Raw genomic sequence first — 117416 nt, forward strand, 5'->3', positions numbered from 1 at the left:
TCAGTAAAAGTCAGCTAGTAGCATTTTAAAAATATATTTGATTAGGTTATACTATGTATTTTATTGTCATTCAGAAACTATTTGAATGTTCACTGTATGCCCAGAGGTCTTCCAGGAATTCTGTTCCTTTTGAACCCTTCCATTCAAATGGTAGAATGGTGATTCTTGAATATCACCCAATTGCGTTGGTCCTGTCACCACTATGCCTTTTTTTAATGATGAAAAATGTCAAACATATGCCAAAAAAAAAAAAAAAGAGAATATGATGGACCCCATCATCCAGTTTCAACAGTTGACTCCTGGCCAATCTCACTTAATCCATGGTCTCAACCATTCCCCTCCAATACAGATAATTTTGAAGCAAAACCCAGACTATTTCAGTATAAACCTCTAAAAGATAGGGATTCTCCTGCATGAATCCTGAAGCATGATATATCAAGATGGTGTTGAAAACTCCTCAGTTATCTCGTGTTTTCTTCAGTGGGTTTATTTTGCTCAGGATCCAAACATGGTGTACATACTGCATTTAAATTCTCTAAATCTTAATCTTAGGGTTTCTTCCTTTCCTTCCTTGTAACTTATTTATTGAAGAAACTATGTTATCTGTCCTGTGTTCTACATTCTGGATTTTGCATCTATCCCTGGAATGATAGGTTAATCTGTCCCCTATTCCCATAAAACGGTAGTTAGATCTAGCAACAAAAAGCTCTAGACCAGGGGTGATTTTCTCCCAAGGAGATACTTGGTAACATCTGAAGGCATTTTTGGTGGTCATGAGAAGTGCTATTGGCATATAGGCAACAGAGGCTAAGGATGCTGCTGACTACAGGACAGCCCCCCACAACAAAGAATTGTCTTGACAAAATGTCAATAGTGTCAGTGCTCTAGAGGCTTGTATCATCAAGTTTTTTTTTTTTTTTTAATCAAGGAGACACTTGATAAGTAATATTCTATTCTGAGACACACCTGTCTGTTTCATTTTTACTACTGTCACTTTACCTGCTCTTGCGCTCTTGATTCCTAACAGATCCTATCCACAAGCTCCAGAGACATAAGGGACACTGGCCAAGTGCAAAACTTTATTTCTGGATAAAGCACTTGTGTCCTATCCTGGTGAACCCAATTACACTTCAACATTTATTGACCACCTACAATGTGCAGGATACAACAGCCCAGGAGAAGATGCAGAGCCTATGAGGAAAGAAAGGCAAGTAGTCTAGACACTGGGCAAACTAGAAAGAAACCTCTTGTCACTGCTTACCCTAACCATGGAACAAGCAAAATGACAACCTCCTCTTTCTTTACTATTCCAATCCCCACCTAGCCAAATATCCCAGAAAGTCAAAGTTTTCTTCACCAAGAGACTAACCCTTCAAGATACAAGTCAAAGACCTAAAAGCCTGTACTAATATGATAACTCAAAACATAACTGCTTTGAGTTACTATGTTTTAGCAAATCTAAATAATAAAATGCTGATATTTTTACATTTCTCTAAATACCAGATATCTAAATTATAATTTTGAGCATTAAAATCACTATATTTAAGGTATTCATATTAACACAATATGCTTTTCTACTTTAGCTTGTTTAGTCAGTGATTTTCTTTTAAAAAAAAGTCTTAAAGCCCGTAAGACTTAAAAACTCTTCACACCTTAATGTAGAAAACTTAATAAGCCCTCTCACTGACTTAGGCCCTAATCCCTTGAGTATTTTTACTGTTAAAGTCAAGAATAAACAGCCTTTGAAAAAATAAAATTGAACTATTCTTTAGTTTGGCAATTCATTAGTACATTTACCTCCCCAACCATCATATTTAGGTGTTGCATTATCCCCGAGATCTTTTTTGTAAAATTGTCTTGGTAGATGCTATTCTTAAGTATAAGGATGCATAAATATTGGTACAATTGAATGAATTTAAGTGATTTAAATTCTAAATGTACATTATTTTCACAACTGTGCAAAATATATAACGGATCCTTAAACTTGTATTTGACAACTTTTTCAACTCAAGTGGATATTTTACAATAAAAATGTGTTCGCTGGCTCTTCCTGCTTATTAAAAAGTGAAATCAATGCAGTAAAACATGTAATAAGATTTAATGTACAGGGGCCATGAATGTAAATACACAAGGAGTATCAAAAATATTAAGTCAAAATTATCTGAAGAGCCTACATTGACCAGGTAAGCACTTCACCCTCTGATTTAATAACTAATCATTCTATATCAAATGTTAACAGTGAATGAAGTAAACAAGGCACAGAATAATAATACACAGCGGTGGGGAAACACTTCTGAAACATAACATTTTGTGAAAACTAGTTTTCAAATAGTGACCCTGGAGAGTTAGGGAAATAAGAAATGTTAAAAAGAAGAAGTAACAGTGGTGTAATTTTATTCACATAGGGTTGCCATTAAAAGGTTAACTCACTCAAAACACATTTTTGCTATGCTAACATTCCTTTGCCTCTCATTTTTACAAATAAATCCCCACCACAGAGCAGAAATGTTAGAAATTATATCACAAATGGAGCACATTATTTTTAAAACCTTTTAGAATATGGCTTAAAATTTTACACAGCAAGTTACCTATTAATATGTTACATATTAACAGATCTATTTGGACAATCAGATTTCCTTGAGATTAAAGATGGAGCTGGCATTTTTTCTTTAAGAAGGCATTTTAAGGCTGGGCATGGTGGCTCATGCCTGTAATCCCAGCACTTTGGGAGGCCGAGGTGGGCAGATCACAAGGTCAGGAGTTTGAGACCAGCCTGACCAACATGGTGAAACCCCATCTCTACTAAAAATACAAAAAATCAGCCAGGCGTGGTGTTGCGTGCCTGTAATCCCAGCTACTTGGGAGGCTGAGGCAGGAGAATCGCTTGAACCCAGGAGATGGAGGTTGCAGAGCCGAGATTGTGCCACTGCACTCCAGCCTGGGCGACAAAGCAAGACTCCGTCTCTAAAAAAAAAAAAAAAGAAGAAGGTATTTTGAGCCTGTTAGGGGAGGTTCTATAGTGTGGAGCTTCTTTATAAAGTGGTCTTATGTATATCAAAAAAAAAAAAAAAAACAAAAAGCCAGAAACTAGATCCAGCTCTGGGAAAACACTACATTTTAATGTATTTCTATCTGATATGTCATAAATTCTTTGCTATGAATGTCTATGCAGATACTTTAAGAAAAATTGATTCTCTGGATATACATCAAAACCTAGATTAACTTTGTACATTAACATTTATTTTAAAAAATTGATAAGAACAACATGTTAAATATTGGCAAAACTAAGAGCACTCAATTTGATTATCCATCCAGCTTTCACAGAATTTACTTCTGAGCCCACAAGACTCAAATTGTATAAGGATAGAGTCTGTTTCGTTCATCAACATATCTAGCACCTGACATAGTAGTACATGGCACAGAGTGGGTGTTCAATAAATATTTGTCAATGACTGAACAGAAATTTTCAGCAGCAAGTGAAAGAAACACATGACTTTGAACAATGGCATGAGAATACCAACTGTTTCATTATGCAATGACAGGATCTTTTGGCAAAAATTCTAGGATTACTTATAAGTAGATCAAGAATTAGATAATTTCCTCCAAAAATAATTCTCATAATGGGGGGGGGGAATACTCACATTTTATCCTAAAAGCAATTCTGTAAAACTTGGAGTATAAGCTAGGTGAAAACCACAATACTAAGGAAGGCAATTCTAAAACTACTGTGTTTTACATATTTATTAAAGAATCCATTATTTGTGATAATACTCCTAACACAGGTGAAAATATTTTTACAATATTTTACCAAACTCCGAATAGAAAATGTCTAGTCAGTTCATCCTTTTAGTCCCTGAATCTTTCTTCCATCTTTAAAATTTGAGCATTTTAAAGATAGAAGAACCTGTAGGACTCATGTCATTTTTAAAAAATTGACTTAAAACACTTATTGGATAACTAATACATTTGTAACAGCATCATGATTTGTTCTGATATCTGTATTTCACCCAGCACTGCTGAAATTAAACAGAATGAAACTCAAAGCATTCATCTATAATTTCAAAAATGATTATTTGAAATTTTTAAATCAATAGTCATAACATCATCCTTGTGTTCTGAAATTAGAAAATTCTTAGCACATATACAAACATATTTACCTATGTCAATTAGGTCAATGTCAGGATTTATCAAAATTCTCTGTCATTAAAATTTTTTCAAAATCTTGATTTTCAGGTACTATAAAAAATATGCACTAATCAAATGATATGTGTTCAGTTCTGACAATCCCACAATTAGGAGGAAAGGGAAGGAAAAAACACTTATACAGTTAAGTTTCAAATCCTAAATATTTAGTTCTTTATTTAAGCCTACCCCTATAAATTTAAAAAGATATCAGCACTCTTGGTTACCAATTGTAAGCAATATGAAAATTTCACTGCTATCAATTCTAATTAGTTCAGTCCATCCATTTTCTTATACAGTGAATGTCTTTTTTTCTATCAGAATCCAACAGAAGAATAATGCAAATCTCACTTCTGAGCCCACGGGCAAGCAGTCTCAACAATAACCAAAAAAATGTCACTTTACGACTGGTAGTCCGTTTCTGAAGTAAAAATATTTTCTCCAGTAATCAAAATTTGTCATGAGGAAATCCTTCACTGTTCTAGAAGCACAGTTCGAAGCTCATCTTCTTTATTGATCATCATCGAAGCAATTGCACCATCATTAAACTCAAAAGAAGTTCCTCCATCCACAACCATACAGGCATCCCAACAACGAGAACGAACACAAACCCTAGGCAGAAGGAAATATCTCATTAAATAGTAATAGTTTTCTTAATCTTAACTAATAGGTTATTTTAATCCTGAATTTTAACCTCACACATCACTTGGGCCTCCATTTAAAAAATCAAGTTGTTCTCTGGTATGAGAAAATTAGTGACTATGTAAATATATGGGTATATTATGAAGGTCTCCAAACGCAAATATTCAGGATAGCACCATTCACTCAAGCATTCAGCAGTAAAGAAGTGCAGACCTGACTGAACTCACAGGCTGTTTTCATATGATTGAATGTTGAATTACTAACATCACAAATACTAAGTATTGAACAAGAGTGTTAACTATTTTCATGTAACATTTTTACTTAAGTATAACACATATACAGAACAGCTGGGTACGTGTATATGTATACAGGTATACATAATTATTAATGTACAGTTCAGTGAACACACTTATGATCACCCAACTCAGGAATCAACTGTTACCCAGCTTGCCAGAAGCTCCCTCACTGCCTTCTCCCAGTCACTATCCCTGCTCCCTCCTCAAGCATACCTACCTTCCTAATTTCTATCACTGTAGTAGTAATAAGCTTTGTCTGTTCTTGAGCTTTATATAAATAGAAGAATATAATATGCACAGTGGTGTCTGTCTTCTTTTCAATAGTATGTTTGTGAAATTCATCCATGTTATTATGTGTAATATTAATAGTAGTGTGTTCATTTTTAATGCTGTATGAAATCACTTCTATTGTATGAAAACACCAAAATTTATCTCTCTCTTCTACTATTCATGGACATTTGGGTTTTTGGCTATTGGGAGTAGAGCGGTTACGAATATTCTTGAATGTCTTTGTGCACATATTTCTGTTGGTGCATACATTTCTGTTGGATATATACCTCAAAGGGGAATTAGTAGATCACCGTGTATGCTATGTGCAGGTTTGCTAGGTAACTGCCAAACAATTTTCCAAGCTATATATTCCTAACAGAAATTTAGGAATACACAGGAAGTTGTAGTTACTCCTCCTTGCCAACAACTGGTACCTTAGTCATTCTGGTGGGTGTATATGGTAGTGTATTATGTAGTTTTAATTAGCATTTCCCAGATGAATAATAAGATCATGTTTTTCATATGTTTATTAGCCATATGAATATCACCTTTTGTGAAATGTCTGACTTTGGCCATTCTTCTATCACGTTGCCTGCCTTCTTCTTATTTTCAGTAGTAATTTTTATGTACTAAATATTCTGGCTATGAGCCCATTGCTGGATATAGGTCCTGAAAATATCTTTCTCGCTCTGCCTTTTTGTTTTCCTAATTGTATCTTTTGATTACTGGCAGGTCTTACTTCCAGTGTAGTTCAATTTGTCAATCTTTTGTTGTTACAGTGCTTTTCATGACATGTTTAAGAAATCTTTTCCAACTGTCAAAATCACAAAGCTATTCTCCTATTAGCAAAACCTTAAATATAAGTAGTATATATCTTTGAAGGAATCTTTGTCGTCTCACTCAAACTGAGTACAGATCTGTGGATTAATCAAATTAACTGTCAAATGACAACATGAATTTTAAGATAAATTTCCTTATTTGTGTCTAACCTGGGGAAAAAATTAATTGTATGTCTATAAAGAGAAAATATGTACACTGAGGTCAGCAATTTGTAATTGCTTAAGCTGTTTTCTGCTTGCCATGAGATAGATGACATTTTCTCGGAATTTTAGATTTTCTTGTTAATTTGGAAAATTGGGGAAACTTTACAAAATAAGAAATTATATCCACTTTTTTATATCCTCTGTCCCCAAAAATAAAATGAAGCAAATTCAATAGGTGGGAGGTCACTTTTAGGGAAAACCTAAAAGAAATGAAAACTATTCTAAAGGTTTATTGCTATGCAATCTAAGTTTTCTATCAGTGTTTATCGTGTTTTTATTCTACAGCTTATGAAAAAGAAGGGGCTTTCTATTCAGCTTCTTTTACAATTATTGTGTCTTGGTTCATTTTTTAAAAACCAACAAATCACTGAAATAAATAACTGTACCCTTTCTAGTCACTTAAGTTTTAGCTTCTCTAAAATGGCACAACAAGTGTACAAGAAAATATGATTTTAGCCGGGTGAGCATGATACCTTATTACTTTCACAGGTTCGACTTTTCCTGCTAGATTAAGTTTGAATGAGCAAATTTAATGAAATTAAATTGTTTTCAAACCAAGTGTGCTTTGTAACAATGAAAGGGATGAAAATAGTCAGAAGTCAGACCGAGGATGCTTACTTTGAGGAGAAACAACGCTGACGACTGCTTGAGAAAACTCTATTTGCTATTGGTTCTCGAATACTGAAAAGTATTTTTGGTTCTTCTGGACTGTAGAGCAGTGATTCATTATATTCATTTGTTACTACAAAGAAAAAAAATATTAGCACACTCAATAAAAAATGGTCACTTCTGAGAAGGGCAAAACAAAAAATAGATGCCATCCCCCATTTAAAATTAATTCTGTTCCAAAAGTCTATTTGGGAACAAATTTCTCGAAACTCGTAACACATATTCCATTAAAAACAGTAACAAAAAACCTTATAAATAAGAATTAGGTACCATGATTTGCCCACAGAAACACACATCACCCACAATACAGCAGAAATAGGTACAATTGGGGAAAAAGAAAAAATAAAAAACCACTAGCTTCAAAGCTTGTAATTAAACAATAGAGGAACTAGATAGATGCATTCAAAAAAGGAACTTGAGTTGCCATATTGCCCTGCCAAGTTCTTTCCAAAATACCACATCAAAGAGCTCATAACTATGATAATAAGCAAACAGCGTTGATATAAAATGCAGTCTCAAACAACGACAGGCAATATCCTTTCTCCAATACATCAACATATTTTTTAGAAATCTTTGGGACCTTTCTCTCTAATCAAGAGGCACATGAAGGCTGGAATACAAAGCACAAATTGGTTGAGAAAATTACAAATATATCAGGCCTGAAAGAAAGTTTAGTTGAGTACTACATTAAAAAAATTAAAAGACTGTCAGATAATCTACCTTATGAAAGTTTCATCTGAATTACTGGCTTTAAAAAAAATCTAATTCACTCACAAAAATAAAAATTTGGCTCCGTGAGAACACACCACAAAAAAGCATGCTAGCTCTGAAAGAAATTTCAAAGGCGTAATTTCACAAATGTCTGTAACAGTGATTGCATCACTGGCACTCACTGTTGCTTCTGAAGATAGTCAAATCTTGAAAGGAATGCCATTCATCAAAGTAAAGCTTTGGTATGTTTATTAAAAGAAGAAAATCACAGATGATATATATACACACACATACATTTGTGTGTATGTGTATGTGTATATATGTGTGTCTGTGTGTATATATATATAACCTTAATTTATATATATACCTGACATAAATTTCAGTTATTTTATATATATTATTTTTTAAGTTGAATTATATAATTAAGAAGCAATTACTATATGTGCCTAACTTTCCTCTGATACAGATTTACTGCTGGTGCTAATTCATGAACCATGATTAAAATAATCTTGTAGGTCTCAAACTGAGTGAAGAAGACCAGAATCCATTTTAGAAGGCTGAATGGGGCTTGAGAGATTTGCTTCTTTTTTCAAACTATTTTAGAGGCAAACTGTCTCCCCCCAAAAGGAAGTCTTATGTGGAAACCTAACAATAAAGACAAACTGACACTGTTAAAATACTGTATCAGGTTAAAAAGTATTGCTAACTCATTTTAAGGTAACCAATGAGAATGAGGCTGTTAAGATAACTCAAATCCAAGCATTTATGTTTATGGATGACAGTTGCAGTCTTACGTGTATCAATATTCACTTTATGTCTATATATTTTTTGTCATATATGTTGAGAAGATCCTTACATAGGTATGTAGATGTAACTTTAAACACATTTTGGTATGGGGTTTTATAAAAAACAATCTACCTTGAAATTTTAGGATATCCTTCAATGGAGATAGCAAAAAAAAGCTTTAATTTGAGGTGTATACAAGAATGATCCTGGTAGATAAGTAGACTTCAGTGTGTTACAATCTTATATGCAAATCAAATGAATGTGTTTTTCAGTTTAAAAATTTAAATTGTTTTAAACAGAATGTAAAGAATACATTTGAAGAACTCCTAGAAACACCAGCTAGATGATCTACTTTAACCCCCTCTTTTTACAACTGTGGAGGATCACAGCCTTGCCCAAGTTTCACAGCTGATGTAGTAGAGATCTGGAACTGGAACCTACGATTTCAGATTTCTTGGTAAGTATTCTTTCTCTAACAGTGCTAATTCTCTTAAAGGAATCTTGATCAAGGTATCTTGTGGTAATCAGGCAAAACTAGGGAGAAGAATGTTAAAAAGAATATTTGAGTGAATAAGAAAATAAGCACTCATAGCTCAGTGAATTCTATCTCATTCCAAGGCATAGTGAATTTAGCTGTGCACTTACTATTTGTGAGATAAAGATTTTTCTGTAATTCCCTATCCCCCAGGACATGTTTGCAGTTATACTGCTTTGACTTAAGAGTTGTATTTCAGGGTTGACTAAAAATCACAACAACCAAGTCCAACTTTAATCTTTATGTTGCTTCAAGACATTTAAGGGGATATCGTATTAAAAGCATGTTTGAGTAAAAAAAAAAAAAGTACTTTGCTAATTAAATAACACTTCACACTATCATTCTTAAAACTGAAATAGAACTAAACTGTTAGTGATTATTACCAATTGTCACTGACCTTTCTCTACCAATTCTCTGTTCAATGGAAGACTCAAATTTCCTTGTCGTTTTGCTATTGAAAAAGGAAAGGGGGAAAGTATGATTAAAATGTATATGTTATAAATACATATATGTTATTCTATAACATAATAGCTAATATAAAATAGCATGTATACATTATATAGCATATTATCATAAACAAACAGTAGTCCCCCCTTGTCCTTATTAGCACTTTTGCTTTCCATGATTTTGCTTTCTTCCAGTTTCAGGTACTGGCAGACAACCATGATACAAAAATATTACATGGAAAATTATAGAAATCAACAATTCATGTTTCAAATCGCACATCATTCTAAGTAGCATGGTGAAATCTCACGCAGTCCTGCTCTAACCCACCTGGGATGTGAGGCATCCTTTTGTCCAGCTTATCCATGCTGTGCATGCTACTGGCCCATTAGTCACTTAGTAGCTGACTTGGTTATGAGATCGACTGTCATGGTATCATAGTGCTTGTTTCACGTCACCCTTATTTAACTTAATAATGGCCCCAAGGCACAAGTAGTGATGTCGGCAAGTCAGATATGCCAAAGAGAAGCCATAAAATGCTTTCTTTGCATGCACAGGTGAATGTTCTCAAACAAAAAGGTCATATGCTGAGGTTGCTAAGATTTACAATCAGATATATGAATCTTCTATCCATGATATTGTGAAGAAGGAAAAAGAAATTAATGCATAGTATAAGGGTTTGGTAGTATCCAAGGTTTCAGCATTCACTGGGGGTCCTGGAACATGTGCCCTGCGGACAAGAGGGGACTACTGTAATAACTGTTTTGGTACTCACCAATATTTAAAACATCTTCTACTGCCTGAGTTGCAACCCTGTTAATATTGAATGACCTAGAAACAAAAATCACAAAATTTTTAGTTTTAATTCTAAAATCATGCTAAAAATCACAAATGAATAACCTACTTAAAATATAGAAAATTCTTAGAATCTGGAGAAAGTTCTAAATGAACAAAGTTAAAAACTGGTAAATAATGTACTAGTATGGGTATGATGAGACAAGTATTTTCATACATTGATGGGAACAGAGATATTGCAGTTGGAGAGCAATTATGCACTATCAAAATTAAAATGAACATATTCTTCAATCTAGTAACTTAACCTAAAATATACCTCCACCTATAATACACAAAGATAGGTACAAAAATTATTAGCTGAAACGCTCTTTATAACAGCAAAACAACTCAAATATAGAAACCCACAGAAAGGTAATTAAATAAATTATAGCTACTCACTGATATTAAAAATAATACAAATATATGTGCTGATGTGTAAGGATAACCAAAATACTAAGTTAAAAAACAAAAGGCATCATATAGTGTATATATTGTTTCATTTTAAAAACAACAAAAAAATATATATATAGTATGAATCTAGATATAAGTACTACAGATACGAAATGAAAAGGAGACTAGCTTTTTGCTGTATACCCTCCTTTTGTACCTTTTAACATAGGCAAGTATTCTTTAAGTTATAAAATAGTTTTCTTAAAGGTAAGAAATCTTCTACATGTGCAATGCCTTGCTTAACCACTAAAAACCAAGCATTAATACAAACATGAATAACTTTTCAAAACAGTTCTGTCCTGGGGGTCTATAAAGATCACTAAGAAAAGGTTATTTTTGGCCGGGCGCGGTGGCTCACGCCTGTAATCCCAGCACTTTGGGAGGCCGAGGCAGGCGGATCATGAGGTCAGGAGATCGAGACCATCCTGGCTAACATGGTGAAGCCCTGTCTCTACTAAAAAATACAAAAAATTAGCCGGGCGTGGTGGCGGGCGCCTGTAGTCCCAGCTACTCGGGAGGCTGAGGTAGAAGAAATGGCGTGAACCCGGGAGGCGGAGCTTGCAGTGAGCCGAGATCACGCCACTGCACTCCAGCCTGGGCCACAGAGCCAGACTCCCGTCTCAAAAAAAAAAAAAAAGAAAAGGTTGTTTTTTTTAAAAAAAATTCCCAGTAATTTTGAATTCTTCTACCACCTCATAACTCTTCATACATGATCTCAATAGATAATCTCAAGAAACAGGAATAACGTTGAGTCAACACAACTCTAAACCTAAATCACTGTCTCTCAACTTTTTGAGAGAGGGAGAATAAGAGATACTCTTATACCTGCTAAACCCTGTACCCTTCATGTTTGGAGAAATGCAAAAACATGAGAACTTTTTTCTTAGGTCTATAACCTTCACCACTCTAAGAGTTCCCACTTAAAATCAGACATAACCTCTACTACCAAACTGGAAGACAAACTGAGTATCACATCTTCATCAACTACTAAAGCTTCATCTCCTAAAAACACATCTTCATCCTTAATTTAAAGTCTGGTAGGGCAGCATGTATGGAGAAAAAGGACTAAGAACAATCATAAGAAGAAACTAATTGAAATATATGGTGATCTGGCTCTGTAGTACTTCTCCCAATGTACGGAGTAAACCTGATTCCCCACTGTCCAGAGAACTGACATGATAATGGGACAATTTAGAGACATTTGCTGTGTAATACCACCCCTATATCCTGTCTCCTGTGGAAGAATTTCTGGAGATGCAGACATGGAGTAACTCTTCCCCAAACCAGTTTTTCTTCCTGAATGCATATTTTCTTTTCTTTTCTTTTCTTTTTTTTTTGTTGAGACGGAGTCTCGCTCTGTCGCCCAGACTGGAGTGCAGTGGCCGGATCTCAGCTCACTGCAAGCTCCGCCTCCCGGGTTTACGCCATTCTCCTGCCTCAGCCTCCCGAGTAGCTGGGACTACAGGCGCCCGCCACCTCGCCCGGCTAGTTTTTTGTATTTTTAGTAGAGACGGGGTTTCACCGTGTTAGCCAGGATGGTCTCGATCTCCTGACCTCGTGATCCGCCCGTCTCGGCCTCCCAAAGTGCTGGGATTACAGGCTTGAGCCACCGCGCCCGGCCCTGAAGGCATATTTTCTAGCCCTTCATGCCATATAGTCATGTGACTGAGTTATAGCTAATGAAATCAGAGTGGACATGATGAATAAAACTTCAAAGCCTGGCTCACAGCCTCCCATGGGGAGTCCCCATGCTATTCTACCTTCTGTAGCAGAGCAACCGGGGGAGCTATGTTTAGAAGGTGGTAGAGCCATGTGATGGAAGAACTCTGGCTCCTTGAATAACCACTTACAGGGAGCTGCCTGCCAATCAGGAATACTCACTGCAGACTTTACAAGAACAAGAAATAGACTTATACTGTGTTAAGCCACTGAGATTGGTGGTTTATCTTTTATAACAAATAGCTTACCGTGAGTCACACATTTCCACATTTCATATTAAAAGTAAAGACTAATTAAAGAATTTCATACAAGAAAACAAGCCCCTCTCTATCAAGAATTAAAAGAGAAAAATAGACTATTCTAATCTTTTCTTTCCAGTGATTCTTCAGAGGTCTATGGTTTATAGATAGGTTTAAAATTTAAATCATGACTTCACCATTTATTAGCCACATGGCTTTGGGAAAGTCAGTTAACTTATGAAACTTTTTGGATTCTACTTATGAAAATAAAATCACCTACTTCCAGAGTATTTGTGAGAATTTAAACAAGATCATCTAATTAGCTTGGAACAAAATATGTGCTCAGAGATGGTAGTATGACAAAAACAAAAATTATTAATGTATAGAAATATACAGCTATTCCCCAGCCCCTCTGGCTCCTAGGCTTCCCTTCTCTTCCTACATTTCTTGAAGAGAAAAGGACAAAAGATGAATGGGAATTGCAGTGGAGAACATGTTAGATGCAAGCAAGCTGCATGGGGCTTGGTAGAGAAGAGACTGAGTAACCAAGGTGGCAGGGATAGGATATAGCTTGTGAGAAAGACTTTTATACTAGAGCACAGGAAATAAGAGAAAACTTTAACAAGCAACATAGAGAAGGCTGAGATTTTAATCTAACCCATACTTACCGAAATGCAACATCAACACAGGACTCAACTACTGGGTGCATGTGGGAGGCGAGGAATGCTTTAAAAGCATTGTAGTGGCTGTCATTCCCTATGCCCCGAAAGGTTGAAAACTTGAACTATCAAAATCTATCAAAATTACACCCCTCCCCAGACAGAAGCCCCATTGCCTCTAGCAGAAGCACTACTTCACTGAAATTACAAATTTATCTTGATAATTCTTCAATACAACCTAGTGACTTTTCTTTCAACTATGTGACCTCTATAGACAGCTCAGAACCCCTCTCCCTTTCCATTTAAAAACTGACCTTCCCTGTGAAGCAGCACAAGTAGTAATGACAGAGAAAAGGGCACTGATTTTGCAGTCTAGCACACCTGTACTTATATCCAGGTTCTGACTTCTTGTATAACTTTGGCCTAAATTATCCTTGCTAACCTTTAATTTACTCATTTATAAAATGGGAATGTTACTACTTTCTTTCAGGATTTCTAAAAGGATTAATTAATATATAAAAGTACCTAGCACAGTACAAAGTAGCAGGGGCTATATAACTGATAGCTTGTATTACAATGCATAAAAAATAAACATACAGAATCACGGAAGTTCAGAAGGCAAAGTAAACTTACTATTTTATCAGTTCCAATTCCTGCATTTTGCAGACAAGGATTTGTACACAGATGTAAAGCTAGTCTGTGGTTTAATCAGGTCTCTTAACTTCCAGGCCAGTACTCTTTTCAATTATACCACTTTGCCCATTTTTTATGATAAGAACACTGGGTAAAGACAATCTCTATTTCTAACAGAAATTTCCATTTCTATTTCTAATTTCACTCTAGTTTTCAAAAAGTAGCATAGCATGTTCAACAGGAAAGATGCTATCATCATAAATGAAAGCTGTTAGCTGTAATGTTTTCAATTTAATCTATGAGATGGTTACAAAATAATTTTATAACATATTAAAGGATTAATTTTTTTCACAAAATTATTGGAAAATTCACTTTAGAAATGTTCCTTTCACTGGCCTTCAGGAAAATAAGTTATTAACCTACCTTTTTAAATGATACTTCTTATTTTTTCCAAAAGACTATTTGGCTAATTTTTTTTATTGAATACTTATGAATTAAATGATATGATATCTGAAAAATAACTTCAAAATAAATAGGACAAAAGTAGATAGATGGGGTACAGAGGCAACAAGACTAGGCATGTGTTGATAATTACTACTAGCTAATGGTATGTGGGGATTCATTACAATATTTTGTCACTTATTAAAAATTTTTCATAATAAAATAGTTTAAGAAGTCATGCTAAACAAGAAGGAAATAAAACTCTAAATCAAACTATCCAAATTTAAAAGTTTGATAAGCATTGTTTTAGCTATATACAATTGTGAGCATACAGTCATTTACTCAAAAAATATTTTTTGAGTGAATACATATAAGGTACTGTGAACACAAAAAATTAAGCAGGAAAAAAAAAAAAAAAACCCTAGTCACCATCCCAAATCCATAAAGTTGCTTTAACTAGCTGGGTACTAGCATATTAGATAACTAATAATGTAACAACGGCTATAACAGTGCTATGAGAAAAAGTGTTAGGGAAGGATAAAAATGATTAATTCACTGTCTTTATGAAAGAGGTGAGTGAGTGTTAAAGATTTGCTAAAGAGAATGACATTTCAAGACTGAATTTTCAGCCAGTGGATAGAAAGTGGAGTGTTCAGGCACTCAAGGCAGGAAGAAGTTGCACTGAGCAAAAATAAAAAGCCAAGCGAGAACAAGAAGCGTGCTGAGAATTGCAAGTAGTTGTGCCAATTCTAGTGTGCCATAGGTGGGAGTAAGGGTAGGGCAGGAATAAGGCCAATAAGATCACTAAGGTCATATGATAAAGGGCCTCAAATGACAGATTAAGCAATCTGAACAGTGGTCAATGAAACTTGTAAAGCAGAGAACAGAGATAGATTTATCTACATTTTAGAAATATGACTCTGTTGTAGATACTGGAAAGGATGTGGAGAAATAGGAACACTTTTACACTGTTGGTGGGAGCGTAAATTAGTTCAACCATTGTGGAAGGCAGTGTGGTGATTCCTCAAGGATATACAATTAGAAATACCATTTGACCCAGCAATCCCATTACTGGGGATATACCCAAAGGATTATAAGTCATGCTACTATAAAGACACATGCACACGTATGTTTATTGTGGCACTATTCACAATAGCAAAGACTTGGAACCAACCCAAATATCCATCAATAATAGACTGGATAAAGAAAATGTGGCACATATACACCATGGAATACTATGCAGCCATGAAAAAGAATGAGTTCATGTCCTTTTTAGGGACATGGATGAAGCTGGAAACTATCATTCTCAGCAAAATATCTCAAGGACAGAAAACCAAACACCACATGTTCTCACTCATAAAACATCAGAACACATGGACACAGGGAGGGTCACACACCGGGGCCTTTTGTTGGAGGGGGGACTGAGGGAGGGATAGCATTAGGAGAAATACCTAATGTAAACGAGGAGCTGATGGGTGCAGCAAACCAACATGACACGTGTGTACCTATGTAACAAACCTGCATGTTGTGCACATGTACCCTAGAACTTAAAGTATAATAATAATTTTTTAAAAAGTGAAAAAAAAAAAAAAGGAAATATTACTCTGTGTAGTGCAGATGACAGCCTCAAGAATAAAAGGTGAGGCACAAAGAATATTCACTAAAAAGGTGCAGGCTTGGACCAAAGTAGCAGCAGTAGAAACCCAAAAAGTGGACTAAGATTTCAGAAGCACAATGAACAGGATTTTGAGACTGGGATATATAGAGAGGAGAATGAAGAATGGAGGACTCCAAAGGTAAGAACAAGGTTTTGAGAAATCATGTTTTGCTTTTTTTCTCTAGACATGGAGTCGGGTAAATGCTGATGGTATTCAGCAATATAAAGAACACAAAAAGAAAAACTGAAGATAATAAATTCAGTTCTGAATGTGTTGAATCTGAAGTGCTACTAATATCCTATCTGGCATGTAATTTTAGAATATGAGTTTGTACTCAGGAGAGAAGGTATGTTTGGGAGGCATCTGTGAGGAATGTACTAAGAAGACGAGACTACCCAGAGGGAGGTTATAGAGTAAACAGGACATAGGATGCACCAGGTTATCTCCAGTTAGGCTTTTAATATACAAACCTCCACTCTATTTTTGTTTATTGTACTTTGTATTCATTTTCTTACTATTATTTAAAATATTTTTCATTTTTAAGAAAAGATAGTCCCAAAACCACTTCTCATTTCCTTTCCTTTACAAACCTAGTGCTCAATAATGACCAAATCCAGGCTGTAACTATAATCCAAGAAGTCAAGGCAAGACTACTAGACCCCAATGATGAATGAAACAGAAACTTGGCCTACCTACATAACACCACCAGGACACCTCTTGCGTATTACACGCCTTTGATGTGCCAATATATTACATTACTGAAAATATTTCACAAAACTTGATAAGCAACATCCCAAGTTACTTACCAGGCCTTTGATCCTGTTCCAGTACACAAATTGAGCCCTGAACTCTTCTGTTTTTCCCATGGACCATCATCAACTGAAATCTCATAGTAGGAAGCCCTGTGAATTGAGAATATAAAACTGTTTGCTGAGCTTATGGTTCACAGTAAATAAGATAGTCTTCTTCAGAACTAAGAAAATCTTAATTAAGTCAGCTTACCCAAGAAATACTGGACTTAGTAGGCACACACATCATGATGCTAATTCCAATACTGATTAAGTGAAAAAGTTAGAAGAAATAAAAAAAAAAAAAAACTACATGTCTGCATGCCTGTCTGATTTATATATTCCTTTCTGACAGTACTTTAATATTTCAAATAGGGGCTTCTTGCAAATTTCTGGCTAGCACTGTGCTATTGCTCTTATGGAATCTAACATACACAGAGCCTCATTTCAGAATTCAAAAAAGAAAATACTATTCTTAAGTGAGTTTCATTCTTGGTAGCCAGTCCTTGATATATTTAAAGCTGATTCTAATTCTTAAAGTTATTAATAGTTTCTACTAAACTCTTGTTTCTTTTTTTTTTTTTTTTTTTTTTTTTTGAGGCGGAGTCTCGCTCTTTCGCCCAGGCTGGAGTGCAGTGGCCGGATCTCAGCTCACTGCAAGCTCCGCCTCCCGGGTTTACGCCATTCTCCTGCCTCAGCCTCCCGAGTAGCTGGGACTACAGGCGCCCGCCACCTCGCCCGGCTAGTTTTTGTATTTTTAGTAGAGACGGGGTTTCACTGTATTAGCCAGGAGGGTCTCGATCTCCTGACCTCGTGATCCGCCCGTCTCGGCCTCCCAAAGTGCTGGGATTACAGGCTTGAGCCACCGCGCCCGGCCTAAACTCTTGTTTCTTAAGCTACATGCTAATGTACCTTTTGAATTGGTAGTAAGCTAACAGAGATTAGATAATAAAGCTGTAAAGAAAATTCTCAACCAATACTGGATAGTGGACAAAACTAGAGATAAACCAGAACTAGAAATTTCTTTGAGATTTACATTTCCTAAAATATTTCATCAATATGAAATAAAATGGGTTTTCTGGCACCAGCAAAAATGGCACTGTTCTTTAACTCCATGAATGCATAAATGATTTGTAACTATTCAAAGAACTTTTGAAATGTCTAAAAGCCTATTTTGTAAACTCTATCTTAAAACAATTGTGTCACTGATCAACAGTGAATTTTTTTCTCCAGCAAATAAAAAAGTTAAGATAAAACCATAATAAAACACAAATTTTCAAAATAATAACAATTACTGGACATGCTTACAAACACGTGTGGATAATTTATCTCTTATTCTAACCTTTACAGTTTATCCTGTAAGCTCTTAATTTGTGAGGGTTTTGCATAATACAACTCCTTTTCACTTTTTTCTCTATAGTCAGAATTTCTTATTAAAAATAAAAGATAGCAGGCCTAACATTCACATTTAATCTATTTCATAGCTTTGTTATATCTTCCTAGAAAACACACACATTAGGAGCCTATTATGTAGAGACAAGCCAGCCAAATCCATGGAAGTGGCTGCTACTATGCCAGAATCAAGTAAAACCAAAAGAGATTAAAGGTAAGGGTGCATGGGTAGAAAAGAAGCAGAGGCAGAGAGAAAGACAAGTACAGTCAAGTGAGAGATGCTGAGCCCAAAATAATGAGCAAATTTAGTGTCATTCTCACATGCAAGTTTATCAGGATTAGTCAATTCATAGAATTTTTGTTTCAGGGAAATTATGTTTTTAAGGCAGCAATAAAACTCACAGTCCCTTTAGAGTGGGTATACTTCTTCTTAAATTGTCCACTGCTACAGCCCAAGAATAAGACATTCTAGGTTAGAACAAATAGGAGAAAAGAAAACAAAATTGGGCCTTTAAAATGTTCTTAAATCTAAGAACATTATAAATGAGGCAGGAATAATATTGCTGCACTTCACATTTTCCAAGCAAGGCACTTAAGTTTTCAGAGCATAGTGAAGCCTCAATACAGAATCTAGAATCAGAAATACTGGGCTTACGTTACAGTTCTGATGCTAGCTAATTATATGACCTTGGACTAGTTATTTGAACTCTCCAAATCTCAATTTTGTCACTAATAAATACAACTACCTTTCTCACAGGGTTGCTATGAGCATTAAATGAGATAGCACACACAATATGAGCAGTGCCTGACACATAGCAGGCATCCAATAAATCATTTCCTTTCTGTCTAAGGGTCTATGTCATAAAATCTTTAAAAGTGAGTTATAATACCTGCAGTAGTTAAACTGTTTTCAATAGCATCAGAAGCCAATCCATTGCTGTCTTTACTTAGTAAAACCATAAGGTGAGACATCAAAGAAGACAAAAAGCAGCATCATCAGTTATTTATGAGATAAACCAACCAGATCACTACTGCCACATAAAATAAAAGCATTTGATTGAAAATCCCCTCAAGAAACTTCAGACTCCCCCGAAATCTATCAACTGATGCCAGTTTTCCTCCATATGTTATTTAATTTTTTAGTAAGTATAAAATTACAAAGCAAAGCTAGCTCTCAGCAGTTACCTTTAAAATACACAAACAGAATAAAATAAGCCATTAAATGGCTTCCCTGAAGTAAGCACAAACTCACAAAACATTTTTATCATTGCATTTATTTAAGGTAGACTTTCTCCAATCTCATTTAAAGTTCTTCCTCTCTTCTCTATCTTGTCTTTAGAATAATGACAAGATTGTATCACTAGAGTTAAATTTTTTCTTCTCTCATCTACCACATAGTATCTATAATTCATGTTCGTATTGCTTCAAACTTTATATGCAGCAAAAGAGAAAACTTTATAGATAGCATAAGTCTTGCTGTGTTAAAGTATATTTTTAAACTTTACTATATTTTTGTTTCCTAAATATTTTATCTTTGAATAATAAATTTTACTTTTAACTTTTTAAAATTATGTATTACTCTCCAAAAAATTAAGATACCACTACCTTTGTTATTCATCTTTACATCCCTAATGACTCACATATTACACACAGCACATGCACAATGTATTTTTGTTAAATATTACATAAACAACATAATTACAAATCAAAAAAACTGTTCAAACCATTCTGCTGAATCAAACTTCAATTCTTTTTCAACACAACCCAAGTTGAGTCATTGGCTACAATGTGAATATCTTTTTTAGTTAAGACAAGTTTTTCTCACTATAATTAAAGTTCTTATAAAAGGATATGACTTCCAGCAAACAAAATTTCAGAATTTATGGAACTCTTAGTAAACTAGGGATCCAACAACATAATCTTCAAAGGGTCACTCACATGGTTCTAGTAGCAGGAAAGTAGCAAATAAAATTCATCTCTAATCTTCTACCCTTAATTTACTTACATCTACAAGGATGAGAAGCCAGGTTCTAAAGTACTATCAAGAGTTAACTTTACATCACAGTAGTCATTTTATAGCTTGTCACTGTGTTCCACAAAAATGTTTTGCAAAAAAAATTATGTTGATAATGTAAGCCTAAGTTATATTCAAGTCCCACAAAATAGATTCTGCCAGTAATGAAACACATACATTTTTACACTCCTAATAAGGAACTACATTAACCTTAATTTTTGCAATAATGGTTACAATCTTGACCTGTCGATGCACTTGCCTTATGATGTGTTACACTAAAAAGGATACAACATCAACTATGGAGCATTACTGTCAAAAATGCCTAGTCTGAATCTAACATGAAAAAAAAAATCATACAAATTTAAAATAAGGGATATTCTGCAACTCAACTGGCTTAGACCATTCAAAAATATTAATATCATGAATGACAAAACAGGATGGAAGTGTTCTTAATTTTAAAAGGCCATGATGGCCAAATGCAATGTGTGATCCTTAATTGGATCCTGGATAAAAACAAGCAAACAAATTATAAAAACAAGCAAGCAAACAAATCAGCTTTAAGAAGCACTAATTAATAGGAAATATTAATATGAACTGCCTATAAAAGTTTTCTATCAATTGCAAATTTGTACTTAGTATATTACTCTCTTAAATATTTATAAGCTGGGAACAGTGATATGCACGTCTAGTCCCTGCTACTCAGGAAGCTAAGGCAGGAGCATAGCTTGAGTCCAGATTTAAAGGCCAACCTGGGCAACATTCAGACATGGTAAGATACCATCTCTAAAAAATAAAAATAAAACATTAATAAAGCATCTGGCCAAGTGCAGTGGCTCACACCTGTAATCCCAGCACTTTGGGAGGCCGAGGTGGGCGGATCACCTGAGGCCAGGAGTTTGAAAGCAGCCTGGCCAACACGGTGTATCGGGGGAACCAGCCCCCAATATTTAAGAAATTATAAGAGTATTGATTGGAGAAGTGATAAATGTCCATGAAATCTTCACAGTTTATGTTCAGAGACTGCAGTAAAGACAGACATAAGAAATTATAAAAGTATTAATTTTGGGAACTGTTAAATGTCCACTAAATTTTCACAATTTATGTTCTTCTGCCGCAGCTTCAGCCAGTCTCTCCGTTTGGGGTCCCTGACTTCTCACAACAATGGTGAAACGCCATCTCTACTAAAAATAAAAAATTAGCCAGGTGTGGTGGCACGTGCCTGTAGTCCCAGCTACTCGGGAGGCTGAGGCAGGCTAATCGCTTGAACTCGGAAGGCAGAGGTTGAAGTAAGCCAAGATCACACCACTGCAATTCAGCCTGGGCGATAGAGTGAGACTCGGTCTCAAAAATAATAATAATAATAATAATAAAGAATCTATATAAACAGATTAAAGGCTCTGGGATGCAGTACAATAACTTTATTTAATACAGGGTTTTACAAACTTTTTTTTGCCATACAATGTTCTTTCCCCCTTAATACATATTAACGTCTATGAAGGTTTTGGAAATATTTCATTAAATAATGAACTGTCATTACTTACAAAAGATTATTCACAAATCTTAGCCAGGTTGTAGAAATTGAATAAATATCCAAAAGCACTAAAACATTAAATTCCATGCTCAAGATCACTGGTTTAAAAGTACCTGGATGACAGACTCTCCCCAATGAAGACTTCATTTAGTGCTCTCACTGGCAGAAGTTGGGGTCCTGAAGCCTCACACCCTGCATGTAATTTAAGACAAAGAAAATCCAAGATAGCTCCTTGATTTCTAGAAATGTTATAAAAAATTTATAAAACATTACAACTTTTATATTTTTGTTTTTAAAAGAATTACATACTTTAATATAGTTAACATTTAAATTATCTTTTACTTAAAGCATCCACAACATAAACCTTAAAGGAATCTAAACTTACACCTGTAATGAAGGCCCGAGTCTCTCTCAAAAATAAACCTTAATTCTTCTTGAAGCAATTTCTCAAGAGTGATGAACTATATTTATCCATCTCAAAAGATTCTTGTTGTTACACTTAGTTTTATCTTGGAAGCTTCAGAGATATAACTTACCAATTAAAACAAGAACTATTTTTGATTTAAGCAGCAAATGACATGCATGGCTTGGATGATGGAAACCAAACCAGGTATGTTAAGAAATCAGACATTTTTTTCCAAATAAGGAAACCTCAAGAGTGTTTTTAGCAACAGCAGCACTGGAGGAAATATTTCCACATCCCCCTTCATAATTCCTAAAAAATGTTTTCTTTTTTTAAATCTATAAGGTTGTGTACACAGTTAAAGTAATCTTCCTTCATAATTACTTAAACATTACACCATCATATAAAATGACTGTCCCCTTCAAATGGTTCCCTTTACTTCTTTTATTAGTTTCCAACTGGAAAAGGCAACTCTGTATCCTCAGTGTCACAACTATCAGATTTACTGGACTCAAGTATCTCCCACTAGGCTAGCATCATGAGAAAAGTTCGCTTTCTGTCAGACAAGTTGACTTTTCTGTCTCCTCCACAATTCCTACGAAGTTAATGTTTAAAAATCCATCCCAATTGTGGTAGGCAGGCTCCAAGCTGGTGCCCAGTGATTCCTGCCTCCCTGGTATTCACACTTTTGTGAATACATATACTCACACTCTCTTTCTCACATCATACTAGGGTTGCTCTATGTGACCAACAGAATATGGAAGCAGTGATGGCATATCACTTCTGAGATCAGGTTAGAAAAGACACTGTTGCTTCTACCTTGGCTGCTCTCTTTCTCTTAGATCTCCTGCTCTAGAGGAAGAGATAACATGAACAACCCTTTGGAGAGACCAACATAGTGAGGAACTGAAGCCATCTGCTAAAAGCCATGTGATGAGCTGGAAAGTGTGTTCTCCAGTTCCAGTCATGTCTTCATATACCACTGTCCTGGCCAACAGCTTGACTGTCACCTCCTGCCTACACCAGAACTAGCTAAGCTATACTCTTAGAATCTTGACCTTTATAATCTGTGTGAGGTCATAAATATTTACATTTAAGATGCTAAGCTGAGTGATTTGTTATAAAACAATAGTTACCTAATACACTATAGTTACCAAATACACTAATAAAACCACCACTGTCACCAAGACCACTTTGATCTATTCTTCTCCTTTGACTTGGTAGCCTAATTATTATATTCTTCTGTTTGTTATGTTTATTAAATTGAACATTACATTTTTCTCATTTATTTTGGACTATAACTGCCTAAAGGAAACCCAATTATTCTTTCAAATATAACAAGTTATTACAATACCAAGTACCCTTGGAGTACTTATTGTTTACCTAAATTATCAGCTCAACTTCATAATACAGACAAAGACCTTGATACAAAAAGCTAAATATATATATAGCTTAAAGCCGGTTTTAGTCATATATATGTATATACACACACACATATATATACACACATATATATAAAGATTTGATATGTTTAATCAAATTTGATTGCACATAAGACTAAAACTGGCTTTAAACTGTCTTAGGTACTACATATATTTACATTCTCATTCTTGACAGTTTTACAAACATAAATGGCTAAAATTTATTGTTTAAATTACTTTTCCTTAAATAATTACTAATGAAATTCGTTTTAGATTACTATACCCACAGATTTCCTACAAATGCTCAACAATAGGTACTCATGAAATATCACCAGTAAATCTGAGCTCTCACCATCAAACTGTAACCATGTTTCCCTTTTATATGGTCTTGACTTTCCACCTCTATTCTCATTTTCCCTCATCCTAATTTATCTCTCCATATTACATTTTTATTACATGTGCTTGTTGAATTTCAATTCAAAACTTTCATCAAATGAGTTAGACAATAAATAAAATTGCTTCAAATCTCATTAATCATCTTAATTCTGCTTATTTTTTCATACTAATTCACTACTAAACCTTATCTAATCACAGAACTGTGTTCATTTAAAACTTGTCTCAATGGGACATAAAAAGATGGACTCCATACCATTACTTTATTTTTTTGAGACAGAGTTTAGCTCTTGTTGCCCAGGCTGGAGTGCAATGGCATGATCTTGGCTCACTGCAACCTCCACCCACCGGGTTCAAGAGATTCTCCTGCCTCAGCCTCCTGAGGAGCTGGGATTACAGGCATGCACCACCATGCCTGGCTAATTTTGTATTTTTAGTAGAGACGAGGTTTTACACCATGTTGGTCACACTGGTCTCGAACTCCTGACCTCAGGTGATTCACCCACCTCGGCCTCTCAAAGTGCTGGAATTACAGGCATGAGCCACCGTGCCCAGCCACCAATTACTTTTTTATCCAAGTGAATAGATTACAAAATTATAATTTGTATTTTTAAACACAGAATTGTAATACTAGTGACACAAACTACTACACTGTGTAATTCTCTCACACTATGATGTTGCTAAACTTTATTTCCAGGTCTACTTGCACTGGATGGAGTCATGTGACTAGTAATGGCCAATGGAATGTGGACAAAATTAATGAAAAGGCCTAGTTCCTCAAACTTCCCATAAGATCTTCTATGTTCTCTATTTTCTCCCCACAAGATACAGAGGATCCAATAGAAGACTCAGAGGCCTTAAAATATGGTAGCAGCCACTATTTGGTAGCAGCTATGGTTGCCTGAAAACTCCTTGGACAATGAGATGAGTTAAAAATAAGCTTTTGGGCCGGGCGCGGTGGCTCAAGCCTGTAATCCCAGCACTTTGGGAGGCCGAGACGGGTGGATCACGAGGTCAGGAGATCGAGACCATCCTGGCTAACCTGGTAAAACCCCGTCTCTACTAAAAAAATACAAAAAAAAACTAGCCGGGCGTGGTGGCGGGCGCCTGTGGTCCCAGCTACTTGGAAGGCTGAGGCAGGAGAATGGCATAAACCCGGGAGGCGCAGCTTGCAGAGAGCTGAGATCCGGCCACTGCACTCCAGCCTGGGTGACACAGCGCTGTGACACAGCGAGACTCCGTCTCAAAAAAAATAAAATAAAAAATAAGCTTTTGCATTCAGTCACTGAGTTCTGGGATTGTATTAAACCAATTCATCTCTCTATATTAATACAACCAGTCTTTATTTATATAGCATTTACATTGTGTTAGGTATTACACATCATCTAAAGATTATTAAAGTATAGGGAAGGATGTGCATAGGTTATATGCCAATACTATGCCATTTTATATGAGGGATGTGAACATCCTCGAATTTTGGTATCTGTAGGGGGTCCTAGAACCAATCCCCCTCAGGTACCAAGGGATAAGTGTATATGAAATAATCTGCTCCAGTCACCACCCCCTCCATCTCCTGCTCCTCTCTGAAAGCTTGCAGTAGCTGTTTGTATTCTGACAAAACTTGGTGAAGAACATTTTACCATTAATTATGTGAAACACTTTGTGGGTCCTTTCAATTCAAAGACTCTTGCCTAAGTTTCCTAACTGAAATTTTTAAAAAGTATTAACTGATTCATACTAACTATATATTTATGGAGAACAGGTAATATTTTGATACACGCATACAACGTATAATGATCAAATCAGGGTATTTAGGATATCCATCACCTCAAATACTTGTCATTTGTGTTGGGAATATTTCAAATCTTCTCTTCCAGCTATTTTGAAATATAAAATAAATTGTTAATTATAATCAGCCTACTATGTTACTGAATGCTAGAACTTATTCCTTCCATCTAAGTGCATGTTTGTACCCATTAACCAACCTCTGCTCATCCCACCTTTTACCCTTCCCAGGCTTTAGTAACTATCACTGTATTCTCTATCTTCATGAGATCAACTTTTTCAGCTCTCACATATGAATGAAAGCATGTGATATTTGTATTTCTATGCTTGATTTATTTCACCTAACATAGTGACCTCCAGTTCCATTCATGTTGCTGCAAATCTCAGGATTTCATTCTTTTTACGGCTGAATAGTACTCCATTGTGTATATATATACACCATATTTTCCATATTCATTTATCTACTGATGGACACTTTGACTCCATACTTGGCTATTGTGAATAGGGCTGCAACAAACATGAGGTGCCAGTATCCCTTTGCTATACTGATTTCCTTTCCTTTGGATAAATAGCCAGTAGTAGGATTGCTAGATTGTATGGGAGTTCTATTTTAGATTTTTGAGAAACCTTCATGCTGTTTTCCATAATGGCTTTACTTGTTTACATTACCACCAACAGTGTATAAGAGTTCCCTTTTCTCCACATCCTTGCCAGTACTTGTTATTTTTGTCTTTTTGATAATGGCCATTCTAACTGGGGAGAGATGATATCTCACTGTGGTTTTGATTTGCATTTCCCTGATGATTAGTGACGTTGAGCATTTTTTCATATAGCTGTCAGTCATCCGTATGTCTTCCGAGAAACTTCTATTCAGAAACTTTGCCACTTTTTTTTTTTTAGACGGAGTCTCCCTCTGTCGCCCAGGTTGCAGTGCGGTGGCCGGATCTCGGCTCACTGCAAGCTCCGCCTCCCGGGTTTACGCCATTCTCCTGCCTCAGCCTCCACGCCCGGCTAGTTTTTTGTATTTTTTAGTCGAGACGGGGTTTCACCGTGTTAGCCAGGATGGTCTCGATCTCCTGACCTCGTGATCCGCCCGTCTCGGCCTCCCAAAGTGCTGGGATTACAGGCTTGAGCCACTGCGCCCGGCCACTTTGCCACTTTTTAATGAGATTATTTGTTTGTTTGTTGTTTGAATTCCTTGTATATGCTGGATATTAGTCCCTTGTTAGATGAAGAGTTTGCAAGTATTTTCTCCGATTCTATAGGCTGTCTCTTCACTCTTGTGTCCTTTGTTATGCAGAAGATTTGTTTAATATAGCTCCATTTGTCTATTCTGTTTTTGTTGCCTGTGCTTTTGAAGTCTTAGCCATAAAATCTTTGCCTAGACCAATGTGCTGAATAATTTTCCCTGCCTGTTTTGAGAAATCATCACGTATAATTTTTTGATTTTGAATATTTTTCTGTTCTTTTTCTGGAACTACCATTAATCAGATATGAACATCCTAGATGCTGAGCTATGATTCACTAACTTTGTATGTAATATTGTTTCTATATATGAAATATTAACTTCATTTATAAACTAAACACAGTAAATCTGAGGAATCTGAGCAGTGACTCTTTATATACCAATCTATATCTTTTTATAAGACTGCTGGTGAAGACAGTTAAATCTACCATCTATTGGTGGTAACAGTAACTTCTTTCAGTGAGGGATTAAAATTTCTAACTTATTTTTAAATTGTGCTTAACAGTTACTGCAGACTTTCAAAAACAATAATAGAAGTTCATGCACATATAATTTAAGATTTTTTTAATATAATTTTTTTTTGAGGAGAACCTTTAAAATACAACATAACCACACATTTTAGAAACATGTTAACCTATAAAGCTGTAAGTCACCATGAAAAACTCTGGAATAAGTGGATATAAACCTCAGGTACCAAGAAAGAGCAGAAGCAGAAAGCAAAAATGTAAAAGTAGCTTTTCCTGATAAATTTATCCAGAAAATAAAACACAGGAGAAAACTGTATCTTTTTATACAGTCTACAAATATTTAAGATTTATTTTGGGATATTCTTGCATCATTAAAGTCCTACATTTGCTAGAAAAAGTGGGAAAATACGGCTCAAAATGGAGAACCATCATAATCTTCCACAGATTAGCTCATTTCATCTTTACTGCTTTCCTTTTTTTTTTTTTTTTGACATTTCAAAGATTAAGGCCAAGAATCTTTTCTCAAACATCAACTATCTTATCAGATACTTTACAATCCTTCCCTAATCAGCTAGTTTTCAAATCTGTCCTAGAAAACATCTAGAAATATGCTATTATTTCTTACTTCAGATTCTAATAAACTTTACAATTGAAGTAATTCACTGTACTTTAAGTGCTACTAATGAAACTAAAAACAAGTTAATCATAAATTATTACATCAAAAAATTTGAAGTCAAAGGAACTATGAGTTAAATATTTCCCCAAACACATCTGATGCCCAATCCACCTACTTTCATCATGAGCTCTTTCAATGTTAAGGGCTCTATTGTGTTGATTCAAGCTTAGCTGCTGCTCGTGAAGGTCCACAGGAACAGGGTTTATGCCAGTCCCTTCAAGGTATAACCTGATTCTCTGCCTCCACAACCACCTTAGAATAGTGAAGAAAAGGCGAATTATGTTAAAATAGAATAAATTAAAGAGTACACATTATAATAATTTAACGAAATTAAAATAGTTAATAAAAAAGTTACTAGTTATTCCATGAATAAGTTATATCAGAAACACCTAAAGTCTATAGCTTCCTTATCAACGACAGATTTGAATATTTATTCTCTTTTCAATTATAATGGAAATACTTAATGTACTTGTACAAAATCTCCCAAGTAACTTAAATTAAGCCAAACTCTATCAAGAACCCAAAAAGTCCAAGATACTGAGCAAGATATAGTTTGTGCTTTGCTCAGCAAAAAATATTATACAAAAAAGAAAGCAAACTTAAATTAAAATAATATTGTGTTCAGATGGCTGGATTAGATAAAAATCTCTCTCCACAAATTTTGTAATGCAGTTTTTTTTAAACAATAAAAGGAAAAAAGGATTAAGAAACAATAAATAAAACAGTTTTGATTACACCTAAAAATTTAAATAACATCTCTGGTAACAGGAAAAAAAAATCAGATTTAATTGATTTCAAAACCAATAATCAATGTATCGAAAGTCAATGGGACAGATTCTGCTTGGTAAGTATACAAAAATATATTTCCACTTGGTAGGTACAAATTAGCCATTTCTAAAGTTGTCAAACTTCTGAAATGACTAGAAACTAGAATTATTGGTAATGAAATGATTCTAGAAAAGTCAAGAAGATGTAATACAACTTCACAAATATCTGTGGGAAAAGCTTTCCCCAACTATAAAATATAGTCCAAGTCAGAAAATAAAAAGTAGTCCAACTTGGCTCTCTCAAATATAATTGGCCAACCTCATGCTCCTTCTTCCACCTTCCTGTTTTCCTGATGGTATGACCACTGAACATATTAAGTAAAAGAAATTTTTAAAAATCCCATCCCCACTACTTAAGAAATACTTTTACGTGAGACAGATACCAGGAATCTCAGCATGGTTGGATTAAATCCAACTCTCAATCATTACTAGATGGGAGATAAAGATAAAAAATATAAAATCTAAAAATTCAAACAATTTTAGCCAAAGTTTTAATTACCTTTCCACTAAATTGATAAGGACAAGTAACGAGGTTAAGAAAGTAGAGACATGGCTGCTATCTCACTGAAGGAGAAAAAAAATCTCTATATGCAGTTATATTATAGGCCAACCAACATTTGTCAGGATTTCTCTCCACAATTCCAACTGGACTAGGAGAAGGTAAATTAGACCTATGTGTGACTCAGCTAATACATTACTTTTAATGGCTACTGTTATATCTATGGAGCAATCCAAACATTATCTGATTTGTTCTGGTCTTTTTGTTTGTTTGTTTTGAGACACAGTCTCACTCTGTTGCCCAGGCTGGAGTGTAGTGGTGCAATCTCAGCTCACACTGCAACCTCTACCTCCTGGGCTCAAGTGATCCTCTCACCTCAGCCCCACAAATAGCTGCGACTACAGGTGCTTGCCACCATGCCCAGCTAATTTTTGTATTTTTTGTTGAAACAAGGTTTCACCATGTTGCCCAGGCTGGTCTTGAACTCCCGAGCTCAAGTGATCCACCCGCATCAGCCTCCCAAAGTGCCGGGATTACAGGCATTGAGACACTGTGCCCTGCCTGATTTGTTCTGTTTTTTAACATTTATTAATGACACATACTTATTAAGATACTTATGTAAGAAAAACTGTAAGAAATTCCTACCTGAACTCACCACGATAGAACTTCTGTAAGGCTTCTGGAAAGGAATGTGTATATCGAACGGGCAGGCATAAATGACCCTCAGACCTGTATTTTAATAGGAATTTTTTGGCGATACAAAGAGGAAAAGAAAAAAAGGTGAAGCAAAAAAATTTAATCAAAAGGTATCACTAAGTTATAAAATTAAGAAATGAAATTCTAAAAATTTCTAGTCTATATTCCATTTTTTGCCACAAAATTGTGTTCTTTCAACAAAAATAAAAAAGACAAGAGTTAGTAGTCTACATCCAGCTTTAATGCCATAATGCATAATAATATGTGAGTTTCTACATTACAATGAAACTAAAAATAGCAGCAAATCTGCCACTAATTACCCTGTAAAGTTACCTAATGGTACAGTGCTGTTCAAATAATTACACTATTTAACTACTAACCTTCAAATTTTTATTCTAACCTTTAAATTATTTAACTATTAACTTTGGGCAAGTCACTTTGGCATCAGCTTCCTCATCTCCAAAATCAGGATAAACCAGTAATCTCAAAAGGTGATTCTGAGGAATCAAAATATTTATGTGAAATGTTTTGAACCATAATTCCTTTTTAAATGTCATTTAAGATATCCTAAGTCACTAAAAAAGAAATGAGAAAGCTTAATCCAATGTAATCCTTCATTTATTCAAAAATATATAAATAACGAAACTCCTTTAAGGAGTTCATAGCTTGATGTGGAAGACAAATTAAATAATGAATCATTGCAAATTATAAGGTGGTAAGACTGCCTATTGGTTGGTGTAGATGAGAGTATGTGGCACCTAAAGATGTGTCCAGAAGGCTCAGGCATCATCATTTAATGATACTTCAATCTTGAAGAAAAGGCTGAGGGCAGGCTTAGGAAAACAAACTCCTGATAATCAGTGTAAATCAACTTGTAAGTGTGAAGAGCACAGAAAAATGTTTTTACAAAGTTGTGAATAGTAGACTTCTTTAAGCGGGTCAACACTGAGGTTAAGAAAACGTAAGGCCTAGGTTTTTAAATTCTTACATTCATTGTAATACTTCACGCAATGTTAAGTATATAAAAGGTATCAACAGTCATTTGATAGCATAATATCTGCTGAGGTCAACTGCAAGTCTAAAACCTCTGAAGAGAGAAGATTCTCTCATGAGGTTACAGTCAGATATCAGCTACGGCTGCAGGCATCTGAAGGCTTGACTTGGGCTAGCACGACCACTTCCAGGGTTGCTCACTCACATGGCTGGCAACTTGGTGCTGGCTGTTGGCAGGAGACCTCAATCCCCCTCCATGTGAGCCTCTCCACAGCACTGTTGTGAGCATCCTCATACCATGGTGGCTGTCCTACCCCATAATGAACAATCCTCAAGACCAATATAGACGCTGCAATACCATTTATTACCTGGTCTTGGGACCTACACATTCTCACACCATATTCTACTGGTCACATAGGCCATCCTTGATTGACTATTGGGGGGCAGGGAGGAGTACATTAAAGGGTACCTAAATACTAGGAAGCTACCTTGGAGGCTAACTACCCACATGCCCTCTATCCCATTTTGAATATTAAGCTTTCAAATGTTGTAATTGTTTACCAGGCTCAGTAGAGTGGCTGTAGAATACAGAAGAGACAGACAGAAATTACATATTTGATTTAGATGAGTCCATGTGAGTGGGCCATCTTGAAAGTGGATCCTCCAGCCCAAGTCAAGCCTTCAGATGCCTACAGACCAAGCTGACGCCTGCTCAGGCGAGATCTCAAGCCAAAACTACCCAGCCAAACTGCTCCTGAACTCCTGACATGCACAACCCATAAGAAATAATACACTGTTAGCATCATAAGCCTCTAAGTTTTGAGATGATTTGTTATGCAACATTTGAACAACTTTAAGTTGTTCAACTTAAGTTGAACATTAACTTCTGATCTTCTTTGAAGCTCTGAGCTTTTTTGAAGCTTTTTTGAAGGACTGAGATACCACTATATTTAACATAAAGAAGTCAGATAACTTGAAGCATACACAAAACCAGAAGGCAACTTTGGCTTGCCTGGAGGCAAGAAGAGAAACCAAAGAACTTCTAACACCTGTTCTTCTAGGTAGAAAATAGAGAAGAGATGACAATATTAACAATTGCTTGCCAGCTTCAAATTCCCACAAATTTATGAATATGAAGCCAGTTTTCAAAGGAAAATATAGTTCAATAAACTGTGTAACTAAACTGTGTCACTAAAGTTAAGAATCTTTTACCTTAATGATATAAAAATAAGCCATTAAGAAGTTCTAAAACCCACATGCATCAACATTGATGGCAATTAAAAATTAATTACTGAGCCAATGATCTCAATTATTTACATTTAGGGAATATTTACTCAGCTAGATTGGGGTTCTATCCCTATTCCCTAAAATCACTTAATCATTCATTTTTCAAGTGTTTATTACATACCAGCTATGTATAAAACTATGCTAGTGACAGAGAAATTAAAATACAAGGTCCTATACTCAAGGAATTTATAGTCTAATGGAAGAGAAAAAGAAACAGGAAATAAATATATAGGGATAAGTGCTTTCTGTAGAGGGAATTACAACCCAGGAGAAACCCCAGTCTTGAACAAACAAGAACCACAGAAGTGAGTAAGCGGTATAAGGGAACTTTTGCAAAAGCACATACAAAGGCATGGGTGGGTGGGTTGGGGGGGACATGGGCCTTTCTGGAGAACTCTTTCACCTACTCTCAAATCATGCCCTGGATCTTATATATCAACAAAGCTCCCCACCAGAGTAAAAGCATCCCTGTGTGAGCCTCTAACCAGCATGTTGGCGGACACTCATATAGTTACATTTTGCAGTTAAGAACAGTCTTTTAGAAAGGATCCTAGGTTGATCCTAGAACAGTTTCCAAAAATACAGTTTTTAAGCTAAAGAATGTGTCATGCCTGTGGACATATGAGGACAGGTGAAACTAGAAAAGCAAATAGGCAAGAGACAGTGAAAGATAATATATTTTACGCTAAGGAATTCACAATGTATCCTGAAGGTCATGGTAAACTAAAAGATTTTAATAAGGAGTGGGTATAATCAATTAGATCTGCACTTCAGAAAGAAGCTAAGGCAATGTGTAAAGGATGAGTTAGAAGGAGAGAGACTGTAAGCTAGTTCAGTAATTTAAACAACTATAAAGGGCTGAGCTATTTTTAGTGGCAGTGAGGATGGCAAGAGATGGACTCAAAAGTAAGTTCCCTAGAACTTAGGACCAATTTGATGATAGAGTGAGGGAGAGATAGTTACAGCTTCAGCACAGATGATTCCATTCATCAAGAATGATGGGAGAAAGAAAAGGAGAGTTTATTTGTACACGTTACATTTTTAATACCACTGGATATATCCAAAGTAGAGGCCAGTGTGGCTAGAATAGAATGAAGGGAAAAATAATAGGCAATAAGGACAGAGAATGGTAAAGGGCCAGATAATATATAGCCTGTATATCACATTTAAGGTGACCAACTGTCCCTTGGTTTGCCTGGGACTGACATTCTCCTGGGACACAGGACTTTCAGTGCTAAAACTAGGAAAGTTCCAAGAAAACCAGGAGGAGTTTTTCACCCTATTCACAGTAAAAAATTAAGATTTTATACTAAGTTAGATGGGAAGCCATGACAAAAAAAAAATTTAGGCAGAGAAGTCATATATTATCAAACTTTCATAAAATAATCATGCTGGCTGCAGTGGGGAGAAGAAACTAAGAAACTATAAGGGTAAGAATGGAAGCAAGAAGATCATTGTTGGAATAAAGATTCTGCAGTCCCAGGGGACTCCAACACCACAGTATTAATCAGCCTTCCTGGAGAGAATATAGGAATTGAAGAAGAAAAAAGATGGCCCAGAGCACAATATGTAAAAACACCAGTATTTAGCCAGGAACCAAATAGTAAGAGCCTTCAAAAGAGATACAGACAAAGAAGTAGTCACACAGATAGGAAGAAAGGGGTATCATAAATGCAAACAAAGTAGAGTAGAAATAAGGGAGCAGTTAGCACCAAATATTTCCCAGAAATCAGGTAAGACAAGGACTAAAATATCCAGTAAATTCAGTAACGAGGATATCACTGATCTCTAAGGCAAAAGCAATGTCAACGAACTGGTTGGGGGCAAATCCATAAAAAAGTTGCAAAGTTTTAGAAAATAAGAACTGAAGAAGTGCAGATAACCAAGCTTGGGGATAAGTAGAAGGAAAAGAGATAATAACCAAGAGAGTGACACAGGGTAAAAGATTTTTTAAATTTTCTTGAAAAACAGGAGTTTTGAACAAGTCTTTTCAGGCTAAAAGGAATCATGTGTGAAGGGAGAGAAAAAAAGACATGATAGGACAAGATTTTTTTTAAGCAGGAGAAAAGGTGAAGTAGTTCTAATCCAGTGACTTTCAAATCCTCTGTGGAAAAAAAGGTGGGTTTATTGAAGGAGGAAGGATAAGGGAAGCAAGGTGAATGCAAAAGTTGAACTACTGAAGCAGCCACCACAGAGAATGGGGAAGAGAGATGAGTAGGGCTACATAGGAAGTTTGTGTGCAACTCTGAGTCCACTGCTAAGTGCTGAAGACTACAAACTGGAAGTGCCACCAAACCCAATGATCTTTTTTTCCCCAGATGACCATAGCAGTACTGATGCAGAAGTAGAAAGGATGATGGTCAGATTGATCTAGAATTGTGCAGAAAGGTAACGATGAAGAAATATTTGCACTTTGGGAGGCCAAGGTGGGAGGATCACTTGAGATCAGGAGTTTGAGACCAGCCTGGCCAACATGGTGAAACCCCATCTCTACTAAAAATACAAAAATTAGCCAGGTGTGGTGGTGCATGCCTGTAGTCCCAGCCACTCGGGAGGTTGAGGCAGAACAATCACTTGAACTCCCAGGAGGCAGAGGTAGAAATGTGCTGAGAGCACGCCCCTGCACTCCAGCCTGGGCAACAGAGCAAGACTCTGTCTCAAAAAAACAAAAAGAAAAAGAAAAAGAAAAAGAAAAGAAAAGAAAAGAAAGAAATATTTAAGAAAGTAAATGAAGTGAGGAAGAAATAAGTGGAGAAAATGGAGGAGATCAAAATACTGAAAGTCAAAGGGCAGATTTAGTGGGATAAAGTAGTAAGACTGCTGTTAAGGCAGGAGGCTGCAGTCAGAGTGGAATTAATTAGGATTGTAGAGATAGGGAAATTCCAAATCATCAGAAAGTCCAGGTATAGTCATGGCTGTGGGTGGCTAGAACAGACTGAGGGTAAATATCACAAAGCTGAGGAAGGAAAAAAAAAGTGCCAATAGTGTTTGGATAGGTCTTTTTATTAAGTCAGTAAAGTCACCTCCCCAAAAAAAATCAGTGGCAGCATAACGAGGAATATAAATACAAGCCATAAGGAAGGGTAGAAAATGGATCATTATTAACTTGTCCCTCCTCAGCAATACCAAAGGTCCTCAACACTCACCTGGGTCAAGAACTCAGGTCTATTATGCCATAGATCCTACTCCCAAACTACCTGGAAAGCTAAAATATGAGAACTGGTCCATCCCAGTTCTCCTACCACCAATGCCAGCTACATGTATATATATTTTTCATGCCTGAGGTTAAAACTAGAGCTATATCCTTGAAAACAGCTACATAAAAGACAATCCTACTCAATTCTACATACCTAAATTTCATTACTAGAATGTTTCTGGAACATGGTTCTAATGTTCACGGTGGCCAGGAGCAATCATGCTTCCACTTAGACACCATACACCATAGTAAAATGTCTGTAGTAACAGAGCCCAGGAATGTGAACATGGTCGAGAAAATAAAGAATAGCTTCCAAATTTTAAGACAGACCATAAAAAGATACTATGCAAGCAAAGCAGAAATTCATGTATGTATAACCTAAAAAAAAACTAAAAAGCACATCACACAAATCAAACAAAAAGTATATGTTCTTTCTTACCGTTCTGGATCAGTGTTTACCCCTATAACTGGTTTAAGTCTGTCCAAGACTTTACTTGCTGCCAGCAGCATTGTGCCATCACCTAAGGAACATAAGACAAAATATAAGACATAACCAGATTTCTGTTATAAATCCTGTTTTTGACCATTTTGAAAATTAGTAGTTTTAACAATCATACGCTACCCTGCTAACTGCTATAGCCTATCCCACTCCCTTTCTACCTATTATACCTTTGGATTCTCTCTCCCACTCTAATCCAGGATTTCGTAAGTGGTAAGATTACATTTAGGCAGAGTAATTCTTTGTTGTGGGGACACTGTAGAATGTTTTAGAGATATTCCCTTTACATACTAGTAGCACCCCACAGTGGGTAACCACTAATCTAATCCAAAAATTTCTATTAGCCAATCTTCTTTCCTTCTCCCATAACACCAGTCCAAATTCACAAATTATTTTAATGAAAACATATCTAATGTGTCCAACTTCAAATTTTTCTCTTCAACACCTGCCATCAACTTAAAGTTTTAGAAACAGTAGCCATTAACTTAATAAAGCTCAGAAAAAAGTAAGTATATTGGGACCAAAGAGGAAAAGAATTTACCTCATCTCATTAAACTCTTTGTCAACTTCATTTTTTTCTTAAAACTGCTATAATTATACCAAAATACAATAACTAATCCTTTGAATCATATTTGAAGTTAAATGCATACCTTAAATATACACAAGGAACCTCACAGTAACATCATTCATTTAAAAAGTAGACTTGTATAAAACAGAAGTTTTAAACCTAATCGTAACAATCAAATAGTTGTTTAATGGTAAGACTCTGACGGCTTCAATATAGCTAGACCCTAGGGTATCTGGAAATAATGTGTATTAAACAACATTTGTATATTCCAACATCGTTACTTCTGTAAAATTATTACCTCCTGCAGCTATGACAGCATCTGCCCATCCAACAGTCTCTTCATCATATTCTCTCCTCTTTACTAGACGAACCTCAATTCCCTCATTCCTAGGATAAAAAAAAGGAAAGGTTATATGAAATTTCCACATATATATATATATATATATATATATATATATATATATAAAACAGGGGTATGTTTTCTGAGAGGCAGATGATTAAAACAGAGATGTAAAATAAACAAATTTGTGTCTTATAAGCAAATGTACATGGAGCTTTATAGCATTATCTTTGTTATCATTTAATTACAACAGCCAATTAACTATGATAATTAAGGAAGCATATGAATAAATCAAAAGTTATATCCCAAATCTCCATGTGCTTTAAAAGCTTTTATAACCACTAGTGAATAGCAGTATTAGTTAGAATTTCATTTTCTCTACTCCTTCTAATGCTTAAATTCATAGTACAAAAACAGTCCAGAAGACTAACACCTAGAGTGACGATTTTTTTAAACTATAAAACTGAATGGCCGTTATTTTAAATCCAATGAATAGCCATTGAGTACCAGACACTGAAATAGTGACTAAATACTTTGTAATTCACATGTTTCTCACACTGACCTTCTTGTACACACATAATTGCGTTTAGTTCTGAATTAACTGAAGTTTCTGTAATTTTTGGACAGAAGTTTCTATAATTTTCAATCACTCAAAAATATTATTACAATGAACACTCATATAATCCACTAGTCTGTTTTAATAAATAAAACATTACACAGTTGAAGCCAGCTGTGTAACTGAATTAACTCTGTAGAAAATGCATTTCTCTGGAAGACCAAATAATTGAAAATACTTGTGACATTTTCAGAGAATAAATATTTCCTTAAAGATGCTATAAAATCAGATCCATTAACCTCAATATAATTTTCTGAAAATGATTTTATAGTAACAATCAACACTAAAAGCCTAAGAATGGGCTGCTAGTACAAAATAAAAACTGGAAGTCCTGAATATAAAATCCAACCCAAGACCCAATCCCACAAACTTACCGTAAACTATCTATAATATGTTCTACATTTTTGGTGTGAATATGATGTCGTTCAAGAAGTCCACTGTAGCTAGATCCTTTCAATGCAAGCTATATCAAAACAAAAAAAAATGTTGTTTTACTAATATATATTACACATGATGTTCTAATATTGTTTTTTAAAAGCCCCATATAAAATATAATTTTTTGAAAATATATTTTAATGACTACCTGTGAAACCTACAAGTACAAATTGAACTAGAAAGCCTGATATCAGAAAATTATAATTTGGCTTTAATACCAAATACAGCATTATGTTTTCTGAATCATATAGTCACCAGGATCTCAATATCTTATGTTTTACAGCTTAAGCTTTTTATTTTTTTGATGACTTTTTTTTTTTCTTTTTGAGACGGAGTCTCGCTCTATTGCCCAGGCTGGAGTGCAGTGGCGCAATCTCAGCTAACTGCAAGCTCCGCCTCCCGGGTTCATGCCATTCTCCTGCCTCAGCGTTGATGACTTTTTAACACATTGCATATGGCTACTTGATGACCAAAGATAAACTAATACTTGTAGAGGTGGTTAGATGACCTTTGTTCCACTTGGATTTGCTTCTCTTGTTCTCAGATTTATAAACTCTATTTGGAATTTACCCTATGCAATCTAAACAAAGGGCTGACTAGCTCCCTTAGAAAGGGTAACTTTTATATCTATATATCTCCTTCAAGAATTATTTTTCCTAGTTGGAGTAACATTTTATAACTATCTCACCCTAAAATTTTTAAAAGTATATTTCTTATGAATAATCCATAAAGTAAAATGTAGAGAAAAAAGTTCAGAAATGTCCTTAGTGAACATCCATTTAATCACCAAGTAGGAAATTTGTTCACTACAGTGAATGCTAGAATTCAAAAGTGTGTTATTTGTACTTTCTTTGCTCCTCCGAATTCCTTTATACTTTTCCTTTTCCCTTTTTATTTTTTTTTCTTTTTTTTGTTCCTGAGATGCTGTCTTGCTATATTGCTCAGGCTGGTCCTAGACTCCTAGGCTCTATTGATTCCCCTGTCTCCGTTTCCCAAGTAGATGAGATTATCGGCACATGTCACTGTGCCTACCTTATACCTTTCCTCTTTATGTAACAAAATCAGTTTTTCAAATACCTACTACACACATATATATATATATATTTTTTTTTTTTTTTGAAATGGGGTCTGGCTCTGTTGCCCAGGCTGGGGTGTAGTGGTGCAATCTCAGCTCACTGTAACCTCCGCCTCCTGGACTCAAGCTGTCCTCCCACCTCTGCCTCCCAGGCAGCTGGGACTACAAGTGCACACCACCACACCCAACTAATTTTTGTATTTTTTTCTTTTTGGTAGAAATGGGGTTTTACCATGTTGCCCAGGTTGGTCTCGAACTCCTTGAGACCACACACCTTGGCTTCCAAAAAAACAATCCACACATCTTGGCTTCCAAAGAAGCTGGGGTTACAGGTGTGAGCCACCACGCTCAGCCTAATATACAATCTCAAATATTTTGTTGTAAATCATTACTTACTGAACTATAAAGTAAAACTATTTCTTAGACAGCATATTAATACATATTTTACTTTTTAAAGGTTATAAAGATAACACAATATGGAAGATGCACATTTAAAGAAAACTGAAATCAAATATAATCTTATGGCTCAAAAAGGGTTAATATTTTGATACCTACCTTCCCTATCTTTTGTCTGTGACTACTGGGTTAAGAGTTTTTAAATAGTTTTGCCCTCACTTTGTAATATTTGTATGTTCTCACAAAAGAGAAGCTGAGGAAGCATTTGGCTATTGTGAAAATTAATAAATAGATGTTAACTCACCAAGATATACTATAATAGACAGCCTGTGCTAAAGTTTAATGCCTAGCCAAAAGCCTCATTAAACTTTAAGCTTCCAACGTCAATAATTTTTTTAAAGGAAAACATTGACTATGATAATAACTAGAAAATTCCTTCATTTAAAATAATCAACAAATCAACACAAGTCAGTAAAGTTTGAAAAACTAGAGTTTCTTAATATGGACAAACATAGCATTAATATTCAGATTACCACTATCATTACCCAGCTACAGATTGACTAAAACTGCATTAACCACCTCTCAGTGAGTATGAACCACTACCCTCTCCCTTGGCAACCCCTAGTTTCACGGCTTTAAAAGAGATCTATATGCTGATGCCAATGATTCCCAACTGCTATCTCCCAACCTGGCCTATCTTTAGGGCTTCAGATACATTTATTCAACTGCTTATTTGACATATTTCTTTGGATATCTAATAGGCACCTCAAATTTAGAGGGCTAGATATTGAACATGCTAGATACTGAATAATTAAATACTATTATTATTCATTCAATATCTAGCATGTTCAATATCTAGCCCCTGATTTTCTGGCCCAAGAATTCCCCAACTATGGCTTAAGCCAAGAGTCTAGAGTCATACCCGATGCCTCCATTTTTGCTTATTTCCACATCCAATTACTAGATCTTATGTTTGATCCAAGCACTTTTCTCTTCTTCACCTCTACCACTCATGATCTCACACCTGAACCACTGCACAAGCCTCTAACTGGGGTTTCCTACTTCCACTCTTGAAGCCCTATAGATTATTTCCCACACAGAAACCAGAGAGACCACAGCATGTCTCTTCCTCAGCTTAATGCCCTCTACAAATGGCATTCTCCCTACCAACTCTCAGGCTTATGCCACCTGACTTCTGCTCCTTTCTCCTACCTGTTTTCCTCCCCATTCCCTACACTCTAATCTCTTTGGTCTGTTTTCACCAAGCTCTTCCTTTGTACTTGTTGGAATGCTTTCCATCCCTCCCCTAACTGTAACTCTTTTTAACACTGGGGTGCCAGGACTGCTGAAACAGCTGCTGCTGGTGCTGCCCTTGCAGCTGCAATAGGCTTACTGTGTATTTGAATTAGTTACATCTAATTTACCACTTCTACTTTAAATAAAACTTCAAGAGCAGCTGGCCCTCATACTTCAATTCCCTATCCAGACTTTTTACCTTATGTTCCAAATTTTGGTTTGGACAATATGGAACATGTACCCAGGAAAAAAGCACATAAACCTTACTGTGTAAGCCCTATAAATGCTACTCTGGGAGTTCAGAAACTTTTATGCTTACTTTCTGGCTCTCAGCAAGCCCCAGGAAAATAAGATACTTGGCAGTTGACTATTAGGGAACTTTGGCTTGAGATGGCGAAAGGGTTTGAATTTTTGGGAGAAAAAGTTCTGAAGAACTAACAAAAAACTTCAAATTTTCTATGATTGCTAACAATACTAAAATTCCTAAAATTCCAAATCTAAATACAAAGTTCAGTCAGTATCAGAATACTTAACATTGAAGCAAAAATGTCAGTTCATAAATTCTTATTCCCACTCAAATTTCTTCTTGTGAACTAATTTTCTAATAAGTCACGCTCAACATTCATTTAGAGAATGTAAGTTCTTATTTTCTTTAAAGACCTTGCTGGTTGGGCTATTAAGCTTTATTAACATGAATTGGCTAAACAAGGCTGGCTAAATAAGAAAATCACTTAATAAACAGCATCAGTTAGAAAGGCTTAAATCACTACTCAACTGGCTTTAATTCTTCCCTCACATTCAATCACCACAGCCAGTGAGTAGTGAAGTCCAATAATTATATTTGTTTAAAAGGAATATGCAAAATCTGGTAAGAATTTCTTGCTACACCTTTGAAAATAACATGACTTCAAATATCTAAAAACATTCCTTTAATCAGACAAAAATAAGAACACATGATTTCTTAGAAAATGTCTTACCATTAAAAGGTTAGAGAAATTATTGAAATTTAGAACACATTCCCAATTCTCTGCAATGTTACACAACATTATTAGTAACAGTCTTTAATATTTTCCCCAAAAACCTGTTAATTCTTCTCTCCATTAAAATAAATAAATAATTAAAGATTCACCAGGACACTTGGAAAAAGCAGGTGACTCCATGGGATCTACAGACAGACACATTTCAGTATAAGCAAGAGTTTCTCCTACAGAATCTGCAAAAGGCAAGATCATGTCTCTCCACACAGCTTTGATATTAAAATAAAACACAACATGTAAGGAAAAAAAGGAAGATTTTGAATGGATAGATTTAGCACACTTTAAGATCCAGATGTGAAGTTATGCTATTACCTAAATGGTTTATAACACCTTTATTAAATTATCACAGATAGTTTTACTTATCTAAAACTAAATTTATTGCAATTACAAATTTTTAAGGCTTGTTTTACTATTGAGTATTGCTATTTTGTACTCTGTAATTTCTCTGATAGCTTAATAAGGGAAGGAGTTGAGACTTTTTAAATTTAACACATAATAAATGCACAAACTTTTGACACAATGACAGTTCAGTATGTAAATCCACTAGGCATAATTTAGGCACCCTGAAAAGCATACACATTTAACTAAACGGTACTCTAAGTGTTACTCAAAATTGCCTTAAAAAGGTTAACAGCACCTAATTAACACCTAGATAGTCAACCATTTACCTAACATGATCAGACCTATTGCATCCGAACCCTAAAGATTTCTTCAGATATATTTGGTATTTACCTTAGATCACCGCTATCCCACTCACTTTCTCCCAGGCTATCACCTTTATTTTCCCCATCGTTCTCTATTTGTGCATTAATCTGTTAATTCTGTTGACCTCCTCCCTTGGTATTGCTCAAGGTTCCAACTCTGGTTTTCTTATCTGCTCCCACTTCATTTTCCCTGAGTTATCTCTCCACTCCAGGAAACTGACCTATCAACTATATCCCAGTAACCTTGAAATCTATACTGTTAGTCCACATCTCTTGACCCTGGACTACAAGGAAGCTGGTCCCAGTCTCAAGGAGAAAAGACCTAAAAATGATCTTACTACTTTTTTTAGTGGAAAGTGTGGGGTTGGAGAGGATGATGAAGGAGATGCAATTCTTGCCCTCAAAGAGTTTACAGTCTAGAGAAGAAAATAAACAGAGATAAGTATTATGAAGTGAAGAATGCCTAACACAATCTTGATAGCCAGAGAGAGACAAAGGCACAGCAAGGTTACCAAAGAGGACATCCTGAGAGAGTAATGTCCGAGCTAAACCTCAAAGAAAAAAACAAAACAAAACAAGAATTGGATAGAGGAAGAGGAGCATTCAAATCAAAGGAGGCTACAAAGGTAGACACGTAGACACTGAGCGATACAAATTCAACCACCCTGAAATACCATCTTTCACCCACCAGGTTGGCAAAGACCCAACAATTTGATAAACTATTTATGGAAAAACAAGTCCCCTTATACAGGGCTGGTGAAAGTAAAAATCTGTACAATCTCTAAGGGAAGCAATTTGGCCAAATCTGTTAAAATTTTATATGCACATGCCTTTTGACTCAACAATTTCAACTTTAGGTATTTGTCTTACAGCTTGATTTACATGCATATAAACACAAATGTTATTCATTTCAGAATGTGTTTAATAGCAGAAGATAAATTACGACACACAATAAAGTTATATACACACTGTTTTTAAAAAGAATGAGAATGCTCTTTATGACAATCTCCACAAATGCTGTTAGGCTAAAAAAAAAGGCACATAATACCTTAAATAGTATATTATCATTGAATAAAAAGAGATGAGGCAAAGAAAAAGAATAGTTCACTGTGTTGATTTGTAGGTATAGGTTGCTTCTGGAAGAAAACACAAGAAATTGATAACAGTTACTTCCAGGGACAAAACTGAATGACAAGTGACAAGTAACAGAAAGACTTTTCATTGTATAATATTTTGTATCTTTTACATTTTGAATCATTTTATGTGCTACTGATCCACAAATTAAACTAAATCAGTAAAACATCTAATTGAAATTAAGACAGTTTGAAATTGCCAGAATATGACATTTTAGACAAGAAGTGATCAGAAGTGAAGCTCAAGAGGTAGCCAGTTCACGAAGGGACTTTTCTGGCATTCTAAAGATCATGAACTCGAGCCCATGACCGTGTTTCTCAGTGTAACTGGGGACCACGTGCAAACCAGGGATAAAACACATCCCTGGAATTCAGCCAGAGTCATTAATGTCAGGTGTGTACTTTAGAAAACCAAAGTCTGGGAATTCTCCACAAACTGAGTCAGAGTCTTGGGGGCTAAGGTTCAGGTGTCTGCATTTTAACAAGTACTCTAGGTGACTAAAGGGTACAGGGAGCTTCTGTGGAGTTCTAAGCAGAAGAGGGAAAGGGCCAGATGTTCACTTTAGATAGACACTCTGGTGACTGTGTCTAGAAGATTTGAGAGGAGCAAGATTCAGTTAGAAAGCTCAGGCAGTACTCCAAATCATGCTATTTGATTAACAATCATATTGTATACAATATACTTATTGCATACAATGTAGCAAAAGTATACCACCTGACAAAAGTATACCATGGTACACTTATTGCATACCCTGTGGCAAAAGTATTACCTGCCCAAGTGCTACAACCTAAGCCACAAAATCTTCAGAAAACAAAAGGGAAATCCAAGGTGCTACAGCTACACTTTCCAAGTCATCTAGTTTAATCCAATAACACGGCAGACTACTAAATTAAATTATTCTATCCCATTATGAATTTTAGAAAACAAAACTAAAAGTAGACACCAATAAAAGGGTTGCCAAGTTGTGAGACCTGGAATGACGGAGAGGAGGGTAGAAACTGCTGACTTCTTATTTGTTCTATATTAAAATATTTTTTTTTCCTTATTCAGTTCCCTATCCTTGGTGACAGGTGAAAAAGAGCTTTAAATAAAACCCTTTTTTGACCAGTGAGGTATGTTTCTGGTGTCAAAATCCTTTCCAAGTCAGTTTTGTTTCATCTAGAGTTCTAATTTGTGTCAAGGACCCTGTTAATAGCAGTTCCACATCTGCCAACAGCTATATCTCTTAATGAAGCAAGTAAATTGTAGTAGTAGTTTTACTGGCCTTTGAAAGGTCATGAAACAGTAAAATGTTTGACCAGAGCTAAAATGTTTGACCAGAAATTTGATATCACAAGATAAGTCATTGGTCAATCAATGGGGAAGAAGACAAGATTTTAAAATAAAGCAATGTAACCAATATGAAAGGGTAAATAAAAGTCAAAACTTTGACTAGCTTGAAGGATATAAACCTATTCTGTGCATGCCTTATCAACTAAAAAATATTTCCTGTAATTGTTTACATTTCTACAAAGTTAGAAAATCATCAGCCTTCAGGGTATAAAATTATACTGGCACTCTATCCTTCATCTACCATTTGCATTTTAACAAATAGCCTAATACAGACCTGTTTTACATAAAAACAAACAAACAAACAAAAAAAAACACCACCACCACCACAACAAAAGAGAATGCTTTGACAAAAAACCAAGTTACCATGACACTATAGACACAGCAGCCATGGTGAGACTCAAACACTTGGCCACTTTCTTTTATATCCAATTCACATGATTCACATAACTTAGTATTTTTTACCCCAGCAATATAAACAATAATACTTATCATCTTATCACTCCTATTACAGAATCCCATTTTAGGACAACTTCACACAGCCCAGTATTCTTTGGCCTATTAATAATCTCTCATCTGGGCTACAACTAATGCTATTGCACTGAGTACGGGCCTTGATATAAACTATAACACAAATTCAAATCAGTAAGGAACTTATCCAATAAAACTGTAATGCCAACAACATCAATAAAAACTATTCCAATGCCTGGCAATTACAAAACTGTGTATTCTACAGTCCCAGGAGTTTTACTTCAAAGCTGGCTTATCCCAAACAACATTATCTAGCAATAGACAAATATTTACCTTATTAGAGATTTCTGCACTCAGAATGGGTACACTTAGGTAGTTTGACTTTTTAAGACTTATTGATTTTCCTTACATTTTAAAAGTTTTTTATTAAGTGGCAATCTAGTTCGGAGGTCCAAGAGTTAATCCTGAGATGTCACCCATTTTCTTGAGGCCTTGAAAACGTTATCCACAGTTTCAAAATGCCAGCACTGTAAAGGACCTTGGAGGCTATCTGGTACAACCTCAGCAATTCACATACTGAATTAGGTGGAGCACTTTGAAAACGGACAATACTACACAAGAAGTATAATTTCCACCTATGAGGCCCAGAGAACACACATAGGAAGTTAACCACACAGAACCAGGGGCCTACAACTGAGCTCTTCACTCTTAATCCCACACTTTAAACACGCCAAGTGAGCTATTTTAAATTGTTGTGGGAAGCTTCGATAAAACTGTATGCACATATTCATGCATACATGACATTTGAACAATTCTACAAGCTAGACTTTGCAAAATTAGTACAACCCAAAGGGCACACCACTTTCCCCAAATAGTAACACTGTGCTTTCTTATGACATTACTAGTCCATGCTTCACCTCTAGTTTCACTCCCTAACACAAACTCAACTACTCTAGCTCCTGTTCAAACTGTTTTATTCTTTAAATGATGCAAGTGTATTCTATAAACAGTCATTTTCAAACACTCAGGAAACAGAAAACAAATCTACAAATTTGGACTCCCATCAGGTGAACGCAGGGGCCCTCTTCAATAAACCCAACAAAGAAGCAGGATGTTTAATGTTGACAACAGATTCAGCACTTAAGCAAAGATGATTTATAATTTCATTTTGACGCCTCTACAAAAAAATAACTTTGCTAAGATCACACGATACCAGAGGTTTCCAACAGGTTGTCTTGTCTTGCACAGAATTAAACTAAATTAGTTATGTGCAATTAATTCCAAAACCTTTTGGTGCACAGTGCCAACAATTAAGAGATTTCCAACAGATTTTTCTGGACATATTGCTCATGGTAGCACCGGGCACTCTCCTTTTCCTAAAGTTGGTGGATGGGGGTATGGGAACAGAAATTGTTTTTAAAGTGTTGGGGGGGTGGGGGTTGACAACAGGAAGAGTCAAACTCTGGTTTTTCTCTTGGATTTGTATCTTTTTGCATATATATAAATAAACGTATCAAATATGGCCTATTATGGAGATACTGTTGCACAAGAGTCTCAGGCTTTTTATTTCACACACTACCCCGTATACCAGCCCCTTGTCCTGACATTTCTCCTTAAAAACGTATATATACAAGTCAAATTTTCTCCCTTTCCCTTTTCAGCACCAAAGACCTGTGCTTTAAAAACAAGCTGGTAGTGTCCAACGACCACGTTACAGCAAGGAAAAAGCTCACGCTGAAGGACTTTCCGGAGTGCCCTAGGCCTCGCAGTCCTGCAGAGTAAAAGGGGGTGTGTCCGCGGTAGTTTCGGCCCTTTTCCCCCTGCAGCCCTCAGCGGCGCCCCGGGCCCCCTTTCTGGGGGCGTCCTGGGGAGCTGTTCGCAGGGCGTCCAGCCCTCAGGCCACGGCTCACTTTCTTGGAGTGGGACCCAACCAGCGAACGAGAGCGGGGTCGGCGAGGGCACCAACGAATCGCCAAACCCCTCACTCTATGAGACCACTTGGCAGCCCCTCTTCGCCCTCCTCGCGGCGCCCCTGCCTCGGAAGTCCCTGCACGAATACTGCCCTTCTCCCTTTCCATGGCCCTGCCTCTCCCTCGCACGCACGCCCAGAGGCAAAGAGGACCCAGGGAGAAACCAGAGGGCCTGGGGGCCGCGAGAGAGGCAGGACGGGCATCTGCGGTGCCCTGGGAAGAGTTGTCCCGAGAGGTCTCGCCCGAGGGGGCGCAGCAGCCACCAGAGCCCCGGCGGAGCACGGGAGCGAAGCGGGGCCGAGCCAGGACCCACCAGCTGCTTCAGGTCCTCCTCCGAGAGCTCCGCGTAACGGTACCGCTGCTGCTCGAACTCGTACCGGGTGGTTTTGGCCACCACCACCACCCGGGAGGGGCGGAAGCCGCCGTCCGGGCGGCTGCCACAGCCCGCCAGCTCGCGCGGTTGCCCCTGCCCCAGATGCCGCCGGCCGCCACCGTCACCGCCCAGCTGGGGCCGCGCAGCGGGGCCTCCCGCACCCGGTCCCCGCAGCGCCGCCGCCCGGCCGCCCGCCACGCGACAACAGCTGCCCAGGAGGAAGCCTCGGTAGCAAGTCATCCTGGGCCAGGCCGCGGCCGCGGGCTCGGGCTCGGGCTCGGGCTCGGGCTCGGGCTCCGGCTCCGGCTCCGGCTCCTTGCTTCCGCTCCCCACCGCCGGGAGTGAGCGCCGCTCGCGCAACCCCGGCTTCTAACTTCGCGCCGGGCGGGCAGAGGTTAAGTGCCGGGACGTGCGCGCCCGCGCGGCTAGGGGGCGTACCCAGACGTTGACGAAGGCGGGGAAAGCGTGGCGATTGGGAAACCGGAGACCGCACGCGGGGTAAAGGTGGGCGGGGAAGAAATGGAGGCCTCGGGCTTCTGGGTTTTGTTTGTTTGTTTATTCGTTTCACTCACGCCTGCGTAATGGCCGCTTCGCCGCCGGGGGGCGACCTCCCCGCTGCACAAGCTTCCCTGAGGTAGCTCTTCTCCCGCCCCCAGGCTAACTCTATCGGCCAATCAGAACCCGCGGCAGCTCCGGATCCCGAGGGGCCGCGCCATTTGCTGTGGCCGGGAAAGAGGTAGAATTCTGTTAGGCTGTTGCGCCGCTCTAAGGAATCCAGCTGGATCCGGTCTGAGACAGCGCGGGGCCTGCGGGTGGGGTTTTGAGCGACTGGCGGGAAAGCAGGTTCCGGGCATGTCCTCGCTCGGATTCTGTTCTGCAGGCCGACCACGTGCCCGTTGGTTCATTTGACCAGGGCGTGTGATAGCTGGTGTGTCCAGGGCTGGGCTGGGGGCTGAGGAGGCGGACCCGGCTCCTGCTGCACCGTGGGCGTGGCCTGGCACGAAATCCTCTCGGCATGGGACCCAGTGCCCGCCCCGCTGCCCCCCGAAGAGGCCTAAGGAACTTGGAGGATGATGGGTAGGGAAGCCTGGCAGAATGGAGCATTTCTCCATGAGGAGCGACGGTTGAAAGTAGGCAGGACTAGAGCGCGGGGTTAAGAATGTTAGTCATTTGGCCTTTGTCCTATAGGTTGGAATTATTTGAAAGCTTTTAACTGGAAAGGAGTGAGTTAAAGCAATGTTTGATGACTGTTGATCTGGCTTGGGAATGTTGGATAGCTTGGGAGGCAAGAAGTAGAGGACAGGATGCTGTTGGGATAATGACCCGTGGAGTGATCAGGACCAGGGCTGGGGTGTGATGAGAACAGAAGGAAACGTCCCTTTGTAAGGGGGAAACCAAATAGCAGTGCACATTCTGCTATTCAATTCCTGCAGCTCCTTAGATCCCCTTCCCCTGGCACTGTGTTTGCTCCTTTGTAGTCCTGGCGCTAAATCGCTTCTGGACTTTGGGCAGGTTACTTCATCTTTCTGGGCCTCAGATTCCTCATCTGTAAAGAGGAGGTTAGGGTGACCCCAAGGTTCTACCAAGTCCAAATCGATTCAGTGAATCTGTGACTCTCCTCACGGGCCCACCAGCACCAGCGTTCATTCGTTGGTTCCCGCTGTGTGCCTGCTGTGTGCCAGGTAGTGTATTGGACTGGGAGCATGCACAGTGAAGCCGGATAGGTGTTTACGTGGTAAAGTTCTGCCACTGACCCATTCTTACCAAGAACTTTGCCTCACAGCAGCAGCTGCTGATAGTGATGTGTAGTGTAACAACCTTAATAACCTGAACTTCTAGAGGTAACATCTATAATGATCCTCAGACACCTTTGTAGTCTTACTGTTTTAAACTTCATTAGATATTAGGAAGGAAAAAAAAAAGGGAGAAATCACAGATGACACTTAGGTTTGAGGCCAGGGTGAATAGGGGAATGTTAATTGATCCATTCGACAGAAAAAAAAAATAAGTAGGGAGAAACTGTTTGGGATCAAAGTCTGACTTTTGTTGCTCATATTTGAAATCTCAGACCTCATTTCTTCCCACTTCACAGATTAAAAACCCAGATTTTTGGCTCTCTCACTTAAGCTACAAACATATGCATTGACATCTCAGTTGGAATAGGCATTTGTCCATAGTTATTTTGCATATCATCTTCCACCTCCTAAAAAATGTGCTTTCTGAAGGCATCCTCTCACAGGTATCTTGAATTTTCCCTCCCAAATGAGTTTACCCCTTCAGTATTTAAATATGCTCATGTCTATGACATCTTTAAAGTTTTTCTAAAAAAAACAACCTCTAAGCCTTGGTTTTTACATATTGCCTGCCTTACCTTTACAGCTGATTCTCCAAAGAGTAGTCTGTTTATCATTGTCACATCCCTGCCTCCTAGTCATTCCTCAACCTGTTGTACACTAGCTTCTCCCCACTACTTTGCTAATTACTGGTGTTTCCAAGGTGACCAAAAGATATTGTTGGAACTCAAAATACTTTTTTCAGTCCTTTAATTGCTTGATCTTTCTGAAGAATTTGAAATGGTTATCATTTCTTCTTGAAATCTTTTACTGTCTCCCAACACACCAGTCCCTAACAGTGTTTCTCCCATTTCTATGTCCCTTTTTGACTTCTTCCTCAACCCATCTCCAAGATGTCTTCTGTCCTTGTCTCCTTGTCTCTTCTTCTGCCTCTTCTTTCTCCTTCTCTCTCTCTCTCTCTGTCACACACACACATTCCTGAGTTCATTCAGTGTTGTGTAATGGAAGGATCTTAGTTCAAATCCCAGTTTTATTGTTTATTAGCTTTGTGAAACTTGAACTGGTTGTTTAACCTTCCTGAGCCTACTTCTGCATTTATAAAATATAATTGCTACCTTGTAAAATTATGAATATATGACGGATGCCTAGCACTGTGCCCACTACACAATACACACTTGGCAAATATTAGCCCCTTTCATGACCTCAGCTATTACTGCCATCTTTAGCCCAGATCTTTCTCTTGAATTTCCAATCCTTATCTAGTTTCCTTTTAGATAATGTCTCTTAAATCTTATACATGTAACACACATTTGTGGAGATTAAATTACATTTGAGTGTCACTGTAGGCCAGGCATCCTATCCTGCTAGGTGCTACAGATGAAATGATAAAAAGCGTCCATGCCCTTGAGGAGCCTAAAGTCTGTGCAGTGATGGAGTTATACACAGAATGCTATAGAAATTTGGAGGAGCAGGTCTTAAGTCAGCCTAAGAAGAGTTAGACAAAGCTTTCTGGAAATGTGAAGAGCTAAGCCTTAAATGATGAATACAATATTAGCCATAATCAGCAAGAATGAGAAGGAAATTCCACAGAAGAAACACCATGAACAAATGCATAGAAGCAATGAACTAGCAATTTTGAATTTTTAGAGAATTTAGAGAAAAGCAGGCAACACTGGGAAGTGAGGCTAGAGAGGTAGACAAGGGTAAAGACAATGGAAAGTGTTAAATCCATGCTTAGGAACTTGTCTTTTATCCTGCCTATATTAGGAGGCAACCAAAAGGAGAAAATGACACACTTAGCTTTGCAAAAATTGTGATTTTTTTTTTTTTTTTTTTTTTTTGAGCTAGTGTCTCACTCTGTCGTTAGGACTGGGGTGCAGTGGCGCAATCTCAGCTCACTGCAACCTCCGCCTCCCGGGTTCAAGCGATTCTCCCACCTCAGCCTCCCGAGTAGCTGGGACTACGGGTGTGTGCCACCATGCCAGGCTAATTTTTTGTATTTTTAGTAGAAACAGTGTTTCACTGTCTTAGCCAGAATGGTCTCTATCTCCTGACCTCATGATCCACCCACCTCGGCCTCCCAAAATGGTGGGATTACAGGCGTGAGCCACTGCACCCCAGGCGTGAGCCACCGCACCCCAGGCGTGAGCCACCGCACCCCAGGCGTGAGCAGGCATTTTTTAGAAGAAACACAAACTGAATAAATACTTGAAAAGGTAACCTTATTAGAAATTAGAGAAATACTAATAATGTCATTGTGAAATAATATATCCACTAGATTGGTACAAATTAAGAAATCTTGGTAATACTCTAATTGTTAGAAAACTTACCCATATCAAGTCTTGATTAGCCTAAACATTGGCTAATCATTTCAATAATTCTTCCTTCCAGTGTAAAAAAATAGTTTACAAATTTTTTTTTTTTTGAGACAGTCTATCACCTATACTGGAGTGCAGTGGCACTGCACTGCGTGGCTAACACAGCCACAACCTCCCAGGCTCAGGCGATCCTCCTACCTCAGCCTTCTAGGTAGTTGGGACTACAGATGCATGTCACCATGCCCTGCTAATTTTTTTTGAGATGGAGTCTCCCTCTGTCACCCCAGCTGGAGTGCAGTGGCACCATCTCGACTCATTGTAACCTCCACCTCCCGGTTTAAGCAATTTTCTGCCTCAGCCTCCCGAGTAGCTGGGATTACAGGCACGTGCCACCACCCCCGGCTAATTTTTGTATTTTTAGTAGCGACGGGGTTTCACCATCTTGTCCAGGCTGGTCCTAAGAACTCCTGACCTCATGATCCGCCCACCTTGGCCTCCCAAAATGCTGGGATTACAGGCATGAGCCACAGCACCCAGCCACCCTGGTAATTTTTTGAAATTTTTGTAGAAATGGGGTGTTGTGCAGTGTTGCCCGGGCTGGTCCTGAACTCCTCGGCTCAGGCAATCTACCGACCTCACCCTCCCAAACAAAACTGCTGGCATTCATGGATTTAATGTTACTGAGTTTTAAACTCAAACTCCATCTATGGTGAGGCTGGTGTGCTTTTCTAGTAAATGAGTCTAACCAACCATGTGATAGCCATATCTCAAGCAAGCTTAACTGTTCTCAACATTTTATGGGAAAAATTATATATCACTGTGATATTCACAACTTGAAGATTTACAGAGGTTTTAAAATATATCATTCCCAACCCCTAGAACCCTTCCCACCCCCACTTCACGTACATTCTGACTCTATGAAAGACATATATACCTCTTTTTATGACATTCAAATACTGTAAGACCTGTATAGCAGGGGTCCCCAACCCCTGAGCTATGGACCAGTACCAGTCTCTGGCCTGTTAGGAACCGAGCCACACAGCCAGAGGGGAGAGGCAGGCAAGGGAGTGAAGCTTCATCTGTATTTACAGCTGTTTCCCATAATTTGCATTACTGTCTGAGCTCTGCCTGCTGTCAGATCAGAGGCAGCATTGGATTTTCATAGGATGCAAACCCTACTGTGAACTACTCATGCAAGGCACCTAGGTTGCACGCTCCATATGAGACTCTAACACCTGATGATCTGAGATGGAACAGCTTCATCGCAAAACCACCCCACCCTACCCACCCCCTAGCCTGTGGAAAAACTGTCTTCCACAAAACCAGTCCCTGGTGCCAAAAAGGTTGGTTACCACTGCTGTGTAGGATGTATTCTGGCGAAAAAGGGTTCCTTGCTTTGGCAGTAATGGGTGGAAAATAATATATTTTTAAGAGAGAACATTTTAATTGTCTATAATTAGGGTAAACAGTTGGGTAAAATCTTATTAAAAGAGAAGAAAGTTAAGGTTGTCTTAACAAAAGATATATAATGACATAAATAATTAAATTTTAATTAAAAACAGCTGTTTTGGAAATCCAAAATGTATACTTCGAAATGATCTACTTAAATAACTTATGAAAATGGATGTTATTGTACAACTGATGTTATTGTACAACTTCTCCTTATAAAAGGGGAAGAAAGGACATAGGAAAGCTGAAAAGAAGAAGGCTAGGTGAAGATACAGGACGGACAAGGAAAAGCCATAAAATGTTTCTACTATTCCTCCAAAATTGTACTAAATATTTGTGTAAGAATTCTAAGAATAATGGAGTGTATAGAAAGCGGGTTGAAAGAGTTGTGAGCTAAATATCATGTTTCTGTTCTTCTTTTCCATTTCATAATCTGGGAATTTTCACTTCTCTCTTTGCTTTCCTGATATTCTAACCCTATATTTGGTTTTGTTGCACTGGAATTTCTATATAGATCAGAAATTAAGGTAGTTAATTTTTTCCATTGATATATGCGGAGAAATCTAAAGAAAATCATAGAATGAATTTAACTTAAAATGTTAAAAGCATTGAGAAGATACTGCTTTATCTCTACGTTAGTGTGGTGACAAGGATGAACATGTCAAAAGGATAACAATGACCAGGTGCAGTGGCTCACACCTGTAATCCCAACACTTTGGGAGGCTGAGGCAACGTGGATCACTTGAGATCAGGAGTTCAAGACCAGCCTGGCCAACATGGTGAAACCCCGTCTCTACTAAAAATACAAAAATTAGCCAGGTATGATGGCAGGCGCCTGTAATCCCAGCTACTCGGGAGGCTGAATGAGGCACGAGAATCCCTTGAACCCGGGAGGTGAAGGTTGAAGTGAGCCGAGGTGGTGCCACTGCACTCCAACCTGGGTGACAGAGCGAGACTCTGTCTAAAAAACAAACAAACAAAATACATAAAGTTATTTGTTCTCTTCTTCACTTTAGCAATTGATAGTGCAATCACAATGTTCCCACATCAGCTAAGATCTTACAATAAAATAGAATGAGTGCTTTATTATCTTCTCCAAATATCTCTCTGTGTTATGTTTCTAATGAAAATTTTCTGCTGAGTGTGTTCCACATCAGAGTCACTCTTCTTGATTTTTAAAAAGAATGTTTCTGTTGTCCATTCTTTTTGTCCTTTCTTTCGTATTATGTCTCTTTTTTCCCTTCTATCTTTTCTTCATCTCTCTCACATTGACTTTATTTTTCCTCTTTATTTTCTGAGTCATTGACTCCTTTATTTAGAAGTAAGGGATATTATGTGCCATATTTCTTCTGGAATCACTGAAAGAATGAATGGGCCTCTCTTAGTAGTTACCTTACATTAAGTTACGCTTTCTCAGTTATAAGGAAGGACAAAATGAACAATTATACTAACTAAATCATAATCTAAAAGAGTTAATTTAACTTTCGTATGCTAAACTTTCAGGCAGTAGCTGAGGTTTGACTAAATAAATACTTTTTATTATTTTATAACAGGCATGGTAATACAGTAATACAACTTTTGAAAGTGTGTGTTCGCATATCCAAATGAATATTGTTCTTTGAAGTATCACTTAGTGAAATTATACCCTCATTCCAAATATGTTGTCATTGTTCAGAACATTTTCAGAAACATTTTGGAATTATGAATTCTTATCCCCTGATCAGAGAATTGTTTAGGGGTCACAATCAAAAGTCACTTTGAAGCCATGATGTGATAAAACTGAATTGAAAAATGAAGTAGGGCTCTAAGTACTGAGTAATTTTCTTGTGTGATTCATGTGGTGTCTGTGAAACAAATCTCAAAGAAGAGGATCAAAACTCTATTGCAAAATTGTTGAAATTACTGTAGCCTACTATAATAATAGCATTTAAGAAAAAGATTCATTTGGCTATATATGATACATTTGTTTTTCTGTCTATACAGCCACACCTACTAAAGTATTAATGAAAATGTAATTACATAAATAAAACAAAGTAGAGCAAGTTAACATATTTGGAATTTTTATACATGCTTTTTGATGCATAGGTAATGTATTATATTTTATTTATTCGTTTAACAACTATTGGATGCTGACCATAAGTCAAGCATTGACAAGATGCAACAGATACAAGTCCAAGAGCAGATGCTCTTTTTAAAGGAATTCATACCATGAATATATAAACTTATCATATTTAGGAAATCCAAAAGCTAAAATTAAAATATACATTTCCCAGAAGATAAATAGGATTTAGTGAAATGTTATGATGCAATTATACTGTTTTTCAAAGAAATGACTCTGGAAATGTAGTAAAATATTTGTTTTATGGTCAGTGTATGACTGAAAAAAATAAACATTTTGGTAGGTATTTATCAAATCTAGCAATTTATAATTTTGAGTATTATATCCATCAATGTGATGAAGAGTCCAAATTAGTCATAAAATCCTATTCTAAATAAACTTCTTCAAAAATGATAAATTTTGAACTTCTGAAGTCCATTTATTTTTTTAAATTCTGTCAGTTTCTGCACAATAATCAAAATGTAAAATGTAAAACATAAAAATGTTAATTGTAACAAATTACATTTCTTAAACTTTTCTATAAAAACTCTTCAAGGAATGAATAGAATCTTCTCATTAGTTAGGGTGGTTTAGTATTTTCAGTAGGGTGAACCCTCTTTTTGTAGATGTCATGTTTATAGCAGGTAGTATTCATGAACAGGCAACCGACTGTGAGTCCACCTAGAAGGATCTGGGATATAAATTTAAAATGTTTTATTGTACAATATTTAGGGTAGATTTTTAATATTGAATGCAACTAAATATGAATATTAATGAATATGCTCGTTGTTGATGAAATAAAAGTTCAGAATATACATTTTTACAAGTAACATTTCTCTTTTAGATAATTTATAAGCAACAAAGTGCAAAAAATTAGACCTTTTATTGCTTCCATAACATTTTAGCATTTGTTTTTAATGCCTCCTGGAGAAGATACTAAGTGAAAAGGGGAAAAAATGGCACGGGAAAGGGGGTTCATATGATTGATATTTGCTTTGCATTATTTTCATTGTTTTTTAATTAAGATAGTTACATAGCACCCCTTTCCTAAAATTCGGTATAACAGAATATAGACATCATAAGCACGTGTCATTAGTTCGTGAGACAATTTGCTATTTAATCTTTATTTCAAATTGACATTGTTAATGTGTACCAACTAGTTCTCTGATAGACCCGATTTTATTGTTGGCAATCTAAACATTATTACAAAATAAAAGAATTTTTATTTATTTTATATGCTTTAAAGACTAATAAACCATTTGTTTAATAGATTTGCTTAAAGTAGCAAGTAAAATCATATTAACTTACTTCTCTGAATCACTGGGTCAAGCAGGTTATGATACTGATTTGCATGTTTTGTGTATTTTTCCTTTTGATTATAGCTTTAATATTAAGCAAAGGAAGATATTTCATCCAGTTATGCCCATTCTTTGATAGATTCTTAAGTTATGTATGATTAAAGCAACTTTAATATTTCAAAATGATTAAGAGTTGAAAAAAATGCTTGTTACCACACTATCATTGTATTGTATTACTCAGTCCTCTGTAAAACAAGAATTCAGGACTAAGTGAAATTGTTAGTGAAAACACTTGGATGACTTTATTGGAATAATTACATCTGTATAACAAAGTTGAGCTTACTATGTTTGACATTGTTTTTCTCCAAAGTATGAATATTAGTTTTAAATCCACATATCAAGAGAAGCACTAAAACCTAACAATCTGTTTATCACTGGTTCCACTTCAACCTTACTTTATTTGTGATTCCTGATACAATAAAAGAAATAGTACTTTTTCGCCTAGACAAAATAGGTCCTTGAAAATAGTATTTGTACAATCTAGTTATTCTTATAAGCGTCAAATTCTAAAAAGAGAATAAACAGAATTTTCAGGGTATCAAGCCAAGTATACCAGGTGGACTCACTATATGTATTTCTATTTCTTCCTATTATAGCCAATAATAAAATGAGAATAAGTGAAGAGAAATAAAAATGAAGGGTTAATTTCAGGGTAGCAATGTAGTAGTTTTTTATGCAGTTTATAAGCAAATGACATAGGCATCACCATGAGGCTGACTTGATAAAATGAAGACCACTTATAGAAGACAGTGATTTTCAAACCCACTCCTCAGATCCAAACAACTAAGGCTCTAACTACCACCGACTTTAAACAGAGCAGTTCCACTTGTTAAAAAGTCTACCTAATATATGAGGATCATGCTTAAGAATTCATTTTTAAACCTCTGACCTAACAAAACAAAAGCTATTTACCTGATCCATTTTTAGTGACTTGAATGAAATCATCCTCATTCTCATCACAGCTTTCGCAGTTCGATTGTTGGACTGTTTCTGACAGGCTTTCAGCTTGATTGACATCTTTCTGCTTACTGAAGCTTTGAAGTGCAACAAGACGATGATGTATTGCTGCATACAAATATGCTGTATCTTTGGCACTGGCCTGCATGAGTAACATTACATTGTTAAGAAAATCATTAATGTTAGCTACATTTTACAGATTTTTAATCTTTCACTACTAATAAGGAAGGAATTACATGGCATAAATCTACGAATTGGTACATAGGTGCTAACAACCCTGAAAATTAAGCAGTAAAAAGACAATCTTGAACTAAATTGCGTCCTAAAATGTATACTTTTATAAGCAATCCCAATGTATACATTTTAAATTGAGAAAGTGAAATTTTGTTGTATAAAATCTCTATTTGAATTTAAATTAGTTAAGACCATGCCTCCTTCACTATTTTCACTGTAGAAAATTGTAGGCTTGCAGAGAAAAATCACTTCCATTTCCTGTCCATCACTTTGCTTGGACATTCCTCCAAACTACATAGCTTTGTGGATATGCTGAGCTCATTAGAGCAGTCTATGGTATTGTACCATAAATACATCAGAAGTTCTTGCTTTTCAATATTTTTCTACACTATTTTAATGGTTGTTATTCGTATGAAAATATAAAAATGGTAACAATAAAGTTGGTATAACCTTTACTGTTAAAATATTCTTTTTTTCAATTCCTTCAGTAAAACTGTGGGTTCATTATTAATTTCATTTATATTAGCAAAATATAGGCAGCACAGGTATTAAATATAGCTTGTTTCCCTCTTTATGAATGAGGAAATTATGGCTCAGAAGGGTAAAATGACTTTTCTGAGTTGCTAGTCAGCAAATTGGCTGAAAGTTGAATCCCAGGTTTTATCATTCACATTAGTGGGATTAATGGAATAAATTATGGTCCATAATAGAATATAATTCTTTCACCTACTAAAACAATTTTTGAAGAATAAACTAATGTCATGAAGACACTCACTAACATCGATAAGTAAAATGTGTATTTCACAATCATATTAGCTTTTTAATCTCAGCAGCTTTTCTAAAGTGTACTATTGTTACCATCATTTTGCAGATGAATAAAATCAATTTAAAGAAGGCTAAGTAGCTTTCCCAAAGATTATACAGTATGTACACTATGCTACATATATGTATGTGTGTATATACTTATACCCAGTTCCATGTATATGCTAAAATATAAGACCAAAATGTTAATAGTGACCATCTCTGAGGATGGAATCTAGTCACGGTTAACAAGCTCAGTCTCTGGCATGCTACTTTACCCACCTAAAACCAAGGGGGAATCTGGCCCAGAAGACTGGCAAGAGTATTAATACCTTAAATGGTAAATGCAGTTTGTACAGCATCTTACCTGAACATTTTAATACTCAATATCACTTACACCTAACAGTACACTTACTGGTAACTAATGAATTTGGTTTTTCATCATGGGCACCTGCCAACTTTTTTTCCATATTACTACATGGAAACCAATATATTTGTATTGTCACCTTCTGCCTGAACTTGAGTAATCAGTTTTCTCCAGTTGGTCCATGGGGAAATCTAGTTTTTTTGGGGGGAGGTTGTGGTTTTGTTTTGTTTTGTTTTGTTTGTTGTTGTTTTGTTTTTTTTTGTTTGTTTTTTATTTTTGAGACTCGCTCTGTCGCCCAGGCTGGAGTGCAGTGACCGGATCTTGGCTCACTGCAAGCTCCGCCTCCCGGGTTTACGCCATTCTCCTGCCTCAGTCTCCCCAGTAGCTGGGACTACAGGCGCCCGCCACCTCGCCCGGCTAGTTTTTTTGTATTTTTTAGTAGAGACGGGGTTTCACCGGGTTAGCCAGGATGGTCTCGATCTCCTGACCTCGTGATCTGCCCGTCTCGGCCTCCCAAAGTGCTGGGATTACAGACTTGAGCCACTGCGCCCAGCCTGTTTTGTTTTTTTAAAGCTTTATTCTTGCCAGCTCTCTTGGGTCTGGATCTTGTATTTGAGGTCAAGTATTCCTCTGCCAGGAACAGCTAAAGCTGTGCTCCCATCCTGTTACCTTGGAGATTTACTCATGTCCAGAATTGGAATTTGCTGTTGGACTGGTTGTTTTAACTTGCTAGCTCTGTATTTTTCCATTTCCCACTGGTTCTTTTCCAGTGACCTAAAGCCTTTTTTCAATCTCAGCTTGCAGGATAAGCATTAGGCTTCAAAGTCTGCTAACCGCTTCCTGGGAACCATTCCTGACAATAGTCACTTTGGTAACACAGTAAGATTGTTCACAAAATTTCAGTAGTAAAGTAAAGGGTAGAGATTTGATGGCATATATCACACAAATGTCTTGAAATGAGTACCAATTGATTACATAGACTTTGGTGTTAATTTCTGAATTTCACCTAAAATTTATGTCTTATACTACAAACAGACATAATGAATGGCTGTTTTTGCCAATGGTACATATTATTATAACAAATGAAAAAACAAATTAGTAATTGCAGACATCTATTAATGTAGTAGGATAATCCTCTATCACTGAAATTTCTCACTTACCTGAATTAAAAATACTTTGATGCTATAGTCTTCTAAATCAGTAGCTGTTATTCGTACATTTTTGTGGTTTGCTCTTTGAATCTTCATTTGGGCCCAGAGTTTGCTATTGAGGATCAGCCTTAAACTGCCTTGATTGCGCATAACTAAAATAGGAAGTTGACTACATCAGGCCACAGAACAGTTGACACAGAGGAATTTACCATTTTCAAAAGCAAAATAAATCTTGTAGTTGTTTTTCAGACTGTAGATTCAATACTAACTTGTGATTTGACTAGATTATAACTTGGTTTTCAAATTGTACTTTCTTATGTTGGGAGAACTTTTTTATCTTAAGTGCTGAAATTACACTTTTCTACTGTAATATTTAAAAGTGGTTAAAATTTTAGAACTCCTTTTAAGAACTGATAGTCTGAATATTCATCTGCGAATTGTTTACAATGAAGAAAACCAAAACAAAAACCTTAAGTGTCCAAAAAAATGGAATTAGTTAAATAAATTATGGTGTAGTCATTCAAGAGAATATTATGAACCCATTAAGAATACTGCAAAAAGATATTTATTAATGTGGAAAAATCATGGTGTAATATGTAAAAGACAAAATTAGGCTACAAAGCAAAATAAACACCATGAATCAGAACTTTTACAATCTATGTATATGTTTATATATACAGAAAACAAGGGTCAGAAAAATATATTCTGTTAACAGATGTTATCTTAGGAAGATAGGCCTTTAAGTGATGTTTTAAAAATTTTTTTCAATCCATGCTTTCCAGTTTTTACAATGAATGGATATTACCTGCATAATAAAAAGAAAGCTGCTTTTGGGGTTTGTTTTTTGTTTTTTATTTTTGTTTGGGGATTTTTTTTTCCTTTGGCAGGCAGTGGAATCAAACCAGAGTAGTAAATAACTTGCAACTGTCTTGGTACTATTACTTGGTTGGGTGATTTAAAAATCTGCATGCCTGTTACAGAACTGAAGACACTGTTTCTATCCTTTTAATCTGAATTATATCTCTTACCCATTTCTTGAGCTTGATATCCAAAAGTCAACAAATAACCTTATTCTTGGATCCAATGTCTACCTGTGGTCTCCTCCAAAGTCTTGACCTCTTAAAATGGACCAATAAATCCATTCATCCTGCCCAGATCTCTCCCTGTGCTATCTTTCAGTTTGGACCTCTGAACAATGCCCATTGTGTCATTTTGAATGATAGCTCTCTTGTATTTTTAGGTTTGACTGGCTCCAACTTCTGAACATCACAGTGCCTGCAGGATTCAATAACTGCACACCTTGGAAACTAATCTCTTTCCTTAGAGACTATTCCTTCATCCTGACCCCCATCCCATGTCTGGGATGCCCAGGACAAATTATGGGGCAAGTATTTTCTTTTAGAAAAACTTTTCACTTTACAAAATAATTTGCATCATATTATTTCAAATAATAATAACATTACTATTTAGGTGTGTGCTGGGCTCTGATATAGGTGCTTTACATGCTTTATCTCATTGAATTCTCTCAGTCAGTAAATCATGAACTACAGTTATTCCCATTTTAAACTGATATAAGTACAGTAGAGAAAGAGATTAAAAAACTTGTCAAGGTCACTAGTTAGTCACTGCTGGAGCCAGAACTGGAGCCCATGCAGTCTAACAGGAGAGCATACTTGAAATGGGAAGCTCCTATAGAAATATTTTCAACAGTGATTTTTTGGTGTATTTTATAGCACATCTCCAGAAAATGATATGTGCCTATATTATTATAGGTACACATGAGAAATCCTGAGAAATCATTGCTTGCTTTACAAAAGGATTCCTTACTTAGTCTTGACTGTAATGTTCCACAGTCACTGCTTGCTGTGTCATTCAGTCTCAACGTTCCTCTGCCCCTTTCAATCCAGGATTGTGTTGTTTTGTTGAGTATGAAAAGCTTGCAGTTGATCTAAATAACAATTTTTTAAATGTCAAATATATAGAAAATTTTTTCAAAGTAAGTTACTTCCTATGTTATGTCACATTTATATGTGTCTGATCTTTTACCAAAATAATCTTCGTTAATGATTTATAAACCAGCTTTTAAAATATATTTAATGTTTAGAAACATACAACTTTTGGATAGTTCAAACATCAAAAAGTAAAAAGACATACAAAGTGAAAAGGGCCCCCAGCTTTTATTTCCCATCTACCAATTTCCACCCCTGCAACAAGTAACCACCAGTGTAAATATTTTGTTTATCCTTCCAGAGATATTTGTACATATGTACGTGCCAATACATATAAATGTTCCCCCTCTTTTTCTGTCAGTGGTAGAATGCCATACCTACTTTCTGATTTTTTAACACTATATATACGTCAACTTTTATATTAATTATTTGAGATATATAATGTTATTTGAAAGTAAAGGAATCATTGAACTATTTGCATACTTCGAAATTTTCAAAGACAGCATGAAAATATGGAGAAGTACGATGTAATGCCACAGGTTACCCCACTACAATCATTACTACTGTGTACAAGAATCACCTAAACAGCCTGTTAAAAATACAGCATGTCAGAGCCTCACTCCTAACAATTACTTCAATAAGACTGGAATTAATCTAATCCAAGGGTTATGCTTTGAGACACAGTTAAAATAAAAGTGTCTGTAGATCATACAGGAAGTGGAGAGGAAAGGAGAGAGTTTAGAGAAAAGCAGATAGAGAAAGGCAAAGGGAAATTTATGCCTTGTTGGAAAAAGGTAAAGTTGTAGTAATTACATTTCATGTGCTTGTGCTGATGGTGATACTACTCAGCATTAAAATCCTGTGATACTGTAGTGTATATCTGTGAAATTCTTGAATTACATGAAATTCTAAACTTTTTTAAAGGAAGCTAAATTTTATATGAAATTCTAAACTTTTTTAGGAGGAAAACAAAATTCTTATTGGACTGAAATCAAGTTATCAACATTGTTAAACCTGTGTAAGTAGAATTATTTAATCACAATAATAGCACTAATTATAAAAGCAAGTATTAAAGCAGGATACTTGGCTATCGTATTTCTAAGGGACTAATGTGAATAGTTGTAAAACTAACAGCCCGTTTTCCTGCAAAGTACACATACAAACATAAGAAGAAAATAAGTTACTGGTTTAATTTTTGAGAGCGTCCAACATTTTTATTTAAGTAACTTAGTCTCCATGAAAACTGTACTTCTGTCTGTATTTTTAAAGATGTCTCTTCTCATGTTAACTTTATTCCAAGTATGTAAATGCTACCAAAAAGAGTAAAACATGATATACAGACCTTTAACACATTATGTTCTGATTCCTCCCCTGTTATAACATCAATTTTCTCCAGCAAACATTTTCGTGATGGTTGGGAAGAGAATGCAGCAGCTGATTCAGTTGGGGAAGTATTTTTAATAGAGTCTGTTCCTAAGAGAAAATGCGGGAAAAACACTGAAAAGTCCCCATTTTCTCTACCGTGAAAGTTCTTTGTTGCCCCTATGACCACATATATCTACTTGGCTTTTTCTAATAGTAAGTGAGATTCCAAAAATTCAAACTGCTTGAGTTCGTGTAAAATCTCCTTATCAATTTCCGCATAACATTAACTCAAAAAATTATTAAAGCTTATATATCAGATAATCATATTTATATGCATTAATCTTTACCAAAATATTTGAAACACTGGATTACTGGTTTTTAAAATCTTATATTAAATATTAATTTTACTTATATTAAATATTAATGTTAATAAATAACATGAAAAACAGAAGACAAGCTAGGTGAATCTAATGTTTTACAAATGAAAGAATTCTTACTTGAACTTAAAATGTTGACGGGAAATTTCGGAGTGGATTTGAATGGTTTTTCCTTGGCGTATGAATCATTTTCAAGTTGAGGCTGGGTGAGTTTTTGAGTACCCTGAGTGGGGAAAAAGATGCATTATTAATTTTATATAATAAAAGTTTTAATTTTATCCCTATATGTTTGCAGTAAGACACTTTCATTTTTCTGTTTCAACACAGCAAACAAGCCCAGCTGGTATGTTTTTATTTTGGACTTTCTGTGTGCTGAACAGAGAATTCGTCTCCATTGTTAGAAAGACTGAGTTCTAATCCTCAGAAAACATAATCTAGTTACCACCAGCCTACTTCAGGTGGGAGTTAGTCCCGAAGGCAGTGGGAAAGGTCTAAAGGTACAAAAGAAGGTAACAGATGTTCCATACTCTGGCTAGACTAAACTGATGCCCAGGAGGTACAAAAGAAAAAGAAAATGTGCCTTTGAACACAGGAGTTAAAAAGTATAATTCAATTTAATATTACTTTTAATTAATTTACCTTTAGAAATTTAAAGTGACAGCTCTGTATATAGTAACAGAAACATATACCAAAGTATTTCAATGTCCCCAGAAATTTACTCTTGCTATCCACTTTATGGAAGAAAACAAAAAAGTTATCCAGAGACCCCCATAAGATGTCTCAGAGAACATCTTTGTAGAAAGAATCCTAACTTTTCCTCCCAATTTTTGCCAACAGTTGCTTTTAAGGCTACTTGGGGCTCTGTATGTCTGTTGTAATCAAGGCCTGCACAAATAAGACTAATTGACATGACATTTGCGATAATATGTAGCCCTCTGCAAAACAGAGAATTGGAACAATGATACTTAAGAATTTATGCTTATATTTTTTCCCTTATGAACTGAAAATTATTTCACATTACTTAACTGGACATCAAGATATTCCCTGAAAATTGGTAGAGATGGGTATAATTATTTCCATTTTAAGAAAATAGAAACTGAGGCACAGAAAGTTTAAATGACTCACTCTAAAAACACATAGTTAGCCAATAAGCCAAGAGTGCATCCTGGCCCCCAAATCGCAAGGCCAAAAATTTACAGGATTAGAGGACACACAAATTATCTTTATAATTCCTGTTATCCTTAAGATATTAACAACTTAAAGAGATAGAGAGTTCAGGTTCCTTTATAAACCAAATTTAAATTGCCCATAGGAAATGTGCACAAGTGCCTTCTCAAACCAAACCTATAGTCCTGACTATAGTTTATTTGTATAGGTATCTCTCTGTCTGCTCTTATTAGATGATAAGCACCTTTAGGGCACAGTGTCTCCTTTAGCTTGCATAACCACTTAGGTGGTTTTCAAACCTGCCTGTACATTAGAATCACTTGACACCTGGCCTCACCCACAGGCATTCTGAGCTAATTGGTCTGGGATGAGACCAGGGGTAAGAAATCCTTGAAAGGATGATTCTAACAGGCAGCCAAATTTGAGATCAATGCTTTATATACCATAAGAACTCAGTACATGTTTGGTAAATTGAGTGGAATGTAAAGTTGATCCTGTGAGGTTTGAAAAGCATTGTCTGACATTTTACAGATGCTGTGGCTAATCTGGTGTCAAACTTAGAAATAAGTGATATGGAATAAATGTGCTTAAATATACTGCCTGTAAATTCACCATAGAGGCTAGTCCGTTTTGGTTCACATCCAAAGGCATAGGTCACAGGTCTAGGATTGGTGAGTTGACCTTCATTTTGAGAATGACAGAAGGGTTCCTAAAATAAACTAAGCCTTTAAAATAACTAATATATGAAAGCCCTAAAAATTTTGGAATGAGTTTGGGCGTGGTGGCTCATGCCTATAATTCCAGCACTTTGGGAGGCTGAGGCGGGTGGATCGCTTGAGCTCAGGAATTCAATGCCAGCCTGGGCAACATGGTGAAACCTCATCTCTACCAAAAACACAAAAAGCCAGGTGTGGTGGTGCGTGCCTGTGGTCCCAGCTACTCGGTAGGCTGAGGTGGGGGGATCCCTTGAGCCAGGGAGACAGAGGTTGCAGTGAGCCAAGATCATGCCCCTGCACTCCAGCCTGGGTGACAGAGCAAGACCCCATCTAAAAAAAAAAAAAAAAAAGAATTGGAATGAACTGGCTTAACTAGTTGGTTCTTTTATTAATCTAAATCCGTACATGGGTTTTAAAATCTCTGCAGCTTCTTTGGGATTCTTCATGTAACTGGTATTCCTGAGACAAGCTAGGCACATTCAAGCTATCTCAGCCACTTTCCTGACTTGAGTGAAAGCTGGAAAAGGTATGAAGATGTGATTGACCAGATAAAACCATAGGCATGGTTTCCCACAGATTTCACTTTTCTGTACAATTTTCCACTGTAGATTACACTGTCTTAGAGATCAGAGTTCTGTGGGGACCAGAGAAGCAGTTACCTCATTGCAAGAGGATGCTGAGCATTAAATAAGGATGATGGTAATAACAGTGAGGGGTTTTCACTAGGCAAGTAGATTCTCCTAGGCAAGTAAAGCACTATGAATTTTCTCTGAAAGCTAGGGAAAGAAAAGTTATAATAATGCTTTTTGATGTAAGAGCTTGAAAGTAGGGTTGTGGTTAACTAATAAGAACAAATTGGTCGCTGGGCGCGATGGCTCACGCCTATAATCCCAGCACTTTGGGAGGCTGAGGCGGGCAGATCACGAGGTCAGGAGATCGAGACCATCCTGGCTAAGATAGTGAAACCCCATCTCTACTAAAAATACAAAAAAATATATAATATATATATTAGCCGGGCGATACATATATTAGCCGGGCATGGTGGCACACGCGTGTATTCCCAATTACTCGGGAAGCTGAGGCAGGAGAATAGCTTGAACCCAGAAGGCGGAGGTTGCAGTTAGCAGAGATCGTACCACTGCACTCCAGCCTGGGTGACAGAGCGAGACTCTGTCTCAAAAAAAAAAAAAAAAAATTGGCAAATAATTTTAAATGCATCTTGTGGTAAAATGATGCAAACTATTAAAATATCATTATCAATTGAGCTTATCTAACGATTGCAGATAATTCTGGGATTTCCTTGGGTACTTCTGGCTTAACACAAGTCAAAGAACTATTTAATATTTCACATCAGTAATAATGTTATAATTATACAGTTCCCTTCCTCTGTGGGTTTCTATTATTTTAACAACTAGGACTTGCTTCCCAGGAGAATCTTTCCAGTTAAAGAAAGAAAATGTGCCGTTGAACTCAGGAGTTAAAAAGTATTATTCAATTTAATATTACTTTTAATTAATTTACCTTTAGAAATTTAAAGTGACAGCTCTGTATATAGTAATAGAAACATATACCAAAATCTTACCAAAACTCTTTCTACCATGTTTTCTCCAAAAACAAAATTGGAACTGCAGTTTTTAAAAGAACATTTATCTTCATTTGGTTGACATCTAAGAAAAAGGAATAAGCATTTACTATTTTAAATACATGGATAAAGCCATTTTAGACTTTGAAATAATCAGATAATTTAATAGATTTATGTAAATCAAATTTACTGCTCATTTTTGTTCGTTTGAATTTAATGAGAAATGAAGGAAAAATTCAAATAGTGGCATCCAGAGGTGATTGTCAAAATAGTTTCCAGCTATGACAGCACTGACAGAGACCAGTCCTGACTGCCTCATGGCCATCACTGCACTGGCTGTGTGGTCAGCCAGGAGGGCTGCCCAACCCTTTTTGCTTTTCCAGCACACCCTGTCTAATACCTAATTTCCACTCTTCCCTTCCCCAAGTGGCTGATGCCTTTAGCAACCAGAGATCTCCAGGGCAAAAGCAAAACCCTATCTGTTACAATTGAATGTGCATTGGCTTAAATTTTTTTGCCTCCCAGAAATGTTTTTTTAAATGTTAAAAGTGTTTTTCCTGATGAGAAACTTGAAGACAGGAAGCCCTCTCTTTGTAGACAGATGTGCTCAGGTTCATCATTGCATCCCCCATGTGCACAGAAGGCATCTGCTACCGCACCTGGACAGAGCCCAGTCATGTGAGTCAGTTTATATCCACAGCTAGTTTTAATCTCTCAGATCAAACATTTATTCATCACTAGTAATACTAATACATACTAATAAATATGGCAGATTTATACTGCTTTCTTTGTTGTTTGTCTAACCCATGCCAATAAAAAATGAATAATGCCAAAATAAAAGAAAAAAATGCCAGAGAGAGAGGAAGAGAGCCTAATCTACTAACCAGATAATTTATGCCCAACTAAATAAAAGTTTAGCCCCACATTTTCAAAAAGTTCTCACCCAAGTCAATGAAACAATGAAGACAATCCAGTATTAATATGATAATATTTAAGTATCAGAAAATTTTTTAAAATATTTTAAACTTGTGTTCCTGTAAAATCTCCTTTCAAATGGGAATCTTGGCAGTTTATCCATACAAGGTCAGAAAATTATTTTCCATGATTGGTTGTAATAATAAAAGAATGCAAGAATGAAAGGACAACCCTTCTGTTTTCTCATTATTAACTTACCCTACTGATGTTGCACCTAAAAAGTGCTGGTTAGTAGACAGCTGGACTGAAATTCTGGCACTTGATAAATTTTCACTTGACAGATAGGAATTTCCCTCAGAAATCTGAAAGTAAAGAAATCCATCAAAAAGTTTATAAGGACTACCTTACTATAGGACCATCAGACAAGGAAACAATAGTTATAGTTAAACATATTGAAAACTTACTATGTTTAAGTACTACCCTAAGCATATTATGTAGTATCTCATTTACTCCTTACAACTCTATACACTTTGTACTTCTATTATCCACATTTTACAGGTGAGTAAACTGACACAAAGAACTTAAATAACTTGTCCAGGTCACTCACATACAATGGAGATCTGTCTAATACCAGAATATCATAATATTCAGAAATTCCACTATGTTTTGTTATTTTCGCCATTTTAGTCAAATTGGGTTAATTCTCATTTCTGGATTAGTAAAACTCACTTTCAGGACTATGTAATCCTTGGTAACACCCAAAAATGTCACCATCCTATTCACCCAATGTAAGAGAAAACCCCACTCATCTCTTTATCTTGAAATTTTCAACTGGTAACTTAACCAGTTACTTTGCTTTATGTACATATGTGTATGCACAATACCTGAATTAATATATAAATGTAAGAGTGAGGAAATTTAGAATTGGAAGGAACCCTATAAATTATCTGGTCTAGTATTTACAGTGTATTGCGGACACCTTCCTTCCTCGACCAGGGATTTGCAAAGATGTTTCAGGTCGTTCGTGTCTTTTAAAGCCAGATGGGATATGTTTCCACTTAAATTTTTATTTCAATCAATAAAAATAATTTTGAATACTTTTTCTTTTTTAACAAGAATTTGAGAACTGACAAATATGTATCAAGAGAGCAAGTGCCATGTTTAGCAAAGATCGAAGTACATGCTCGTGACCTAGTCACTCAGATGATGTATCTCTCAGTCGAAATGGTAGCTTTCACTCCCATGTTGGTTAAAATAGTTATTTAGGCATATATTGTTTAATCTATACATACTGAGTAACCATTGATTAATGATAGGATGAAAATAATTTATCTGATTTTGATATACAAGTTAATAAGAAATATAAAGATAATGGTTCTACAAAATCCACCTAGAGATAGTTTTCACCGAATCTTAAATTACATTCATTTGGTCAAAATTCTTACATAGGATCTTATATACAGTGTGTCTCTGGATCTTCAAAGATCACTAAATGGAAAATTTAATGATGGGCATTAAATTTTCTATTTAATGGGCATTAAATTTTCTGTTTAATGATGGGCATATACAGTAGGGATTTTCAATAACTGGAAATAAGGTTTATTCACTAGACCTTCTAATTTTCTCAAAAATAAATGTAAACAATAGCTTGAAATTTTCTGTTATGCTTGGATCATTTAGGAAAAAAATGGAAGAAATATATTAATAAATTTTATTTTAAAAATATGCAATGCAGTGTTTACAAAAATCCTGCCAAGAAAGAAATATTGATGTACTTTTGATGTCATATGTCATAGCATGTAATTAAAATCTTGCTGTATATTTATAGTGCATGCCATTTTAAAATCAAATGCAATATAACTTTTTAGAAATTAGTCAACACATTATACTTCCTATTATATAATTTAAAACAAGTTAAACACCATGCATCACTCTTTTTTTTCTTTTCTTTTTTGAGATAGTCTGGCTCTGTCACCCAAACTGGTACCATCTCGGTTCACTGCAACCTCTGCCTCCCGGGCTCAAGCTAGGACTACAGGCGCATGCCACCATGCCCAGCTAATTTTTGTATTTCTTGTAAAGACAGTGTTTTACTATGTTGCCCAGCCTTGTCTGGAATGTTTTAGCTCAAGAGATCCACTCATCTCGGCCTCCCGAAGTGCTAGGATTAAAAGCATGAACCACCATGCCCGGCCATATCACTTCTTAAATAAAAGTAAGGAATTATGTAACTTGGTGATAATTATTACATTACATTTAAATGAAAACAGTAATAAACTTATCTAAAATTGAAGACATATTTTACTTAAAAATTACTTATATAGCATGCATAAATGATGAAATAATTTTTTAAGTTCATAATGGATCTCTCCAAATCATATCTTACAAAGTAAAGGGTTTAGACATATAAAAATATTGGTAAATGCTGACCAAGTTCAAGTCCCTTAGTTTGCTGATAAAAAAGATGTTGAATGGGTGCTTTGTTTAGATAAACAAAGATAGTGGCAGAGGCAAGATTAGTACCAAGGTGGTGTTTTTTTACACTTGCATGTTTCTGTCCTTATGTTCACTAAGGGAAAACAAAACAAAGCGAAACTATGTGACCAATCCTCAGTAGTTCAGCTGGAAACAAATGGCTAAGATGGAATAACTCTCAAATTCCAACCTGCCTATCTTGAGTCCTATTCCTCCTGTGTCTGCTTCTGCTGGAAGACAGGGATAGCACTACAGCAATTGAATATATCCCCAAACCCATATCTGCATGGCTTGTGTAAGTTACTAAGTTACTATCTCTTTTTTTTTTTTTTTTTTTTTTTTTTTTTTTTGAGACGGAGTCTCGCTCTGCCACCCAGGCTGGAGTGCAGTGGCCGGATCTCAGCTCACTGCAAGCTCCGCCTCCCGGGTTTACGCCATTCTCCTGCCTCAGCCTCCCGAGTAGCTGGGACTACAGGCGCCCGCCACCTCGCCCGGCTAGTTTTTTGTATTTTTTTAAGTAGAGATGGGGTTTCACCGTGTTAGCCAGGATGGTCTCGATCTCCTGACCTCGTGATCCGCCCGTCTCGGCCTCCCAAAGTGCTGGGATTACAGGCTTGAGCCACCGCGCCCGGCCTAAGTTACTATCTCTTTAGAAAGGCCTACAAAGAGTGATTCAGACACTACATAGTTGGAAGATAGAATTCTTATCTGTCTCTGGAGGCTTCCCAAACCCTTCCAATTACACTGTATGGGGAGTTCTCTGCTCTTGTTATACTGGAATATGGCTCTGAAGTGAACCCCTGGTATGACCTAAACTGGCGAAGATACACTGTGATGTTGACCAGCTGGCGATGCAGAGAAAATCCATACCTCTTTTTTGACTACTGACTATGGCCCCTGGCTACCTCATTGCTTTCCCCGTTCTCACACAGGGTCATTGCTGTGGCACAAGACCCCCAGATTTCTACTGCCCAGTACTCAGCTTTATAACTTCAGAGAGACCATAGATTTGTGAGACTACAACTCTCCAATGTAAGAGTACAACTTTAAAAAGGTTACCAAGGGCTTTTGCTATCTAGCCCAGCAACAAAACAAAGCTCAGGCAACTCCTATTTCTGGATATGGAGGCCCCAAACAACCTAGAAAAGGAAGGATGAAGGATTGAGGTCAGTCCTGTTATCCTGGGCTTTCTCACCTTATTATTTGTTTTTTCTTTAATCTTGCAGGATTCCAGTGCCTTGTGTCCAAATGTTTTTCTTACTTTTGCACAACTTTGAGCTTGAGGTAGCTGCAAAATAGCAGGTCTAATAACATGTTTAGAATGTTTCACAGGACCTTAAAAGAATAGAATTAAAAGATAAATATATTTTTAGTGCAATATTCCTTTACTGCGTATTTTTAACTAATATAATTCTTATTTTCTAAAGTCATGTTTAAATGAGGGACTTGTGTTAATTAATCAAAGTCAAAATAAGCATTGAGTTCCCCAGCACTCACACCCTGCCTAGCTTTTGCCCAATAACTATTCATTTTGATCATGAAACCTGGCTTACTTGCATTATTTCTTCATGTTTTGTCACTCTGACCTAACTCCATGCCCCCGACACACACACATATAGGGAGATGAAAATATAGGTGGTAAAATATACAATTTCTGAGGTTCTTGAAATAGAAGCTACATACCTTGTTCAGCACTCTTTATATCAACATTACTTTGCACAAGAGTTGATATCATAAAAACATTGTTTTTCCTCACTGTAAGAAAAAATATTTAAAAATTTTTAAATACAGAAGAGTGTCAGATTTTACACTATTTGGGGCTTAACAACCCCGTTCTGAATTTACCAGCAGATGGCGCAATTGGCACTAACAGAGTACTAGGTAGTGCTCTCTGGAGCGCTGGCTCTGCTAAAAATGAGATTGCCGGCCAGGCGCGGTGGCTCACATCTGTAATCCTAGCACTTTGGGAGGCCAAGGCGGGTGGATCACCTGAGGTCAGGAGTTTGAGACCAGCCTGGCCAACATGGCAAAACCCAGTCTCTACTAAAAATACAAAAAAAAATTAGCCAGGCGTGGTGGCAAGTGCCTGTAAACCCAGCTACTCGTGAGGCTGAGGAAAGAGAATCACTGGAAACCAGAAGGTGGAGGTTGCAGTGAGCGAAAATCGTACTCCAGCCTGCGTGATGGGAGCGAGACTCCATCTCAAAGGAAAAAAACGGTGGGGGGTGGATTGCCAGATGCGTCCCGCTACATAGTTCTGTTTACTTTCAGAAATCGAAGTGAAAATTAGGTGGCTAGAGAAAAGGCAGCCTTTTTTAGATCTTTAAATAGTGTACTGTCAGATATTCTACAGACTATAAAATCTGAATTGGTAATGAACTCTTCAGCATTAATATATAGCTCTTACAGAATATTATAAAACTGTTACCAAAGTTTGCCCACACTTCCTGACTTTTTAATGAGTATACCTGAAGAAAGAAGTAAAGATGACAAATGTGCTAGGTTATTTTTCTACAAGCATGTTGGTGGGGTAAGGCTGTGGTGATGGCTCCAAGTATAGAATTTCTATACATTTCAAAGGGATCTCCTTTTGATTGCAAATTGCAGAAACAGCAACCTTTGGCATTTAATTAATGAAGATGAGAAAAGAATAATTGCTTCTTCAAAGTATTCTTTAAGGTGTTATAACATAAACGTTAGGGTAGAATCCCTTCTTTACTTCAGAGTTCAATTTAATGTTTTTTATTATCTTTATTACTGAACATCACCAAAAAATGAGCCATATTTTTCTCCTGCTGAACACCACTAACATTCTGCACAAGATAAAACAGAGTGATGCTTTCTTTTTGTGTGAGTGTTCAGTAAAAAATGAATTAAAGCAGGTGCGTAGATAATTTAAAGCCATTCCTTTGTTTTATGTGTAAATACCATAAAACAGAATACCTTTGCCTCTGGGATTAGGATTTCTATTTCTCTCTCTCTCTTTTTTTTTTTTTTTTCTTTGAGATAGAGTCTCCCTCTGTCATCCAGGCTGGAGTGCAGTGGTGTGACCTTGGCTCATTGCAACCTCTGCCTCCTCGGTTCAAGCAATTCTCTTGCCTCAATCCCCCATGCCCGGCTAATTTTTGTATTTTTAGTAGAGACCAGGTTTCGCCATGTTTGCCAGGCTGGTTTCGAACTCCTGGCCTGCAATGATCTGCCTGCCTTGGCCTGTCAAAGTGCTGATATTATAGGCATGAGCCACCACACCCGGCCAGGATCTCTATTTATCTTAATGTCTGAGCTTGTCAGTCAGATTAGAAGGGTTAGAGACACTAAAAAGTGTCTCTTCTGCATCTGAAAGGTACATGACTGTTGCTCAGTCATGCCTGCAGTTATTACTAAGAATATAGATTTATTCATTGAAAAACTCTGTAGTTCAGGCTGGGTGCGGGTGACTCAGGCCTGTAATCCCAGCACTTTGGGAGGCCGAGGTAGGCGGATCACAAGGTCAAGAAATCGAAACCATCCTGGCCAAAATGGTGAAACCCCATCTCTACTAAAAATACAAAAATTAGCTGGGCATGGTGACGTGCGCCTGTAGTCCCAACTACTCAGGAGGCTGAGGCAGGAGAATTGCTTGAACCCGGGAGGCGGAGGTTGCAGTGAGCCGAGACCGTGCCATTACACTCCAGCCTGGGCGACAGAGCCAGACTCTGTCTCAAAAAAAAAAGAAAAAGGAAAAAAGAAAAAACTCTGTAGTTCCTGGGTAGAGGGGGATCAATTCAAGTGAAGTGAATAGTTTGTACTTTTTCTTTCTTAGTGGCAAACTTAACGTGGAAAAGGCAATTGATTATTTAATAGAAATAAAAACATGAGAATAGAGATCATTTTAACGTGGAGAAAATGCCAACCATTTCAACTATTTTATTATGATACAATAGTTTTACTAAGCAAAACATAAATTTCAAGTAAAGAGGAGTAATGTTTTAATTAGTGGAAATTTTAATGGATTTATATGCTAAACTTAAAATATGAATTTAAAGCATAATTGCATGTTTTAAATACTATACATTATAAACTATGTAGATGAACAGTAAGAAGTAAAATAATGCAAATTGTTTTTACTTTTATAGGGCTGCCTTAAATAAAATAATGCTGTTATAAATGTGAAATCCTAAAAAAAATTAAGTTCAAACTTTCTACCCAAGGTAAAAGCATATACTCAGAATTTGTGAAGTTAGAATTCATAAGGTATTCTTCAATGCATACTTTGCTAAGGCCTCTATTTGATCTATTTCTAAGGTGTCAGCATCTTATGATAGCTAAGAAAGAAAAGTCATCATTAATAAGAATGATTTTGAAAGGTCAGAGTGTCAGGCTTGAAGTTCTAGAAACTCTTTATTACCTGACCCAGAATGGGGGAAGGTTGGGAGGTTAGTGATGGATGAAAATCTCATTTGCTTCTGAGACAAGGTTGATACTAAAAGCAGATTGCAAACTAAAGTCACTTAGAAAGTGGGTTTTTTGTTTTGTTTTCATTTGTAGTTTTGCTATTTTGGAAAAAATTTCTGTATCACTAATTTAGAAAAGTCTTTATTTTTATTAATGTAAATAAGGAGTACATCTGATGAGGATGATAAGTTAATTTCCATTCAATTCCATTCAACAGTAAATATAATATTTATTTTATGGTCACCATATGTAAGACACTATCAACCATGAAGATGACCTCAAGGAACTCACAGTGGAGGGGAAATATATACATAGATGCTGTATTACAAGGCGGAAGACATGGAGCTCATTATAAAAGGAATCACTGGAGTGCTTTCAGCATAGAAGAGAAGCAAACTAAGTTACTGATTTACTTGGAACACAGTGTATGATAAAATTATTTTCAAAGGATAGGCATCCATTTATTTAAATAGGTAGTTGCTTTCTTTTTTTTTTTTTTTTTTTAGAGGGAGTCTCATGCTGTCACCCCGCCTGGAGTGCCGTGGCACAATCTCGGCTCACTGCAACCTCCACCTCCCAGGTTCAAGAGATTCTCCTGCCTCAACTTCCCAAGTGGCTGGGACTACAGGCACCTGCCATCATGCCCAGCTAATTTTTTTTTTGTATTTTTAGTAGAGACAGGGTTTCACTGTGTTGGCCAGGCTGGTCTGAAACTCCTGACCTCGTGATCTGCCCACCTCGGCCTCCAAAAGTGCTGGGATTGCACATGTGAGCCACCGCACCCAGCCAATGGTTACTTTAAAAATGGCCTTCTCCCCTACTTACAAAGCTAATACGTGCTCAATGCAGAAACTTTGGGAATATAGCAAAATACAAAGGCATGGGGGACAGGGAGGAGACCAAATCACCTGCAAGTCCTCTACTTAAGATAACCACTGCTATCATTGTGGCTTATGTTCTTTTGGTATTTTTTCCAATGCTGATAAATGGAATGTTTAAATACTGACTCACTGTACCATTATATAGCTTGTTTTCACATAACAATATATTACAAACACTATTCAGTTGGTAAGCTTTTAACATTACTCTTTTGAAAAGTTTCTCAGTAATTTTGCATTCAGAATAAATATAACAGTGAATAGTCAACAGTCAAGGCTATACATACCTCCCTGGGACTGAGAATCTGTAATATGAAAAGTAAAAGATGAAGACCGTACACGCTTTCTTGAAAAACCGTTATATTCTGCAAGAAAAGCAATGGGAAGGCTAAAATTACTTGCAGTAACAAAGTATCCTCAACTCATGATAGGGTAGGATAAACAGAATTTTCTTTTGTCTACACAGATTATCATTTGGTAACACATTAACCCTTGAATCACTATTTTAAATATTGGGGTTAATAGGTTGCTGATTGATTATAAACCTATAGGCATATCATGCTAGTATGAAACAATTAGAAATGACTGGTGTCAGCAATAATTTGTATATGCATTTTGAGGTCTACAGAGAATGTTTTTGATAGGCTGAGGGGCAGGGAGTGGAGCACAGTGAATTTTAGTCACTAACATCAGTGTTCTCAGGGACCTATATATCATCTTTCAAAACAAAAGTGAATCTACTGGCATATTTAAAAAAAAGAAAAAACATTAACTTTCACACAATCTGTGCCACATGCCAAAATACTTGTGTCTGCTAATTTTGTTTGTGTGAAGATTGATTTTGGAATACAGGATGAAAATCATTACCTGGTTCTGCTGCTTCATACAGGGTGTCTTCTGCAGGTCTCTGAAAGGAAACAAAACCACTGAGGAGAGCTGAGTATTTGTATTATGTTGTAGGAGAGCCTTTGTATTATGTTGGTGCAAAAGTTACTGCAGTTTTGGCAATTAAAAGTAATGGCAAAAATCGCAATTAGTTTTGCACCAACCTAGTACATCAGATTTCCACCCTGCCACTTTACAGAATTCTCAGAAGCCAGGGCTAATTAGCCTGGCCAGGACAAAGCAGTTCACCTTCATTTGTTAGGCACATAGTCAAGAAAAACCGAAAGTCTAGTCCAGTAGTTTTGTAGTTCAATGACTGCAGATTCACTTGTGAAAGTTCGTTTAAAAATGTAGATTTTGAGGCACCTATTCTCAAGATTCTGAAGTGGTTGTTCTTGGGTGGGGCCCAGGAATTTGTTTTTTAAACAAAGGCTTGGAGGTTGAGTGTTTCTTTCGTTTAGTGTTTTTGTGAGTAGTAGGTTAAATTACCTGCATGGGTAAGAATGAATACCAAGAAATAAGGTAAAGTGAGAATCTAGTGGGGCTTTTTGTTTGTTTAGAGATGAGGTCTTGTTCTGTCACCCAGGCTTCAGTGCCAGCAGTGCAATCATAGCTCACTGCAACCTCTAACTCCTAGGCTCAAGCTATCCTCTAGTCTCAGGCTCCCAAGTAGCTAGGACTTACTACAGGCACATGCCACTATGCCTGACTAATTTCTTTTTATTTTTTTGTAGAGATGAGGTATTGCTTTATTGATCAGGCTGGCCTCAAACCACAGGTTTCAAACAGTCCTCCCACCGTGACCTAGCAATGTGCAGGGATAACAGGTGCAAGCCTTCACGCCCAGCAACTAATCTTACTGTTGGTCTTACAAAACGGATGATTTTAGTATGATGCCAAAAAAGCAGGCAGAGTTCAAAAGGTCCCTTTAAAATCAAATATCGTAGTTTAGAATTTATTTTTTTACCCGGTTTTAGGCTAGGTCAGTGGTGAGGACTCATATGAGGAGCTATAGCCCTCTCAATCTCTTTCAGCTCCTCCCCTTTTCAAGTTACTCCAAATAAAGATATTACTATAATGAAACAGTATGTTATCCATAGCTCCAAGACAAGGCCTCTGACTTCGCATTCCAGCCAAACTGATGTTTGTAAATCCTGACTATATCAATAATCTGGAGGCACTACTCCGCTAGTAAAGAACAGCATAAACCTAAGCAACAGTGATATCTTTCAGGATAACTAGCTTCCTGAAATACAATTATCTTTGTCAAAGTAAAATTAAACAAAGAAGTAGACAATCTTACCTTAAAAGTATGTTCTCCCTTTTCAAAAACAAATATTGGTTGAGCAATGACAGATTTTTCTGTGAAAAAAAAAAGAAAACAGGCAATAAATCAAAGCATACTCTGACATTTCTTACACCATCTAAAAATATTTGAAGACTTTTTTTGTTTTTTGTTTTCTCTGCATTTGGGTAAAAGCTAAGCTACTTTACATGGATACTATAAATTGCACATTTATAAATAATTTAACAGTTAATTACAGAAATAAATACTTGGGGGAAATGATAGCAGTATGTTTCCGTAAATAGGTAATCCCATTAAAAGAACATGCTTTAAGTGTTTAAGGAAAGCAAAATTATGTACCTTTAGAATCTCATCAGGGCATGGTGATTAACACCATTACTTTAAGAATAAAAAGTTTCAATGAGTGAAAAATCTAATCTGGGAGTAGTATTTCCACTTAGGTTAGATGTGGAGATATAAATGATATGCATGCATTGCATTACAACCTTAAAATATCCAGAAATAATTCATATTTCCTTCACTAGAGTAGTCATACACCAAACTTTATTTTTGATATTTAGATAAAAAATTAGTCTTACACAGTGTTATAAAGTAGGTAAAGTTTGTCTTCAACCTTGCCAGCCTTATTAATATTTTGTATTTTCTTATTTTAGATAAGACAATAGAAATTCATTCTAGGGTATGCATAAGTGTTAACACCTTTAAATATGAATGCTTCAGAATTCTTGAGAAATATTATGTGGCAGTTAAGAGCTTGGGCTCTGGAGTTAGTTTAGATAAGCATGTGTTCAAATATAAGTTCCATCACTAATTGACTAAATACTTTGGGAAATAATGTATCTTTACCTTACTTTCTTCATCTGAAAAAAAAATCGAGATTGTAGCAGTACTTACCTTATAGAGTTTATGTGAAGATTAAATGAGACTTTTAGATTTAAAATTTAACAAAACCAAACAAAAAAAGCCTTAAAGAAAGGATATCTGGCATTCCACCAATCCCCATTCTAAAACTCATAGCTATCATTGCTAAGTGATGACAACACATTCTGGATGAGACCAAGTAGGACCTCAGAACTTTTCTCATTATAGCAACCATTAGCAGTGTATTGTCTTGGCATGCACTGAGGTAATTTGCCATCCCTGAGCTGAGTAAATAAAGCTCTAGCTGACAAATTTCAAGAAATTACTAGACATATACAACGTTTAAATGCCAGAAAGGGATTCCCCATTTCATCACAATCTTTTAAGAGTGTCATAAAGTTTTCAAACACCCTTTGTGAATCTCCTAGAGCCATGTGAACTTGGATACCTCTTCCCAGTCCAGTGAAATAGACTGTTTAGTGGGTTTTTTTGTTTTTGTTTTTGTTTTTTTTTTGTGAGATGGAGTCTTGCTCTTGTTGCCCAGGCTGGAGTGTAATGGCTAATGGCACAATCTTGGCTCACTACAACCTCCACTTCCTGGATTGAAGCAATTCTCCTGCCTCAGCCTCCTGAGTAGCTGGGATTACAGGCATGTGTCACTACACCTAGCTAATTTTTTGTATTTTTAGTAGAGATGAGGTTTCACCATGTTGGCCACACTGGTCTCGACCTTCTGACCTCAGGTGATCCGCCCGCCTCAGCCTCCCAAAGTGCTGGGATTACAGGCGTGAGCCACCGCGCCTGGCCTTGTTTAGTTTTTTTATGCAAGCACTTACCATGCTGTCTTCACTTGGAGCCAAGTGATCCCCAGCAGAAAATCTTCACTAATATATTGGCATTGCCATTCATATGAAACTATAACGCAATTCTTTGTTGTTTTTCAAAATGAGCTCCTTTTCCAGAAATTACATTAGATTTAAGCAGTGAGATTTGCAGAGATTTTGAAAAGAAATAGTTTTTGTGAATGTGTAGTGGAGTACTTATGAATTAGAATAATAAATGGGGCTCTTCCAAACTGGGCTTAGGACAATCATCCCTAAACAGCATGACTTGACCTGAGCCTACACAAATAATGTATTGACTTTCCCTCTATCAAAACATACAGCTAAAAACGTGCAAAAGTGATCTTCAATGGCAGCATTAAAGAGGAAGTCACAAAGCATACTTGCAGCTTGGTGGGCATATGGCAAAGTAAAAAGGCCACTTTTGTCCGTTAATTCAACATATATTTATTGTGCATCTTTTTTATGCAAGCACTGTGCTGGAAGCTAGGGACACATGGTCTAACTGAAGGTGTGCTAGTGGCAGCACAGTCACCTTCCCTTCTTGACACTGCCCAGAACTTGGTTAGCAAAGAGATAACCTTCATACTTCTTCCCCCTAGGTTCTTTCCCCTTCTCCCAAACAATTCTCTTAGCTCCAAAGACTGAGTCAAAAGTAAGCATTTGTCAAGCCATTGGGTCTACAGCAGATTTGTTTACCTGACCTAGCAGGAAAATCTGAAAATAAAAACAGGGTCCTTAAAATTATATATTTAAAATGTAGCCTTTTTTCCTTTCTACTATAGCCATTAATCCTTTTATTCAACGAATATGTATTGAGCAATGACTATGTACAAGACATTTTGCATGGTATTGTGGGTGTTAAATTAAGTTTAGCCTAAAGCTACCTCCTTATAAATTCTGCCTAAAGATTTCTTTGTTCATAGTGAACTGGATGTGTAAACAGACTGGAACCTACTCCTCTACCAATCGCTGAGTTTTGGCCAATCACAGGAGGCCAACTCTTCAAATAAAGCAAAGCAAAAACCAGCTGTAACCAATCCAGCTGTTTCTGTACCTCACTTCCATTTTCTGCAGGTCACTTTCCTTTTTCTGTTTCCTTTTTCTGACCACATGGCAGCACTGGAGTCTCTCTCAACCCATTATGGTTTGGGGGCTGCCTGATTCACAAATTGTTCTTTGCTCAATTAAACTCTAATAAATTTAATTTGTCTAAACTTTCTCCTTTAACATGGATAAAGCAGTAAAGAAAACAGATGTAGTCCCTGCCTTTTATAGAGCTTACACTGAGGGGGAGAAACAGAACTAAGTAATTAATTACACAATTATTGAAGTTCAACCGGGGTAAGCATTATAAAAGGGAAGTACCAGGCTCTCAACAAGTAACCAACAAGAGAATCTTAGTTTTTGGGGTCAGGGTAAGGTTTCCAGGAGAGGTGATATTTAGGCAGACTTGTAGGATGAGTAGAAGTTATCCAGACAAACACTGAAGAAGGACATTCCAAGCAGAGGGTAAAGCAAGAGGAAAGTCTCTGAGGAAGGCTGGAGCTTGCCACATTTCAATAATGAAAGGAACCAGTGTAGCTGATACCCTAAGAAAACAGTGGGCAAGGGTTACAAAACAGGACTGGAGATGAGGCTGGAGCTTTGCAAGGCCTTGTAGGTTCTGCCAGGGAGTTCTGTTTTTATTCCAAGAAAAATGGGATGTCAAAGAGGGATTTTAAGCGGGGGAGTGATTTGCTCTGATAGGAATTTTTTCTTTTAAAGATCACCCCTCCTGCGGTGATGAAAGGGTATTGGGGGGAAGGGACTAAGGAAGAGGAAATGAGGAATCTAACTAAGAGGCTAGTCTAAGTTCTAGAAAAGAGCTGATGAGGCTGCTCTTTTCTTTCTTTAAAATCGTGCATCCATGACTTTCTTTTTAAAGAGAAATCGAATAATTAAAAGTTTAAAATACAGTCTTCTGTGGCAATGAAAGAAAATGAGGGGTTTAGAAAGAAATACTTTAAAACGTAAAGGTTAATTTTGCTGTTTTGCTTGTTTTGAGATTCATGTAGCATTTAATGAATCTCAATATTCAATGTTTTTTTTTTCTGAAATACTTCATTAAGAGAAGACATTCATTCACCTCACAAATATTGTATTGAGTACCTGTTACAAGAAAGAACACGAAGTACTATCTATTAATTCAATCTCAGTTCACTTGTAATTCTGCTCCACAAGGAGGGTACATTGTGGGTCAAGTGCTTTTATCCATCACCTGGTCTAAATTAATTATTTTAATCATTCTGTGGATTAAATATGGTTTCTGCCACTTACAGATGAAGAAACTAAGGCTTGGTTTAGTGCCTCACTAAATGCATACCATTAGTAAGTGGCAACACCTTTAATTAAATCTAGGCCTCCTGCCTCCAAAACCATTGATTTAACTTCAATGCATCATACTGATGTATTATCCTATATGGCTCTACTGGCACAAATTAGTCCCAAATGTATGATATGTGACATAATCCAGCACTATGCTAAGGAAAAATCAGTATGAAACAACAGGACTTTCAGCTTTGTCAAAGTTGATTGACCATACACGTGAACTTCAACTCCCTGATTAAATCAGAAATCACAAAATAATAAGGCTTTTTTTGTGTCAGGGAGGAAGAGGAAGCCACCACAAATACAAGGAAAAATGAAGATAAATAATAGCAACAAAATTTTGGAAGCTGGGAGGCAGAAAGATAAGTGGTAACTGACTTTGCAGCCTAATGGAGCCTAAACATAAAAATAAAGAAATAGTGTGATATGTGGAGATATGGAGGTTAATGCTGAAAGAAACAATGGTGAGAGTTGGATACGGTTGTCTCTGGGGATCAAGAAAAGGGAGAGCAAAGGAGGGCACAAGGCTGAGTCTCCTATTTTTCCAGAAAAGCCTCATAAAACCATTTGATTCCTTAAATCACATGAATATGTGTAACTTTGAAAATATAAAAACTAAATTAAAAAATAATCCCTTTTCTACCATAGTGTCAGACTCCCAGAAGTAGAGGACAAGCCCCATACTGCTTGCCAAAAATAGACTTCTTATTGAAGTATACTGCCCAGCAAGCATGCAGTACCTTGCTTCTTGAACTTAACTGTTCTTCACATTAAAATATGTGGAAATAAAGGTGTGAGTAAGACGGAGTCACTGAGTTCAGAAAGCAATCAAAACTTCCACAGAATAACTGAAGATCTGCTTTTTATGATGCCATCTAAACTTTTGAAAGACATTTGCTTTAGTCCTTGGCCTTCACCTTTACTCAAAACACTCATCTGAGTCTGTAGACAGGAATTCACTAGGAAGAAAATCCAGTACAGTGGTCCCTATTATCTGTGGCTTCAGCTACACATGGTCAACAGCAGTTCAGACATTTTGAGAGAACAACATAACATTACAGTATATTGTTAAAATTGTCCTAGACTATCATTCTTAATCTCTTGCTGTGCTTAATTTGAAAACTAAATTGTATCATAGGTATGTATAGGGGAAAAAAGGATTCAACTGAATACTATGTATATATTTAATAGCTTTGTCCTCCAGGATTTTAAGGTATTATACTATCACAGTCAATGTTTACAATAAACTTTATTTTTCTATTTTAATATGTACTATATACCCGCCCAATTTTGGGTGGGTTATAAGGTGGCCCTACCTTTTATTTCTGTATCTTTAAATGACACCTGGTCTCTGACAAATAAACCTATTTCAACTGGGAAAGTAACTGGAGGATTTTGTTGCTGGATCCTCTCAGAGGTGGGGATTTGAAAGGATCTACTGAGTCAAAAGAAAATGTCAAGATAGAGTAAGCTGCTGAGAATGGAGTACCTTTGGTTCCATTGTACTCCAGTGGGCATGGGGGACAGGCAGTTCCTAGAGGTCCCCAAGTTTCTGCTACACAGCTTCCCCAACCTAGATTTCAGTACACCTCTTCTTTCCACTTGGTAGTGTAGTAGAAGTGGAAACCTATCAGGGAAATTCAGCCCCCGATATTTCATGTAGTTTGTTTTCTATTTCCCTAAGTGTCAGCTGGTCTGAGAAATAAAGGGAAAGACTACAAAAGAGAGAAATTTTAAAGCTGGGTGTCTGAGGGAGACATCACATGTCGGCAGGTTCTGTGATGCTCCCTGAGCCGTAAAACCAGCAAGTTTTTATTAGCAGTTGTCAAAAGGGAGGGAATGTATGAATAGGGTGTGGGTCACAGAGATCACATGCTTCAAGGGTGACGAAAGATCACAAGGCAGAAGGTCAGGGCGAGATCACAAGGTCAGGGAGAAACTAGAATCATTAATAAACTTCCATGTCCAGCTGTGCATGCATTGTCATTGATAAACAAGGTTCAAGAGCAGAGAACCAGTCTGACTAGAATTTGCCAGGCTGGCGTTTCCTAATCCTAGCAAACCTGGGGGCACTGAAGGAGACTGAGGCGTGTTTCATCCCTATTTACATCTGCATAAGGCAGACACCCCCAGAGCGGCCATTCAGAGGCCTCTTCTGGGAATGCATTCTTTTCCCCAGGTGATATTTATCTTACCCGTTTTTGGTAATAAGAGAAATATGGCTCTGTTCTTCCCGGCCCACAGACTGTCAGACTTTAAAGTTATCTCCCTTGTTCCCTGAAAATCGCTGTTATCCTGTTCTTTTTTTTTTTTTTTTTTTTTGAGACGGAGTCTCGCCCTGTCGCCCAGGCTGGAGTGCAGTGGCCGGATCTCAGCTCACTGCAAGCTCCGCCTCCGGGTTTACGCCATTCTCCTGCCTCAGCCTCCTGAGTAGCTGGGACTACAGGCGCCCACCACCTCGCCCGGCTATTTTTTTTTTGTATTTTTTTAGTAGAGACGGGGTTTCACCATGTTAGCCAGGATGGTCTCGATCTCCTGACCTCGTGATCCGCCCGTCTCGGCCTCCCAAAGTGCTGGGATTACAGGCTTGAGCCACCGCGCCCGGCCTGTTATCCTGTTCTTAAGGTGCCCAGATTTCATATTGTTCAAATGCACATGCTTTACAACAATTTGTGCAGTTAACACAATCATCACAGGGTCCTGAGGCGACATTCATCCTCAGCTTACGAAGATGACAGGATTAAGAGATTAAAGTAAAGACAGTCATAGGAAATCACAAGAGTATGGATTGATGAAGTGATAAGTGTCCATGAAATCTTCACAATTTATGTTCTTCTGCCATGGCTTCAGCCAGTCCCTCCATTCGGGGTCCCTGACTTCCTGCAATAGAAACCAAGTTCTCCATGCTGGATAGAACCAGGCTACTCTAGCCGGGGCTAAAAAAGGTTGTGTAAACAATCTTGGCAGGAAAGAAAGTGGCAACAAACCCCTGCAGAGGGGCAGGCACTACCAAATAGGTCAGCTCTAATTGCTACCAGGACTGGAATTATCCACTTGAACTGTAGCCCTGGCAGTCCCTGCGTTTTCTTCTCCCCTTCTTCCTGGACCTTTCCACATGTCTCTTCCACATCCTCTTCTCTAGTTTCTGCTCCTTGTGCACTGTCTCACCCCAGTCTCCAGTACTTTCCTTATGTCCCTGTCTTCTCATCATTCTTCACCGTGTCTGGTTCTCTGGCTTGTCAAAGCATGGATTTTAGAGCTTGGAAGTTAGATGGTCCTAGAGCTGTGTTTTTAAATAAAGGACTTGAGCCTCAGCTTTTTCATCTCTCTCTCTCTCTCTCTCTCTCTCTATATATATATATATATATATATGTGTGTGTGTGTGTGTGTGTGTGCGCATATACATATGAGCTATTATGAGGATTTAAGCAATATATACATGCAAGAACACCTACAACTTCTTCTCTAACCTTTTGAAACAAAGCAGAGTATCTATGTGTATCTGTCTATTCATCCATCCTCCATGTATGCACACATCTCTCCATATATTCAGATGCAGACATCTATCTATCCACTCATATATAAACATGTAGCAATATGTCAGGATACAGGCTGCATAGGAGACACTGAATAAAAGTTAGATTCACTTCCCTCCTGCTCTGCTGTCCTATGTGATATGCACTCACTATATTAGTCTGTTCTCATACTGTAGATAAAGACACACCCAAGACTGAATAATTTGTAAAGAAATGGACTCACAGTTCCACGTGGCTGGGGAGGCCTCACAATCATGGTGGAAGGTGAGAAGCACGTCTTACATGCAGGCAGACAAGAGAGAATTGAGAGCCAAGCGAATGGGGTTTCCCTTTATAAAACCACCAGATCTCATGAGACTTATTCACTACCACAAGAACAGCTCACAAAGGAAATTGTCCCCATGATTCAATAATTTCCCACTGGGAACAACACGTGGGATTTATGGGAGCTACAATTCAAGAGGAGATTTGGGTAGGGACACAGCCAAACCATATACTCTCTGTTAGCTCTGGGGGAAATGCCTCATTCTTCCCCAAAAGTCTTTCTTTTTCTTTTCACTCGTTACCTTATGCTTACCCCTAGCTTGCTTCTCATTTCTCTCCTATCTTTTTTATTCTTTTTATTTTTTGATATCAGGAAGTTTCCAAATTCAGATGTGGCCCATAAATAGTCTTAGAGATCCTTGCTCCTCCAAGTATGGTCCAGATTAACCAGCAGCATTGACAGGGAGCTCATTAGAAATGCAGAATCTCAGTCTCCACCCCTACCCTACTAAGTCAGAAGCTACATTTTATAAGATCCCCAGGTGATTTGTAGACACGCTAATATTGATAAGCAGTCCTCTAGAGCACATTCAGATTTCTGTCAACTGAGATCAAATTTAGGAAAATGGCAGTAAAGATTCCTGGACTACTCTAGTAGTCACTAGTTAGAGTAGTAGAGTAGTGACTACTAACTAGTAATGACTAAACCTGTGGGATCTTCTGAGTATGCTCAGAATTAATGTGAAAATAATTACTATCCAAACCATATACTATAATTACTACAATTCAATGTAAGGTGAAGTCAAGGGCTACCCTAAGTACTTGCAAAGAAGTCTCTGTGGTAAAGGATATTGAAATATCAATATTGATATTGATATTAAAATTAGCCATTTGGATATTCTGCTTGAAGCAATTAATGATTTCTTCTCACATGCAAAAGTTCGCTTTCTGTTTTAATGATATGCCTAAGATCTAACTTCTTTACAAGGAGAAATTTTTTTGGAAAATGTCACTGGTTGAGATTATTGAATATTGATTAAAATGTTCATTGCTGCAAAGCAAAAATTTAAGCTGGAAGCATAAACTACATCAAAATCATTTGCCATAGCTCTAAAATTCCTCAAGAAGAATTTGAAACATCTGAAGTTTCAAATGTAAAAACTGACATTATCTGTAGAAAAAAAAATAGACAAATCATAGCAGGTGATCTCAATCTCTATATGGAACCCAAGGAAGAGGAGATACAGAAAGTCTGAATCACAATCTTGATTTTTTAAAAAAGAACAAACGAGAAACCAAACCTATATTGAAGTCTTTTAAGATAGTTTACAGAAGGGGCAAATTGTAGCCCCAGAAGAAGAAGGAACCTGTGCCAATTCACAAAGGAACCACAAGCATGAGACATTTTCTACTTGTTTCTACGTATTTCTAGCCATATGTGGGGGAAATCTGTAAAAAAAATTGTTTTAATGAAATAAACAATAAGCTACTAAAAGATTAAAAAGTCTGTCTTTACAGAAGGAAGTGGTAGGGCCACAGCCTGACATTATTAACTGTAATGGGACACTCTGGTTCTTTTCATGAGAACCAATTTGAAGGTAAAATAACTAGGCCTCTGGGGAAAATAGAGGCAATTTATACAGAAAGTTTCCAGGCTGATTCACAAAGCACTAAGTCAACTGGAGACACAAGATGAATGAATCCTGCTGAAATGATTGCAGCCCTGATCATACCTGTTGAAGATGTAACCAATTTTGTGTTCAGATCTTTATACCAGACGTATATGAAGTAAAAGAGTAGGAACCCTTACCCCTTTTGATCTAACTGCAGTTTTAACTGTACTTGTTCTTAACTGCTTTAAAGTTTTTATCAGAAATGAAGTTATAAACTGCCAACTCTAGGAAATCTAGCATTTCTTAGTTTATATTCATTTATGACAAACACACACTAGAGAAAGAAGAATCAACATGTAAAAAAAATAAGGAAAGTTATTCCTCTTTTCTCATCAATACCAAGCTGGTAAAGAAAGCAGTTATTTTCAGAATGGAAATCATTTCACAAGAAGAAATTGGAGAAGATGAGAAAACTCTCTGACAATATGACCAATTACAACCATTATTACCCAGAGCTTTGTCTAATCCATCTTATTTTCTGAACACATCTGATTCTCATGCTGATAATCTTCAAGGAAACCATTCATCTTAAGTTCCAAAGACTCTCAACTCCCTCCTCCACTGATTTGTACATTGGTCTAGATCTAGACACCGAACAATTTTGAAAAATCAAGACAGAGAGATAAGAAAATATCTAATGTGAACAAGAGGCAAGAAGACTCATAGGTTGTATCCAACACAGACCTGCTACCCTTCTGAAAGTAGAACTAAACCCTTGAAAACTCTTGTGTTGAATGTACTTCTCACCCCAAACGTAACTCCAAACTGTGCTGCTTCATTTATAATCCAGCCACATGTGGTAGTGGGCCATAGCCAGTGACTTAATTTCATTTGCATTTAAGAAACTGGGGATCTACAGCAGCAATAATTCAATTGAAAAAAAGTTCTCATTTTTTAAAGTTGTTTACTTCATTAACGTCTTTATGAAGAAGTTCACAGAGTCCTAAAAACAGAATTTTCGTTAAATCGTTTCATATAGAACATCAGGCAAATCACCCTATCAATCAAATACAGTGATGACTGAAGAAACTGAATTTATATGTATATTTTGAAAATGTTTTGTAATTGATCCCCAAAGATAATGATCATCACGTGCAGTGAGCTGTTTATTTGGGGGTGATCACGGACTAGAATGGTTTTATAAGGACTTTCTTTGTTTGTTAATAGATCTTTTTCAATGGCTGTCACAGCATGCTCCATTATATTTTACTATTGTTTTAGTGTCAGAATATTAATCTTTGAATTATTATTTTTTCTCTCTTCTTAAAGATAATAGCTACTATATGAAATGCATATACCCGTCATGACTAGTCTTTATTCTTTTGCCTTTTGTTTTTTTTTTTTTTTTTTTTTTTTGAGGCGGAGTCTCGCTCTGTCGCCCGGACTGGAGTGCAGTGGCCGGATCTCAGCTCACTGCAAGCTCCGTCTCCCGGGTTTCCGCCATTCTCCTGCCTCAGCCTCCTGAGTAGCTGGGACTACAGGCGCCCGCCACCTCGCCCGGCTAGTTTTCGTATTTTTAGTAGAGACGGGGTTTCACCGTGTTAGCCAGGATGGTCTCGATCTCCTGACCTTGTGATCCGCCCGTCTCGGCCTCCCAAAGTGCTGGGATTACAGGCTTGAGCCACCGCGCCCGGCCTTTCTTTTGCCTTTTGAAATGTTTAACTTAATATGACTTTAAGGAGTACTGTGACAAGTTAGATCTGGCTGATTACCAAGGATGCTTCTTTTATGCACTGGTGTAATATATAAATTTACATTTGTGCCATACTTTATAAGACATATTTAAATATATTAATATTTGGTAAATAAAAGAATGACTACTAGGAACTAGAGGTATGGTTTTAAAAACCTGAGCTTTGGGGAAAAACAGACTGGATTAAAATTTTGTCTCTTCTAGTTACTGTGTGAGCTGGAGAACGTCATTTGACCCTGAGAGCCCAGGTTTTCTCACCTGTGAAATGGGGATCATTAGACCTACCCTTATAGAGTTGTAATGATTCAGCAAGGTCAGGTATGTAAAACACTCAGCACAGTGCCTGCCTCATAAGAAATGCTCAGTAAACTGTGATGTTATTACATGATATGATCCTCAAGAAGTTAGTTATTGAACCCTTTTGCTCATGAGAGAACTAAGGCTCTAAAATTACAGGACCTGTCTCAGGTCACACAGAAAATTCTTAGATATCTGAGACTATAACACATGAGAGCTGACTCCAAATCTTCTCTAAGTTAGCTTCCTTCCTGGCTTCCATTGTGAGTTAAATGACTATTTTACAGCTTCTTCTTTTCTGAAAGGTGACATGCCTGGGCTATGATGGCTCTTTCCTGCCTTCCATGGTTCTGTATAAACCTGGTTGGGACATGATCCTATATTGTGTGAGTCTTCCTGCACTTCAGTTTTGCCGTCTATAAAACGCTGCAAGATGCTTCTGTTATTCTTGCCATTATTTGTGCATATTTTGACTCTAAAGAGATTTGATCAAAGATGTCTGCAGGCAAATGGCATAGTGATCCTAGCAATGTAAAATCTCCATGTAAGTATTGCTTTTCGGCCACTGGCAGCAATAACTCAGAAGAATGTGTTACTTTTGACAGGGCACACCCATTTCTGCATAATTTGAAGGTGTTACTTTGTCTATAAATAAGACTATTGTGTCCTTTTGTGATAAAGTTACTTGTAATCTTTACTTGAATATGCTTATTAGCAGCAAATGTGGGACTTCTGGATTGATAATGACAGAAAGAACTGTTTGCTCTTTCTCTACGCTACTCCATTATTTAGGCCCAAGGGCACAGAAAGTTGCAGAATGTGTCCTAGGATGTGCTTGGTCAACCTGATACCATTTGGAAATACATATTTAATTTGACAGCATTTGTAAATCACATGTTTTTCACTCAGAATAACTCGCAGTGTGAAAATGCTTCCATATGTTAAAAATGGGTCTCTCTGCTTTGCTGAGGGAATGGGGGAACAAAGTCTAGGTTTCAAGGGATGTTGAAAATATACATTGAGCAGGCACATGCGCAAGTCTAAAATGGTATCATCTTAAAGTTAATTTTAAATAATAATTAGTAGATTTTTCATTACTGCTAACATTAAAGAGGTACTTTTGACACAAAATATCATATCCGTAAGAACTAAATAACTCTTCAAAAAGACTGCTAATAAGTTAATACAGCTGAAATATAGCTTCATATATTGAGTCCAGATAAATTTAAACTCTTCCCCTTTGGTGAAGAAACATACTATTTTTAAATTTCTTCATGGATTCCAAGGACACAAGCCGGATGGAGAAGCTTGATTCCAGCTTCTTCCAATTCTAAAACTCTTTTCTTTAAACTTAGTCCTCTTTGTCTTGAGCCTTTGAGCACATAGAAGAAAAAGCTCCTTGTTTCTCCATTTCCACAGGAATAAGTGGATTTTATTCCACGAAAAACAAGTCTTTGGCAGTCTAGTCAGGAAGAAGGAGCTGAGCTGTCATCCAAAGCCCGACCAACCCAGGAGGGGACTGGTCCCCATTCTCCTCTAGGGAGCCCCCAGGAGACCTGTCGTTCCTCTTCTCCTTGCATTTGAGGGCTGAACTGCCCTCCTGGCCCTCAGGCATAGAAAGGTAGCAGGAATAACATGATGCCCGTGGCAGATGGTTCTGCAGGGATATATATTATTGCACCATATCAGAACTAGTTTGGAGGAAGTAAAGGCCAGGTAGTAATTTGTACACTGACCAGAAACATTTTATTCACCAGGCTAATAAAAATTAGCAGAGAAAAGTTTTACTTTTAAAATGTATATGACTTGAAAAATTCCCAGGAAAACTGAAAACAATCCTTTTAATTTATGTTTTCCTGAGGATACCTGGCTAGCTCAGTTGGCTCACTACAACCTCTGCCTCCTGAGTTCAAGTAATTCTCATGCCTCAGCTTCCTGAGTAGCTGGGATTACAGGCATGTGCCACCAGGCCTGGCTAATTTTTGTATTTTTAGTAGAGATGGGATTTTACCATGTTGTCCAGGCTGGTCTTGAACTCTTGACCTCAGGTGATCTGCCCGCCTCGGCTTTCCAAAGTGCTTGGGATTACAGGCATGAGCCACCACGCCCAGCACATTAATTTAACCTTACTCAGTTTTTAAAACGAAAAACGTTAAAAACACACACACACACACAAAACTTTAATCCATATTTGAAAATGAAGCTTTTAAAACAAAAGTTTGTCTTGTTAAATAAACAGAACCTCATAATCTGTGGTTCTGGTACGTGTCTTGCCTATATAAAATACAAATACACACACACACACACACACACATCTTTATCTGTCACTTTACGTCTCTGCAGACAAGTAAAGTTTAATACAATCATAGACCAAAATAATCCATTTTCAGCATTCACAGACTTCTCACTTTACTCTTATTCTTTCGATAGCAATATCCTTCCTTTTATTAGAACAATTCCTTAAACAGGTCATTATAAAAGTCTGAAATATGGTTTTTACATCTAGATGAAGCCCCGCTCCAGACAGATGACCATATTATTGAGCTGTAGTTGCTGCAAGTCTGAGAGTTTCTCTGAATCTGATGAGGGAAAGGATTTTGAATCTCATTAGCATTGAGTTCTTTCAGGACCTGAAGCCCATCCTGCCATGATACAGGTCATACTTAAAAATCTCTTCTTTATCTCTCCTGTTTGAGTATATAGGTTGGGTTCCCTCTCCTCACTTCATTTATTTTTTGAGATGGAGTTTCACTGTTGTTGCCCAGGCTGGGGTGCAATGGCACGATCTCGGCTCACCACAACCTCTGCCTCCGGATTCAAGTGATTCTCCTGCCTCAGCCTCCCAAGTAGGTCACTTCCCATTTTAACCCCTGTTCTCCTTCCGAATCAACTCACAGACATATATTTTATGTTCTTTTGATGTGGCTTTAGTTAGTATCAAATACCTTCACACCAGCATCCCTTGCTAAAAGTCTAGACCTTATTCCTATGACCTTTTGTTTATTGCCATCCACAGGGTGTGAGGTATGTGATCATTGGGTAGAAGGAATGCAGCTTTTTAGTGAATACAGGTATTTACTGCATTTTAAATCCTGCCTTTTGAATATTTTGCTAGGTTTGCCAACAGACTTCATTAAAAAGCAACTCCAGTGTGAAACTTACCTTCCCTAAATGTTGATTAAAATTTTAAGTCAAGTTAATGATTTAATGTAATAGTTGAGCCACCACTTGAAATAAAGTCCCAGTTTAAATAAAAAGTGAATTATAATAATGACTATTATTTAACCCCTTTTTAATTTGAGGTTTTGCCTACTGCCTCTTTATTTTGTCAAAAACCCAAACTGCTCTCCAAGGTTGTGTCAGTCCAGTTCCAAAAATGGTACATTGCTATCTTTCACACTTCATGCAGTGTGGGACATAGGGGCTATGCAGCTATTTAAAGTTAAGCAAAAACTGCTAGCCTAATCAGTAAGCCACTTGCTCTGAGCTGCTAGGAGTGCACTGGTACATCTGCATTTTTACAACTGTTTCTTTTTCAGTCCAATATATCCTTTTGGGAGACAGTTGGATGTAGTTGGTAATTCATATATAAATTAACCAGTGATTTAATAGCAACCTATTCTAAACAACTGAACCACAAATTGAGTTCAAAGGCCAGCCATCATCCAAGCCCTTCTCGGGTACTTAGCTGAACATATATTTTATACCAGCTTAAGAGGCAGTGAGCATGAGTGAAAGCAGTCTCTGGAGTCCGGATCTTGGATTGGGAGCTTGGCTGAAGACCCCAGCTGTGAGACTTCCTGGGACTTTCACAAAGAAGTCAGCTAATACATCAAAAGTACTGAAAAACAGTTTCTGGCATGTAACAAGCACTTCATAAATGTGATTTGTTTGTAAGTGACATGTTAGCACTGTGGTATGGTCTAGGGTATGAATCCATTTTTCTGCTCTCAAATAACTTGTACAACGCAGCCGAGGCAGCATTACGACAGAAGAATAATTCATGGCAAATCTGAGTATCTCAGTTTTGAAAGTGATTTTGTAGGTCCCCTAATGGAACTTATCATCTAAAGTGTCTAGAGCATCCTCAGTAGATGGCCTTCCATAACAAAGAGTATCAATGAGAGTTCAAATATTTGCTCTTGCCAGATCTTACTTCATGTGTGGAGCACACTAGTGTACAGGCTACATGTGTGCCAGGATCTTGGCCCTTCATCCCACAGGGTCAGCCTCCTGAATTTACCTCAAAGTGCTGTATCATTTTTAACATATGCCTTATTGTGTAAAAGTGTAGAGAAGTGCTGCTTCTTGTTGTCACAGTTGTAATTGACTTTAGAAGACACCAGCAAAGATAGCATTATTTGTATGTGAATGTTAGATTAAATTATACCACCTGAAGTGGTATCTATTGACCTAGTGGGGAATTTGTACCTCAGGTGTGGTTGCTAGCACCAGGAAACCCACATCCATAGGCTTCTCATTACAAAGTTGTCATCTTTCCATCTCAATAAATATTCGAGCCTTTGAGATTTAGCATCATCAACATTAATTTTCATTGGTGAAATTAATGGCATTCAAGACCTTGGATTACCTGAAATATTTTAAGGACGCTTGCTAGTCTTACACAACCTGGACAGAAGAATCTGGCAAGACCTGTAGCCTGTACTTTTTAGAACGGAGCCCAAAGCTTTATATTGAAAGGCCCCAGTGTCCATTAATGAGCAGGATCATTCTTGGTTACTGGCTGACTGCACAGAATACTGCCTGGAGAATGTTGTTTTGTCTGAGCAAACCTTTTAGGCAGGATGTAATCAGATTACCTAAGGAACAAAAAGTTCGGGACATCATATGCAGTCTTTTATGCTTGTTTGCTAATTAATGTTTGCTTAGTAAATATCTGTTTGCTAAATTCTTTCAAATTGAAAGAATTTCTTTATTTTAACATGGTATTGAGGTTGGGAGGAATAGCTTACTTTTACTGCATCCCGCTCCCCAAAAGAACCTGAAAGATGTAAATGATCAAATTAAGTCAAGTTGGCATGTAATATTTCCCATTTCTCTCACAATCAAAACCAAAGAGCTTACCAGGGCAGACATGACTATCTAACTGCTCTTTCCTCTCGTGTCTCCCTTATCTCTCAATCACTTCCTAACACTCACTTAAGTTAACTTGATTATATTGGCCTCCTTTTGCCCTCCAACACAGTCGTCCTTAAAGTGTGATCGCTGCAACTGCAGCAATGATGGCATTTCTCTGAGAACTTGTTAGAAATGAAAATTCTTGACTCCTTCCCTCCACTCCCCTCAGAACTTCTGAATCAGAAAATCAGAGTGGGACCCAGCAATTATGTTTTAATAAGCTCTCCAGGTGATTCTGCAGGTGATGCTAAAGTTTGAGAATCACTAACCTAGATAACTGTGATATTATTTTTGCTGTAACTGAAATGAGTCAATAACCATGACAGAACAAATGTAGGCCAAGTGTAATTTCTAAAACTCGGAGTCTTTGTACTTACTCTTTATTCTACCTGGACTGTTCTTCCACCAGATGTGGCATGACCCACTCCCTCATCTCTTACAGGTCTTTACTCAAATTCACCTTCTTAATGAGGTCTTCCCTGAGCACCCTGCTTAAATCAGACCTCCATTATGACACTCTATTCTGGCTGCTTAATTTTTTTCCATAATTCCTATCTTCATTATTATCATTTATACCGTTGATCCCCAACCTCTTTGGCCCAAGGGACTGGAAGACAATTTTTCCAAAGATAGTGGGAAGGTGGGCGGGGATGTTTTAGGGATGAAACTGCCCCGCCTCAGATCATCAGACATTAGATTCTCACAAAGAGCACACAACCTAGATCACTCACATGCACAGTTCACAATAGGGTTCGTGCTCCAGTGAGACTGCAATGTGTATTGATCTGACAGGAGGCAGAGCTCAGGTGGTACTGCTCGCTCACACCCTGCTTACTTCCTGCTGTGTGACCCGGTTTCTAACAGGCCATGGACCCCTGTTTGCACTATATATTTTGCTCATTTATCTTCTTTATTGTTTGCCTTTCTGCCTCTCAGAAAATAAGCTCCTTGTGGGCAGGATTTTTTGTTTGCTTTGTTCACTAGAGTCTAGAACAGTGCCTGATAAATGGCAGCCACTAAGTATTTGTTAAATAAAATAAATGAAGTGCTATATAACTGCAAACAAGATGAAGTACAAATGGGGTGAAAAAATATTCATGAAGTAGTCCATTTTAGGTGTTTATTAAAGGATAACTGATGAGTCAGTCATGGCTTTAAAACAATAACAACACTGAATTCTAAAGAAAATTAAGATAAATCATTGGTTCTAAAGGATATTCAATAATGGAAAGACAGATAACTTGACAAAAAGAGTTAGTGTCTCGCCCTAGGTATTAGATAGTTCTTTTTATTATATCTCAATTTATCCTTTGCTAATTTCATTGATTAGCTAATTTTTGCTATGTTATTAATAGAGAATTTCTAAGCTTTAGGAATAAAAGCAACAATAAAATACCACTATTATTAAACCTGACTAAGGTTATACTAACATTTTCTCTCGAAAGTGTGATATTTCCTGAGCTGTGGGTACTCTACCAGCAAGACACAGTTATGTTCTTGGGCAAATTATTCAAATTCATTGAGATATTTCAGTCTCTTCACTATTCTATGGAATTACTAGTAGAGGCCTAGAGGAAAATTTGGAGTCTGAGGCCTCCTAGGCAGTCTCACATTTTGGAAAATGAGGCCTAAATTACATAGAATAAAATGCACAGATGAATTTTTGACAAATGTATGTGCTCAGGTAACCAAAACCCTATCAAGATATAAAACATTTTTATTGCCCTAGTGTGTTCTTTGTGTCCTGTTCCAGTTCTCCTCTCTGGGCAACAACTGTTCTGCTGTCTATCACCATGGCCTAATTTTGCCTGTAGAAGTAAGTACTCTTTTGTGTCTGCCATATTTTCACTCACTATAACATTTCTGAGATTCACCTACATGATTACATGTATCAGTATTCATTTCTTTTTACTACTAAGTAGTATTCCAGTGTGTTAATATACCACAATTTGCTCACCAGCTTACTTGCTTATAAACAGTTTTGAGTTATTCACATTCTGGAGCTCATATGAATAAAATCTGCTACAAACATTCTTGTGCAAGGCTTTCGTGGTTATATTTTTATTTTTCTTGGAACTGTTATGGAACACCTAAATATGGAACTGTTGGATCACAGGGTACTTGTGGGTTTAATTATATAAGAAATTGCCAAATCGTTTTCCAAAGTGGTTTTAACCACTTCCCAGCAATGAGTGAGTTCTGGTTGTTTCACATCCTCTCCAAGCATCATGTTATCAGCATTTAAAATTTTAGCCATTCTAGTGGATGTGAAGTGACAGTTCATGGTGGTTTTATTTTGGATTTCCCTGATAACTGACAGCATTGAACATCTTTTGATGTGCTTTTGGCCATTTGTATACTTTCTTTTTGAAGTGTTTGCCAGATCATTTGCCCATTTTTTAACCAAATTGTTTATCATGAATTGTAAGAGTTTTTAACATATTCTGATTGAAAGTTCTTTTTCAAATATATATTTGACATTTTTCTCCCAGTCTTTTCTTTTCTTAGTGGTATCTTTTGAAGAACAGATATGTTTAATATTGATAGTCTAACTTATCTATTTTTTATGGTCAGTGCTTTTTTGTCTGTCTAAAAAGCTGCCTTTTTGACGGTGAAGGTATTTTCCTACATTTCTTCTAGAAGCTTTATACATTTAGCTTTTGTATTTCAGTCATATTCTATCTGAAACTAATTTTCGTGTGAGGTAGGTATTGTGGTTCATTTTCAGAAATATTTTTCACCATTTGTTCCAGGATTCTTACAGAGAAAACTATCCCTTCTCCCTTTGAATTATCTTGATACCTTTGTCAAAAACCAATTGACAATGTACTAATAGATCAATTTCTGGACTTTATATTCTGTTCCAATAATAGATTTTTCTATCCTTACACTGATATTATATCATCTTGATTTATTATAACCTGAAATCCAAAAGTGTAGTTGTCAACTTTGTTGTCTTTTTCAAGATTGACTTAGTTATTCTAGGTCCTTAACATTCCCTTATACTTTTAAAATCAGTTTGTCAATTTCAAGACAAAAAATGTGCTGTAATTTTTATTGAGATGGTCAAGTTGAGGAAGATTGACATCTTAATATTGAGCATTCCAATTCAGGAATTTGGGATGTATTTTTTTTTGTAATTCAATCTTCTTCAGCTTCACACTGCAATATTTAAGTGTACAAGTCCTGCACATATTTTGTTAAATTAATCCGTAACTATTTCCTTTTTATGCTATTAAATAAGTACTCTAATATTTTTAATTTCCACTTGTTCTCAACTAATATATCGAAATGCAATATTTTTTGTATGTTGACTTTGTAGCCTGTTACCTTAGTAAATGCGTTTATTAGTCCTAGCATTTTTTGATAGCTTTCTCAGGATTTTTCCACAAACACCATCAATCATCTGCAAAAAAAGACAGTTTTACCTCTTTGTTTCCAATATGTAAGCCTTTTTATTTCTTTTTCTTAATGTAATATGCTGGCTAGGATCTCCAGTACACTGTTGAATAAAAATAATGATAATGGACATCTCTGTTTATTTTTCCTAATCTTAGGAGGAAAATGCGCAATCTTCTACATTGAGTAGTGTTAGCTGCTAGGTTTCTTGTAAATGTTTTTCATCAGGTTGAGGAAGTTGCTCTATTCCAAATCCCTTGAGTTTTTGTATCACTTGGCGTTGAATTTTATGTTCCTCTGCATCTTTCTGGCACAAAAGTATTCATAACACTCCATTATAATCCTTTTAATATCTGTAGTGACACCCTGTACATCATTCCTGATACTGATGGTTTCTCTCTCTTTCTCTCTCTCTTTTTTTTTTTTTTTTTTTAGATAGAGTCTCATGCCATCGCACATGTGCAGTGCAGTGACGCGATCTTGACTCACTACAACATTTACCTCCCGGTTCAAGCAATTCTCGTACCTCAGTCTCCTGAGTAGCTGGGATCACAGGTGCATGCCACCACACCTGGCTAATTTTTGTATTTTTAGTAGAAATGGGGTTTCACCATGTTGGCCAGGCAGGTCTTGAACTCCTGTCCTCAAGTGATCCCCCCACCTCAGTCTCCCAAAATGCTGAGATTACAGGTGTGAGCCACCGCGCCTGGCCATGTCTCTTTTTATTGATTAATCTAGGTAGGGGTTTATTAATTTTATTAATATTTTGAAAAGTAGCTTTGGGGAATCATGGAGGAGCAGACTACTTTCTCATGACTTTGTTTTTAGGAATGGAAAAATAAAGGGTTTTTTTGGAATTTGTTTTTGTTAAGTCCAACTTCAAAAGTGTAATTAGGGATGGCCTTGGACAACCATGGCATTTTTTTTTTCTTTTTTGAGACAGAGTCTCACTCTGTTGCCCAGGCTGGAGTGCAGGGCGCAATCTCGGCTCACTGAAACCTCTGCCTCCCAGGTTCAAGTGATTCTCCTGCCTCAGCCTCCTGAGTAGCTGAGGCTACAGGCACATGCCACCATGCTCAGCTAATTTTTTTTTTTTCTTTTTTTTTTTTGTATTTTTAGTAGAGACAGGGTTTCACCATGTCGACCAGGATGTTCTCAATCTCCTGACCTCATGATCCACCTGCCTTGGCCTACCAAAGTGCTGGGATTACAGGCATGAGCTACTGTGCCCAGTCTGGCTTTTTTTTCCAGTGGTAAAATATACTTACCACAAAATTTATCATTTCAACCATTTGTAAGTGTACAGTTCAGTCGTGTGAACTGTATTCACATGTTTGTATAACCAATCTCCAGAACTCTTTTCATCTTGCAAAACTGAAACTCTGTACCATTAAACAACATATCCTCAATCCTTTCGGCCCCAAAACCCTAGAAGCACCATTCTACTTTCTGTCTCTCTAAATTTGACTACTTTAGATACCTCATGTAAGTGGAATCAGACAGTATTTATCTTTTTGTGACTGGCTTATTTCATTTAACTTGATGTCCTCAGGTTTATCTATGTTGTAGCATGTGTCAGAATTTCCTTCATTTTTAAGGCTGAAAATTATTTGATTATATATACATGTATAGTGTGTGTGTGTGTATATAGTGTATACATGTATATAGTGTGTGTCTATATATATATACACACACCATATTTTGTTGATCCATTCATTCGTCAATGGAGATTTGTTTGTTTCCATCTTTTGGCTATTGTGAATACTACTACCATGAGCATAGGTGCACAAGTATCTGTTTGAATCCCTGCTTTTACTTCACTTAGGATTTTATCCAGAAGTAAAATTGCAGGATAACATGGTAATTCTATTTGTTAATTTTTTGAGGAACTGCGTGATATGGTTTGGCTGAGTCCCCACCCAAATCTCATCTTGAATTGTAGTTCCCATAATCCCCACATGTCAAGGGAGGGACCCAGTGGGAGGTTACTGAATCATTGGGGGCCATTACCTCCATGCTGTTCTCATGATTGTCAGTGAGTTCTCATGAGATCTGATGCTTAAGGGGCTTTTCCTTCTTTGCTCGTCACTTCTCCTTCCTGCCACCATGTGAAGAAGGATGTGTTTGCTTCCCTCCTTCTGCCATGATTGTAAGTTTCCTGAGGCCTTCCCAGCCCTGTGGAGCTGTGAGTCAATTAAACCTGTTTCCTTTATAAACTACCTAGCCTCAGGCAATTCTTTATAGCAGCACGAGAACAAACTAATACATTGCCATAGTGCTTTTCACAGCAACTCCACTATTTTATCTCCTCCAACGGTGCACGAGGTTTCAATGTCTCCACATTCTCACCAACATTTGTTATTTCCTGTTTTTTTTGTTTGTTTGTTTTTGTTTTTTTTTTTTTTTTTTACAAATAGTAGCCATCCTAATAGGTGTGAAGTGGGAAAATGGAGTTTCAGCCATTAAATTTATTTATTTATTATTTCCTAGTGCAATCTATTAGGAAGGCTTATTATGGAACTATCTAAGGGGTCCTTACGTAGTTCCAAGGAAGGAACTGTCACACCAAAAAGACCAAATGTGATTAGAGATTGGAAATTTCGAACCCACCCCATTCCCCTAACCTCCTAGGAGGAGAGAAGAACTGGAGATTAAGTTCAATCATATGGCCAATTATTTAATCAATCATGCCTACATAATGAAACCTCATTAAAAACCCTGGACACCATGCTGAGGGGAGCTTCCTGATACTAAGAGGGTGGTGCACCCTGACTCTGTGGAAGCAGAGGCTCCTGTGCTCATGACCCTTGCAGTCCTCCTCACCTCTTCAACTGGCTGACCATTTGTATCCCTTATAATGGAAATTGAAAGTGCAGAGCTTTCCTCAATTCTTTGAGTTGTGCTAGTGAATTATCAAATCTGAGGGGTTGTGGGATGTCTTTAATTTGTAATTGTCCTGACAGAAGTACAGGTTGCTTGGGGACAGCTGAAAATCATTGTTGGAATCTGAAATGGGGCAGTCTTGTGAGACTAAGTCCTTCATTTGTGGGTCTTCACTAATTCTGGGTAGTGTCAGAATTGAATTGTAGGACACTCAAAGAATTGGTGTCAGAAGACACAAAGAAAATCATGAGGCATTCAAAAATGTCTTGGTTATCCATGGAGAAGTTTCTCTAGTATAGATCAATTTGAAAAATTAAACATTGTAATACTAGAAATCATAGATTTTATGAGACAGCTGTATGTAACAGAAAGTACATTGAAAGCAGCTCTAAATAACTGTGTAACTTTGGAAAAGTCATCTTGACCTTGAAGAGTCACAGTTTCCACATCTTTATAAATGAGGATAACAATACTTGCCTGTGATTTTTAGTTTTATGTGTCAGCTTGGCTGTTCCATGATACCCAGATATTTTGTCAACATTCTGGATGTTTCTGTGAGGATGTTTTTGGATGAGGTTTATACTTAAACTAGTAGACTTTCACTCAAGCAGATTGCCCTTCATTAGTGGGTGAATCTCATCTAATCAGTCAAAGGCCTGAATAGAACAAAAGACTGACTTCCCCAGAGCAACCAAGAACAGACTCAACTGCAGAATTAACTCTTCACTTGGGTCTCCAGCCTGTCAGTCTACACTGCAGTTTGAACTTGCCAGCCTCCATAGTTGTGGGAGTGAATTTCTTAAAATAAATCCCCCACTCTCTCACTCTGTCTCTCTTCTCTCTCTCTATTCTCTCTCGTTAAAATGTTGCATATAACTTTTGATGCTTCCCAAACTTTATTATTAATAGCCTACTGGTGACCAGAATCCTTATCAATAACATAAGACAGTCGATTAATACATATTTTGTATATTATATGTGTTATATACTGTATTCTTACAATAAAATAAGCTAGAGAAAAATGTTACTAAGAAAACCATAAGGAAAAGAAAATATATTTACTGTTTATTAAGTGGAAGTGGATTGTCATAAAGGTCTTCATCATTGTCTTCGTGTTGAGTAGGCTGAGGAGGGGAAGGAAGAGGAGGGGCTGATCTTGCTGTCTCAAGGGTGGCAAAGGAAGAAAATCCACATAAAAGTGGATCTGAACAGTTCAAATTTGTGGTGTTCAAGAGTCAACTCTATACACACACACACACACACACACACACATCCAATTGGTTCTGTTTCCCTGAAGAAGCTTGACTACACTATTTCATCTGGTTGTTGTAAAAATTAATGAGACAATGTATATGAGACCATTTGTAAATTTTAAAGCACCATAACACATAAGGATGGTTGTCTGCCTCGTACATGTAATATGTAATGAGCTTTGCTGAGGCTGTGTAGACAAGTAAATTAACATTTACAAATGTGGTCATAGAGTCACTATTAGAGATAAATGGATTCAAAATATCACAGGAGAAGCTAGAAGATAGCAACAAGTTGGGAGATGAGCCTCCTGGACTTGTGTTCTGGACTGATAGAGCATTTGTTGTCATAGTAAACTCCATGTGGACAGGAAACCATGGCTTAGTTGACTTAGTTCAATTTGCATATTCAGCATCTAGCATAACACTTTGCACATTGTTGTTGCCCAGATAACTGCTGAAGAATAAGTGACTTTTATCTATGTAATCACTTCAAAATTACACTTTTGTGAGTGAGTAGGTGGAAGGAGTTAAATACTGGGGAGTTAACACAAAGCATTTTAGCATATGGCATGGGGGGTTAGAAAATAAAATATGTATGTGTTGAGGCTGGTGCGGTGGCTTATGCCTGTAATCCCAACACTTTGGGAGGCCAAGGTGGGTGAATCACAAGGTCAGGAGTTCGAGACCAGCCTGGCCAATATGGTGAAACCCTGTCTCTACTAAAAATACAAAAATTAGCCAGGCATGGTGGAGTGCGCCTGTAGTCCCAGCTACTCAGGAGGCTGAGGCAGAAGAATCACTTGAACCCGGGAGGCGGAGGTTGCAGTGACCCAAGATCGTGCACCACTATAATCCAGCCTGGGCGACAGAGCAAGACTCCATCTTAAAAAGAAAAGAAAAGAAAAGAAAACATGTATGTGTTGAAGCTAGTCACGCCTACAGAAGTGTCAAATGTCAATTAATCATAGTCTGTATGCTAAATAATAGAGGTAGAACCTTAGGCTGGCTGGAGAAAGGCCAAAGCCGTGAACCCAGGATGATTCCATGAATAAAGCCAGACCTCACTCCCTAACTCAAGGACAGTAACTGGAATGCTATTTAGCAACACAGCAAATACTACCCAGTGTCACTTGTCAGCTCAAATCACTAGATGACATTTCTTATAGCAGTCAATGGCCAGTCTGGACCGCATTAGCATGCTTCACAACTTTATGGACTGTGGCTTATGTGGGCAGATATTTTGAGATTTGGGTGTGGAAGAATATGGTTGCTTTCAAAACATTCTAGGCAAAAAGCTAAGTCTGAGAAAGAAGACCAGTCTTGTGGGTATTTTGGGAAGTATGTCATCACAGTGATTATTTCCAGGCTTCTCTGGATATTGCAGTGTGATGTTTAATGCTGAGTGTCAACTTGATTGGATTGAAGGATACAAAGTATTGATCCTGGGTGTGTCTGTGAAGGTGTTGCCAAAAGAGATTAACATTTGAGTCAGATCCACCCTTAATCTAGTGGGCACAATCTAATCAGCTGCCAGCAAATACAAAGCAGGCAAAAAAACGTGAAAAGGTGACTGGCCTAGCCTCCCAGCCTATATCTTTCTCCCATGCTATTTGCCCTTGAACATCAGACTCCAAGTTCTTCAGTTTTGGGAGTCGGACTGGCTCTCCTTGCTCCTCAGTTTGCAGACAGCCTATTGTGGGACCTTGTGATTGTGTAAATTAATACTTAATAAACTCCCCTTTATATGCATACACACACACATATATATACACACATATATACACACATATGTGTACATATATATATATCCTATTAGTTATGTCCCTCTAGAGAACTTTGATTAATACAGCCAGTAAAGGAGAGATCTTCAGGATAGCCTGCCTTAAATTAAAACAACAGTGGGGCATTATTTTTCACTTATGAAATTGAGAAGAAATTTAAAAAATAGTAGTCTTACTGAGAACATACCCCAACACTGTTGATAGGCGGGTCATTTGGCCAAAAACAATTTTTAAGAATGTATAATCCTTTGACTCCACAATTTCACCCTCTATGAATTTATGTCAAGAAAATAATCCCATATCAGTTCAAAGATCTATTCATTAGTTTAGGTGCAGCCCAGTGTTAATTATAATAGTTAAAATATTAGAAATAACTAATATGTCTAACAGTAGAGAATTGTCTAAGGGAATTTTGCTACATCCATATAAAGGAACAGTGTGCAACTGTTAAAAATAAGGTTGTAGAAGAATATTTAATGACCTGGAAATTTGTTCATCCTCTGTCGTTAAATTTTAAAGCAGTTTACAAAACACTGTTTACAAAAGTATCCAGAACAAGTCTATGTTGTTTAAAAATCAAGCAAAAGAAGAATCCATACATGTGCATAGAAGAAAAGTCTAAAAGTTTATACATTAAAATGTTAATATCTATTATCTTTGGGTGGTGGGGTTACAGGAGACTTCCTATCATCTTCAGGCTCACTCCCACCAAATTTTCTATTAAAAATATTATATTAGCAATTGAAGTCACTTGAACATTTCAAACAAAGTCAACAGAAAACAAAACCCCTGATAAACTAGAATTATCTACTAACAGAGAAGCAAGAGAATTTTACAGTGCTATGCCTTATCCCTGACATGTTCCAGGACTTTACATTCTAGGGTACTTGGTACAAAATTTATTTGAGCCCTAGTAGTAAAGCATAGTCTAAAAAGTTCACATTGTTTTCATTTACCACAAAATATTTTCTGCCCACACTATGCTAAGCCTTGTAGAGCATGAAGTCACGTTATACAGCTCCAGGAACCGATGCAGAGAGGTGGCCTGACACATTCATGTGACGGTTGGCACACAGATTCCATCTTGGAAATGGGAGGTTTTGGCCTTTTAGCCAGCACCCTCTGCACCACTGAAATCTAAAACTGTGTCTATAGAAAAATAATTAAAGAGCTCATTGCCTAGATCCACACATAAAAAGATCTATCTTAGGTTATTCAGAAGTTAGAAGTGTCTGGTGAATCCTTAACCTCTGTGGAGTGATGATGTCATCCATGAGAGACCCAGCCTTTCCCACAAGTGTCATTTGCTGTCCCTGTCAGAATGAATTGGAGGGATCATCTTGTCTATTCATGTCAACCATTTGAACTAACTCAGCTGGCTGGGGAGTGGATTTGAAAATTTAAAAAGACTGCTGGTGAAAATGGCTGGGAGGTAGATAGTTAGTTTGAATGAGTGCCCAGCAAGTGAAACGTGACACTTTTCCCTGACTGTCTCCAGCTGTCCCTAGACCATAAAAAGGAAAGAGTCAAGAATATGTTTATTTTTCCCACAATGAATGAGCCAGAGATCCAGACAAAATTAGGCTTAAACAAAGTGAAAAAAGTGTCCCACTAGTGGTAGGATGGTAGAGAAAGCTCCAGGCTAACTTAAAGCTACTCTCAGCTGAATCCCCCTTATAGCTGACTCAGCCTTGCCCAGATGGGTGTTTTGAATTAGACAAAATCTCTCATACTCTAAAAAACTGACAGTGGCTAGAAGTTTAAGCATATAAGTTTCTGAATGACAGCTCCAAGGAATATGCATTCTTGAGAGTCTTCCATAGTCCTTTAAAAATCAATAGTGAATCCAAGTTAACCCACCCTTATGCATCACTATTATGTCAGAGCTTTCCTGGGTCCTTCACCAGCCCACCATTCTTCTGGGAATGCAAATGCACAGAAGGTCACAGAACATGCAACTCATGAGCTAGACTGACTTACCTTGCTGTCGCCGGTCCTCATGCAGCTTCAGTTTACAGGTGTGCAAACTGCCAAGCAGGTGGCTGCTGCCTTTTCTTGGTATGGTAGTCATGGTCCTAGCAGTATGGCTGTGACTCAAGGATCACTAGGGCACTCCTTCTCTTGGCCAGTCACCTAAAATGACCTTCACCAGACACCCAGAAATACATAGATTCATGCAGATCTTGTCTTTGCATGTACAACATATACTTCTCTACTAAACTTCCAAGCTTTTTCCAGTCATGATTCTTGAAATAAATAATGACCAATGTTACTTCTCCTAAAGATGCCAATTAATTTGACTAAAAACACAACTTAATTATTCTTTCATTTCAAAATGAATTGAAACTAAACCCCCTTATAGAGTAAAATTCTACAAATTAACTATTTCTAATAGATTACAGTTTTGGCATTTTTAAATTCCTTTTACCTACATGAAATCCAATGCCTCTGGTATTTAAAGAAGACTGCTAAAGTAATACATACACAAAGAAAAAAAAAGTGCTGCTGAGTTAAGTCAAGTGATTTCTAAGACTAATCTGAGTTACCCTTGGTGACAGCTGAAAGTGCACAGTTCTTTAAGGGAGGCTGGAAGGAGGAGGAGCAAAGTGGGCTAGGATGATTAGCATAAAGAGGCAGGCAAGACGGACATTGGAGCTGCTTTGAATAATAGTGACCAAAGCACAGATTCTAAAGATGCCCTGCCATTATGTTACAGTAACTGAGTACCTGATTTCTGCTACTTTGTTTGTAATTAAAATGCAAGCTGAAAGCAGGAGTTTATACTGCAAGGACATTCATTTGTACATGTGAAATCTAAAAGGTATAAATGGAACTGGTAATGAGCTCATGGAAATGTACTGCTGGAACTTTCAATTTCTGTAAACACCTCCTAGTCTTCGGAAGGGAGCAGTTAGAGGGCAGCCTTCCTGCCAAGGCAACTATTTGGAGATCTGGAAGAAAAATAAACACATAAAACATTATCTTTCCAGAGTCCTATTTCTGTTTCCCACTTAAGAGTTCCTATTGCTATTTCTAGGTCATAGGAGAAAGTTATTTCCAGTTTTACTTGTTGGCTATTTCATTACTGTTTAAAAACATAAACCCCAAACACCTTTAATTTAACTTGAGAGCTTGCCATGACTGAAGTCATAAGGAATGCTGGTAGGTCCTGCCCTTCAAGAGTCACAGCTCTTCACAGATTCAGAAAGAAAGTAGTGGGCAGGACTAAGGAGAAAGGCAGAGCTGTTTAGCCTCAAAGTCTGAACTTTGCAGCTTCTTATGTGCATTTGGAAATTGGGGTTAAACTTAACACTGTAATGAATTTACCTCCTAACCAGGTCTGGGTGGCTGCCCTCATTTTATTTTGAGGCAATAAACAGTTCCGCAAGTATAGTCTGGTTTATGAAAATTTGTATGAAATAGGTGATTGATCTTTTACAATTCTTGAGTGCTTTAATTGTTTCAGTAGACTATCTACTGCAGTTTTAGGCTCATCGTAGTGTAACAGATGACAGAAGTGTTTTGCTCCTTTGAAAGAGAGTCTTGAAATTATTGGAGAGTCATAGTTTCTACTTTAAATGTCTGCTATTCATCTCATCTTCCACAAAAGCCATGGTGGAAAGCCAAGGTGATTTTTCCTGAATATGTAAAGTTATTCTTATTTTATCAAGTTATGTACCTCACTAATAAGCATATTATTGTACATGTAAGTTAAATAACCTACAAAACTGTAGGCCAGCCCTTTTGCAAAATACATTTAAAATATTTTATGATGAAAAAATTTAAAAATACGTGAATAGGAGAGAATAGCACAATAAGCCCTGCATACTCATCACTTGGATTCAATATTATCAACTCAGACAATCATGTCTCAAAACTATGTGTTTCATCACAGCTGTTCTCCCCCTTATTACACCCCTGGAGCTGAAGCATCCAGACATTATTGCATTAATAAATATTTCAGTATATATTTCTAAAATGTGAGGATTTAAAAATAGATAACCATAATAAGATAGTCACGCACATAACAATTAAATATGATTATTTAATGTCATTAAGTATCCACACAGTGTTCTTATTTTCCTGATTGTCTCATAAACTTTTTATCTTCACATTTTTTACAAATTGGGACCCAGAGATCCACACGTTGTATTTGGTTGATATGTTTCTTTTTTTTTTTTTTTTTAATTATACTTTAAGTTCTAGGGTACATGTGCATAACGTGCAGGTTTGTTACATATGTATACTTGTGCCATGTTGGTGTGCTGCACCCATCAACTCGTCAGCACCCATCAATTTGTCATTTATATCAGGTATAACTCCCAATGCAATCCCTCCCCCCTCCCCCCTCCCCATGATAGGCCCCAGTGTGTGATATTCCCCTTCCCCAGTCCAAGTGATCTCATTGTTCAGTTCCCATCTATGAGTGAGAACATGCGGTGTTTGGTTTTCTCTTCTTGTGATACTTTGCTAAGAATGATGGTTTCCAGCTGCATCCATGTCCCTACAAAGGACGCAAACTCATCCTTTTTATGGCTGCATAGTATTCCATGGTGTATATGTGCCACATTTTCTTAATCCAGTCTGTCACAGATGGACATTTGGGTTGATTCCAAGTCTTTGTTATTGTGAATAGTGCCGCAGTAAACATACGTGTGCATGTGTCTTTATAGCAGCATGATTTATAATCCTTTGTGTATATACCCAGTAGTGGGATGGCTGGGTCATATGGTACATCTAGTTCTAGATCCTTGAGGAATCGCCATACTGTTTTCCATAATGGTTGAACTAGTTTACAATCCCACCAACAGTGTAAAAGTGTTCCTATTTCTCCACATCCTCTCCAACACCTGTTGTTTCCTGACTTTTTATGATTGCCATTCTAACTGGTGTGAGATGGTATCTCATTGTGGTTTTGATTTGCATTTCTCTGATGGCAAGTGATGATGAGCATTTTTTCATGTGTCTGTTGGCTGTATGAATGTCTTCTTTTGAGAAATGTCTGTTCATATCCTTTGCCCACTTTTTGATGGGGTTGTTTTTTTCCTGTAAATTTGTTTGAGTTCTTTGTAGATTCAGGATATTAGCCCTTTGTCAGATGAGTAGATTGCAAAAATTTTCTCCCATTCTGTAGGTGGCCTGTTCACTCTGATGGTAGTTTCTTTTGCTGTGCAGAAGCTCTTTAGTTTAATTAGATCCCATTTGTCAATTTTGGCTTTTGCTGCCGTTGCTTTTGGTGTTTTAGACATGAAGTCCTTGCCCATGCCTATGTCCTGAATGGTACTACCTAGATTTTCTTCTAAAGTTTTTATGGTATTAGGTCTAACATTTAAGTCTCTAATCCACCTTGAATTAATTTTCGTATAAGCAGTAAGGAAAGGATCCAGTTTCAGCTTTCTACTTATGCCTAGCCAATTTTCCCAGCACCATTTATTGAATAGGGAATCCTTTCCCCATTTCTTGTTTCTCTCAGGTTTGTCAAAGATCAGATGGCTGTAGATGTGTGGTATTATTTCTGAGGACTCTGTTCTGTTCCATTGGTCTATATCTCTGTTTTGGTACCAGTACCATGCTGTTTTGGTTACTGTAGCCTTGTAGTATAGTTTGAAGTCAGGTAACGTGATGCCTCCAGCTTTGTTCTTTTGACTTAGGATTGTCTTGGCAATGTGGGCTCTTTTTTGCTTCCAGATGAACTTTAAAGCCGTTTTTTCCAGTTCTGTGAAGAAACTCATTGGTAGCTTGATGGGGATGGCATTGAATCTATAAATAACCTTGGGCAATATGGCCATTTTCAGGATATTGATTCTTCCTATCCATGAGCATGGTTTGTTCTTCCATTTGTTAGTGTCCTCTTTGATTTCACTGAGCAGTGGTTTGTAGTTCTCCTTGAAGAGGTCCTTTACATCCCTTGTAAGTTGGATTCCTAGGTATTTTATTCTCTTTGAAGCAATTGTGAACGGAAGTTCATTCATGATTTGGCTCTGTGTTTGTCTGTTACTGGTGTATAAGAATGCTTGTGATTTTTGCACATTAATTGTGTATCCTGAGACTTTGCTGAAGTTGCTTATCAGCTTAAGGAGATTTTGGGCTGAGACAGTGGGGTTTTCTAAATATACAATCATGTCATCTGCACACAGGGACAATTTGACTTCTTCTTTTCCTAACTGAATACCCTTGATTTCTTTCTCTTGCCTGATTGCCCTAGCCAGAACTTCCAACACTATGTTGAATAGGAGTGGTGAGAGAGGGCATCCCTGTCTTGTGCCAGTTTTCAAAGGGAATTTTTCCAGTTTTTGCCCATTCAGTATGATATTGGCTGTGGATTTGTCATAAATAGCTCTTATTATTTTGAGGTACGTTCCATCAATACCGAATTTATTGAGCGTTTTTAGCATGAAGGGCTGTTGAATTTTGTCAAAAGCCTTTTCTGCATCTATTGAGATAATCATGTGGTTCTTGTCTTTGGTGCTGTTTATATGCTGGATTACGTTTATTGATTTGTGAATGTTGAACCATCCTTGCATCCCAGGGATGAAGCCCACTTGATCATGGTGGATAAGCTTTTTGATGTGCTGCTGAATCCGGTTTGCCAGTATTTTATTGAGGATTTTTGCATCGATGTTCATCAGGGATATTGGTCTAAAATTCTCTTTTTTTGTTGTGTCTCTGCCAGGCTTTGGTATCAGGATGATGTTGGCCTCATAAAATGAGTTAGGGAGGATTCCCTCTTTTTCTCTTGATTGGAATAGTTTCAGAAGGAATGGTACCAGCTCCTCCTTGTACCTCTGGTAGAATTCAGCTGTGAATCCATCTGGTCCTGGACTGTTTTTGGTGGGTAGGCTATTAATTATTGCCTCAACTTCAGAGCCTGTTATTGGTCTATTCAGGGACTCAACTTCTTCCTGGTTTAGTCTTGGAAGAGTGTAAGTGTCCAGGAAATTATCCATTTCTTCTAGATTTTCTAGTTGATTTGCGTAGAGGTGTTTATAGTACTCTCTGATGGTAGTTTGCATTTCTGTGGGGTTGATGTTGATATCCCCTTTATCATTTTTTATTGCATCTATGTGATTCGTCTCTCTTTTCTTCTTTATTAGTCTAGCTAGCGGTCTGTCAATTTTGTTGATCTTTTCAAAAAACCAACTCCTGGATTCATTGATTTTTTGGAGGGTTTTTTGTGTCTCTATCTCCTTCAGTTCTGCTCCGATCTTAGTTATTTCTTGCCTTCTGCTAGCTTTTGAATGTGTTTGCTCTTGCCTCTCTAGTGCTTTTAATTGTGATGTTAGAGTGTCAATTTTAGATCTTTCCTGCTTTCTCTTGTGGGCATTTAGTGCTATAAATTTCCCTCTACACACTGCTTTAAATGTGTCCCAGAGATTCTGGTATGTTGTATCTTTGTTCTCATTGGTTTCAAAGAACATCTTTATTTCTGCCTTCATTTCGTTATGTACCCAGTAGTCATTCAGGAACAGGTTGTTCAGTTTCCATGTAGTTGAGCAGTTTTGATTGAGTTTCTTAGTCCTGAGTTCTCGTTTGATTGCACTGTGGTCTGAGAGACAGTTTGTTATAATTTCTGTTCTTTTACATTTGCTGAGGAGTGCTTTACTTCCAATTATGTGGTCAATTTTGGAATACGTGCGATGTGGTGCTGAGAAGAATGTATATTCTGTTGATTTGGGGTGGACAGTTCTATAGATGTCTATTAGGTCCGCTTGGTGCAGAGATGAGTTCAATTCCTGGATATCCTTGTTAACTTTCTGTCTCGTTGATCTGTCTAATGTTGACAGTGGAGTGTTGAAGTCTCCCATTATTATTGTATGGGAGTCTAAGTCTCTTTGTAAATCTCTAAGGACTTGCTTTATGAATTTGGATGCTCCTGTATTGGGTGCATATATATTTAGGAGAGTTAGCTCTTCCTGTTGAATTGATCCCTTTACCATTATGTAATGGCCTTCTTTGTCTCTTTTGATCTTTGATGGTTCAAAGTCTATTTTATCAGAGACTAGGATTGCAACCCCTGCTTTTTTTTTGTTCTCCATTTGCTTGGTAGATCTTCCTCCATCCCTTTATTTTGAGCCTATGTATGTCTCTGCATGTGAGATGGGTCTCCTGAATACCGCAGACTGATGGGTCTTGACTCTTTATCCAGTTTGCCAGTCTGTGTCTTTTAATTGGAGCATGTAGTCCATTAATATTTAAGGTTAATATTGTTATGTGTGAACTTGATCTTGCCATTATGATATTAACTGGTTATTTTGCTCGTTAGTTGATGCAGTTTCTTCCTAGCCTTGATGGTCTTTACATTTTGGCATGTTTTTGCAATGGCTGGTACCAGTTGTTCCTTTCCATGTTTAGGGCTTCCTTCAGGGTCTCTTGTAAGGCAGGCCTGGTGGTGACAAAATCTCTAAGCATTTGCTTATCTGTAAAGGATTTTATTTCTCCTTCACTGATGAAACTTAGTTTGGCTGGATATGAAATTCTGGGTTGAAAATTCTTTTCTTTAAGAACGTTGAATATTGGCCCCCACTCTCTTCTGGCTTGTAGAGTTTCTGCCGAGAGATGTGCTGTTAGTCTGATGGGCTTCCCTTTGTGGGTAACCCGACCTTTCTCTCTGGCTGCCCTTAAGATTCTTTCCTTCATTTCAACTTTGGTGAATCTGGCAATTATGTGTCTTGGAGTTGCTCTTCTTAATGAGTATCTTTGTGGTGTTCTCTGTCTTTCCTGAATTTGAATGTTGGCCTGCCCTACTAGGTTGGGGAAGTTCTCCTGGATGATATCCCAAAGAGTGTTTTCCAACTTGGTTCCATTTTCCCCCTCACTTTCAGGCACCCCAATCAGACGTAGATTTGGTCTTCTTACATAATCCCATACTTCTTGCAGGCTTTGTTCATTTCTTTTTCTTCTTTTTTCTTTTGGTTTCTCTTCTTGCTTCATTTCATTCATTTGATCCTCAATCGCTGATACTCTTTCTTCCAGTTGATCAAGTCGGTTACTGAAGCTTGTGCATTTGTCACATATTTCTTGTGTCATGGTTTTCATCTCTGTCATTTCATTTGTGACCTTCTCTGCATTAATTAGTCTAGCTGCCAATTCTTCCACTCTTTTTCAAGATTTTTAGTTTCTTTGCGCTGGGTATGTAATTCCTCCTTTAGGTCTGAGAAGTTTGATGGACTGAAGCCTTCTTCTCTCATCTCGTCAAAGTCATTCTCTGACCAGCTTTGATCCGTTGCTGGCGATGAGCTGCTCTCCTTTGCAGGGGGAGATGTGCTCTTATTTTTTGAATTTCCAGCTTTTCTGCCCTGCTTCTTCCCCATCTTTGTGGTTTTATCTGCCTCTGGTCTTTGATGATGGTGACGTACTGATGGGGTTTTGGTATAGGTGTTCTTCCCGTTTGAAAGTTTTCCTTCTAATAGTCAGGACCCTCAGCTGTAGGTCTGTTGGAGATTGCTTGAGGTCCACTCCAGACCCTGTTTGCCTGGGTATCAGCAGCAGAGGTTGCAGAAGATAGAATATTGCTGAACAGTGAGTGTACCTGTCTGATTCTTACTTTGGAAGCTTCCTCTCAGGGGTGTACTCCACCATGTGAGGTGTGGGGTGTCAGACTGCCCCTAGTGGGGGATGTCTCCCAGTTAGGCTACTCAGGGGTCAGGGACCCACTTGAGCAGGCAGTCTGTCCGTTCTCAGATCTCAGCCTCCATGTTGGGAGATCACTGCTCTCTTCAAAGCTGTCAGAGTCGTTCGCGTCTGCACAGGCCTCTGCTGCTTCCCCTGTTGTTTTTTAGCTGTGCCCTGTCCCTGGAGGTGGAGTCTACAGAGACAGGCAGGTTTCCTTGAGCTGCTGTGAGCTCCACCCAGTTCGAGCTTCCCAGCGGCTTTGTTTACCTACTTAAGCCTCAGCAATGGCGGGTGCCCCTGCCCCAGCCTCGCTGCTGCCTTGCGGTTAGATCGCAGACTGCTGTGCTAGCAATGAGGGAGGCTCCGTGGCCGTGGGACCCTCCCGGCCAGGTGTGGGTATAATCTCCTGGTGTGCCCGTTTGCTTAAAGCGCAGTATTGGGGTGGGAATTACCCCATTTTCCAGGTGTTGTGTGTCTCAGTTCGCCTGGCTAGGAAAAGGGATTCCCTTCCCCCTTGCACTTCCCAGGTGAGGCAATGCCTCGCCCTGCTTCAGCTCTCGCTGGTCGGGCTGCAGCAGCTGACCAGCACCGATTGTCCAGCACTCACCAGTGAGATGACCCCAGTACCTCAGTTGAAAATGCAGAAATTACCGGTCTTCTGTGTCACTCGCGCCAGGAGTTGGAGACTGGAGCTGTTCCTATTCGGCCATCTTGCTCTGTCCCCGGTATGTTTCTTAAGTCTTCATCTCAGAGAGATGTTGCTTGGAGATGAATATCTACACTTACCCTAATTTATGTCTGATTTTTCAAGGAAGTCCCCTAGATGCCTCCATTTTTCTTACTTTGGAAAAAAAGAGAAGAAAAGGAGTGGTCATCTGGCCGTGGAGGCTAAGATACCCAGCTTTCTTGCCATGGTGTTCTCATTCAAGTACGGTGCAACCTTGACCCAGGCACTTAACGTCTCTGGGTTTGTGTCTTTATTTGGCATATGAAAGAAATGTTTGGTAAGCAATGGGATAAATTATTCAACACTCATTCTGTGGATATAAAGGCCTGGGAAAGGGAGGAGTATCCTACTTTGTCTCTGATTAGAGCCTAAGGAGAAAGAAATAGATTTAAAACTAAAATCTGGGTAGGATTTAGGGGTATATTTGAAAATCTAGTCCCTCAGTTTTCAAACTTAGCTAAGAATCATAATTACCTGGGCAATGTTGTAAAGATGTAGATTCCTGAGCCCCACCTGCACAGTCTGATGTCTAAGGTGGAATCTGGGGTCTATATATTTTTATAAGTCCTCTAGTGTAAATAAACAAGCATTACCTGCTTAAACAGAGCTGGTTTGTTCCACTATTTCATTCATTATATCTTTCTTAAGGGTCAAAGAAACCAAACACTCCTTAAACAGTCATATCAAGTGCCACAACATAAAGGCACAGGGAGGATACAAAGGACTGCTACTAGTTCCTCTTTTGGCAGTCCTGGGTAGTGGCCCTGTGATGGATTAGCCGAGTCAAGGGAATCCTGAGTTCTTACACTGCTTGTTAAGTTCCACTGCTGTTCTTGAAGGAGTCTCTGGGTTGATTTACCAGTTTCCACTGGAAATCATCCAGCATGGCGGAGAGCAGCCTGTTACAGGAGTACATAAGAAAACCTCAGATGTATCAGCTGAAGTGGGATGGGGGACTACTTTGCTTCCCCCTTCCCCCACTTACTTTCCAGAAACATCACCAAATTATTTCACAATGGTTATATTGTACTTTTTTTTTTTTTTTTTGCTTGTAAATGAAAACAAGAAATCAGATTGCAGAAGTCCGGCTGGGTCAAGAAACGGGTGCATCATCTTTGGCATTTTTACTTACAATTGATTAAAATGAATTTGAATCCTATAAAGGCCAAACTTCTTCGCTTATCAAGTCTCTGTGATCCCCCCAAAAGGATAGCACTGGTTTCCTTTTCCTGAGTTTTTCCTCATCTGCCATATCTTCTCTGCTTAACCTATGTCTTTGTACTTCTGGAAGAGTAGAGTGAAATAGTGCATCACAGATAATCAATCATATCAGCTGGCACTTTGGGGGTGGATACTTCAAAAAATTGATATTTTATTGTCAGAATTTGTACCTCAAAAAGCATAGTGTGTGGTTGAATAAGCTAAATGGTATTAGGTTTAGAGGAGGGTTTTCTTTTCTCAGTTGAACCATATTCAAAAAGCAGGGACACATGCATTTAAAATTAGTCCACAAGTGAGTTGCTTGTTTAGTTAATAACCTACCATGTTTCAAAAGCATTTGTGATGTCTAGTCTGAAAGTATATCCATTTTTTGAACGCCTTTAGACTGCTTGGAATGATAGATGTTATATAAATAAAAAGCAATATTACTGAATTTATCACTCTCATTCTTAGAGAATAAATTTAAAGACCCCTAACAGAATGCAAATATGAAAACTGTGAGCCCCTGGATTAGCCTCACTATGATCCCCAAAGTACTTCAGGAATTATTAAATGATCATTATAGTTGAAAGCTGATAAATTAGTGATAAGATTTTAGATTTTCTGTTGATTTTTTAAAAAGATCCCTTCCTCCTTTATATCAAGCAGTGGTTTTTTTTTTTTTTTTCCAGATTACTCTTCCTTAATACACAATCAGAGATATTGTAGATGAGAATGTTGAGTTTCATGATCTCACAGTCGCTTACGTATGGTGTATATTGTAAAGCCTCCACAAAGGTAGGCTTTTGTGGCTATTCAGAGCCATGTTACTACCCCAATGTACTATAGTGTTTAGCTCATAGAGTTTCCCAGGTGGCACAGTTGGCTGGATTCCCATAATTGCCATCTGTAAAAACATAGGAAATACAAATAATGGTAGAGATCGTTTCACTTGATTACTTGCTCCTGTCTGTGGATTCAAGAGACTACACTGTCATAGCACCAAACTGCTTACTTATCAAAGGTGCTCTCTAGCCCGAAATTGCTACAATTGATCTTTAACCCGTTGAACACCAACATTTGGGTCGTGTTTATTGTAAATATTGCCTCACTACATAAACATTGCATTGGCCATTCAAACTGATTTGGGCCCTTTTGCTGCTGAGCCTTAGATTTGGCTGCCACAGGGCTCCCTCTGGAGGTTGGTAGAGTCCAAGGTCAGTTAATATTAAAATAGCCTTGG

General features: G+C 37.4%; 2 protein-coding genes and 1 long non-coding RNA gene across 9 annotated transcripts; 1 reads left to right on the plus strand and 2 right to left on the minus strand.

The window, feature by feature from the left end:
- Positions 1–2077: 2077 nt before the first annotated feature.
- On the minus strand, positions 2078–48816 carry NADK2 (NAD kinase 2, mitochondrial). 5 transcript variants are annotated; one of them, XM_033179368.1, is made up of 14 exons: positions 48378–48448; positions 48009–48341; positions 38223–38311; positions 37191–37279; positions 36265–36346; positions 30299–30382; positions 28443–28579; positions 22050–22128; positions 18794–18859; positions 17018–17113; positions 10354–10409; positions 9532–9585; positions 7052–7175; positions 2373–4794 (listed from the first exon to the last, which is right to left on the minus strand). In XM_033179368.1, exons 2-14 carry the CDS (start codon positions 48306–48308, stop codon positions 4656–4658), a joined length of 1395 nt encoding a protein of 464 aa, XP_033035259.1. In that variant the 5' UTR covers positions 48309–48341; positions 48378–48448; the 3' UTR covers positions 2373–4655. The 5 variants fall into 5 exon arrangements, with proteins under 5 accessions (XP_033035262.1, XP_033035263.1, XP_033035261.1 ...); XM_033179371.1 differs by lacking the exons at positions 48009–48341; positions 48378–48448 and adding an exon at positions 48641–48816 and having other exon boundaries at positions 2078–4794; XM_033179370.1 differs by lacking the exons at positions 48009–48341; positions 48378–48448 and adding an exon at positions 48507–48651 and having other exon boundaries at positions 2080–4794.
- Positions 48817–52005: 3189 nt separating this feature from the next.
- Positions 52006–58189, plus strand: LOC117065027. Its single transcript, XR_004429798.1, has 2 exons — positions 52006–52077; positions 58047–58189. It is a non-coding gene; the product is annotated as an uncharacterized LOC117065027 (long non-coding RNA).
- RANBP3L (RAN binding protein 3 like) lies at positions 55715–107212 on the minus strand. 3 transcript variants are annotated; one of them, XM_033179366.1, is made up of 15 exons: positions 107067–107186; positions 106615–106777; positions 78641–78699; positions 77320–77359; positions 76740–76817; positions 72824–72895; positions 72336–72475; positions 68924–69027; positions 67751–67835; positions 64406–64508; positions 63886–64016; positions 62422–62542; positions 60604–60746; positions 57997–58183; positions 56189–56417 (listed from the first exon to the last, which is right to left on the minus strand). In XM_033179366.1, the coding sequence occupies exons 2-15, from the start codon at positions 106703–106705 to the stop codon at positions 56362–56364; spliced, it is 1410 nt and encodes a 469-aa protein (XP_033035257.1). In that variant the 5' UTR covers positions 106706–106777; positions 107067–107186; the 3' UTR covers positions 56189–56361. The 3 variants fall into 3 exon arrangements, with proteins under 3 accessions (XP_033035256.1, XP_033035257.1, XP_033035258.1); XM_033179365.1 differs by having other exon boundaries at positions 55715–56417; positions 106615–107212; XM_033179367.1 differs by lacking the exon at positions 56189–56417 and adding an exon at positions 75528–75602 and having other exon boundaries at positions 57950–58183; positions 106615–107212.
- Between the last annotated feature and the right edge of the window lie 10204 nt (positions 107213–117416).

The sequence above is a fragment of the Trachypithecus francoisi genome, unplaced genomic scaffold (genome assembly GCF_009764315.1).
Source record: "Trachypithecus francoisi isolate TF-2019V2 unplaced genomic scaffold, Tfra_2.0 Lachesis_group2, whole genome shotgun sequence".
In the NCBI taxonomy this organism is placed as follows: domain Eukaryota; kingdom Metazoa; phylum Chordata; class Mammalia; order Primates; family Cercopithecidae; genus Trachypithecus; species Trachypithecus francoisi.

Bases quoted from the DNA above. Each gene is read 5' to 3' on its own strand.
- RANBP3L (XM_033179367.1), bottom strand. From the start codon at position 106,705: ATGACTACCATACCAAGAAAAGGCAGCAGCCACCTGCTTGGCAGTTTG. The intron at 72,476-72,823 runs GTATGTAGCTTC...TATTCTTTTAAG, and splicing joins TATAAAGAGTGCTGAACAAG to GTCCTGTGAAACATTCTAAA. The intron at 69,028-72,335 runs GTGAGAAAGCCC...CTTTACTTTCAG, and splicing joins AAGAAAAAACAAATAATAAG to ATTTCTGAGGGAAATTCCTA.
- NADK2 (XM_033179368.1), bottom strand. From the start codon at position 48,308: ATGACTTGCTACCGAGGCTTCCTCCTGGGCAGCTGTTGTCGCGTGGCG. The intron at 28,580-30,298 runs GTAGGAATTTCT...CACTATTCTAAG, and splicing joins TTCTATCGTGGTGAGTTCAG to GTGGTTGTGGAGGCAGAGAA. The intron at 4,795-7,051 runs GTAAGCATCCTC...CCTTCTGCCTAG, and splicing joins CAGCGTTGTTTCTCCTCAAA to GGTTTGTGTTCGTTCTCGTT.